General features: G+C 40.0%; 4 protein-coding genes and 1 non-coding gene across 15 annotated transcripts in view; 2 read left to right on the top strand and 3 right to left on the bottom strand.

The window, feature by feature from the left end:
• TRIP11 (thyroid hormone receptor interactor 11) overlaps positions 1 to 23,783 on the bottom strand; it is a 64,203-nt gene extending 40,420 nt beyond the window's left edge. For 2 of the 4 annotated variants that reach the window (XM_024736304.1, XM_024736303.1), the window contains exons 1-9: positions 23,244 to 23,783; positions 19,114 to 19,175; positions 14,099 to 14,209; positions 10,860 to 11,138; positions 8,884 to 8,952; positions 6,853 to 7,018; positions 4,859 to 5,224; positions 2,075 to 2,115; positions 1,415 to 1,501 (exon numbers count right to left, since the gene is read on the bottom strand). In XM_024736304.1, the coding sequence (XP_024592072.1) occupies positions 1,415 to 1,501; positions 2,075 to 2,115; positions 4,859 to 5,224; positions 6,853 to 7,018; positions 8,884 to 8,952; positions 10,860 to 11,138; positions 14,099 to 14,209; positions 19,114 to 19,175; positions 23,244 to 23,382 (1,320 nt within the window). In that variant the 5' untranslated portion in view covers positions 23,383 to 23,783. The remainder of the gene's footprint in view (positions 1 to 1,414; positions 1,502 to 2,074; positions 2,116 to 4,858; positions 5,225 to 6,852; positions 7,019 to 8,883; positions 8,953 to 10,859; positions 11,139 to 14,098; positions 14,210 to 19,113; positions 19,176 to 23,243) is intronic. The other 2 variants (XM_024736305.1, XM_024736306.1) reach the window with 2 other exon arrangements.
• TRNAR-CCU (transfer RNA arginine (anticodon CCU)) lies at positions 5,828 to 5,900 on the top strand. Its single transcript has one exon. It is a non-coding gene; the product is annotated as a tRNA-Arg (tRNA).
• A 9,474-nt stretch (positions 23,784 to 33,257) lies between the features above and the next one.
• On the bottom strand, positions 33,258 to 64,867 carry ATXN3 (ataxin 3). 6 transcript variants are annotated; one of them, XR_003002049.1, is made up of 12 exons: positions 64,790 to 64,813; positions 57,686 to 57,850; positions 57,416 to 57,460; positions 55,814 to 55,899; positions 55,323 to 55,389; positions 52,395 to 52,482; positions 46,850 to 46,982; positions 46,343 to 46,509; positions 44,947 to 45,043; positions 43,778 to 43,831; positions 40,546 to 40,625; positions 36,063 to 36,116 (listed from the first exon to the last, which is right to left on the bottom strand). XR_003002049.1 is itself a non-coding variant. In XM_024736308.1 (11 exons), the coding sequence occupies exons 1-11, from the start codon at positions 64,811 to 64,813 to the stop codon at positions 36,022 to 36,024; spliced, it is 1,044 nt and encodes a 347-aa protein (XP_024592076.1). In that variant the 5' UTR covers positions 64,814 to 64,867; the 3' UTR covers positions 33,258 to 36,021. The 6 variants fall into 6 exon arrangements, 5 of the variants coding, with proteins under 5 accessions (XP_024592076.1, XP_024592075.1, XP_024592077.1 ...); XM_024736308.1 differs by lacking the exon at positions 43,778 to 43,831 and having other exon boundaries at positions 33,258 to 36,116; positions 57,416 to 57,457; positions 64,790 to 64,867; XM_024736307.1 differs by lacking the exon at positions 43,778 to 43,831 and having other exon boundaries at positions 33,258 to 36,116.
• Positions 64,868 to 70,057: 5,190 nt separating this feature from the next.
• NDUFB1 (NADH:ubiquinone oxidoreductase subunit B1) lies at positions 70,058 to 76,435 on the bottom strand. Its single transcript, XM_024736276.1, has 5 exons — positions 76,385 to 76,435; positions 75,882 to 76,057; positions 75,176 to 75,324; positions 71,104 to 71,248; positions 70,058 to 70,173 (listed from the first exon to the last, which is right to left on the bottom strand). Exons 1-5 carry the CDS (start codon positions 76,433 to 76,435, stop codon positions 70,137 to 70,139), a joined length of 558 nt encoding a protein of 185 aa, XP_024592044.1. The 3' UTR covers positions 70,058 to 70,136.
• On the top strand, positions 71,259 to 106,409 carry CPSF2 (cleavage and polyadenylation specific factor 2). 3 transcript variants are annotated; one of them, XM_024736297.1, is made up of 16 exons: positions 71,259 to 75,657; positions 79,371 to 79,431; positions 83,698 to 83,879; positions 84,948 to 85,107; positions 85,187 to 85,292; positions 86,304 to 86,433; positions 88,230 to 88,345; positions 89,480 to 89,667; positions 90,354 to 90,644; positions 97,267 to 97,367; positions 97,699 to 97,899; positions 99,753 to 99,905; positions 100,642 to 100,867; positions 101,992 to 102,291; positions 103,503 to 103,637; positions 104,039 to 106,409. In XM_024736297.1, the coding sequence occupies exons 3-16, from the start codon at positions 83,731 to 83,733 to the stop codon at positions 104,129 to 104,131; spliced, it is 2,349 nt and encodes a 782-aa protein (XP_024592065.1). In that variant the 5' UTR covers positions 71,259 to 75,657; positions 79,371 to 79,431; positions 83,698 to 83,730; the 3' UTR covers positions 104,132 to 106,409. The 3 variants fall into 3 exon arrangements, with proteins under 3 accessions (XP_024592065.1, XP_024592066.1, XP_024592067.1); XM_024736298.1 differs by lacking the exon at positions 71,259 to 75,657 and adding an exon at positions 76,986 to 77,126; XM_024736299.1 differs by lacking the exons at positions 71,259 to 75,657; positions 83,698 to 83,879 and having other exon boundaries at positions 79,383 to 79,431.
• Positions 106,410 to 144,179: the final 37,770 nt, after the last annotated feature.

Raw genomic sequence — 144,179 nt, 5'->3', positions numbered from 1 at the left:
TCGCCACAACTAGAGAAAGCCCGTGCACAGCAACAAAGACCCAACGCAGGCAAATAAATAAATAAATAAATAAAATAAAATATTTTTTAAAAAAAAGAATGCACATGACCTTGCAGGTATTTTTGGCATTCTTAACCAGTGAGCAGACCCATAGCAGACACAATTCAAGCAAGAGTCGCAATGGATTACCTAATATCAAAAGAAAGGAGAAACAGCTAATCGGGAATAGCTACAGAATCCAAAATTATCATGAGGAGGTTACAGGCCCTATCAGAATACATGCAGAGATTTGCAAACTACACTCAGACCAGTTAGAGAAAGGAATAACTGAATGAGCAGAATGCAGTCGAAGCAGAAAAGAACAGAGGAAATGTATCATATAGCAATTTAAAAATGACTGGGAGACACTACTGGCATTTAGTGGGTAGAAAAAGTGGGGCAAGGAACCTACAATGCAGAGGACACAACTAAGAATTCTCCCACCTGAGTGCCAATAGTGCCCCTTTGAGAAACACTGCCTCTATACTAATGTGCAAGGATACTGAAAATGTAATATTAAGGTATGTATGAACAGTATATATAGTATGCTAATATTTGTAGCTTTTAAAGATATTTATATATATAAAATCATATATGCATAGATATAGTCTGGAAAGATACACAAGAAACTGGTAAGCAAGAACACGTCTGAGGAAGAGACCAACCAACAGAAGTGTGAAGGATACTATATTTGTACTGTCTGAAGTTTTTCAGGATGTATTACTGAATATATACATCAGGAAATATGTGTTACTTTTTTAAAAATTAAGATTTTAAATTGAGTTGAGACACTGGCCTGTAATAATAATAAATAACACCAGCTTACAACTGTTCTATATTTAAGAAGCTGCCTTAACCAAGGACTTACCCCCTAAATGGTACAAACATAAAAATACCTCTCCCCATTCCCAACATTGCATTACAGAATCTTATTCCATCCTTGCTACTAGTATACATATTTCTACCACTGAGAATGTCCCTCTTTACCTCTCACCATTAAGAAATTCCTGTCCGTCACACCAGACATATTCTGGGGCATATTAAGTAGTGCATAGTTACTACAGTATGCCACTCCAGACTCCCGACCCACCTGTGTATGTTGCTGCTGATAGGACCTCATCTGAAACCAAAACAGAGCCATTACCTATCTTTTCTGCTCATATCTGTACGACTACTGGCTTATCTTTAAACGTAAACTCTGCCCAGCCTCTCATACTCTGAACCTTGCCCAAGTACTTCAACCTGGCCTGACCAGCATCAATGAGATCAGCTTTATCCTCAGGACTCTCAAGAACTAAATACTCCATTTTGATATAAACTGGCCCTTAGCTATGACCTACAATTTTAATTCTGCCCCCATATTTATTGCACCCACCTTTTCTTGATTCAGTAATGAATTCTCTTTTTCTAAAACTTGGACATGCGTTTTAAGTTTCAGATTGTCTTCAGCAAGATTGTTATCCTATAAAAATGTTAAAACACTGTGTTTTCAAATAACAAGAAATTTAAAGTTTACAAAAAAGCAGGCAAGCTATACAATTATGCATTTCTACTCTTCAGTGACATATAAAAATTATAAGCATAAAACACTGGACCATCTAAAAACAGTCATTTTATAGACATTCTTAAAGAGGATTTCTTTATTATATTTGAAAAAATATGTAAATATATTTACAAAATGTAATCATTTAAAAAATAAAAAAGAAACTCCTTGAATTCTTTAAGGGAAATCAAAATGCATTCCTCACTTTGGTAGAGGATCTGCTTCCACTGTCTACACATACGTATCATTTGTCAAATTAATCTTCAAAGAAATATACTTGCACTTTTCAATTATGTACTTTTAAAATTATGTCAATTTATGATGCAAAAAGATTCTGTTACTAATCAGCAAGCATAAAATTACTAAGATGAAAGTTCCTTGGATAAGTTCACATGAATTGTAAAAAACACAAAATAAGTAATTATAAATAACCAAAATCCTTTTTCTTGGTAAACCGAAGACAAAAGCTTTCTCTCTTAAAAATTAGTTTACCTGGTTTAAATTACTCAGTCTCTTTATTTCATTTTCAGCATCTGTAAAAACAACAATGGATCTGACATTAAAATTCTTTAAAATAACTTAGTAATTATCTCCTATACTAAATTCACAAATGAAATCCAATTAAAATGTTATTTATAAGCATAATTAGCAAGCCCTAACAGTGAAATGTATTTTTGCTATTTTGTATTTCTATTTTGACTATACCGAAGAAGTTATAATATAAATGTCAGTCAGAAACTATGTTAAAATCCAATTCTATGGACTAGTATAAGAAAGAATTTATAACTGTATTCTGGATGAGTCATAAGTTCTTGCCTGGATAAAAACATTAACAACAACTGCATTTCAAAATGAGCTGATTAGTCTGTGTATCAGGAAATAGTGTAAGGACTAAGATTAGAAAAAAGAAAAAACAATGTATATTATACCACAATATGTTATACCACATATTGGTATGTTACACCACAATATGCTATATGTATGTTATACCACAATAATAAAATAATCTCTCAATTTTCTAAAGTGACTTAGACATGACTACTAATAAAAAGACCATTCAATCTGGTATTAGAGATAGATCCACAAATAGAAGTAGTTCTAGAAGAACACAAAGACAAAATACCATGAGTTCAGCTGAAGTAATTCATTCAATGTTCACTCAAGAAATATGGAGCATTTACTATGATGTGAGTTGCTAAACAAGATGGAAAAATTTAGTCCATGCTTGCTCTCAAGAAGCTTACAATTTAGAGGGGAAGATGAAAAAGGAAACACATGAGAACAGTACAGTGGGATACAGGGAGCACAGGTGCTACCAGAGCAAAAGGGCCAAACAACTCATCCAGACTAGGAGGGCCGGGGGAGTGGGGTGAATGGGGTCAGAGAAGCAGCAGTGCTAGGTACCTCCCGATGGATGCAACACCTCTATTGAATCTTAATATACTAAGAGTTAGTGGGGGGAAAAAACAGAGACACTCCACACAGAAAAAGCAACAAATGCAAAGGCAACAGAGCTTAGAGACAACATTGCTGGCTTTAAGGAGCTATAGAGAAAGTTCAACATGGCTAAAGCTTAGAATGTTAGGAAAATGGGAAGAGTTGAAACTGCAGAGGTAGACAGAGACCAGATCATGAAAGACACCTTATGTCCAACTAAGGTGTTTAGACTGTATCCTGAAGTTCACAGGGAGCCACAAAGTACTAAAATCAGGGAAGTGACCTGCTTTACATTTCTGAAAAATCATTCTGGCTGCAGAAAGAAAACGTACTGATTGAAGAAGGAATCATGGACACCAGAGAATAATAGGTAACACTCTTATAATGCTTATTATGGGCTAGACACTGTTCTAGAGAGAACTTCGCAGCTAGCAACTCATAAAATCCTACTACTACAACCACGAATGAGATAGTGTTATTATCGCAACCATAGAGATGAAAAACCCAAAGTACAGGGATGTTAATTAACTGTCCAAGGTCAGTTAGTTAGTGCTGGAGCTGGATTCCAACCTAGTCATGTTCTTAACCACTATACTATTCTGCTCTACTAAGAGACTGTTATAGTTAAACAGGCAAAAAGAAATTATAATTGGCTGAAGTTATTCAGTGGCAGTGGAAATGGAGAAAAGGGGAAGGACTAGGGCACCAGGTTTGTTTTTAAAGCAAATAAACTCATATGGATCACCCAATATATTAAGAAAATAAATTTATTTTGAGAAGAACAGAGCTACTCTGAAGTCAAATGACAAAGTCGTCCAGAACCCCACCACACAGCCTTCCCTTTGTCTTCATGACAGTCCCAAGACTGAGGCACCTATGAGAAACCCTAGAGCTCCTCTGGGACACAATCCTGAAATAGCACTGAACCAGAGAGAAGTCAAGGAAATAGAACCTATAGGACTTGCAAGGTGATAACTTCAAGTTTTCAGTTTTGGGAGAGTGGTAAATGCTACCAATCACCAAGGTAGGGAAAGGAAGAGGGGAGGAAGAGGGTCACTCTACTTTGAGCCTAACTCTGAATTTACTCCAGGTCAGGAGCTCACGATAAACAACTAAGTAAGGAACACAGAAGGGGCAGGCAGGGGGTATCACAAGCACATAAGGGCTAGAAACCTCTAGAGCAGGAATGAGTTCATAAAGTGAAAGTTCATATTGTGAGAAGAGGACAGAGTGAAAAATAAAATGCATCTTTTCAGTGGAAGAGCTCCCATTATGTTTTCCTGGCATAAATAAATACTGGTGTTAGGTCCATTTCATTCAATATTTATTTTTTGTAAGCTAGAACACTGGTACAGTAACTAAACATCATCTTGAGCATAGTAAGTGGTGGAAGACCTACGGCTCTTATTATTCTTAGGTCTGCTTAGGTACAGATCATTTTGAAAGGTAATATAGACTTTTGAAGAAGACAGACTGCATTCTCTAACTGGAGGGTCTGGGCCCTAATGAGTTACAAGAAGTACTTGGTAGCCTCCTCCCAACAAATGTTTACATAAACATTTCTCAGAAATCTACATAGCCTCCTAAATCAATGAGTTCCATGTAAATACTTAAAGGATGAAGAAGGGAGGCTGAAAGAAACCTAGCCAATTCTTAACCCTTTTAGTAGAAATATCCTATTTATGATCTATTAATTATGGCACTGAATCCAAAGCAAGCAATTCTATTCAAATTCCACATAGTCATTTCCATAGTGTTCGATTATTCAATTGTTTGTCTCTGAAAACAACTAGTATGAAATGAAACACCAATCAGAAATAAGTTCCAAACATTTTATACCAGACAGTGCTTGTTGCAATCTGAACACTTCTTCTTCTACTGAAGAACTGTGTGGAAGAATTATTTCCTTTTCTGTCACAGTATCACTTTGCTTCGCAGCATAAGGTTGCAATTTACTACATTCCAGTTTCAAGCTTTCACATTCTTCAAGTAATTGTCTGTTTTCCACACTTAGTCGTTTTTGTTCCTTCTTCAAAACACCTCTGTCATTTTCTGCAGAAGATAATTTTTTATTTATGCCTTTTATTTTATTCTCAAGTTCTTCAATTTTTTTTGTAGACTCTACTTTTTCAGCTTGTAGAACTTGAATAGTTTTTTGCATCTCATGGATTTTAGAGTGATCAGTTACTGCAATTCCTGAGCCACCTAGAACATAAACATAAAATCAGGGACACATCAAATGTCAAGTACCAAGAGACAAATAGCCTGCTGTATACAACTGAAGATTTAACAGACTTCAGAACTTGGAAGGCTTAAAAAGAAAAGCTAAAATAACAGTGAGATAAAACTACTCATTAGAGTGTCCAAAATCCGGACACTAACACCACCAAATGCTGGTAAAGAGGTGGTGCAACAGGAACTTTCATTCACTGCTGGTGGGAATGCAAAATGATACAGCCAGTTTGGAAGAGTTTAATGATTTCTTTCAAAATTAACAAATATGATACTCTTATCATATGATCCAGCAATCATACTGCTTAGTATTTACCCAAAGGAGCAGGAAACAAATCCACACAAAAACCTGAACAAGAATGTTTATAGCAGCTTTATTCATAATTGCCCAAACTTGGAAACAACTGAGATGTCCTTCAGTAGGTGAATGGATAAAAAAACTGTGGCACATCCAAACAATGGAATATTATTCAGCGCTTAAAAAGAAATGAGCTATCAAGCCATGAAAAAACATGGAGGAAGTGTACACCTGAAACTTATATAATATTGTACATCAACTACACCTCAATAGGGACTTCCCTGGTGGTCCAGTGGGTAAGACTCTGTGCTCCTAATGCAGGGAGCCCAGGTTCGATCCCTGGTTGGGGAACTAGATCCCACATGCATGCTGCAACTAAGAAGCCCACATGCCGCAACTAAGGAGTCCACATGCTGCAACAAAGATCCCGTGTGTGCAACTAAGCTAAAATAAATAAATATTAAAAAAAAAGACTACACCTCAATAAAAAATAAATTAAAAAAAAAACATGGAGGAAACTTGAATGCATATTACTAAGTGAAAGAAGTCCATCTGAAAAGGCTACATACTATATGGTTCCAACTACATGACAATTTTGGAAAAGGCAAAACAATGAAGATAATAAAAAGATCAGTGGTTTTAAGGGTGGGATGGGGGGAATGAATAGGCAGAGCACAGAGGGTTTTTTCGGGTAGTGAAAATATTCTGTATGATATTATGATGATATACATTTGTCCAAATCCATAGAAAGTACAACACTAAACGTAAACTCTGAGATAAATATGGACTTTGGGTGACTATGATGTGCCTTGGTAAAAAAAAATGTACTATTCTGAGGAGTGACGTAGATAGTGGGGCAGGCTATGCACGTGGGGGAATGGGGTATAAGGGAGATCTCTGTACCTCCTCAATTTTGTTATAAATTTAAAACTGCTCTAAAAAAATAAAGTCTTTTTTTAAAAAAAGTTAAATTACCGTAATACACAAAGCATTTTTAAATAAATAGTTAAGGAAAGATATTACTTGAATCAAATACTAAGAAGCCTTTGTATCTGAGTTTGAAATAAAGTAAAAACACACCAAACAATGCAAAGAGATCTCTGTATTATAACTATTTACCACAAAGGTAAAAGGACTTTTCCATTTTTGCAGAATCTTGACAATAGTGGTGCTGCTGTAAATTTCTGGCAGATGAGCAGAACCAGTCATTTACTCATTCCTTAGAACTTTGACCAAGTTTACATCAGCTAAGTCTATCATTTAATTATGTCATTTAATATACTAAACTAACAAAATTAATAACCTTCTTGTAACAGATTTTCCAGTTCTTCAATCCGTTCTTCATAGTCACTTAATTCTTCTCGATGCCGACGAGTTATTTCTGTCAATTTCTGTTGATGTGCATTCTGCAATACTGACATTTCATGCTGATGGTTGTCAATTTCCTGACTTCGGTTCTGTTTAAGTTCCTTAAAAAATAAAAACGAAGTTAACCATATTTAAAATAAATGAATTTAACTAAACTATTTCATTGTTGTCCAAAAGTCCATATTATTAAAAATAATTCTCTGAACATGCTCAGGCTGAAAAAATTTAAATACAGGCCCCAAATCTGGACAATTCTAAAAGACCCCACCCTTTCCTTTCTTGGGCCTTAAAAGCAATTTTTCTGCTTTTAATGAAGGAACACCAGCAATAAACAACTGAAACAAAATGCAAGCAAAAATATCTTTTTCTCTTTAGTATCTGTGACCATGAACTTCTGCTAATGACATATTCCACCAATATCAGTGTCTACCTTCTGGCCAATTTGTTCCTGTTGTCCTATTATACCTATCTTTTTGCTCAGTCTTTCCTTCTCTCAGTTTTGATAGGACCCCTAAACTGTCAACCAAGGTGTCTCGCTACCCAAGTTGAGACCACTATCTCTCTCCTAGGAACCTGGATATTCAGCTGCGTCTTTCAAAGAGGGAAACTGGTCAGACCAGAAGCATTATAATAGCTGCACCCTGGAGAGCCTATCCACTGTGTCCCACTACCTAGATCTCTGATGCTGGTCTAATTTCTACCCTTCCTGAGGCCAAAATGCTCAATTTTTCCTTCAATCCTCTGGACAGAGTACCTGGCTCCTTCTAATAAACCCTCTTATGCTTTACTTAGCCAGAGACTGTTTTTGTTGCTTGTAGCCAAGAATCCTAATCAATAAATTAGCTTCTATTTCCTGAGAAGAGAAGTAAAGTTATTCTTTAGTCCTACACACTTACTTATGTGCCAGTACTTGACAAGGAAGTTTACATTTAAACCTCAAAAACAATCCTACAAGAGAGGTATTATGATATCTACTTCACTGATGATAAACAGAAGCTTGTAAAGGTTAAGTAACTCGCCCAAAGCAGCACAGCTGGTAACTAGTACAGCCAGGATTCAAAGCCAGGTCTGAATGAGGAACCCATCCACACTGGTATTGTAATAAAAATAAAACCAAAAACCAAAAAATTCTATACATAACAATAATTTACATACTAAAAACAATTCACTGCCATGCTAAGTATATGTAACTGAGACTTCTCTGGAAGGAAATAACTGACACAAACTAGCAAAATTCCACCATGAAGTGAAAATAATTGTTTACAATAAATAATATTAACATTGTATTTTGTCAGTATCCTTTAACCCTAACCCTTGAAATTTCAGTGACCCTAGAATTGTTTTAATAAAGACTGTTTTACGAGATACAATAGAAGATAGAAACTTATGAAATATAAACTACCTAATAAATATTCAAAACCAAATGATTTTGGAAAGAGAGATATTATTATATACTTAAGGTGCCATAAAAAATGGAGAAGATATAAAAACAGCAAAAAAAATGAATATCATAATCTATAAAATACTTTTATAACTGAGCCTTTTATTAATTTAGGCTTATACTTTTTTAAAATTTATTTATTTAATTTATTTATTTTTGGCTGTGTTGGGTCTTTGTTGCTGCACGTGGGCTTTCTCTAGTTGCGGCGAGTGGGGGCTACTCTTTGTTGAGGTGCGCAGGCTTCTCACTGCAGTGGCTTCTCTTGTTGCGGAGCACGGGCTCTAGGCGCATGGGCTTCAGTAGTTGTGGCTCGAGGGCTCTAGAGCCCAGGCTCAGCAGTTGTGGCACACGGGCTTAGTTGCTCTGTGGCATGTGGGATCTTCCCGGACCAGGGCCCGAACCTGTGTCCCCTGCACTGGCAGGCGGATTCCTAACCACTGCACCACCAGGGAAACCCCTAGGCTTATACTTTTAATAAGCAAATTTTAGATGTATAACAGCCACTGTTCCAACAATCCACCTTACCTTAATGATATTTTGTAGTTTGCAGATTTCACTTTGATCAGAGCTATCTGATCCTTGTGCTTTAGAAGTCTAGATCAGAAAAACACAATTAGAAAATAGTTGTATTGATTTTCTTATAAAAGAGAAAGTCAGTGAGCTATTTGTAATGAGGTGGATAGACCTAGAATCTGTCATACAGAGTGAAGTAAGTCAGAAAGAGAAGGACAAATACCGTATGCTAACACATATATCTGGAATTTAAGAAAATAAAAATGTCATGAAGAACCTAGGGGTAAGACAGGAATAAATACACAGACCTACTAGAGAATGGACTTGAGGATATGGGGAGGGGGAAGGGTAAGCTGTGACAAAGCGAGAGAGTGGCATGGACATATATACACTACCAAACGTAAAATAGCTAGTGGGAAGCAGCCGCATAGCACAGGGCATAGCACAGGGAGGTCAGCTCGGTGCTTTGTGACCACCTAGAGGGGTGGGATAGGGAGGGTGGGAGGGAGGGAGACGCAAGAGGGAAGAGATATGGGAACATATGTAAAGTATAACTGATTCACTTTGCTATAAAGCAGAAACTAACACACCATTGTAAAGCAATTATACTCCAATAAAGATATAAAAAAAAAAGAGAAAGTCAGAAACTAACTTTATTAGAAGATACTTTTTTTAAAAAGGGGCATTTGCACAGGGAATACAGCCAATATTTTATAATAACTTTAAACAGAGTGTAATCTATAAAAATACTGAATCACTGTGTTGTACACCTGAAACTATTATAAATCAACTATACTTCAATTAACAAAAATTTAAAAAACAAGTAAGAAAAAATGGGGGGCATTTATTTCCCAGACAAATTCTTATTAAAGAATGCCAAACACCTTTTAAAGAACCTAGTCCAACAGTGACTAATACACAATAAATACAACATACCATTCAAGAGTTCGTTAACTAATTAGGAAAGACAATACTTCTACAAAATAAGAAGGAAAACACCACAGAATATTTTTCTTGGCTCAACAAGAAGGGAGATCTTTTTTTTTTTGCGGTACACGGGCCTCTCACTGTTGTGGCCTTTCCCGTTGTGGAGCACAGGCTCCGGACGTGCAGGCTCAGCGGCCATGACTCACGGGCCCAGCCGCTCTGCGGAATGTGGGATATTCCCGGACCGGGACACGAACCCGCGTCCCCTGCATCGGCAGGCGGACTCTCAACCACTGCGCCACCAGGGAAGCCCAGGAGGTCATTTTAATTGGGAGGATTTCTCCTTTACACAACAAGATTACACTCACAAAAAGATAGAAAATAATCTCTTTACTTATGTACTTTATTTTTCTCCACACTGATGGAATAAAGTCTATATGAACAATGTTCCAGTTTATTTCAGGTCTCGTGTGTATTGGCAACCTCAGTAATAAATAAAATCTGATAAAGAAGACAAAAAAGGGATCCTTGGAAGAAAGTTTACAGCCCAAAATAGGAAGGACTTAATTTCTATTCTAATGTGTGAGAAACAACACATAATAGTTTATGTGTTTTATAATACCAATTATCAGATATTTCATTTTACATATAATTAATGCAAAGAAGAACCTCAGACAACATCTAAGCAAGTAGTTTCAAATCTGGTGTCTTGGTTCCACCAGAGAAGTCTCAGGGACTCCAGGGGAAGAGGTGCTGGTTCAACCACAACAACTCCATTTTTGTCTCCTTTAAGTGCTGGACTTGTAGCTTTTAATTTTATTTTAAAGCATGGTTCTTTGCTTTAAATTTTTTGGAAATTTCTTCCAAGTATTGTACAGAAGGGGAAACTGAGGCTGAGAGAGAAAGATGACCTGACTAAAACCATTTAAAAAGTCACTGGCTGAATCAGAATATAGGTTTCTGACTTCCTAGTCCAGGGTTCTTTCTGATACCAAAACTTCTACACACAGCATCGTTACTTTTACTCACAGTTTTCAAAAATTCATGAAAATTCTACCTACCTGAGCAATATGCCTCCAATGGCCAACTTCGGACTCAAGTCTTGAAACTTCATTTGACAATCTGTTTATTTCTCGTTGTGATGAAATGATGTCACCAAAATCCATGTCATCATCGTGGAACGCTGAAGCATGATGACTTAAACCATAACCGAATGAAGGAGATGCAGCAGTTGCTGGTACACCACCAGCTCCTGAAATCACTGACTGAGCAGCTGACTGTAGCTTCAGCAACTGATCCTGCAGCGCAATCTGTCTTGCTTTAAGATGGCTGATTTCTACCTATATTTATAATCCATATTTTAGAGAAGGTACTTCAAAATAACCATACTGACCCTTTTATATTATATTCATAATGTTAAAAGTTATAATAGTTTAAGATTACCCAACGACAGTACTCTATCAACTGAATCCAAGTTGTCTATAACACCCCAGCATAACATTTTTATTTCAAAACCATGATTACCATAGAGCATACATAATGTTCTGATTAATATGAGCAACAGAATTCCACTCTTACATTAACTAAAGCAATAAAATGCTCAGTTAAACATCAGTTTACCACCTTCTACATATCAGGTAGTATAGTATATGCAATTTCTTAGGGTTCTGTTTGTGATTATCAAGCCTCAAGAGATGAGAAAATAAAAGCTGCAACAGTCTATGCACTGTAAGCTTCCTTAGAACACCTGCTGGAAGAGTCTTTGGTAACTGATTATGTATGGCTGGATTTAGGCTTAAAATGCACCATGAATCAGGTAACTCTGTACTGGTCTACACAACACAGCTAGAAGGAAGCTTTGATTTATTAATCCGATCTTCACAGTAAGCCTATGATTAATAGCCCATTAGTCTTAGAAGGAAATCATGCACTGAAAGAGGCCTTGGCTTTAGCCTTGGCAAAGAAAGGCCAGTGAAAACCTGACTCTATTCAGGGAGACAACAGTATAAAAACCGTGAAACCCCGAGTAGAGTTTTGACTGAAGGCTTGCAATACCAAGTCAATGTCCAAAAGAAGTTATAAAAATAGGACTTACCATAATGCCACATCCATTCCAAGTAAAAGATTACTCAAAACATAAAAGCAAGCTAGAGAAAACTGAAATAAGCTTTCTGTAAAATACTCAAGCTAGTCCAAAAGACAACCTGCCACAACGGAGGAAAATTTGATACTGAGGAGACAGTCAGCAAGTAACAGTATTTCTAATGTCAAGCAATTAAACCAACAAAAACCAAATACAATTATGTTAAATGTCATAGTAAACAGACATTTTTTCGTATCAGAGCCCCTTCTCTAATGGAGATGTATAATAATGTACAAATTTTATTTTCCCATAAATGACATGAGGCAAATTGCATCTTTGGGCAATATGAACATCACAACGAGGGCAACAAATAGATTCAGAAAATAGCAGATCTAAAGTATATATTATCTTTCATTCTAGTAAAAAGTACTGAAATCAACAATTCTTTTCAAATGTAGCTATAATGCAAAGAAAGTTCTCATTATACAACATTTATATCAAGTTGTAAAGTTAAAAAGTACAAACTCTACTAACAAAGACGTATTCCTAAACTTGAATTCTTAATTTGCCCTCTAATATCCATAGTGAAGTAGAAAATAAAATGCCAGATTATTCCACAGCAGTTTTTTCAACTAGGATGTAAGCATCAGAATCAGCTATGAGGTTTTCGAAAAATACCAATACCAGAGCCCCTTCCCAGTATGCTAAATCAGAATCTCCTAGAGGACCTAACAATGTGTATTTTTTATGATTCAGCTGTAAACCCCTGGGTGATTCAGCTACTGCTCTATTGGAGTATCTGTAAATCAGTGCTGCTCAAAGTGTGGTCTGTGGACCAATGCCATGAATGTTTGCTACCAGTCCATGACAAGATAAGTAAAGAAACTGAAAGAGTAAGGCTTAAACACTTTTAAAGCAAGTTGACAGGGGCTTCCCAGGTGACGCAGTGGTTAAGAATCCACCTGCCAAGGCAGGAGACACAGGCTCCAGCCCTGTGAGCCACAACTACTGAAGCCCGTGCACCTAGAACCCATACTCCCAACAAAAGAAGCCACCGCAATGAGAAGCTCGTGCACCTCAACAAAGAGTAGCCCCCGCTCGCCGCAACCAGAGAAAAGCCCGCGCGCAGCAACGAAGACCCAACGCAGCCAAAAATAAACAAATAAATGAAGTTTTAAAAAAATAAAGCAAGTTGACAGAGTAATTTTACATCTTTTGAATCTTTACACAAAAAAAGTGGGCTTTTAACTTTAATTTGAACTTGTAACTGTGCTTTTTTACATTCATTTTATTTTTGTAGTAATTCATTTTTATTGTATTTTATGAAATCAATTCCAAACAGATTGGAAATTTAAGTTCTTCTTTAAATGTTTATATTTATCTTCAATGTGGTTCTTAGTATGTCACTAAAAGAACTTGAAATCAATGCATCTAAATTTTAAAAACCCAAATATAAAGTGATGGTAGAAATGAACATTTAATCAACAAACTGAAGAACACCCCAGTGATCTGGATAATTAAACAAGAAATTCTGTGGCTCAATTCCACAGAATCATTTACTGAATTCCACTTACATACTAAACACTAAAGAGAATTCAACGACAGAATGAAACATTAGGGACATAGTCTATTATTTTAAGGATTTGTAGTAACACTGGTTAAATTATATAATATTATCAAAACTGAAAAGGAAAGACAAGTTACCTCCAAAATAACCATTTCTATCAAACTAAAGGGGGAAAAATTATAGAACAGTATAAGTCAACTATAAAATACCTAATATTCTGTTTTTCCATGGAAAATCAAGTAAACACTAATAAGCATATGTTAACACTTGTAGTTAAAATCTTTTTTTTTAAAGAAATGTTATTAACAATCACAATGATTTAAAACAAATTTAGGTAAATAGATGAGAAATAAGTTTCATAAAATCAGAAATTGTAAGTAGCAAATGCCTGAAGATATTGTACACAAAGACTTTGCTTCTTTTGGAAAGTAGAAATTAAACTCCACAAAGGTTAGTTTATGTAATATAAACGTAAAAGCTTTCAGAGTTCTTGTTAAATTAGTGATATACTGAGTTGGAAATTACTAATTTCAACACCCTTTTGATATTTTCATGGATCTAAACAGAGCTTGATTTATATCATAACTCTTAGAAACCATCCTAAATACATTACAGTGAAGTAAACATGAAGTAACTGTAATAACCTTTACCTCTTTCTGTTGCAGTTGATTTCGATAACTCATAGACTGCTGCTTTATTTGAAGCTCTGATGCTTCATGCTTCTCTTCCAGATCAGTACAAAGTTTTTTGAGTCTCTCATTCTAGAAGCAACGAAAAAAGTGTTTTCAACAAAAAGACTAAAAGTAAAACATGTTAGTAACAGTTATGTGCAGGGCATTATGAAAAACATATTGCTTCATGCACAAAAAAGATGTACTATAGTAGGTCTCAGAATTCTGACCTTTAAACCACAATTTCCATTAAAGTTACAAGTGCAATAAGCATGTTTATAGAGACTATGCATAATTCTGAACCAAAGTTTTTTAAAAATCTTGATCAGTTTGATTTTCTGCTAAGAAAAACTCACTGATCAGTGTTTCCCCCATCTTTGTACACCCAGTGTCTAGCATACAGTAGGCAATACATGTCTGGTAAATAAATGACCTAGAGTACATGCTCAAACTTTTGTTTTCTCCCTGAACAGTAGAAGTTTTTTAAAGAAACCTTTTTTTAAAAAGACTTATGGCTGAAGTATAGGTAGGAGGCCAAAAACTGACATTACTTGTCTGACTGAACCCTAGGCTCCTGAGTGAGGCACCTCTGAAAAATCCATTTTAAAAACCACTAATAGAACTCAGTTTGGAAAACTACAGTTAGAAGTACAAAAAATACTCTAAATATAATTCAATGAATCTAGACATCACAGTCTTTTGTTTTAAGATGCTGGAAAAAATTACTTAAATTTTATGTACCTAAATATTAAATTATGTTAACCTAATATCATCCTTTGACATTTGAATGAATAAGGGTATAATGGAGCAAGAGAAATGGACACTAAAACTTTCTGCAAAAAGGAATTTACAAATTATTACAGATAATAATGTACTAAGAATTCTACTAATGTATCTGCAAGCAGAGTTTAACAATGATAACTGATAATAAGGAGATTCATGGTGGGAAAGAAAGCTCCCGCTAGAAGGTGAAGACTTTTTCACTTTCAGGATGTCATCTGTTTTCTTCTTAGATTCTAGGAATTTCTTACATCAACATATGGGAAAATTATGATCCAGGGAGATTAAATGAATTCCCAGAGAAAATCAATGGTGTAAAATAAAGGAAAAATTATCACACACACAAACCCTAGTTTTGGGAGTCTATCTCCAGAAATCTAACAGACCTTGGTTATCTTGCAGAAATATGAATAAGAAACAGGATCAATGGTCACACAACTAATTACCTTCTAATGTACTGGCTGCATTTGCACGATTTTCTGTGAGCTGTTCACATGAAAATACCATACATAACTGAAGCAAGAGAATATACTAAAGTCAAAACCTAGTCATAAAGTCCACTCTAGGCTTTTTCACATAAAAATACCTAAGGCTATTTGTTTAACTCTGATGAATAACTAGAACTGGAAAACTTTCAATTTGGCCAATAACTAATTGGTTGTCATTCCTCATCTCCCTAGTCATGTAAGAGTCAGGTTGATAAAGCATATGAAGGACAGGTTCTCTTCATGTGGCTGACCGAAAACATGCCAGGAGTTGTCCGTGGTCATATTTTCTATTATATGAAATATGAAGCAGAGGGGGCTGGTCTGAAAGGAAAAAAGAATAAACACACACAAAGAACAGAGAGGAATAAAAATGAGACAGATGGATTCCTGATGGCATCCAGCTCCGGTTGAAGCCCTTTCCTAAAGACTGGCTAAAACTTATGCCTTGGAATCCATGAGATACTCATATCCTTAAATTATTCCATTGTGCTTAACCCTTGTTATATCATCAAGGTCTACTGGAACCAATTTTAGTTTGTGAGTTTCTTTTTTGAGTAGTATTAAGGACTGATATTTAAAACATTTATTCTTTCTTAGTAGTCTTCCAACAAACAAAGAGAAAATACACTTAAAAAAAAAAGATTAAAACTCATTCTATCTTGCAATTACCATAAGGGCACACTGGGCCCTTTTACAATATAAATCTAAGAATAATCATGAGGTCACAATGATCTTGTTTTTTCTGTATCTTGAAACGTTTTGCTATTTTATCATCCTAAGAATTAATCATTAATCATCAATTATTTACAACTATGTTAAAAAAAAGACTTAAGAAAACAGAAGAACTGATGGAATCACCTAGAAGAATGATGCAACAGTGAAATAAACCAGTTTTCTGACTGCATTACCCGAAGTACTGCATTATCTTTTAAAAAGGAAAAAGCCAATCTGGAGACACCATCTTTGCAGTGGTTTTTTTTGTTTGTTTGTTTTGGGGGGAGTTTTTTTTTTTTCACTTTCATTGAACACAATTGAAAATTCAGAATTTTCACTTTTCAACAGAGAAGAAAACTGACAGAGGAAAATATTCCACAATTAGACAACTGAGAAGATAAATGCAAAGAGACAGAAGACAGCATTAGACTCTAGAGTCTAATGGTTACGGTGAAAATGAATGTAGGAGCAAAATCTCAGACAAGTCTTCGAATAACAATATCCTAGAAGGATTTCTCAAACTCAAGAACTGAGGAGTGAACAACATATTTCTAAGAGCAAAAAGGAAATATGGTGTTCTCATGAAGTTAGTCATTCTATAAGAAAAGATTTTATCTCACAATATTTTGTGACAAAAACCTGAACCATTCATGCCACTTTACTAAATGGATATGTAACAGTATTCTTTCATTATACATATTTGTACACCAGCATTTACTTGATACAGTCCCTACATGGACAAATGCTGAAGGCAGGTGTATACACAGGTGACTAGGAGGAAACAGATGACATAAAAATGAAAAAACTCAGTGGACTGATCACTCTAATTGGTATTTATAAATCTAAGAATAAAAATGCTTTGTAATTATGGAGCAAACAGCCATGCATTTAACAAAATCATAAGCCATCGAAGTTTTCGTAAGTATTGGTTTTAATGACACAAGTCAGGAAGAAGAACCAGAAGTAATAATAGGTTAAAATCTATTAGAGATGTAATTGAAATCTGGAATCAGTATTCACAAGATACATTCCAGTTCACAAAAAGAGTTAATAAGCAGTTAACTGCATTCAAAGAACATTGCCTATTCTGAGCATATATGCTTTCAAAAGCAGAAACACATGGAATAAAAGTCTGAATTTGCTATATATAAGTTCTTATTAAAATTTGTAATAAAGTTTTTCACTATCACTTTATTCTTACTTCTGTAAATTTTTTATAAAATAACTTAAAACAAAAAAATTAAAAGTACATTGGATCGAGATGGTAAATGTGAAGACTTTTTCTTGGCACAGATGGTTAAATTAACTTAGATTGGTTGCCATTAGTTGCAACTGAGGAAACTTAACTAGTTAAGTCAATTTCAAATATTAACATCTGTAATCAAATCTAATTTCCTCTAGAAAACATACTGCCCTCTGTCCATACTAAAACTTTCTAAATAAATAGAATTTTCTATTGTAATCTCCTAGTGGTTTCAATCATATGTTCACTCTCTCCTATTGCAGTCACATAAGGCATTACCTTTATGAAGTGCTTATGTGCTGATAGAAGGCAAGAACCATGTATAGTCAAAATCACCTTAGAAAATAAAGTCCTTGGAAAGTCCAATAGTCTGTTTTCCTCTAGTATTGGGTTGGCCAAAAAGTTTGTTCGGGAACCCAAACAAACTTTTTGGCCAACCCAGTATTTGAATAGCTCTCCGTACTCTGAATAAGCACCAAGCAAGGAAGCTGGCTTTCATTTGGGGATGTGTTATACCAAAAATAAATATTTTTGAACACTAGAACCATACTTGCCACAGTCCAAAGATAAAATTAGGAGAGAGACTAGAGTTGAAATCAACAGAGGGACAGAAGATTTCTATCTCTCTTCTCAACCTCAGTACAGAGCAGTCATTCATTAAGCAGGTTAACCCCATTTGCTTCCCCCCCCCCCCAAATGTATACTGGCAAATTTAGCTTAATTAATAGCATTACACACATCTCTGCCATCTAATTTTCCTGGGTGGGCCCATCCTGAGTGCTTTCTCAAGGATTTCTCTAGGGACTATAGGGACTATTTCCTATCTCAGCCTTACAGAGAAAGAAGTTATTACATTCATCTGTCACTGAAGTATCTACTAATTAGGTAATTACAGCTAAGGTCTCTTAAGTGCCACCAAATTGCCATCTTCTATTGAGGCAGAATACTTCAATAGGCCCTCTTGAGAGATCCCTCTGCTTTCAAATTCTACAATCTGACCTTGATAATCTAGACCAGAGCTCAGTCAGAAAGTATTTTCTTATATTTAAATTCCATTTTCTCTTTTATGGGCTTAGCAAGGGAAAACATGCTTACCACAGTCCTCTAAGAATACTGTTTGCTGAAATACTATTAAGTGTTCCCTCGCTGTTCTTATCCAAAGGCTAAACAGTTGGGTGTCTTCAGTACTTTACAACAGATGCCACTTTAAAACCTTTCATTTTCTTTACGGCTTTCCTTTGAACCCTTTCCAACATTTCCTCATCCCTATTAAGTACAATGTCCAGAGCTAGTTACCATGAGGCACTGACTAATAATGAAAAAAATGGTAAAATTAATTTGCTATTCCTATATTCTACATTCTCTGTATACAAATATCACATTTTTTTAATGTTAGGGGATTAAAAAGCTCTAGATTAAACAGAATTGCATTCTTCACATTATACTTAAATAAATGTACTACTGCAGTTTAGCATACTAATAAAACATAGTAAATCCTTGATAATGATAAACTTGCCAATGTTATTTTCTAAATTTGGCAGATTTCCTTCTTCCAGCATTCAGAAGCAGCGGTGGAAATGTTTAATAGCAAAGTGCAGTAACATGTAAATATATTCTTCATCAAATGAAGATGACAGGGCTTAAAAAAAAGAAACTAAGATAAAGGGAAAGAGAGAAAAAGTGCATTAAAAAGAGAGGACTGAAATAAAGTATGAATAACTTTCATGGCTTCAAAAAAGAAAAAAATCTAAATCTTTACGTTTCCTTACCTCTGATCTTAAGATTGTATGAATGGCTTCAACTTCCTTTCTCCTAGCATTAGGTAATTCTGCTACAAAAGAAACAGCATATACTGAATATATACTCAGTCAACACCATGTGAAGTAAACAGGCATTTTAAGGAAAGTATATTTCACTGAGCTTTAAACAGCATGGTATGCTGATCTAAGAACAAATTCAGAAGACAAACATCACTTGATTGTTATCACAACTTTCTACTGTCACAAATGTTCTTTACCGTCATGTAAGTCATTCTTTGCCTATCTTCTATACCCTAGAGCATCTACCTTTACCCCATGGAAGTGTTCATTAAAATTTTGCTCTGGGGCTTCCCTGGTGGCGCAGTGGTTAAGAATCAGCCTGCCAATGCAGGGGACACGGGTTCGAGCCCCGGTCTGGGAAGATCCCACATGCCGCAGAGCAACTAAGCCCGTGTGCCACAGCTACTGAGCCTGCGCTCTAGAGCCCGCGAGCCACAACTATTGAAAAAGTGAGCCTAGAGCCCGTTCTCTGCAACAAGAGAAGCCACCGCAATGAGAAACCCGCGCTCACCGCAACTAGAGAAAGCCAGCGCACAGCAACGAAAACCCAAAGCAGCCAAAAATAAAATAAATTAAAAATTTTGTTATGGAAAACTAATCTCTCTCTGTTGGCTTAGTATAAATTTTGAAGAAACTTACGCATCTGGAGTTTTAAGGGCATATTTCTTTTTTTTTTCTTGGTTTGGCCATGCCGTGCGGCTTGTGGGATCTTAGTTCCCCGACCAGGGACTGAACCCAGGCCCTCGGCAATGAAAGCGCCAAGTGCTAACCACTGGACCACCACGGAATTCCCAAGGATGTATTTCTCTTATGAAACTGGGGTTTAGAAGGCCTTTTTCTGCTCCCAATACTACCAAAAAATTAATGACCTACAAACAAAGAATAAAAATGCAGCAAAAGAACACTTATTTCAAGTAACGTGGACACAAGTTATTTAAAACGTGAATGAGCTCAGTCTTGTTTTGTACATTTTCATTTAAAAGGAAAGTCAAAGGCCCACAGTACCAAAATGGCACAGCTGATGGTGCCAGATAATCATCATCCACAGAGTTAGATTTCTTTTCTAAGTATTAGTATTTTTCATTACTCACAGCCCTTTAATACTATAAAAATAATTTCTCTGAATTAGTTTAAATCAAAAGAAAATACAAGTGGCTTCCAATAAATAACAGTGACAAACCCACACTTCTTGTTTTGAAAATCATCAGGTGGGGATGCTTGGGTGGTTGTTTATACATCTTGCTTGAAACTCTGACAGGATTGTCTAATTGCTATTCAGAAGGGAACAAATTATAATCTAATCTGTTTAGGAAGGTCATCGTTAGAAGCAGCAGTTGTTTCAAAGAGGGATTAAAAAAAAAAGTCATGAAGACGTTTCCCCCCAGAGCCTCCCCCACAAAATCCTGGTCTTTTTAAGAATAAATGGGAGATGTTATGCGGACCAAAAAAGTTTTCCTCAATGAGGGAAAACAAAAATAACAACTATCATTTATTGATGCTTACTACTTGTTAGGCACAGTGCCATGCATTTTACACTCATGATTTCATTTAATCCTCCCAACTTCACGATAGGTATAATTATCCCTATTTAACAGATAAGAACACTCTGCTTTTTAAAGGTTAAGTATTTAATAATTTTCCAAAGATCCCACAATTTGTAACACATGGAAGTGGAATTTCAATCCATGTCTGATTTAAAAGCCCAAGCTCCTAAATCAATATAGTGTTTGGTAAAATAGCAACTTTCTGATATTGTAAAGATGGATAATTTTCAAGTTGTATCAACAGTGCTATTTTGGAACGGTTCTTGTTCACTGCTGGCACAGGGTAAACACTCAATAAATACTTGTTGAATGAATAAATGAACTGCACTCTGACCCTATTTTTAAATGAGTCACAATCAATAAATTGGATGTTAAGCAAGTCCTATTTTAATGCAAAGGGAAAACAATAAAAGCAGATTTTTAATCACTCAGCAAATTTTTTATTGAGCATCTACTATGTACCAAGGAAGGGACCACATACTGGTAATATAAGGATAAATAAAATAGAGCTGTCAGAGAGAGATCCACAAAGTTCTGTTAGACACAACTCAGCCTGCCATGGAGTTAGAATGGTTTCACCAGGTACCTGACATGTGAGTAGGGTCATACAGGAAAAACTGTTTTCCAGGCAAAGGAGGGTAGTGGAGGAAGTAGAAAGGAAGGGCTTTCCATGCAAAGGCCTGGAGCTGTGTAGGTACCTCACAACGTTGCCTGTGCCGAAGCTCTGGGTGTAAGCATGCTTGTGTATATGAATGTGCATATATGTGTCTATTGGGAGAAAAGGGGAGAGAACAAGAGGTAAGACTGGAAGAGGTAGGTTGAACCCAGATAGGATAGGTTTCTGGTCTCCCAAAATTGAGAGGCTTGGATTTTATCCTGTAAGTAACAGAGTCAAGAGATTTTAAAGCACATTTGTTTTTAGAAAAGTAATTGGCAACACAACAGGAAATGGACTAACATAATGTAAGGAGAAACAAGTGACAGGACATGAAAAAGAAATAGTGTGTGGGAGAGATAATGGGGATCTGAAGTAAGGAAGTAGGAATAATAAGGAAAGGACAAATACAAACAACTCAGGTACAGGATGAACAAGATTTGGTGACTAATTGGAAGTAGGAGAAAAAAAAGAAAGAGGCAAAACAAAGTGACAAAGATTTCCAAGTTTAGAATGGGTAGATGGTGAAACCATTAAAATTAAGAATACAGGAGCACATTTGGTGGGAAGAACAAACTGAATTCTACCTTAAGCCTGTAGGACATCCAAGTTGGAGGCGGGGTGCCTATTTTCTAGCTTAGGGTCAAAGGAATAGTCAACTGTTTTCCCCTATCTAGGAAACAAGGACAGACTAGGCATTTCCCATGTTATCTAGCCCTTCTCTGCTTCTGACTGCCCTCAGGGTCACATGAGCCTTTCCTGAACACAGGAAGAATCCCTTTAACTCCCATCCCCAACCTGTCCCACCTGATATACCCCCAAGCAGTTAAATGGATTTCGGCAGCTCCCCAATCTTCCTCCCTTCTAAGTAGACCCCACAGAAATTCTAAATATAGATACTATTTTTCTAAATCAAACCACCGTTCTCTATTTCAACCAAATAAACACGAAAACTCAGTTAAATCAGTATTGAAAAATTAAACCAGAATTCTAATTTATTTACAACAAACAAACTGCCAAAGAAACTGCTCTCATCCAAAAGACCACCCATTATCTCTCTGGAGGCAGACCCACAATGAAATTTAAAAAGTCTCTTGATCTAAATACTACTTGCTGAAAGAAATATCAAGAAATCAAAGGGGTAATTAACTTAATCAACGATTACCATGTAACTCTGGGTCACTATTCATTAGTAAAACAAAATGAGGACTTCAAAAATGAGTGAAGGTTGCTAAGGGTACCCAAAGAACAGGGTTATCTTACTTGTTCTACTGTAGAAATATGGTGGTGGGGGGGGGGGGGGCAGTGGGCAATTAGGCACAAAAGTACCCTTTCAGCTGGAACGCTGTAATGTGTCACCAGAATAAGCAAAACTGTAAAATAATAGGAAAACCATACCCATGTTTCACTAACAATATATTCAAGTGAGAAAGAGTAAGAGTCACTAAATATCTTAATTATGAGTTACTTCAATTGTTAACGAAAATCGAAGAAAGAAAACCCCAAAAAAGTGACGTGTCATACACAAATAATTTTTTAAACTGTGTCAGTATAAAGGAAGAGGATCAAAATCAGTTCCGCCCCCAAGTTAAGGGCAAAGGAAGAGGTGGGCGTGGATGAACCAAACAAAAATAAACTCTACGTGACGTAGGGGCAGTTTCTACAGCTCTGAACTATCCTGGGTACTCAAAGGAGAAGAACCAGAACTCTTCCCCCACCCCGCGACCCGAATGGTCTCTCACTAGAGAAAATCGGTTAAGAGGCAAAAGGAGTGACACTCCTCTGGACCTGTCTGCGTCTCGTGACAGATGGACTTGGGGACCAAACGGACGCTCCCAGGGTCCCAGTAAATCCCTCCCTCCCATTGCCCCAGCGGTTACCTTCCACATCCTCCGTGCCCTCCATCAGCATATCCTTCGTAAAGTTTGAAATCTGGCCAGTGAGGGAAGCCAGGCTGCCCCCGACTTGACCCAGGGACTGGCCCAAGCCGGAGCCGAGGCCCCCAAGCCAGGACGACATCGCTGCGGGTTAGAGAACAACCTGCTCCGCTCCGAGAAAGGCGGCCAGCGTCGTCGGACGACCCCGCCAAATGTCTTTGAACCGCTGTCTCCGGGGGACTGGTCCAAATCACAACACTCAGGATTTGATAAGACAGGGGTTCCTGGACAACGCCGGCTTCGGAGACCCCCACCAACCGCCGGGCTCTGACTAGAAACGCAGAGGCCTGGCCTGGGACTTTACCAGGGGCCCAATTCCAGTGACATGGGCACCCCCGCGGGGCCTCCGCTCATTCTCACGACTTTCCACAGTCCGGGTTAGGCCACTTCTTCCTCTGCTTTAGTGACTTTCCCCAGTTCCGTTGGCAACTCCTGCCAACTCAACGCCAGCAGCCATGACACCCACCTTGAACGCGGCAATGGACCATAGAGAGGCGCCGCGATGGCGTAGAAAGGCCCTGCGGAGCTGCCGGACGTCTCCTTGGCGCAAGGGAGAATGGGATCTCGGAGGACCAAGTGCGGCCGCGGTGGCCGCTGCCTCCAGCCCAGGACAAGGTTGTCTTCCACGTAGCCTGCCCGCTTTGGCAGCAGGTGGAAGAGCGACCGGAACCTGCTGCCACGCTGCGCTTTCGGCCGACCGCGGCTGGATTTCAGGTAGAGCCGACCCTCGGTGGGTGCCCCCCAAAGCCGGCGTGGCCTGGGAAGGGAACCCCGTTGACTCTTACTCTGTTGGTGAAACCTGAGTGCTTTAATTCTGACTACACTCGCGAAGGCAGCGGTGCGAGGAGACTGGGCGGAGACCCTCCACCGGACAGGAAGTGGACTTTACATAACTTATCACACGTATACAGTAACGATTATTCTACACCCTGTCCAGGGCGGCTCTGTGCCCGGCACTACGGTGTTAACTAAGGATACACAAAAGGGATGGGTTGCAAATTCAAGTGTCCAGGCAGCAAACATACTTACATAGATTATCTTCATAACGGAAATGTTCTCTGCTGGCTTTCCAGCTCACAGTTGATACCCTGCCTTCTTTAATATACGAAGAGCTTTATTCATGAAGCCGACCTAACCCATGAAGTTGAAAAAACAGACAATCTCTTTTCAAAATAACTTTTTAGACGACAGTATGCCAACTTAATACAGAAGGAAAGCTCTTCTAATGTGAACTCTCCTAAGGTATTGGTGGCACTAGCCCTGCAAGGCCCCACCCCTCCCACGGCCCTCAGTTACACAAGTTGGTGCGCACACCTGTGTCCTGAATTGCTTGGTTTTCTCCCTAAAGGAAAATAAGTCACGTGACTTACAGGCATTTGCTGCAGTGGTATGTGGCCACACACTACCTGGCCAGAGAGACTGCCACAGTTTTTACTTTGAAAAGAGCAGGACAGGTCTGCAGGTCTTTTAAGCATAGCACCAAATATACTAGCATCTTTCTCTTCGATTTTATTCACAGCAGGGGCCGCCACAGATTTCATTTCATTTCATTTGTGAATGGAACATTGGGAATGCCTCCAGTATTTGAACTCTGATGGCACCTAGGAATAGTAGCCCTCCCAGAAATCTGAATGCTTTTCAAATAAAATTTGCATCTCGTTCTGGAAGTTTTTATTAAATGTTTTCCATGTAGTTTTTTGAAAGGCATCATTGCCCAGGGGTTAGATGTGCAGACTCTGGGGCCTGACTGCCTGGATCTTTCATTTATTAGTTGTATGACCTTGGGTAGGTTACTTAACCTCTCTGTACCAGTTTCTCATTTGTAAAATGGGGAATGATAATAATAGTATCTACTGGGCAGGGTTGTTTGGAGGATTAAGTAAGGTAATTTTTAAGTGCTTGGAACAGTGCCTGGTACGTGGTGAGTTCTATTAAGTGTAAAGTTTTAAAATTGTGACATAAAGGTGACCTGCAAGTTATTAATGTGTCTCCCATTATTCTGAGCACCAGGGATACAGCAGGAGAAAAAACACACACAAAGTCCCTGATCTCGTGGAGCTTGCGTTCTACTGGGAAGGAACAGATGAGAAATTAAATGTAATAAAAATAAGACAGGTGGTGATGGCTGCTATGGGGAAAATATAAAACAGGGTAAGAATGATATGGGAGGGATGTGGGGAGAAATGGCACTTGTAATATTGTAGATGGTGGTCAGGCAAGGCCTCACTGGTAAGGTGATATTCGAACAGAGACTTGAAGGAAATAAGATAGTGAGACATGTGGGTATCTGGAAAAGAGCAGTCCAGGCAAAAGAAACAGCTGATGCAAAGGTCCTGAGGTAGGAGAATCCTTGCCAGGTTAGAGGATTAGCAAAAAGCAAGGATGGCTGGAGGAGAGTGGGCTAGGGAATGGTGGTAAGCAGTGAGGACCAAGGAGTAAGAATAGGAGAGGGCAGATCACATAGGACCTGGTAAGCCAGTATAGGAACTTAGAGTAGGTTGAGGGATTGCTTTGAGAAAAGGAACCACATGAACTTAGGACCTAATTGGGTTCCTGGATGACAGTGAAAAGTTTAGTGTAAATCAAGCTCTTATTTCCTAGAGGTGTAAGTTCTCTGGAGTGCCATTTCCGTAAACTCATGTTATGCCATAAAGATACTGCAGTTAATGAAGAAAACAAACAAAATATATGTCCTCACATCATGTATTAAGTTATTAACATAAAAGCTACATCCTGAAGTCCTCCTTATGGGGAATTGTCTATAGTGCAATGGACTATGGTCTGAGAGACTTAAAGTTTGGTTCTGATAAATAGCATGGTATGATGTTTGGGATGTGCTTCAGAAAAATGGGGACAGGATAGGTGAAACAAGAATTGTCAGGACTTGATCACGGTTGATGCTGGGCGATGGGTACATAGGGGTTCATTATAGTGGTCTTTTACTTTTGCATAGATTTGAAAGTTTTTATAATCAAAAGTTGAAAGACATACAAGCTTGATGAAGTTTGGGCTGAAGACACCTCTTCTTTTTCCTACCCAAAACCCCTGTAGCTAATAAGGGTGTTCATCATCACTTAATGAGTAGCAAAATCAGCCCAGCAATATCAAACGTACCACATCAGACAGAGCCCATGAACCTGCATGGCTCCACGTGGTGGGATCCAGGCTGCCCAGCTGAAATTCTGAACTTAGGATTTTTGTAACCTCAACAGGTAGAAGATTTTTTTAAAAAGCTAACAGCAACAACAACAAAAAGTACTATCAACTGCAAACTGGTTTCCATTTCTCGAGGCAGCATCACCAATAGTTCTCTAGGGAGAACAGTTCCTTTGTTCTGATGAAACCATCCAAATGTTTTATTTATGCAAATGTGAAGGAAAAAAAACACATTTTTTAAAGTAGAATTTAAAATATTAGTCTGATCTTTCCCTCTGAATTTCTAAATATTATGCTTATAATTGCCATTTTCTCATTAATTTTAGACATTACCTTCTCTCTATTACAGAAAATAAAAGATTTAGCAGTCCTGTATTACCACATGCCTCTATTTCCCTTCCTTCTGAGCTCCCCATAGAGTGGTATCATAATTATTGGTAACATCACTAAAGTTTACTTTATATGACTACATAAGTGTTGTTCATTGCTGAGCCACATGGTATGCTAAGATAACATTTCCTTTATTTTTCAAACTTCTGTTCTTCCTGAAGTTAACAAATTCCATCTTTTAGATTTGCACAATTTTCTGTTATTACAGAATCACTAATCCTTCTAAAACTTAGCAACAGAATTGTAAAACATGCTCCTAATTCTTCAAGAAAGTATCAAGAATTCTATTATTTGCTTAGACTCAGTCCTTTCTACCCGGAGTCCTCTGTTTCCCTGCTCCACGCTCCCCTGACCTATTCTCTGGGCCTTGTTTTTCTTTCTGGAACCTCGTAGACGCTTCCCTTTATCTGTGATGCTCTGAAATTAATAATGATGTGCCTTGGGGTGGGTTTGTTGTTTCATTAATTATGTTGGGGACTCAGCAAGCCCTTTCAAACACCATGTCTTTTAGTTCTGCAAATTATTTTAAATACTTTTTATTGATGAATGGCCCCTCTCTAGGGAAGCAGCTGTTTTTCGGATATTTTTAATCAATCCACCTGGTTTCCGTCCACATCTCACCCCCACCTTCCATGATAGTTGTTGCTTCATGTCCTGGGTACTGCTGGATGTCCTTCTCTTTAATACTTAGTATGCACCTTCCTCAGTTCTGCTCATTCCTGTATCAGCTTTCGCCGTCTTCCAGAGAAAAGTTCGCATCTCTCTTCTGCTGTTGCCTCAACTGGCAGTGACTGCTAATTGTTCCCCAAAGTCTGTTCTCCCCTTTGGGCATAGTAATTGAACTGTCACTTTTTTTTTTTTTTTTTCCCGTGTCCCCTGCATCGGCAGGCGGACTCTCAACCACTGCGCCACCAGGGAAGACCGAACTGTCACTTTTTACCTGGACAATGGTACAGTAAAAGATGCCAGTGCCCCTTCTGAGCCCGTCACCCCTTTACCGTTTTCATGCACACCTATCTTTGGGGGTCATATAAGTGGAAGTGGTGTGTGCAACTTTAAGGAAGTGACCTTAAAGAAAGGGCACGTGGCCTTTTCCCACCCTCCTTTTGCTTTCTGATTGCTGGAATGCAGATGTAAGCATGGGCACCATAGCAGCTGTCTTAGATCCATGAATTGACATTAGCAATGGAAGCCATGTATGTAAAGCAAGAATACAGAAAGCAGATTCCTGACACTGTGTGATGCCCTATCAGCCTTGGATTGGCAATCCCTACATTTCCTGAAGGTGAGAGAGAAAAAAATTTGCAGCGTGTCAAGTCACTGTTATATTAGGTTTTTCTATGACAGTCAGATCTAATCTAATGAATTCATCTCTTATGCTGGTCTCTCTGTACTTATGAGTTTATATTTTTTTCTTTACTTTCATTTATGTAGTTCCTTTTTTTAAAATTTTATTTATTTTTGGCTGTGTTGGGTCTTCATTGCTGTGCGCGGGCTTTCTCTAGTTGTGGCGAGCAGGGGCTCCTCTTCATTGTGGTGCGCAGGCTTCTCATTGCGGTGGCTTCTCTTGTTGCGGAGCACAGGCTCTAGGCATGTGGGCTTCAGTAGTTGCAGCACATGGCCTCAGTAGTTGTGGTGCACGGGCTTAGTTGCTCCGCAGCACGTGGGATCTTCTTGGAGCAAGGATCGAACCCGTTTCCCTTGCACTGGCAGGCGGATTCTTAACCACTGGACCACCAAGGAAGTCCCTTTACTTTCATTTAGGTGGGATTTTGGAAGGGAGTAAATACAGTGATCAATCCTATGTATTTTTTATTGTGAAAAAATATACATAAAATTTACTGTTTTTAATTAGACAGTTCAGTGGCATTAAGTCCATGCACATTGTTGTGCAATCATCACCATCCATCTCCAGAATTCCCTTCATGTTGTAAAAATCTACATCTGTACCCATTAAATAACAACCCCTTAGTTCCTACTCTACCCAGCCCCTGGCAACCACCATTCTATTTCCTGTCTCTCTGGATTTGACCGCTCTAAGGACCTCATAAGTAGAATCACACAGTAATCCTCTGCACTTAACTAAAAGTCCCTGGGAGACGGTTCAGATGATTGTTCCAAAAAGCTAAATCTGCTTTGGGCCTAAGAATGTTTTCAGTGTTGGAGACAGGACTACCCTTGTGCAGAAGAGAAACACAGCTTTTGGAGAAAACATATCTTATTTGGAGAAGGCATGAAAGGTGTGGGATCAGTTCCTTCCTGGCCTCTGGCACTGGGTTTGAGCCACTTTAGAGGGGTGAATACCAGAACCCACTGAACGATTTTCTGAGAGACTCAGCAGGACTCTGGGTACCAGCAGAGCTTCTCAGGGCCTGTGTGACAATGTGTGGTTTGGGGCTGAGACAAGGCCATTCCACTCACCTTTGCTTGGAACTTAGGACCCGTCTGGTGCTCCAAGGATTAGACATTGTTGAGCGTGGTACCTTTGCGTCTTATTTTCTACCAGGTTATTGCTGGTATACAAACAAGCTATTGGTTTTTGTTGACTTATTGACCTCCCTCATTAGTTCCAGTAGCTTTTCAGTTAATTTCCTTGTGTTCTCTAGGTGTACAATCATATCAGCAAATAATTAGGCATCATCCTTCCCAATATTTACACATCATCATTTCATATGATAACATGTTGACAGTAGTGAAGGTTCACTTAAAGGTAATTGGAGTGACAGGCCTAAAGAGCTTTGGGAAAGCTGGTTTCAAAAACAGAGAGGCCAAAGGCCAAGTGAACGGGTAAGATGTTACGGCACATGCTTATATGTGACATGATGATGTCCTGGACTAGAAGTGGCTGAGAAGGACCAAAGGGAGCTACTCAGATATTAATCACTACAATTGATGATGTGGATTGACAAGCAAAATATCAATACAATGCTAAGTTTTCAAAACGGTAGTTTCTGACAGTGACGAAAAATACTGCATAAATATAACGGGAAGGAAAACAAAATGCACAAGTGGGAAGTGGGAGCCTTGCCTAAAATTCTGATCTGAGAGAGGTTAAGCAGTATACCTTTAGTGTTAAAAATTCAGTTTTTCGGGTTGCTTAAGGTGGACACTGGCATGGAAGGCTCTTTGGTAGAAGATGTAGTTAATGGGCCTTTTAAAATGGGCCTTTTTTTTAAAAGAAAGGCTTAGGATATTCTAGAGGAGAGAATATTCTAGAATCAGATTGTTTGGTGTAATAAAATATAAATACAGTTCAAACTTATCTTTATAAAACTGTACATAAGGTTTTGCCTACATCCCAGTTCCAGCTTTTGTTCATTACCTGCTAGCCTCTCCAGCTCTCTCTGTTCTTCAGAGACAAGCAACCACCTCTGTCTGCCCCAGAGTCATTGTGCTTTTTGCTGTTTCCCCAGGCAGTATAGCGCCTCCTCATTTTTCAGGTGTCTGAAAGGCACCTCTGCAGAGGCCTTCCTTGAAACCAGTCTGAAGCAGCACTCCCTCCCAGTTACATGCTATCACATCATCATTTTGTCTTCCTATCTCACAGAACAAGCATAGCTCTTAACATGTTATGAAGCCATGCTCAGTAATTCAGATGTTTCCTCTGCCTAATGGCCAATCAGAATGCAAGCACCAGCAGAGCAGAGTATCTTAATCATGGCTCTGTTCCAAGAACCCAGAACCATGCCAGGCACATGGTGAACGCACACAGGTCTTGCTGAGTGAGTGAATGAATAAGGAATTGGTTTTCTCTTGTAGCCCATGAGACAAAGGGTGGTTGGGGATCCTGACCCAGGGAGAACTGGAACAATCTTGAGAGAATAAGGTCCAGAGAAGAGTAGCAGTCCAGTTGAAAGAGAAAGTCTTCATAGCAGGCCAATGACCTTTAGGGACAGGGATACCCAAGGGGCAAAGGCAAAGGGGCAAACGAGAGTGTTAGGGTGCCTGGGGGTGAGAAAAAACTCGGCTTCTTTGAAGACCTATAAGGAGGCCTGCTAGGACCATAGTGTGAAAAGGGGAAATGTCAAGAGTAGAGGCGTAAGAGGTCAGCTGGACCCGAATCACCTATAAAATAAAACGGTGAGCATTGGCGATGCAGACACAAAATGGATGAAAGGATCCTGAAACACGCAAATCTTCAGGATAAGGACAACCCAAAGTTTGCCTATCCTTTATAAAAGTTCTTAGCTAACCATAAAATGGGCATTCAAATCAACTTGTACGTTTCATAGGGCCCACAGGTGATGTTGATGAGATCAGAGTCATTTGGATTGGTCCATCTGAGGACTAAGCTATGAAGTTATGCTAAAAAGATGCATGTGATCAATTTGAAATTTTTGTTTCAAAATTCGTGCCCAACCCTAAGTAAGGGTAAAATGGATATACAATGCTCATTATAAAACCTGAGGATTCTATAACCCTCAGTCAGTCCAGGTGGATTCCAATTGTTAGTCTGGTGTCCGGAGTTGGATAAAATGAGGAAAAATGGCACGCTTAAAACTGTCACTAATGTGCTCTGCTTGCTCTCAGGGTTAAAAAAGCAACTGAGCCAACATTTTAAAATCAGATTTCAAATAAAAATATGGAATTCTTAGCCTCTCTTAGAAAAGATCAGAGGATCCAGTAACAACAGGCCTTCTGGCAGCAGCAGTTGGAATGGAGAATCAGTGGCTTCCCCTGACCTGCTTCATTCATCACCACAGCCATAAAAAAATGCTTCTCAAATTCACTCTGCATGTGAATCCCCTGGGGATCTTGTTAAAAATGCAGGTTCTGATCCAGTAGGTGGGAGTGTGGCCTGAAACTCTGCATTTCTCAGAAGCTCTGAGGGTGTAGATGCTCCAACCATACTTTGAATGCAAAGCTATAAATTAACAATAAACACAAATAAAAACAGAAGTAAAAAAGCAAACATTATCTTTATTTAATAATCTTTGATATTTAAAATACAACTCATCGAACATCCACATTAACAACAGTGTCCTCAGTGTTCAACAGTGCTTTGGAAGCCCGGCTTTTCTAAGGACCAGACAGGAAGGCCTGTGTGTGTATTAACGGCAAAACAACTCAGACAGAGGAGCACACACAGAAGGGCTGCAGAGTTGGGTCCTGAGAAATGGCACTGCCACAGTGCACTTGTGTCATGGCCAAAAGAATGCTTTTTACTTCAGATGTTTTTTGGTAGTTGAATTTCAAAGTTTATTTGTACAGAACAGTAATTTTTAAAAAGTTATTCCTAGTAGTCCAGTGTTGTAGAAATTAGATAATCACATTCAAATGTATGTTTTCCTCTTTAAAAAAAATTCCTGAAAACATTCAACTTTGAAATATGAAGGAGCCAAGTGAAGTGCTTCCTAAATGAATCAGGCATTTCCACATATATTTCACTAATGCTCCCCATTCCTAGTCTATGAATCCATAGTCTTAAAATATTTATTGATACACTATTATAATTAAACATGCCAATTGCTATAAATTTGGAAGTGGTTACTAGCATTAATTCTTAACATGCCAGACCATTTTGCAAAAAAATTAAAATAGCAGAGGTTTTCTTCAAATTAAAAAAAAAAAGATAATTCAAGAATTAACCAACCATGTCAATAATCTTCTCATTCATGAGAGCAAAATGGAACAAAAATATTTTATGTATAAGACTTTAAAAAACAAGTTGGTTCATCTCTTTAGCAAAAGATGACGGTTATAAATGGACCAGAAATGAAGCAAAGTTTTTATTTTGAAAATATGAAAAGTTACTTATATTGCTGAAATGATTAGTTAATCCAATCTGATTTTTCTTAATTAAGGTCACATCTGTAACATCTCCATGCTTGTTAGGGCCCAGCTACAACAAACAATTTACTTTGAAAGTAGTGGCCATAGACCTCTCCAATTGCAGATAAAGTTTTTAATAGAAAGTCATCAATATTGAATCCTCTTAAGAATTGAATCCTCTTAAGAATTTAAAACATCCAGATTTAGTTTTCATTCTAGGCTATTTCAATTATTATCATTATATTTTGCTTATGCACTGAGAATCAACCTTTTTTGAATTTGCACAGGTCCAATGGGCCAATTTTAAGACATTTAGTAAATCTTGGCACTAACTTGATACTGTTTAAAAATAGTATCAAACATGCAGACATTAAAAATGTGACTTAAGCTCTTACTGGCATAAAATTTACTTTATTTGACTTAATATTAAATGAAACAATGTAGACTATGGGTAGTTTTGCCTATAATGATCCTCAACTAGTTGAGTTTTTCCTCGTTAACTTTGGCATGAATAAAGTCTTAATTAAGAAAAATTAAGTTTTAAAGAAAAAAAGCACCTCCTTAAATATTCTACAAATTGTAAACTATTTGGCCAAGATCTTAGAGCTGATATACAGTTTACCTGCAGCAACTGCCGCTCCGCGGCATGTGGGCTCTTCCCGGACCGGGGCACGAACCCGTGTCCCCAGCGTCGGCAGGCGGACTCTCAACCACTGTGCCACCAGGGAAGCCCCCTCAAACAATTTACATTACTGAAATATTCGTATGTTAATTACTATAAAAATGTACATTGATGGTTTAGATCAGATGTTAACTTCTCTGAATTTTTAAAACATAAATAACTACTTATTAAATCCATGACATCTGTAAGTATCAAAGTGTTATTTCCAAAGATTGTTTAAACTTTACTTATAATACTAGCATCGTCATGGTACGTATTTCATCCCGGTAATACAAATTATACATTAGAAAAATGATACCAATAGTTTAAATATTAAACATTAAGGTGTTCCCAATTGGTAAAACAGAATGGAAATCTTTATATAAATAAAGTTCTTAGGACAGTGAATTGCATTGTTCCTGACTTGCAGGTGGTTTAAAGTAAACAGCACTTCCTGATGTGTGAACTATAGCTTTGTGTAACTTTAACATTTTCTTACTGTGGTTATGAGCACTGGCATCTTTTCATACTGGCCAACTGATTAAGAAATGGAATCTAAATGTTCAGTTAAATATATGCCAATCCACACAGGATGGCAGTTCACTAGTGATTCTGAATCTGCCTGCCAAATGTAACAATTTCACAACTAAATAAACACATTCAAATATATCCAGTGTGTGCTCGGCCCTGCTTTAAAAAAATCCCTAACAAACGAAGGTCAACATGCCACATTTCTTTAAGTGCTTTAACAAGGCTGTGTAATATAAGAACTAACCCTAACTCTTAAGGTTAAAACTTAAATGTATATTCATTTTCTCATTTTTATATTAGGTAGCTCATCATTTCAAATATATGAAAAGTTTAACATAATTTTTCAATGGGAAAAGATACAGGCCGAATATCCATGGAAAATATGACTAGCATACTTGGGATAACTACAGAAATGTAGTTTGTAAATCATAGGGAGTAGTATCAAACTCCAACATCCCTTGTAGTTCTAAAGTTTTGTAATTCTTCTAAAACATTTTCAATTGTCAAAAGAAAACTTTAGATTTTAAAAGAAAACCATCTAATTTTATGTAAGGGAAACTTCAGGAAACTTACTTGGCACAAAATAATGACTAAAAAAAAATCTGTCTCTATCCAAGAAAAAGCTATTTCATAATCATAAATAAAAGGCAGTTTTTCATCTCTTTTCAGTTAGCAATAAATCCTACATCAAAAATTTTTCCCTGATAAAATGTGTGTAGCCATACACCAGGATATGGCAACATATCATACTTTAATTTTCTAAGTTGTCCGCTGAAATTTCTTCTTAAATTTTAGCTTCTGAACAATTCATCATTCAAAGGGGCTTCAAAAGGGGATGGAGAATGAAGGGGAGTAGATGACAGAATTTAAAAGGTCCATTTCAGAGAGACATGGTTAATTTTCACTGAAATCATCCCACTGCATTGACCCAGCAAGAAACTCTGCATCCCAATTAAAGAATGTTTGTCAAAACTAAAGACTTTCTTATTCACAAACCCAGTAAGTACTGTGACTTCTGTAATTCTAAGCTATTTAAACATGATGCACGTGTTAAATCACAGTATAAATTTAAATGTAGTTTTGTTGGTAAGTTATTTTCATGTTCTAGATCATTATCTCTGGCAGACTATACCTACTAAAAGATGTACAGCAGAAGCAGACATCTGCACTTCATGAATCAATTGTAAACAGAACAGACAGCTCCAGTCACAAGAGGAAAAATAAAATGAAACTCCTACTAAAATTGAAGGCCAAATTTTATCTATCATACATTCATGGTGGGCACTGGATGTTGTTTTATAACAACAAGCACACTATGCTTCTCCTATTTTTCTCAATTGGAAAAGAAAAGGAAATAACAAGGTGCAGGAAAGAGGGTTACAGCAAACCTATACAGTTCTGACATAACTGAGAAGACATTCACAAAGCATTTGGGAAAGGATGTGCTCACACATTAACAAAATTCTCATTTATTCTCATATACTTGTGCAGAGCTGATTTCAGAGTTTAGGAATGCACCAGAATCATGAAATAATGATCCCATCTGAGAGGGCTTAAAAAGCAAAACCTCAAGAAACATTACCATCTTTCAAAAGAGTTGTAGAAAGTAATGAAAACCACGTAGCAGAGAAACTGTGATCAGAGAAAATAACATGAGAAAACACCCAAGTGCACAATACATAGTCAGAGGGTAAACAGCTTATCCTTCTGGAACTGTTACTATTATCAACACAGAGGAGACACTGTCCTAAAAGGTTAATTTGGTTAAAGGGAAATAAGAGCAACTTTTAGATGATGAAAGTCAGCCAAATTCCCTATGCAGAAGGGAGGAAAAGAAGATAAAATGTGGGGGAAAAGTTCTGTGGCGATAGCTGGTTATAATTAGTTGGTCTGCAGAAAGAGCCAAGAAGAATGCCCTAATTTTAAACATGTTAGATATTGCACGCTCAAAAAAGAAAAAAGAACAGTTAGAAAACTATTTTAAATTTCTTTAATTGCTGAATGCCTCTTTGGCTAGTGTTTGGAGGATCGTTATTTAGTCCTACACGGATGTATTTTTCACCCTCTCAACTTTTTGTTTGCAAACCACCGAAGTCTTATTTCCTCTGTTGAAAATTGTTCTCTTTGACACATTACCAAAATGGACCCTATGCTGTAAACACACAGGACAATATTGGAAAGACTGAATATCTAAATGATTTGTGAAAGATATTATTTTTTTCCTTCCGTTTTGAAATTACTTCTAACAGTTTCTAAAGACATGGTCACAGCTGCCTGAAGCATGTCTTCTTCACTCATAGCATCACCTGTTGGGGATAAAACACATATTTCTTAGAAATTTCTAGAAAATTTCCAAAGTCATCAAAAGGTAAGCTCTTAGAAACTGTTTGACTACTATAGTTTCCTTTGTTGATTTTAAAAGTTTACATACAATAAAATCCACTTTTATAATTCTGTAGGTTTTGACAAATACATAGAGTGGTATACCATTATCATCACCCAGCTACAGAACCGTCCCACTGACCAAAAATATTCCCTCGCCCTGCCCCTTTGTAGTCAATCCCCAAGCCCTAAGTCTAGGCAACCACTGATCAGTTCTCTGCCCTACAGTTCTGCCTTTTCCTGCATGTCAACACAAATGGAATCATCATTATGTATGTAGCCTTTCAGTATGGCATCTTTCACTTAAAAGCATTCAGCTAAGGGGAAGAAATTTTAACTTTGTGTCTATCGATGATGAATTAGTTTAAAAAAGTTTGTTCTGAGAAATAATTATTTACTCACAGGAAGGTGCAAAGATAGTTCAGAGAGGTCCTGTGTACACTCTGGCTAAATTTCACCTAATAATTAAATCTTACATAACTACAGCTCAAACCTAAATCTGAATATTGGGACTTCGTCATACATGTAGATTCGTGTAACCACCGCCACCGCAATCAAGACAGAGAACTGTATGGCACCATCAAGATCTCCCTCCTGCCATCCCTTTTTAGTCACACCCACTTCTCTTCCCCCCCACCTTCCCTAACTGCAGGCAGCCACTAATTTGCTTTCCATCTCTATAAATGTCGTTTTAGAATGTTATACACATAGAATCATACAGTGTAAGATCTTTTGAGATTTTTTTTTTTGCACTCAGCATAATGCCCTTGAGATGCATCCAAGCTATTGCATGTGTCCACAGTTGGTTTCTTTTTAATCCCGAGTGGTATCCGTGGTATGGAGGTACTGCAGTGTGCTTAACCATTCACCTACTGTAGGACATTTGTTTTTTTCCAGTTTTTGATCATGACAAATAAAGCTGCTATGAACATTCATGTACAGGTTTTTGCATGGATGGAAGTTTTCATTTATCTGGTATTAAATGGGAATATAACTGCTGGTTGCATGGTCAATGTATGTTCAGTTTTTATAGAAATTACCAAATTATTTTCCAGAGTGGCTATACCAGTTCAAATGAAAGTTAGAAGTCTTATCTCCCTTTACATTCCCCAGTTTGTAACTGCCTTTAGTACTTCCTATATTTTACGCTAAAAACCAAATCAATGTTACAATTCTTCCTTCAGTTATCAAATGTAATTTAGAAAACTGAAAAGGAAATTCTGTTGTGCTTACCCATATTTTTATTCTTTCTACTGTTCTTTTTTCCTTCTTGATGTTTCAAAATTACTTTTTAACAGTTCTGTTTAGAGAACTTCCTTTAGCCATTATTTTCCCCTTCATTCCTGAAGAAAATTTCATGAATTCTGGGTTGAGACTTCTCTTCTTTCAGCACTTGAAAAATGTCTGTCACTTCCTTCTGACCTCCACGATTTCAGATGAGAAATCTGATGTCACGCAAATTGCTGTAGGCAAGCTGTTTCTAGCTGATTTTAAGATTTTTTTTTTTTTGTCTTCAGTTTTCAGAAGTTAGACTGCGATGTGTTTTGGCATGGATTTCTTTGGGTTTATTCTGTTTGAGGTTCACTCAGCTTTTAGAATCCGTAGGTTGGTACCTTTTGCCAAATTTGGGGAATTTTCAGCTATTATTTCTTTAAATACTCTTTCAGCTATAACCTCTTTCTCATCTCCTTCTGGAACTCTCATGGCAGAAATGTTAGATCTTCCCCACAGGTCTCAGGCTCTGTTAATTTTTTCCAGTCTAATTCTCTTTGTTGCTCAGAATGGGTAATATCTACTGTTCTGTCGAGTTCACACTGATTCTTTTCTCTGTCCTTCCATCCACCTGTTGCGTCTGTCCACTGAGTTTCAAAATTTCAGTTATTGTGATTTTTCAGTTCTAAAATTTCTATTTGGTTCTTCTTTATATCTTCTATCTCTTTCCTAAGGCTATTTTTTTCATTTGTTTCAAGCATGTTCATTACTGCTCACTGGAGCATTTTATGATGGCTGCTAATTTAAAATCCTTGCCAGATAATTCTAACATCAGTGTCATTTTGGTGATGGTGTCTACTGATTGTCTTTTCTCATTCAAGTTGAAATTTTCTAGGCTCTTGATATGACAAGTGATTTTTAAGTGAATCCTGGATATTTGGGGTATTATCTTATAAGAACGTGAATCTTATTTTTTTAAATAAATAATTTTATTTATTTATTTTTGGCTGCGTTGGGTCTTCATTGCTGCACGCAGGCTTTCTCTAGTTGTGGCAAGCGGGGGCTACTCTTCGTTGTGGTGCGAGGGCTTCTCATTGAGGTGGCTTCTCTTGTTGCAGAGCACGGGCTCTAGGTGCACGGGCTTCTGTACTTGTGGCACGTGGTCTCAGTAGTTGTGGCTCCCGTGTTCTAGAGTGCAGGTTCAGTAGTTGTGGCACACAGGGTTAGTAGCTCCGCGGCATGTGGGATCTTCCCGGACCAGGTCTTGAACCCGTGTCCCCTGCATTGGCAGGCGGATTCTTAACCACTGCGCCTCCAGGCAAGTCCCGTGAATCTTATTTAAATCTCCTCTTTCAGCAGGCCTCCTCTGACATGAGCACCAGTGGCAGAAAAGGGGTGGTGCCCCGCTGCTTCCAGATGGGGAGAGGGTGTGTGTGACCACTACTGTTGAACATCCGTGGGAGTTCCGGCTTCCCACTGATACCTGCCTGATTGGGAGGGGTTGGAATGCCTCGTTACTGCTTCTCACTGGCACTGTGGGGGTGGTCTCCTCATTACTGCCTCAAATCAGTGATGGCCTGATTCTCCACTATACCTCTTCTGACATCACCCAGGCGACAAGCCAGAAGGATGCCTCTTTATTGCTAGGTGGAAGTCCAGGCTCCCTAAGACCACTGACACCATGGGAAAGGGGGCATCATTGTCTCCTGGAGGAAAAGAAAATCCCAGCTCTCCACTTGGCTTTTTCTGACACCACTCTGGCCCAGAGAGGCGGGAGATGTGCCTCATTACGTTACTTGGCCTTTGTCAATGGGGTAGGGTGGCAATAGGACCAGTTTATTTACCTAGTCCAGGCTGGCTGGACTAGAGTGTTTATTACCTAAAAGTTTTTGTCTTGCCAAGTAGTCCCTTTTGGCTCCATAGAGCAGGCTTTTCTTGGGGCAAAAAGAAAATCCAGAATACTGACCACTATGTCTTCCTCTAGTCCTGAGCTTCTCAGCCAGTCTATCTTCTACCTTTCAGATTCTTCTGATATTTGTTTTATACAAATGTCTGGGGTTGTTAGCTATACTTAGCAGAATGATTAGGAAAAAGTACCCATTCATTCCTTTTTATTGCTAATAGTAGTCCACTGTTTGGATGTAGCACAGTTTCTGTGGCATGTACCAGCTGAAGGACAACATGTAAGCAGTTTCCAGTTTGGGGCTATTACGAACAAAGCTGCTGTAAGGATTCATATATAAGATTTCGTATGAACCTAAATTTTCTTTTCTCTCGGTTATATACCTAGGAGTGCGACTACTGGATCACATGGTTAAGTGTATGTTTAAGTTTTTAAGAAAATAGTAAACCGTATTCCAAAATTGCTGTACCATTTTACATTCCTGCTAACAATGTATGAGTCCCAGTTGCTCTGATTCTTGCCGCATTTGGTATTGTTAATTTAATTTTTTATTAAGCCATTCTTGTAGGTGTGTAATGGTGTCTCATTGTGGGTTTAATTTGCATTTCCCTAATGACTAGTGATGTTGAGCATGTTTTCATGTGCTATTTGTCATCCATATATTTGGTGAAGTGTCTGTTCAAATCCTTCACTCATCTTTTTGAATTGTTTTCTTATTTTAGTTTTGAGAGTTCTTTACATATTCTACTTAAAAGTTCTTTGTCATGTACAGTTTCCTTCTCACTCGATTTCTACTACCAATAATTGGCCAAAGTTTAAGACCTATTATTAAACCAAGGCCTGAGGAGTAACTCTCGATTTCTTTGTTGTAATCTGGACTACACTCAGGTGCTTTCAGTTTTCCCAGTGGTAAAATGAACTTATTTTCCACCTACTAATATTCATTATCTCTGAGAAACTTTTGGAGAATGTACGAATTACTGTGAAGTTGCAAGTGATGTTTACAATTTTAAAGCAAAACATTGTTTAAGTGCTTCAAGGGCACTTAAGGATACACACTAAGGAGTTAGCCTACTCCTTAAGCCAAGAAAGTTTGGTACATTACCAATTCCTTCAAGAGTTTCAATATAATGAAAGCGAGGAGAAAAAAAAGCCTACAAAGCTAAAAATCACATGGAGTCTGGGTGTCAAACAGAGCATGCAGATAACAAATGGGATATAGGATCAGAGAGGCGTACCGAGATCACTGTCAAGTGCTCCTGAACTTGTGTTCGGCTTTTCACATGGATGTCCTGGTGGATCTTGCTGCTGCTGCTGCCTGAAACATTCAAGAGTGAATGTGTATTTAAAAAACAAAACCTAAGAATAAATATGCCACGAGAAAAAATATTCACGTGGAAAATAAACGGTTCCACACAACAGAAGAGTCACTGGCATGAACACCACAAAAGAAGGCAAGAGCAAGCAGTCTGATAGAAAACAAACTTGTGGTTACCAAAGGGGAATGGGGGGAATAAATTAGGAGTTTGGGATTCATAGATACACACTACTATATATAAAATACATAAACAAGATCCTACTGGATAGCACAGGGAACTATATTCAATATTTTGTAATAACCTCTAATGGAAAAGAATCTGAAAAAGAATATATATATCTAAAACTCAATCACTTTGCTCTATATTTGAAATTAATACGACATTATAAATCAACTATACTTCAATTAAAAAAAAAAGAGCAATCAGTCTCATATAAATTACTGAAAAGCATCACAGTTCTGATCCTAGAAAACTTAGAAAATTCGAATTTATCAGGCAAATTAATGGGAAGGTATTTTCACCACAAAAATAACACATTGTACAAAAGGAGTCACTGGTAGCTATTTCGGGTTTTTTTTGTTTTTTTTTTCCGGTACGCGGGCCTCTCACCGCTGCGGCCTCTCCCGTTGCGGAGCACAGGCTCCGGACGTGCAGGCTCAGCAGCCATGGCTCACGGGCCCAGCCGCTCCGCGGCATGTGGGATCTTCCCAGACCGGGGCACGAACCCGTGTCCCCTGCATTGGCAGGCAGACTCTCAACCACCGCGCCACCAGGGAAGCCCTGTTGCTTATATTTAAAACACAGGATTAGGAGGGACCCCGGTCTGGGTCTGTGGTATTCAGAGCTGGAGAAGGCATTAATAACACTGACATATACCTGTAGGCTACTTCACAGTTTACAGAACAGTTTTACACACTGCCTCATCTGATGCACATAACATGTGAGCTAAGGTTTTACAATGACATAGCTGACACAGCAGAGTTTTGCTCAGGGTTTTATGATAGGTACCATGGATTTGGAGATTACCACTGGAAAAAATATCATGGCTACGAAAATATCACTTAACAACTCTTACTCATAAACTATGAATTTGCAACAGGTAGACTTTCAACAGCATTTTCATGCTTAATGCATGAACACTGTGGCTACTATATTAAGTGTGAAGCTTCAAACACTCTACAGGGAAAAAAAAAAAAAAACCTATACATTTCAATGAAAAACAAATTAGCACCAGGGTCAGTTTGGAAAGAATCAGAGGGAAGAAACGGCTCCATAACCTTAGAGCCAAGTTCTCCAAAATAGAAGGTATTGAGACAAGGACCCATATAGGTGTAGTAATCAGGAATTCTACTGAAAGGCAAAAATTAGTTTCTCAGCTCCTTCACTAATGAGTCCTACAAGATTCTGAATGCTAGCCAAAGTTAAAAAGAAACCCCAAGAAGTTAGCTCTTATCTCTAGTCAGCAACAAGTAACTGTAAAATATTCTCTAGTTCTACTCAAGTTCTCACCAGTATTTTCAAGGCCAAACCAGGAGGCAGAGGATAGTAAGCTGAAGCTGGAAACCATCACAGTACTTTCTTACCCAATCAACTGCCCCAGTCAGAAAGGAGACTCAAACATTTAAAAAAGGGTGCAACGTTGAATAAAACACCTGCATTAGTTATAGCTGGCATTGCGCTTGTTATAACTTACTTAGTCATTATGGAATGTTACTGCATTATCCTTTGTATTCTAAAAAGTTTAACTCATTGGAAGTTCTACATTTTTAATCCAAAAAAATCTAAAAACCTTTTTTTTTAAAAAAAAGAGGGATTTGTTTTTATATTTTAAAGACATTTTCTTTTTCTTACACGTACTTGTGAATTTTATAGTTTCTCTATAAAGTATGTCTGTTTGGACCATTTTATTCTGGAAAAAATTGAAGTCTGAAAAAAAGCATGGCAGAAGTATCACTTGGAAACTGTTCTGGAGAGCAGTTTAGAAATCTGTACCAAGGCCTTAAAAATGTTCATGTCCTTTAACTTAGTAATCTGAAATTCTCAGAATAATTAGCAGAAATGATGAGAGGTTTGAGGCATAAAGTCAATACAAGGATTGTTCATTGCATTATTATAATAGCAAAAATCAAAAGGTTCATAAACTGTGATACATAAATTCATTTTTTTGTTTGTTTTTTTTTTGTTTGTTTGTTTGTTTGTTTGTTTTGGCGGTACGCGGGCCTCTTACTGTCGTGGCCTCTCCCGTTGCGGAGCACAGGCTCTGGACGCGTAGGCTCAGCGGCCATGGCTCACGGGCCTAGCCGCTCCGCGGCATGTGGGATCTTCCCAGACCGGAGCACGAACCCGCGTCCCCTGCATCGGCAGGCGGACTCTCAACCACTGCGCCACCAGGGAAGCCCCATAAATTCATTTTATGAAATATAACATAGCCTATTACAAAGAATATTTAGTATCATGGGAAAATGGGTATAACTGATATACAATATATGGGCGTTTGTGTGACTAGAAGCGTATGACTGCCAAAACACTCACATCAGTTATTAAAGGTAGGATTATGTTTTTTTAATTTAGATATCTCTAAAAATAAAATTTCCAAAATATTTTTTAATCGAATTAAACATTTAAAGCTATTTTTAGCAACAACTAGATAGTTGATGATATTATAGAACTACCATTAATAATCATATGTGATAATTATTCCATTATTGTATGACAAGAGCATTTGGCTATATTAAGAAAGAAACATATATTTTAGAGACACACACAGAAATTAATACAGATGCAGTATGATGACTTAGATTTGTTACAAAATAATCCCACCCTGGGGCTGGGAGAGTAGAAAGCATGGGAGATGGGGGCATAAAAAAAAAACAAGATGGCCCATGTGCTGATATCTGTTAAATCTGGGCAACAGATAAATAGGGGTTCCTTATGCTGGTTTCTCTACTTTTATATAAATTTGAAGTTTATCATAATTAAAAAATAAAAAGAGTTAATTTTAAAATTTAAAAGGGAGTGACAAGTACTAATAAGCACTATTTTGAAATTTTAAACATAATTAAATCCATTAATCTATCACTGAATAAAGACTAGAAATATCTCACATTAAGACCATTAATCTATCACTGAATAAAGACTAGAAATATCTCACATTAAGAGGATGTCAGTTGATCAGAACTTTCCTTCATATACTTCTGAGCTGTGACTTAAAAAAAAAAAACAGAAAACAAAGTAAATATTATCTTCATTATACCATCAAATGTAAAATGCTCTAACATTCTATATACTACTGAAGTACTACCAACTCTGATGTGTACGAGTCTTCTGAATTGCAGAGATGTTGACCTGTGAAAAAATGTGCACCTTAGAATTGTTGAAATATAGTAAATAATAGGCCAGACTCAGCCACTGGCCTTTGTTTTCTGACCTGGGATCAGAGGATCTGAGTATCATTATAGATCTTGTGATCTTAAGATTAAGTTATATCATTAAAAAAAGAAAAAGGGATGAAGACGTGAGTGACAGTTACTGGAAAGGATAATTTTATAGGTTTTAGGAGCTGATGATTCAGATTTACGGTTACCCTCATGTCCCTGATGCTGATGGGCCTGCAGTACCCCGCTACCGTGGCAATGAGTGGAGCAATTAACCATCACTTCTATTTGGGGGCATGTTCCCCTACCGCAAATGCTGTTTTTCCTATTAATTCACAGGAGAACTTCGCAGGGTTGGTCCAAGTAACCAAGAAGTACATTCAAAGGATCATTAGGCTTTGCTCTTGCCTTGACCCAATTCCATTTTCCTTTTGATGACGAATTTTACAGGGTTTCCTTCACCCTATTTCATGTAAATTTAATTAGTACTAGGGCAAAGTTTTCCCCTAAAACTATATTTGATTTCACAGTTTATTAGCTACAAATTTTTATTTTTATTTATTTATTTTGCGATACACAGGCCTCTCACTGTTGTGGCCTCTCCCGTTGTGGAGCACAGGCTCCGGACGCGCAGGCTCAGCGGCCATGGCTCACGGGCCCAGCCGCTCCGCAGCATGTGGGATCTTCCCAGACCGGGGCACGAACCCGTGTCCCCTGCATCGGCAGGCGGACTCTCAATCACTGCGCCACCAGGGAAGCCCTAGCTACAAATTTTTTAAAAATACATTCAAATGCTCATAGGGTCAGGCAGTAACCAGTATTTTAAAAAAGGAGAGAAACCTCAATAAAATAAATGGTTTAAGTCAAAGCTGTATGTTTACAAATAGACAAAACAGCCAAGGTAAATATTAAATATGCAATTTTAATATTGTACCAACTACTTTACTTTTCAAAGTAGGCTTCTCTTCTCTTCCGTAGCTCTTCTGAAGTAAGATGTGTACCTGACGTCTGTGGAGTATCTTGACATATATTTCTGGAAGTACCTGAAAACAAAATAAAACAGAACAGAAAACTATTTTATTTACCAAATCAAGCAATAATATGTTTATACTTATGTGAAGGAACTTTTGAAAAGTTTTGTTCTCAAAAATATTCTGTACCATTCTGTAAATGTAAGAAAGGCTCTGAAAGTCTCAGGGAGAATCTGAATAAGGCAGTTCACATCTAACCTGTGTCCACTAGAGCCAAAGCTGTTACCCATCTGTGATGTAGTGGATGTGAGGAGGTAAGCCCAACGACCAACTTGGTAGGAGAAATAATTAACGCCACACTTGTGTGCTCTCTTATTAGAAATGAATCTGCACTTTCAAAGGCATAGAATCCCTAGAAGCAACTCAAAGTGGATGATCACAAAACAAACCCATTCTCTGTATCCCTCTATCCTGAAACATTTGGGTACTACAACTTAAGTATGTTTCCACGTTCTTACTTCATTATTGCACCAATCAGAGATTCTGCACAAACTGTGAAATAAAGTGGAAAGGAAAGGAAAGTACACAGAAATATCTAAAACTATTAAAGCTGGTGTCTGTCCATTACTGGGCTAATCTAGCAAGGCTCTACTAATCCAAAATGGGCCTGCACACCATATGGACTACTCATGAGTCTCCTGGCACACCTGTGAATTCCTTATTTAGATATTTAAGGAATTCGATTGACAAGTAATTTCATTAGAAAGTAGAAGGCAAATTCACATTAGACAAAAACAAAACTATCAAAGAAAAAAAGAAAAGAAAACCTCTCACACTTTTAAGTAAGCCCCTTTGAACAACATCCCAGACAACTCCCTCAGCTTGGATTCCCTGAGGGATGCATCTTTACTCTCAGCTGATGGGCTTATATCACTAAAAAAGTGGGCTCACGAAAGTGGGCTTAAGCTGTAAGCTGCACAGCCACTAATTGTTAGAGTTTTGTAAAATCAATTTACTTTCTCTGTCCAGGCCTTCCTTCATGTGCACTAGCATACATTTTTAGAACAGTTGGTCTGGGTAAGGGCCCACTGACCTCACAATGATTGACCTCAGTTTGCTATTGTGTTAGCACAGTATTATAACCAAGTGGAATAACCAGAAATAAAAATAAAACTAGTCCTAATATAACACAAGCCGTAAAAAGTTGTTTTAAAAGAAATCTAAAAAACAATAACTGATTGTACATAGCTATTGCTTCTGCAGTGACTGTCCAAGAACTTCTACCAATAGTACATTAACTTCCAGAAGAACTAAGAATGATCTGAATCAATTCTTCAACAATGAATAAAGTATGTGTTGGAATGTCCATACCTTGCATGCTGAGCTGAATGGCCCTGCGGAGATCTGCTTCTTCATCTTCCAAGTCAATTTCTTGGCGACTTAGTGCCAGAGCCCTCTGCAAATCCTCCTCATCTTCGTCTAACGTTCCTGATCCATCGTTTGCTTCTAAGACGCGTTCTAGATCTGTTTTCTGGACTCTAAAGAATAAAAGCACTAAAAATAACTGCAGATCACTCTTCTATTTTAGATATAACAGAGACATTTATAAACCAAAGATTTTTATTTTATGTAAGTCAAAACTTACATATTTTCTGGCAGACAAGGTCTAATAATATAAAGGTTTTATTGTGATGTGAATCTAAGTATATTTAAATAATTCAGAGTTGATCCATGGTTAAACCAATAAACTTCACTAAAACATAAAGGTCTAAAAAACATCACCAATAATAAAAGGACCTCATCTTCAGTGTAAGCATGAAAATTTAATTTTTGCAATGAAATACTATCATACATTCCATACTGCAAGCTCAATTTTACCTCTGTTCTTTGAGTTGTGCTAATTCTTCTCCAATAAGTTTTGGTCGATGCATCTGTTGGACCCTGATCATCTGTAGGAGTTGGTCAGCTTCACAGTCTGGCAGATCACCCTTAACAACAAATATAGAATAACCTAAAAAAAAAAAAAGGCAAAAATAAACTAAAACAGTTAGCAAGTGATTCAAAATTGATTAAAAACAACAGCAGATAGAGAGGCAGCACAGAACAGTGGAGTGAGGACACAGACTGAGGAGTCAGGAGTACCTGGGTTCAAATAATGATTCTTACGCTTACTAGTGGGGTGATCTAGAACAAATTACATAGTCTCTGAACCTTGCTTTCTTCACTTGTAAAATGGGAAGAGCCATCTCACAGAGTGACTATGAGAAGTAATCGAATCTGTAAAGGGATCTACTAAAACAGTGCCTGACCAAGTAGGTTACACTAAATGATACCAGAGAGGCGAGGAAAGGAATAAGGAAGAGCAAGGAATCTGGAATCAGATGACCTGGGTTTTAATCCCCTCTCTCTTCTATTTCCTAGCTGCCTGGCCTCTGGTAAACCCCTTTACCCATCTAGGTCTTGGTTTCTTCAACTGCTACATAGATTATACTGTGCCTTCCTTGGAGGGCTATTTGAGGACACAATCAGAGGATGTGTGTAATAATGTGTAATATGGGTAAAATGAGTCATCTGTGGAAATTGCTGCCCCTGCCCCTGACACTGACACATACACATCCCTCCAAACTGAAAACAGGAGCTGGAAAGCCAATATCCCAAATCTAGTCAAGGTGTTGAAGATGCAGTTCATGTTTTGAAAACATTACACCGGCCCAGTGGAATTTTTTATAAATACGATTCTAGAAAGCCAGGGTTTCCCCAGCTGGATACGCCACACAATAGCTAAATAAGGGTGGGCTACACCTAAGTCACTCTAATCAATTTACGTTTTTCTTCATTTCTTATTTTTGGCTGCACCACGTGGCATGTGGGATCTTAGTTCCCCCAACAGGGATCGAACCCGTGTCCCTGCATTGGAAGTGCAGAGTCCTAACCACTGGACCTCCAGGGAAGTCCCTCAATTTACATTTTTCTACCATAAATTTTCTTCAACTTTGGTGCTTGTTATGGATATTCTTTGTGAACATTAACAGATAATGAAACAAATGAACAAAGATGAAAAGGACTGTTACTGGAAAAACTCAAAAGAGTAAATCATAATACACTTAACATTTGTTTCTCACAAGGACAAGTGTGCTCAGAGTTCAGATGGTTTAACATGTTTTACACCAATAAAATTGTTTCTAGAGTCTAGAATAAACTATGTCAGCTCGCGATGCTATTCCATGAAGAGTATCAGGAAGGGCAGAAACTGCCTTATGGAGGTGGCACTGTAAGGATCTTGGCTTTCATTCAAGATTAGATCTCATTCTAAGTGTGCTAGGAAGCCACTGAAGGGCTGACGAATGAAGGTGTGCCATAATGTGCATTACATTTTAAAAAGAGCACTCTAGGCTGCTTTATCAACAAAATATATAGGAACCAGCGTGCAAGCAGAGTGGGTCTTACTAAAATGGAAAACCTGAGGGATAGCATATATGGGGAGAAAAAAAAAATACATCTTTTGTAGATGTGTTCAGTTTAAAATGCTTTCTGGACTTCTGAGTGCAGATGTTAAAGTTAGGAGTTTGGAGTTCAGTGTAGATGTCTAGGCAAGAGATAAAAGTCTAAGGAATTACTGGCAGATAGACTTTATTTAGAGATGATATTTAAAATAATGGGAGAGCAGTCAAGAAGTTGTCCAAAGACTGAACTCTGGGTCACTTCATTAGTTAGAGATTGAAAAGAGTAAGATCTATAAAAGGAATCTGAAAGAAGCAGCCAAGCAGCAGGTAAACCTCCATAGAAGCCTGGAAGCCTTGTGTAGACAGTATTTCAAGAAGGGAGGATATAGGTAGGAACAAAGGTTTTAGGCATAAAAGAAAAGGGATACAAGTATATAAAGTCAAAGAAGTTACAACACTATGATCCTACATGTAAACTGGAGAGAGGTACATGACAACCAACCTGGTAGCAATAAGCATGCCAGTGCCCAGACTGTGATCTCTAACCACCATTACTAAAACGGCAGGAAATATACAAGATAAGACTGAAAATTCTTATTATATGAGAAAGAAGGGCTTCAAAAGGCTAGAGTGGTCATTTCAGAAGCTTGGGAGTCAAGTTCAAAAGGTTCCCACTCATCCAAGATGGGACAATTTTGTGTATCAACATGAATAATAATTACAATGGACTAAACCAAATGAACTATGGTTTTAATGGATTTGTTTACACTGACACTTCAGAAACAAACCAACTACCTTTGGAGGAAGGATACTATGAAACGGACTCATTTAAAAAACTGATAAAAGAAATATTTATCCTGCTTTTTCTATATGAACTATACTTCAGGATAACCAAACAGTTGATGAGGGAAAGTTTATTTGTATAGAAGTCCTCCAACTAATAAATGAAGGAATGACAGGAATCTGATATCACCATTTTGCAGTCTTCAGTGAAATAACGGACTAGGCATTGATCATCAATAGCTACCCAAATCACAAAAAGAGAGCTAACTAGACACCACCATCTGTAAAGAGAATTCTGTCCTCCCCAAATCAACTGGAATCTGATCCAGCCTCTAGATATAAGGACCAGTCTATTGGGCATCCAGGGCTCAGACGTAAAAAATGATGCAACCAGCAAAATCTAGAATGTGGGAAAGAGAACAAAAGATCCATTTTCTTCAAAAGAATAAATCAAGGAAAAAAATTAAGAAGAGAAGAAACCTATAGATATATTTTAGAGACACAGCAATGCAATGGAATCAATTAACTTTATTTCAACCTGCTTCAACTGTAAAAAAAAAAACAAAAAAAAAAACCCAGAAGAATTAACCAAGGAGATTGGAGATTTGAACACTGGCTGGCTAGTTGATGTTATTACAGAATTGTAATTAAATTTTTATGTGTCATTATAGTATTGTGACTACATATATATTTTTAAGGAGTCCTTGTTTTTTAAAGATTTTAATGAAAAAGACACCTACAAAGAACATAATAAGACAATTAGTATTTTCTCAAAATAAACTGGAAAAGGAAGTGGCTAGGGTAAAGGTAAAACAAGACTGGCCATGAGATATTTGTTGAGGCGGAGAGAAGGGTACGTGAGGATCCATCACATTATTTTCCATACTTTATACTTGTTTGACATACTTGGTAAGAAAGTTTTGTTTTGTTCTGTTTAAAGGAGGATATAATCAACTATACCCTCAAAAAAGATGAGGTCAAAGGAAGACTGAGAATTGAATACTGGCAGTGGCAAATGTGGAGGTCATTGGTGACACTGAGAAGAGGGTTTTCAGTGACACATTGGTTATGACAGTGTAACTGGAATGAGTTCATGAATAGGAGACAACACCCTAGAGATGATTCTAAGGAGAAAATAAAAATGGGAGACAGCTGGAGTTTCCTGGTGTTAAAGATGCTTTTTCTTTTTACTCAATGGAGAGAAAAAGTGTATTTCTCTGCTGATAGAAATAATACAGAAAAGAGGGGGAAACTAATCACACAGGAGAGTGGAGTGACAAAAGCAGAAGCAAAGATCCTGAGTAGGTGGGAGGAGCTGGGATCTAGCCCCAAAGTGGAGAGGTTGGTCTTGGTTAGGAACAGGGGACAATTCATCTATTTTAATAGGCTCAAAGCACAGGTAGAGATAGAAACAAGGTGATAGATTGCTGGTAGAAAAATGAGGACGTTCTCTTTTGGTTGCTCCTGTTTTCGTAGTAGAATATAAAGGAAGGCCATAAGCTAGGAGTCAGGAAGGGGTAGGGGAGTGGTTAGATGTTTGAAGGCAGAAGTTGTGAAATCATCACCTTGGACAGTGGTAAGTGAACTAACCGAGAGAACATAGTAGGGATGTCAAGCAGCACTAAAGGCTCATTTGAAATTTGTGATCATATAAAAATTTTTTTTAAAAATTTGTGATTATAAATTTAAAGCAAAATAAATCATATTTTATCTTTAGCCATGTTCAGCTGTTCTGATGGAAGACTGCACAAGCCCAAGATTGGGTTTTAACCAGGGTTGGGATTTTGTCTTAGAAGTATGATGGAGGGGGCTTCCCTGGTGGTGCAGTGGTCGAGAGTCCGCCTGCCAATGCAGGGGACGCAGGTTCATGCCCCGGTCCGGGAGGATCCCACATGCCGCGGAGCGGCTCGGCCCGTGAGCCATGGCCACTGGGCCTGCGCGTCCGGAGCCTGTGCTCCGCAACCGGAGAGGCCACAGCAGTGAGAGGCCCGCGTACCGCAAAAAAAAAAAAAAAAAAAAAAAAAAAAAAAGTATGATGGAGGGAGAGAAGGACAAAGGAGTTGAGAAATGCAACAGAATTATTATAATGATGGATTACTGGAAATAAGCAGGGTAATACAGGATTTTAGGATGTAAGGGGAATGTTTAGGTTTGTAGTAGGGTTTAAAGAATTGTTGGAAATTAAAAAAACCCAAAAATATGGTATAAACATAGGGGGCAATAGTCAAAGAGCAGGATGCTTATAACTGGGATTTGAAGGTGGTAGTTGGTAATGGCAAGGCAAGAGTGAAGAAAATGATCTTTGAAAGTAAGAAGAGATTGAATTGGATTGATTTTTGATGTAGAAATCACCAAGAAAGATGAAAGGAGTTGAAGTAGAGAGATGACAGTGAGTCGGATCCTAAAATCTTCAGTGGAAAAGGAGGAAGATCAGAGTGCAAAGACGACAAAGGAGCATGGGGTAGAGTTTAATCTCGTGACATGTATTTCAAAGCACCTGGAGTTTTTAGGGAAGAGTGGCCAAGAAGGGGCAAGGAGGAGCAAGAAGAATACCTACACCTCCCCTTGGCTCTGTGGTATGTGGGGTACAGAAGACAAAAGAACCATTACTGTAGAAGGGCTGCAAAGGAATCAGCATTCCCAGGGGAGGGCCAAGTGTCAGCAAGAATGCTAAATGAGCGGTTATCATCCAAATCACAGCCTAAAGCTCACCACGTAAAACATAAAAATTATATCCCTGCCGCTGCCACGAAAACAATATTGTTACACTCACTCCTTTTTTTAACTTTTTTAAAAAATTAATTAATTTATTTATTTTTGGCTGTGTTGGGTCTTCGTTGCTGTGTGTGGGCTTTCTCTAGTTGCGGTGAGCGGGGGCTACTCTTCATTGCGGTGCGCAGACTTCTCACTGCGGTGGCTTCTCTTGTTGCGGAGCACGGGCTCTAGGCACACGGGCTTCAGTAGTTGTGGCTCGCAGGCTCCAGAGCGCAGGCCCAGGAGGTGCGGCGCACAGGCCTAGCTGCTCCACGGCATGTGGGATCTTCCCGCACCAGGTCTCGAACCCGTGTCCCCTGCATTGGCAGGCAGATTCTTAACCACTGCACCACCAGGGAAGCCCCTTGTTACACTCACTTCTAAGGAAATAGTTTTATTTGGCTACTTCAAAAGGTAACATAAAATGTTCAGTCTTTACTTACCTTCCTGTTGTAACTGAGCCAAGAAAAGTGCAAGGTATGTGTCTGATATTAATTCTGGACCCGTCAAGAGAGAATTCAAGTTGAACCACTGGAAAAAAAGTTGTCAATGTTTAAGTTAGTGCACATGTAAGAAATAAGGAAGTTTCACATGTTAAGAATAGATATAACCCATCTAAACTTAGTAAGACTGTCTAAAGACTGAAAACATGTCAAATCAAGATTTTTTTTAAGTAATTAAATAATGTGATTCTAAAAAACTGAAATAGAATGTTGCAAATTTATCACTATTAAATGTTTTAAAAGTTTGCTTAAAGCCATAAGCTTTAAATCCCTCCTCCAAAAAAGAAAAGAAACTGATAGCCAGTATTTTAAAGTATCTTTATTGATAGCGACAATTAAGTCTTTTTTCAAAGGAACAGCCCAACAAAATCCTCATCTAATCATATTATATTGAGGGTGGAAGAAAAAGGAAAACTACCCAGTTTTCCCACTGCTGATAATCTTGGTCAAAATAGTTCAACTGAGAGAAAGGCAGACATTCCAGGAAGAGAATTTATAAGTGCCAACTCATTTTAAAAAGTAAGCCATTACTGCATGTAAGTAACATCATTTGGTCACTACTTCATGGGCCTCCTAGTTTAACCCACAAGATACAAAAGTTTCAGAAGTTACTATCAGCAACATGACCAACTACTTTTCCTGGATTTTCACAGAGATAATATTTTTCTCAGTCATCTTTTTCTTTATACAGGGACCTCAGACAAGAGTCTATAGGGAAAAATACAATTTTAAACAAAAATACAAATTAGAACCAAAGATGATAAGCCATACTTTGACATTTCCTGTATTTGTCAAAGATAATTTGAAATGTGTAAATTCAATTTTGAAGAACTAAAATTTTAAAAATTTCTCAAAATTGGGGACTTCCCTGATGGTCCAGTGTGTAAGACTCTGTGCTCCCAATGCAGGGGGCCCGGGTTCGATCCCTGGTTGGGGAACTAGATCCCACATGCATGCCGCAACTAGTAAGTCCACATGCTGCAACTAAGAAGCCCACATGCCGCAACTAAAGATCCCGCATGCTGCAACAAAGATCCCGCGTGCCACAAAGAAGACCCGGCGCAGCCAAAGTAAATAAAGAAATACAAAAAAAAATTTTTTTTCTCAAAATAATAACGTAAGTTTACATGCAAATCAATACAAAGGAATTTCTAGAATTTAAGTCTTCAGATCTTGAAAGTGAAGAATACTTGATCATATTTTTAAAGATCTAAATAAAACCCAGAGGTTAAATAACCTTGGCAGTTGTCCTGCCCTGGTTTTTCCCAGAGTTGATTCCCACCTGGGTCAGTCTTTCCTGCATCACACCACACCTCCTTACTTGCTCTTTGCCCTCCCCCAGGAGGGACCTTAAGAAATAATCAGTTATGATGAAGCTGCTTCTAGGCAGCAGACTTAAAAGATAATAGCAGGGCTTTTGTTTTTGAATTATCTTGTATTGATTTAATCCAACTTTCTTGATTTCATTTCCTTTTTTGTTTTGTATTAGTTTATTTTTTAAAACAGCTTTATTAAGGTATGACTGACATGCAGTGAACTGGCCATATTTAAAGTATACAATTTGAAAAGTTTTAACATATGTATATACCCATGAAGCCATCACCACAACCAAGAGTGAACATATTCGTCACTGCCAACTTTCCCGTGCCCCTTGTAATCCTCCTCTTTCACTGCTCCTTGCCCTCCTCATCCCCAGGCAACCACTAGTCAATCTGCTTTCTGTCACTATAGATTAGTTTGCATTTTCTACACTTTTATATAAATGGAACAATACGGTATGTAGTATTTTGTGTCTAGGTTCTTCTTTCACTCAGCATAATTATTTTGAGATTCATCCATGTTGTTACATGTATCAATAATTCATTCCTTTTTACTACATTAGCCTGTTTTCAATAATCCTCTTTCCGGACTTCCCTGGTGGCACAGTGGTTAAGAATCCCCCTGCCAATGCAGGGGACACGGGTTCGAGCCCTGGTCCGGGAAGATCCCACATGCCGCGGAGCAACTAAGCCCATGTGCCACAACTACTGAGCCCGCGCTCTAGAGCCCACAAGCCACAACTACTGAGCCCACGTGCCACAACTATGGAGCCTGCGTGTCTAGAACCCAAGCTCTGCAACAAAGAGAAGCCACTGCAATGAGAAGCCCGCACACCGCAATGAAAAGTAGCCCCCACTCGCCACAACTAGAGAAAGCCCACGCACAGCAACAAAGACCCAATGCAGCCATAAATAAATAAATACTGCCAAAAAATAATAATAATCCTCTTTCAAAGTGTCAAAATTCTAAGAAAAAGGACTTTAACTCTGTTTCAAAAATGGTATCGTGTATACAAAGATCACTGGCAATTATTTTAAAAAAATAACCCTTTAGGTACTTTTCTTGATCTTAGAAAAAGCCTTGCTCAAAACACATTCCATGTCCTTTTTTTAGAAAAAATAGAAATGATTTATGCAGATACATATATTACATGGCATTTTGGAATGCGAATAACCTTGTTAAGCAAAAGCAAACACGACTGGAAATTTTTATTCATGCTAGACACTATTTCAGGCTTTGTGACCTTGCTATGCTTAATACAAGCCCATGAAAATAGTAGTTAACTGACAGAGCATCTTTACAACATAAAAACTCATAAACATATTAAAAGTAACCACGGCTGTATTGTCTTATTAAATAGAGAATTTTACTTATGTCCTCTCTCTCTCTATTGAAACCAGGCCACATACACACATTACTGGTGAGTTTCATTTGCAACTGAAGTGAAAGGGACAGGCGCCTTAAAGACGAAGGCACAAATCCCTTACACTTCAGTTGCAAATGAGCTACAGAATGAGGAAAAAGACAGGGGAAGAGGGGAAGCATTACCTGTTTTCCTAATTTTCTAACTGTAAACCAGTGCTCTTTATAATTGCATATAAATGATCTTTCATTTCTAGAAACAGGAAGAAAAACATACATAATATTAAGTTGAAATACTAGAGTTCATATTCATTTAGCTTGTCTATTGGAAAGTATTACACAAAACCTATGATGATTTAGGATTATATTCACAGTTTTAAGTATCACTGATTTTTAAAAAATTACAAAACAGTATGAATCTCTGTGCAGATAAGTGATGCCGTGCAAAAACGATGGCACCACACCCCATTCAAGGATCAGCTCTGCACTGCCAGGCACTGAGGTGTCAGGAAGGCTCAGTGGGCAGATGTTCACAGACAGCTGCAAAAGGTGAACTAGGAAAACCTGAGGGATCGAAACGGGGAATATCAAAACAAAAGCATGCAAGATGTATTTTTCTCCTTTAAGAAAGTATAAATTTAAAAATCAAATGTAGGAAAAGCAAAATAAAATCTTACATGGGATCGATCCTGAGCCTCTGATACTCTGGACTGTTAAACAGGATTAGTTCTAAACCCCAAACTTTCAAGGCATTGCTTATAACCTGTTATAAAAAAATAACAACTTTTAAAAATTCCAAATTTAAGTAGTGTAGCCATGTTAGTTGTATACACAATTGTAGTTCATATATAAATTTCCCCAGAAGGTTATGGTTTTTAAAGTGTGTGTATGTGTGTCTAGATATATCACTAAGTCCATAAATAATCTACAAACGTAACATTAAAAGAGTACTTTTTACCCTAAGTTTCTGGAATGTTCCAGAGAACCACACAATTCCTAGATAAAACTGCTTCAAAACTCCAGATGTATTTTCTATCCAGTAAGTGCTACTCTTAAAACTAGTCCACTGCAAACATGTGATAATTGGCTGCTATGGGTCCTGCTTTAGAAAACTGATAGTCAACTCACTACCTGATATGTAATAATGATAATTTTATGTCTATTAAAATGAGTTATTTCTGGGGATTTAAACTGAAGCTTTCATAAATTTTAAACTCCTATTATCATGGGTCTGTGATTTGTAGGAAAAAAACAAAAGATAAACCTCATTATTTCAAACTGAGAAAAAAAAGGGAAATTTCTGAAAATTCACTACCTACCCTCCAAGGTAGCCAACAAAGCAGTAAGTGAACCACGCACGAATACAGACAAAAAGTTTATGCTATGAGGTGGGCAAATGTGAACTGGCACCAAGAGCAGCGCTGCAGGGACTTCCCTGGTGGTCCAGTGGTTAAGAATCCACACTTCCACTGCAGGGGATGCAGGTTCCATCCCTGGTTGGGGAAGTATAATAAGATCCCGCATGTCACGGCCACGTGGTACAACCAAAAAAAAAAAAGAGCAGCATTGCACAAACAGGAAATGGCAAGCACTGGGCCTGCTCAGGCCTCAGCTCCAAGCCATGCAGTAGCTGTCACCTGTAACGGTCCACAATAAAGCACTGGCTGGAAACGCTGGTGACTGAGGAGTCCAGGAGGACAGTACAGCGGAACACAAGCAGAGATATCTGCAGAAAAAGTTCCCCCAAGAGAAGTTCTAAAGAACTCTGGATATGCCTCACAGGTGTTAGAGATGGAATGAAAGATCCACAGATGAAAGAATCAATCTCACAAGTACATATATATTCACCCACAGAATTCAAGGGGAGTGATAAGATTTAAAAAAGGAAAAAGCCACAGACCATAATGAAGGAATCCAATCCTAGTGGGCTGATTTAAATGGAAGGTAGGAAAGTGTTGTATTTTCTCAAATTTACACAGAAGATGGTAAGTTTGGAATACTGCGACTTACTGGAATTACGGTTATTAGCATCCGGATGCAAATTAACAACCTCCTTTGAAGAAGCCCTCCTCTAAGATGAAGATCCTGTCATCCTAATTGTCAAGTTTATCTGCATAAAAATCTAGTACTCTGGTATAGAATCTTAGACACAATCTACTGGAGGAACTTCTGAAGGTCACATCATTACAGTGACTATGAAAGACTGTGAAAAGCATACCCTGAGCTTAAACAGTGCCTGGGACATAAACAACACTTAGTAGATGCCTGTGACTACTTACCTGAATAGAGAAAAAGCCACTGTCATCCATATTTCCAGAAGGCTGCTGTTTAATTTGGATAGGTAGTTGGGACAGGGGTTGAGAGTGGGAAGAGAAGGACAGTCATTAGTGTGCATATTTAAAGTAACATCTTGTGCATTCCCATCTACAAAGTCGAGAGCCGATTTATAATTAACAAGTCAGATCCCCACAGGAAGAGTGGTTCATCCTTTTCTAAACAGCACCCACATTTCTTTAAGAAGTGTGATTTAGTGAGTTTAAAATCAGTACCTGCAAAAATGTGCGATAGTCTTCACTAGTAACTCCTCCTTCTGCCATTCTCATCCTCTCTTCCTCATCTAGCTGGTGTGCAATTGAAGATAACTCCACAGGGCTGAAGTATTCTCCTTGTAACAGGTTATTCAAGCAATGCTGAGCACAAAGTGAACCTTCTTGCTAATATTTCCGAAAGAAAAAATTCAAATGGGATTTGTAAAACAGATTTGTACAGTATCTTCCCCGAAACAGAAATTTAATCATTAACACAGCCAAACCGAACATTTTTAGCTTTAGACAAGCATGATTAACACAGGTACATGCATTTTCATTTGTTAACATTTATTTTATAATTCTACCGTTAATGAAACTACAATTATTTAGCTATATGATCAAAAATTTAAGAATGATTTATACTAAACAAACATCATCTGTCAAATACACCAAATCCCATTTTTATTAAAAACTACTCTATTATAATAAAAGTTTAGCCTCCTTTGTTTTCAGTGGCTAAAATAAATACATTTTTGGAGATTCCATGGTAAATTACTAATGCTGAAAGGGAATTTTACTCCCTAGAACATTTGTTCTTTTAACAAGATAATCTCTAATCCATCTAAATGTTCATTCATGGAATTTCAAATCCATGAACAGATGAAGAATCTCAAGAATTGATATAGTAAGAAAAATTCTGTTCCATGTTTATGAAGACTTACAGCTACAGAGCCAAGGTTCTCTTCAAGAACTCTGCAGATAATGTACACAGTTTTGGTGCATGAGCAAAACTGTCCAAAAACCACCCCTGGAGTTCACTTCTGGACAAACAGCAAGGGGGCTGCATCCAAGCTCAGTTCTCCAATTGGGAACTGGGATCACTGGCTTCCTGTTATGGGGGTGGGGAGAAAACAACTTCCCACAGGCCCTTCACGGGCTGGGCAGCTGGCTTTCTCACACAACTGGCACCCCAAACCTAAATCCAGGCTTCCTCCAACTAAGCAGACTGTGTATCACCCCTCTCCCCTCAACACTATTGCTTTCCTGTTTCCCTATAAGAAGGGAGACTAATGGGTGGATGAGGTCCCTCCCAATGAACCCAACCCCGGGTTGGTCTCTCTGTTGTATGATGGCAGATGGGAGAACACCTTCTTCTCCTGCTAACTCTGGCCCTCTAAGTTCTCCATTTCCCCAGTCAAGTCTGTTCATTAACCCAACCTGTCTGACATCCTGCAGTTTGTTTCGAGCTATGTCACACAATAGGTCAGACCCCAAAGACCAACACCTTGCAAGATACATCTTTTTCCTGAGTTAATTTTCTAGGAACAAAATTCCGCTTCTGAAAAAGATACAGGATATATGTATATAATGGAATAGGAATGCTGCACTGAGACAGTCTGAGTGTGAGAAAGGGGGCTGAGACAAGTTTATCTTCATATTTTTGTATAGAATAAGTAACTTGAAGTAAAGAAGACACTATCCATCCCTCAAGTCATAACTACGATGGTGAGAGAGTACTTGTCTCCACTTCTTTTTTCTTTTACTGTATTCCTCCTCCCAGAAAGCCAGTCTCACTGAACAATATAATGTGAATTGGAGGGATACACAGATGTCTACTTATATTCTATTGAAAAGTGGGCAAGACAAACAAGAACTCACAAGGGGATAGCCAAATGGATAAAAAACACAGAGGGGGGCTCAACTTCATTAACCATCAGAGAAACCTATATTAAAACTACCAGTGTGTTACTACTACACACTCCAGAATGGCTAAAATGTTGGAGATGATTAGAGACATCAAAACTATTATATACTACTGATGGAAGTGTAAATTAGTTTAACCACTTCGGAAAACTATTTGAAATATCTACTACAGCTTAACATCTACCTACCCTATGATCTAGCAATCCCACCACTAGGTACATAACATAAGCAACAGAAATGTAAACCTGTGTTCATCAGAAGACATGTATAAGAACGTTCATAGAAGCACTATTTGTATTGGCCCCCAAGCTGGAAATTACCCAAATGCTCATCACAGTAGAATGGCTAAATTGTGTTCCATTCCCAAAGGACTACTATGCAACAATGACAGTGAGTTAACTACAACTACCTGCAACAATAAGGATGACTCGATCAATGTTAAACAAAAGAAGACAGACTCAAAAGAGTACACTCTGTATGACTGCATTTGCAAAACTTCAAAAACAGACAAAACCAATTAATCGATGACGTTACAAATCAGGGTAGTGGTTACCCTTGCAGGGGTGGAGGGAGAGTTAGTGTCCTGGAAGACGAACGATGTAAGGGGCCTTATAAGATGCAGGTAAATGTTCTGTCACTTGATCTAAGTCTTATTTACACACTTGTGTTCACTTCATGAGAATTCATTGAGCTATACTCTTACGATCTGTGTGCGCCTACACGTGTTATCCTTAATAAAAAATTCAAACAACGATAAAAAAGTCTCTACTAAGATACAGCTACTTCACATTAAGAGCTACCTAATACAGTGACCAGACACTGGATTATCTTGGAATTTTCTGTTTGCTGTCAGGCTACATGCTTCAGTTTGGGGCTCTCAGACTATGGTCACCATATGTAATAACATACATAGAAACAGTGAATCCAAATATTTGATTTTAAAATTCTCTCTATAAAAAATTAGCTTTAAAATACAAAAAATAAGCACTTGAAATTAAACCTAATGGAAGTAATACTGTATTGCTTTAGGAAATTATATCAAGTTCTGTACTTCTAAGATGATTTAATAGAAGGAAAGAACAAATTGTACAGTCAAATTTAAATAAAATTATTTTTTAAAGTCACAAGATGAGTCAAATTCTACATGGACCAAAAAAATTGTAAAATGGTCCCATCTAAGATTATGCATTTCCCTGCCTGCCCATCCCACCCCCTAAACTATCCCCAACCACTTCATTCATTCATTCATTCATTCATTCAGCTATGCCGGGTCTTAGTTGCGGCACTCAGGATCTTTGCTGCGGCGTGCGGGCTCTTTAGTTGCGGCATGCAGAATCTTTTTAGTTGAGGCATGTGGAATCTTTAGTTGCAACACGTGGGATCTTTTGGTTGTGGCATGCAGGCTCTTAGTTGCGGGATCTAGTTCCCTGACCAGGGATCAAACCTCGGCCCCCTGCATTGGGAGCATGGAGTCTTAACCACTGGCCCACGAGGGAAGTCCCCACAACCATTTCTTTTCTTTTTTTTTTAATTTAGTAATTTATTTATTTATTTTTGGCTGCACTGGGTCTTCGTTACTGTGTGCGGGCTTTCTCTAGTTGCAGCGAGCGGGGGCTACTCTTCGTTGCCGTGCGCGGGCTTCTCATTGTGGTGGCTTGTCTTTGTTGCGGAGCATGGGTTCTAGGTGCACAGGCTTCAGTAGTTGTGGCGTGTGGGCTCCACAGTTGTGGGTCGCGGGCTTCTAGAGCGCAGGCTCAGTAGTTGTGGCCCACGGGCTTAGTTGCTCCGTGGCATGTGGGATCTTCCAGGACCAGGGCTCGAACCAGCGTCCCTTGTATTGGCAGGTGGATTCTTCACCGTGCAACCAGGGAAGTCCCCCAACCACTTCTTTCTCATCAAACTTTAACCAAAGTTGGACAGAAGTTCACTTTGCTATAGTCAAAGTTCAGTGGTATTGAAATTTCATGATTTCAAGCCCAGACTTTATTGTGTTGGGATCCAAGGATGAACAAAATGCATCTTCAGTTTTACCAAGATATCTCACAAAACCACCAAGGGTAACTTCAACCAAATCATTCCCTCACTGTCCCCAGAGTCTTCAGGACCTCCCTGAAACTAGTTCAAATTCCCAGAGACACTACTGCCTCCAACTGAAACTGGCATAAACCCAAAGGTGTGCTCAGAAATGGCCTAACTGGGGCCACACAATCAACCTAGCAGCACTTGTTCATCTCATCTTAGTAAGAATAAGGTCCCACCCTTATTATGAAGTTCGGCAAGCACGAGCAGCTGAATAACAACAGTGGCCAGCACTTGTCCAGCACTCCGTGCCAAGCAGCGTTCTACGCACTCGTAACACTGAGACAGACACTTCAAAACCCTCAAACACAGCGGAGGAAACTGGAGAACAGAGATAACAAGTAACTTGCCCAGGATCATACGGGTAGTAAACGGCAGAGCTGAGATTCAAACCCGGGCAGAGGTTTCAAGTCTGTACTATTACCACTTCCTTAAGCCACTTATTTGGAACTTGGTGATTCTTAAACTTCAAATATCCTGAAGATGGTTAAGAACCACCAATCACAAAAAAAAAAACATAACGAATGTCAAAAAGTCAAATCTCAGCATCTTTCCAGTATTTTCACTAATTTTAAATATAATCCCAACAAGTTTGGCTATCATTCACAGCTGTAGACACATGAAAGTACCAATTCAGATGGCACAGAAACCTCACCAAGAGCAGTCAGCAACAGAAGAGATAACAAAAACGACAGAAATCAGGCACCAGAACTAAAAAAAAAAAAAAACCCAAACAACAAAAAACTCCAGCAGTTGGTGGCCATATAGCACTAGGGTTTAAGTTAGGGATTGGCAAACTCTAGCCCTTGGGCCAAATTCAATCTGCCCCAGGAGCTAAGAATGGTTTTTACATTTTTAGATGGTTGGGAAAACACATACACACACACACACACACACACACACACAAGAATATGTGAGAACATAAAAGACCTGCAAAGTCTAAAATATTTACAGAAGGACTTCCCTGGTGGCGCAGTGGTTAAGAATCTGCCTGCCAACGCAGGGGACATGGGTTTGATCCCTGGTCTGGGACGATCCCACATGCCACAGAGCATCTAAGCCCATGCACCACAACTACTGAGCCTGCGCTCTAGAGCCTACGATTCACAACTACCGAGCCTTCGAGCCACAACTACCAAGCCCGCACGCCACAACTACTGAAGCCTGTGAGCCTAGAGCCCATGCTCCGCAACAAGAGAAGGCACTGCAATGAGAAGCCAACACACCGCAACGAAGAGTGGCCCCCACTCACTGCAACTAGAGAAAGCCCGCACCGCAATGAAGACCCAATGTAGCCCAAAAAAATCCTATTTTAAAAAACAAAATATTTACAGAAAAACTTGTTTACTTTAGATAAATAGCACCATATACATCTTAGATGCTCAAGGAACACTCTTGATTCATTCAAATATTTATTGAGCACCTGCTATGTGCCAGGCACTGGGGATATATCAATAAACAACTGTTGAGTTTACATTTTAATTTAACAAAGGGCACTCCAAGAGACAATTCTGAAAATGGAGAAACCAAAATTCCAAGAGGAAGTGGTTGCAAAGTCCTTTGTAGTCAGATAACCCTACATGCACAGCTTCCCTAGGGCCAAAGTTGGTTCTCCGGCTCTCCAAACCCAGGACCTAGAGTTAAAATGTATGTGGAAGAGGGGAAGGGAGTGCTCCAGAAAATGTCATGTTGAGCTCAAACATTCCCAGAATGGACAGTGTATGAGATGGACAATGGGCCCTATGGTTACAGGTGCTTTCCATACTATTGAAATATGCCTGAAGAACTTTAAGTCTTCATTTGCTAAGTACCTGTAAGTTGATAAGGGTAAATGTGTTCTTGAAGTAGGTTTAAGTCTACATTCACGCTGCTAATTCAGAGTGACTGCTTTCAGGTAAGTAGATTTTCATTAGGCTAGCATCCAGCTTCGTTTGATCCCATGGTTAAGCAGCTACCTTCACTGAACTCTATCCAAACTAGGTACCATTCATTATTGTTAAAAATATATATTGTATAATTCTCAGGAAGTGATTGCACAAATTTAAAATCTTCAGTGTTGAACCATCTGGTCCTACAGCAAAGCTTTTGAAAATCAGTCATAAAAATATGCCCACTCGAGGTTCTCTTCATCCAATCTCCTTAGCCAAGCAGCTAAATTTCTCTTGTCCAGGATTCATATAACATGTCAGTCAAGTCAAAAGATTGGTGATAACCATACCACTGAGTCCTTCCTCACCCACACATAAAAACTGGTCTATTCTAGTACCAAACTTTCTGAAATGTTTTCTATAAAGAAAAGCATTCCGTAATAATTTCGTTAGATTTATACTGCACTTCCTTTGTCTTTGATTGCTTTATCTGATTGCTGTGTGTGTATTTTTAAATGGACAAGTATTTAACAAAACAAAACCCCTTCGCTCCCACTAAATAACAGCCTCACCAGCAACCCTTTCTAAATACGAAACTATTATGAAACAAGATAGGTGACAAAGTTGTCCTGAGGAAGGTTTCACTCACACCCAAATGGTTTGGTAACTGCGAGAAAAGACGAGTTTCTCCACATGCCACAAACATTATCTTCAAGCGCATGGTCATGGAAGAATCAAAGCAAAACAGGCTAGGCAGACAAAAACAAAATTACTCCTGCCCACTCTTAATACCTAATAAGAAAGCTGGCCTCCTGATCCGGAAAGATGCCACTACCAAAAGAGACGAAACCCAAACATCTCATAACAAAAACTCTTGTGACGACTTCCCAGTTCAGGGGCGCACTGGGTTTCCTACTTCACTTCCCTAAGGGTCACGCCCTCCGTGGGACGAGCCAAGGTCCCTGCCCCCGGGATGCTCACGGACCCAGTGCAGAAGGATCTGAGTGTATGAGAAATTCCAATTTAGAGTTGAGGAGCCCAGAGAAGGAAAAGTTAATTCTTCCAACGGGTAGGACTGGGAGAGTGGGGTGAAGTTGGGAAGGGTAGAGGGACGTGTCCAAGAGGTGACTAGCTAGAACCTAGGGAGAGTGGGGGAGAGGAACTGGAGGACTCCCACGGAAAGTGGTGAGAAAGCGCGGAAGCCACCTCCTCTCTCGTGCCGCCGGCCCTGCCCTTATTCCCTGCGGGCTTCCCAGACATCCCCGGCCCGGGTCTCCTCCGGCTCCTTCGGGCACGGGCCTTAGGGTGCAATGGGGGCATCGGTGAAACTCCCCTCCAGGTGAAGCTCCTCCCGCCCGGCGAGATCGGGATGGGGGCATCTCGGGCCTCACCCAGCTCCCCGGGAGGCAGCGATGCCGCGCCCCACGCCCGCCACCGCGCTGCAGACAGCTCCCCACCGAACGCGGACACTCACTTTTTCATGGAAGATGGACTCCATGTTTATTTGTCTGGAGCCAACGGCCCCCGCGCCGAACCAACCCCCTCCAGCTCCGCCCCCAGCCCGACCCCTCCACCCACCATGCCCCGCCCTGCCTCGTGCCACCCCCGCCCACGTGTCTCGTGTAGACCAATCACCCCCGAGAATGCGAGTCACGTGGATCGAAGAGGCGTGAACGCCGGGGCGGTAAACTCAGGGGCACGTGACCTTTGTAGCGCGTCCTCCCATCTCCTGTTGTCCCCCCGACTGGAGGATGATGCAGCGCCCCCTGCCGTGTGGAGGATCATCTCCGCTTCCCACTCATTGCGGTGGATTCTTAGGCTTCAGGGGGATTGGATAAGGACCACCCGAATTCTATGTTCTTTTTGTTTTCTATTTTACCTTGTACTTTCTTTTTTATCACATTTGCATACAATTATTTAATATCTTTCTCCTCCTCCTGCGCAGAAATTCTCATTACATCCCTGAATACTGAGCACTTGTGTAAAAATAAGAGTTAATATTTACGTAGGGCTTACTGTCGGTGGGCACTCTTGTAAGTGCTTTGCATATATTAACGAATTTAATACAGCAAACTTTGATGTAGGCGTTATTATCCTTATTTTATACATGAGGAAGCTGAGGCATGAAGAGATTAAGAACAGCACAACTAGACAGGTAGACAGATAGTTTGGCTGTAGAACAGAGAGCTGTTGGCGTAAAAAAAGGGAACTGAAACCACAGGAGTGGATATAATCATCTTGGGGAAAAGGAAGAGACTGAGAAGAGGATCTCACAGAGCCCAGAGGGTAGAGAAGGCATAGCCTAGGAGAAGGGAGGAAAAGCAGGAAGGTGTAACCTATGGAAGCCCCAGGAAGGAAATGTTTCAAGGAGCAGTCAGTGTCAGTTGCTGCCCAGAGGTCCAGCAACATAAGGACTTACAAGAGCCAACTGAACTGTGTTGCTATGGAGACCACTGGTGACCTTGGTGAGTGCAGGTCCAGAGGGACAGAAGGGGCAGTGAGAGGGAAGGAAAGGAGACTGCCAGCGAGGACCAGGTTCTCAAGGGGAGGATTCAGTAACCATTTATCCAGTGTCTCTGCATATACAGTCCTGTATTGGAAATACAGTCCTGTATTGGAAATAGTCTGTGTTCTTAAGATATTGTGGCCTAACTGGGGAAAGAAACCATGGTCTCATGAAGCAAAAAATATGCAAACCAGTTTTTCTGATTTTTTTTTTTTTTAAAGAAAATGTGTCTGTATAGAGAAGCATGTATTTCTTTTTTCATGCATCTGCATTACAAATCTCTGGAAGAATATACAGAAAACCCAGAGGTTACATGTTTGAGTGGTAAGGGAACTAAGGCAAATGGGGAAAGAGTTAGGCTTTCTCTCGTTGCGGCGAGCGGGGGCTACTCTTTGTTGCTGTGTGCGGGCTTCCGGGCTTCTCATTGTGGTGGCTTCTCTTTGTTGCGGAGCACAGGTAGGCATGCGGGCTACAGTAGTTGTGGCACGTGGGCTCAGTAGTTGTGGCTCACAGGCTCTAGAGTGCGGGCTCAGTAGTTGTGGTGCATGGGCTTAGTTGCTCCGCAGCATGTGGAATCTTCCTGGACCAGGCCTCGAACCCGTGTCCCCTGCTTTGGCATGTGGATTCTTAACCACTGCACCACCAGGGAAGTCCCTAGTCTTCTTTTTTTGAGCTAATTAATGTATTACTAATTCAGAAAAAAATACATGATTTTATTCATTTCCTGAGGCTGCTGTAGCAAATTACCACAAACTTGGTGACTTAAAACAACAAAATTTATTTTCTTATTCTTCTTGCAGCCAGAAGTCTGAAACCAGGGTGTCAGCAGGGCCATGCTCTTTCCAAAGCCTCTAGTGGAGAATCCTTTCTTGCTTCTTTCAGCTTCTGGTGGCTCCTGGTGTTCTTAGCTTGTGGCACCCTAACTCCAGTTTCTGCCTCTTTCTTTACATGGCCTTCTTCCTTCTGTGTCTGTTTGTGTCCTCTCCCCTTATAAAACACCAGTCATTGGATTTAGATTCCATCCTAATCCAGAGTAATTTCATGTTGAGATACTTAACTAAATACATAAGCAAAGACTGTTTCCAAATAAGGTCTTTGGTTCTGGGTGGACTTGAATTTTGGAGCGTAATGATCCAACTCTCTACAGTGACTAATTGCTTATTAGGATGTAAATGACCCCAAAGGACCTTATAGTTTTGTTCATTTAGCATGTAGAACAGTGCTTGGCAATATTTAGTAATGTTGAATTACTACTAATCGTTTCGTTAGGCCTTCGGACCTATTGAGTATGTGATTAATAGCAAGCATCATAAAATGAAAAGATCAGTGCCTGGAAGTCAGAATGCAAATTCTGGGTGTGGCTTTGCCCCTGAAGCCATGTGTGAGTTGGGTATTAGATTTGTTGCAGTTCCTATTCTGATAACTCCACTTGATATTCGGCACATCCCAAACTTGAACTTCATAAGTTAACTCGTATTGTTCATCAAAACTCAATGACCGGGTTTCCCTGGTGGCGCAGTGGTTGAGAGTCTGCCTGCCGATGCAGGGGACGCGGGTTCATGCCCCGGTCCGGGAAGATCCCACATGCCGCGGAGCAGCTGGGCCCGTGAGCCATGGCCGCTGGGCCTGCGCGTCCTGAGCCTGTGCTCCGTAACAGGAGAGGCTGCAGCGGTGAGAGGCCCGCGTACGGCAAAAAAAAAAACAAAAAAAAACAACAACTCAATGACCACACTCTCCAGGAAGCATCCCCGGCTCTTCAACTAACTTAAAAGTTCCTGTCCCTCCTCTGAGCTCCTGTATGTGCCTGTATCTTACTTGGTACCTTTTACATAGTATCATAACAGTTGGTTTGACCATACATCTTTGCCAATTCCCTATAAATGTCTTGATGGCAGGGCCCATGTCTTATTTGACTTTGTATATCTTGTAGTCAATGCCTTTCAAATGAATTAGTGAAGCTAGCATCTGAGAATCATTCTTGATTCTTTTCCCCCCATTCTTCCACTTCACATTTTGTTCCAATCAGTCCTCATATGTGCATGTTCATGGCTCTTTCCTGTTTGCTTTGCTACTGCTTAGCCTTCTTGGTCTCTTGTGTATTCCAGGTCCAGGATCTCTGAATTGGTCTTCTGATTCCAGCTTCAGTATGATTAATTCATAGTGCTGTCAGTGATCTTTCAAAAATGCAAACCTCACCAGTTTATCTTTGTCTTAACAAATGGAATGTTACTACGTATCAGGCACTGGGACTATAACCATGAGAGAGACAAACAGTCCAACTTTCACAGAGCTTATATTGGGGGGGATCCTTAAATAATTACACGATATTACTCTATTTGAAACGTTTCAGTGGCTTCCTGTTGCTGGATTAAAAGGTTCTTTGTGCTCTGGACCTGTCTGGCTTTATCTCCTGGGATTCCCTCTGCTCCAGTCACACCAGCTTCCCTTGACTTCCGGAAAGTCCTCTGAAGAAAAGTCGTTTGTGCCACCACTATACCTTGCACCTGCCTACATTAAAACCCTCATTACAACACACTGGACTTACTACTTTATATGCCAGTGGACTACCAGCTTTTGAGGGTCAAAGGAGTCTTACTCTTTATAACAAGGGTTGGTGCAAAGAAGTGAATAAATGTACAAATTTTGGGGGCACAGACAAGTATTACAATAGTTCAGTAGGAGACAGTGATTACTGAGCCAATCAAGGAGTTCCTGGAGACAGAGGACATAAAATAGATGCACTTCCAGGAGACTTCTATTTCACCTTGGACAGTTCAACTCATCTCTAAATCTACCTCATTGAAATTTTATGTTAACAAGCAAGATGGCACTAAGTTATATCTATCTTCTTGAACATGGTCTCTTTTAAACTGGCCTAAATTTTGTTACCCCAAATAGTTTAACAGAATTTCAAACAACTGAGATTTTAAAATTTATGTGTGTCATCTTAAATGTCCTGAGTTCTGAAAAGAATCAGTGATAAGGGAGTATCATTTCATTGTAATTTCACTTCTCCTAAATTCAAGCTTACCTGAAACAGAATTTGCTTTCCAAGAAGAGGTAGTTGAATATAACAGATGACTTATGTACATACCCAAGAAACCATCACCATAATCAAGAAAATGATTACTCCAGCCCCCTCCTGGACCACTCCCTGGCAACCACTGATCTGCTTTGTTACTATAGTTTGCAGTTTCTAACATTTTATATAAGTGGAATCACATAGTGTGTGCTTTTTGTCTGGCTTCTTTCATTCAGGATAATTAATTTGGAATTCATCTATGTTGTATCAATAGATCATTTCTTTTTATTGCCGAGTAGTAATATTCCATTATATGGATTTAATACAATTTATCTATCCCTGTGTTGATGGACATTTGGGTTGTCTCTAATTTTTGGCTATTACAAGTAGAGCTGCTATGAACTTTCATGTAGATATCTTTGTGTGGACATATGCTTTCTTTTGGCATATATGCAGTTCTTTGAGGTAAATACCTCAGAATGGAATGGCTGGGTCGTATGGTAGGTGCATGTTTAGCTTGAAACTGAAAACTGATTTCCAAAGCGGTGCAACTTCTGGCAGCTACATTTTCCATTCCTGCCAGCAGGGTGTAAGTTCCAGTTGCTCCACACCCTTGCCAACACTTGGTAAGATCAGTCTCCTTAATTTTAACCATTCTGATAGGTGTGTAGTGGTTTCTCATTGTGGTTTTAATTTGCATTTCTCTAGTGACTTCTGATTTGAGCATCTTTTCACGTGCTTATATGCCATTCTCATATGCCTTTTTTGGTGAAGTGTCTGTTAAAATCTTTTGCTATTTAAAAATCGGGTTGTCTTATTAGTAAGTTATGAGTTTACATATTCTAAATATAAGTTCTTTGTTGTGTGTATGTTTTGCAAATATTTTCTCCTAGTCTATGGCTGCATTTTCATTCCCTTGTGTTTTTTGAAGAAGTTTTTAATTTTGATAAAGTACAATGTCTTGGTTTTTAAAACTGGTTCATGCTTTATGTATTGTATTTAAGAAATCTTTGCTAAATTCAAGGTCACTAAAATTTTCAGCTATTGATTTCTGCCAAATAAAATCCTAGCATCATCCTCTTAGAGTGCCTTTGAAGAACATGTTTGAAAAAATTTTTCTGAAAAATTGAGCCATATGATTCAGTGATTATTTTTTTAATTACTGTCTGTTATTTGAAATGGGAAAGATTATTTCAGCACAAAAAGAATCACACTTCAAATTAAGTAATGAATGTGTTTTTATTTCTCTTATAATTTAAAAACTGTGAACATTCTGTAATTCAGCAGCAGCCTTTACTTCCAGGTGACTTCTTCACTGGGTCTTAATTCCCTGCATGGAAAGAAAAAAAAGGAAGAAAAAGCAAAAGTGTAAATAAAACTTTTACGAGAGGATAAAAGGGAAAGTCAGAAGAATATGGATCCAGTATTTTATATTGTATTAAACTGACCCATTTAAAGGTTTTTATTAGATTCAACATATTCATTCTATTCTCTCATGATTTTAAACTTTTACCATCTCTTCATTTTTCCAGATTAAAGAACTGTAATTTCTTAGTCTATCTTTATATGAAAGCAATTATCCTCTCAGTGAGTTCATTTAATGTTTTTTATATTCTTTCTAGCTCACTTTATCTTTCTTGAAATCCCTGGCTGGAACCTCCTCTACACAACGCCTTTGGCTGCTGCTTGGTTCTCTTGTCCCTTGAGCTTCCTCCTGCCTGGCTGCACAGTCAGTGGCAGACACCCTGTCTTGCTAACTCTAACTCTGGTGCCATCTCCAGAGACACAGTGGGACCAGGCAGCTGCCAGTTGCTATTTGATCACCCAACCACCATGTCTAAAGGTCTCAACCAGTGTTGCTGAGAACACAGCACCAAGCAACAATTAGTGCCATTGTTTTCAGCTACATCATGGCCTAAGTAAGACAGTGTATGATCATATATGTTAAAGTACATAGAGGAGGCTTTGGCAAGCTGGTTTAAGACTGTTTCTGGGTTAAAATGTACTCTGACTTAAAAAAAAAGACTTTCAAAGATGTGAAATAGCCTGTTCAGAAACTAAAGACTTATTTACATTCCAAAAGTAATCATAGAGTTTTGTCTAAGGATTAAGCAACAAACAAGACTACAAAATAATATCACTTAAAACTAAATCCTCAGGGGGGAACATTACCCCTCCTGTTTATTTTGGCACAAATGACATTAAGAAGAATACTTCTAAAACCTGACTGTTGGTTTAATAAAAAAATACAAAAACTAACCTTTTATATAACAGACTCTTGTTCCGGAAGGCAATTAGCTTTTCATCATTCTTTCTGTCTAGGTAACATCCAACGACAAATCCCACAGGGACAAGTATATGTACCCAGTGGTCACGCACAATCTGAAGTAAGTTCATCATGAATGCTATAAAAAAAAATGACCAGAAATATAACTGCCTTTGAAGTATCTTTTAAATCACATCTGAAACAGGAAGGATATAGATGTTAAAAGCATAATAAGCCTCTTTATATTTGTTTGGCATCAGAATGTAGTATACTACTTAAAATCTACTTGATGAAGATTATGTAAGTACAATGATTAGTATAAAAATTAGACTGCACTGAAGTCAATTTACTACCTTTTATTTCTAGCTCCACCAGTGATCTAACACAGGAATGGAGAGAGTATTAAAAAAATTCTACCTGCAAAAGCTGAGTATTTGCACCCTCCTAGTATTGACTTAGAACCTTTACATTTGTAAAATATTTTTAGAACCTCTTACAGTGTTAAACCAAATATAATAGTATTTTGTCAGAAGCAGAATTCTTTCAAGCTGTCATTATTGAAAACTATTATTTTAAAACTAATTTTTGAAAGGAAATGAAAACATATGAGAAATTTTAAAAAAATCATATTGAATAATGTCACAACAGATCTGAATATCAATTAAATGACTCTACAAAACATATGGGGACAGAGGAACTTACTTTTGTAGAATGACTACTAGGTACCAGAGCCATCATATAGTCCAATATATAACACGAAATATTGTTATCCTTATTTTACAGGTAAGAATACAGTTTAACCCAAATAGGTATTACGTGTAGATCTGGAATTCAAACTCAGGTTCATTCCAAAGCTCTAGCTCCTTCTATCATATCCAAATGCCTCTTGTAGAGAACCTTCCCCTAATTGATATTTATGGTACTTAAGACTTTTTAAGTGTTAAGAAGAGCTTCTAAAAGGCAGAAGAGGAGGACTTCTTCATAGAAGATCTAGAAGTCATCATATGGAAAATGAATTTGCAGTAATTCAATAAAAACACAGTTGAATCATCAATTTTCTGTAAAAATTTGTATCTAAAGATGAAATAAAAATACATATGTATGTACATGAATCTATAATAAATAAATCCTATGTTATGGCTGAGAAGACAGGACAACATCATAGAAAGATAATACATTACTGCTAACAAAAGGGCTTAGCACTGAACTCTGCTAGGATTATGTAGACTGGATTCCTGCTGCTCCTTCTAGGATACTGGTTCTCACACACATTCTAATTCTTTATTTCACAAGCTTTACTATCTAAAGGCACTGGGTTAGGAAATAGACATGAAGTTAAGTCACACAGTTACTACATACTGTCTTTCAGAGTGTAATATTACACACAGCAGATTCCAGTCTGAATATCACTGATCTAGAAAATTATGATGTAAGTAAATGAGATGTTTGAAATAACTCCCCAGCTGATTTGCTGCAAATAGTTCTTGGACATATAAATGTAAATGTAACCAATCTTACCTTATTCCTAGAATATGGTGGTTCTCTTAGCATTGTACGTTCCCTAAGTAGCATTATTTGCATTGAGATCCTTAAATACTGTTTGATAAACATTTAGGTACTTTTTGTGATTCCGATCAAGTTAGCCACTTGTTTTATAAACTTGAGCCAGTCAAGTATGGGAATAACAATGCACGCCTTCATCAAATGATGTAACCTGGAAAGCACTAAACTACAAAATACTAGACAATATAGGTGTCTAGAGAAGTCTGGGGGTCATCTATTCTCCCACCTGTCCTTATTAGGTTTCTCAAGTTTCTTAAGAGGTGTCAATTCTAACACTCAGCACAGCTGACTGTAAGATAACTGTATTTAACCAACAAAAAAAGTAATTGCTGACTCTCAGCCCGAGACTTTTTAAATAAGCCCATGGCCACCTGTGGGCTATAAGCCATTACTGTTGGCACTCCTCTAACAGGGCCAGAAGGCAATTCTGTCTGGCTTTACTCTAAGCAGAAGAGATGAGCCAAGACCTTGAGACTCCTGCTGTACACAGGCTCTCACAGAGACTCTACAGGATTCAACTACCATGATGGAAGCCTGATTCCATCCCAAAGACATAAATGGCAAATCTTAGCCCCACAGGCATTTCATATTACAACTGTACAATCTACTACTAAATGGACTTTGGGACCCAGCGGCACTCAGCATAATTTGTCCTGCGTATGTCACTGCGAAGACAAAGGGATGACCAGGGAAGACAAAGACTGATGGACGTAAAAAGTGAGCAAGAATGATTCCCTAGAGAAAGGATAGGAGGGGGCACGTAGACAGGCTCCTGATCACCGGCTCAAGACAGTAAAATGGCTTCATCTGACGGGCAAAGGGCAGCAAGCACCTGGGACAATCTCTAATGAGACAGGTCTAGGCTTGGATAAAGAGTGACATCCACATGGGTGCCCTCAACGTCACTGTACATATTATTAGTGTCTTCTTTATATGAAGACCTCTCAAGAAAAATTTTCTTTTTACTTCGGAACTGGGGAGTAGCTATGCTATTCTTGAAACAAAACAAAACAAACTCGTTTTTATCTAATGGACTTAGGGAATTGAGTAACGGATGATGTATCCTTTGATACCAAAATGATCCAAAATTTTTTCCCTACCTTTAGAAAGAGCTGACTCTTAAGAGTACTCTCTGTAAGGCATGGTTCTTAATGCTTTTCACAATCACCAATTCATGTAATCCTCACAGTACTATACATGTATTAACTAATACAATGTCCCCAATGCAGTAGGAATATTTTTTTCAGATGAGGAAATCCAGGGACAATCAACTTGCCTAAGGTCACATATGCAGTAAGTGGCAGACGGGTATTAAAACCCAGGCAGTCTGGATCCTTGGTCCAAGCTCATTGGTGCTTTACTGTCTCTTACAGTAAGTATAAAGGTCAACATTTACTTTCGGCTTTATCTCGTTTTTCCTAATAAGGACATAACTTGGAGATATCATGAGTTTGGTTCCAGACCACCGCGATAAAGCGAATATAACATAGAGATAAAGCGAGTCACAAGAATTTTTTGGTTTCCCAGTGCACATGAAAATTAGGTTTACACTAGCGTCTGTTTTAAGTGTGCAATAGCATTATGTCTAAAAATACAATGTACATACCTTAACTAAAAAACACATTATTGTTAAAAAATGCTAACCAACATCTGACAATGCAGGGTTGCCACACACCTTCAGTTTGTTAAAAAAGCATTATCTGTGAAGCGCGATAAAATTTGATATGCCTGTATTACCTTTTCTTCAACCCAATTTTCTTCCGCTTAACTTCTAAAAAGAAAATTGTATGTAGTGTGCATTTTTGTAAGCCCCTCTGAATTCACGCTGGAATAATATAGACAACTAGACATTAAAAAAATAAATTCTACTCTAATTAGTCCCTACAGCACTTTATATGTAGTGATCAAAAAGTGTCGACTTAACCTATAAAAAGCAGTTCTGGATGCATGGAGAAACGGAACTCCTTGAGGTCTGGAACCTCGTCTTAACGACGTATACGCCCGAAAAATCAAACATAAGTATTACTTTTTTAAAAATTAAGTTTTGAAAAAGTGTGTATTTTGTGGAATGGTCGGCTCAAGACGGTTGGAGACTTAGAAGAGAGCAAGGTTAGCTTCCAATCCTGAATAACGAGGAAGGCAGAACTCTGAAACTTGGACCAATCGGAGATGCTCGCGAAGAAGCAGTCCCTTCCCCGCTGCAGCCTAGGAGCCGTGAACCTAAAGATATTTTTCAGTTAGGGCAGCCTCTACCCGTTCCCAAAGGCGCCAGGCGGGAACCGTGAGCGCAGCCGCCCACATCAAAGCAATCCCTATTTCCTAGCCTTTCCCTCTCTCCTTCGCTGGAAGCCTCGGGAAGGTGGGCCGCTGCAGTCACGGGGAGGCCCAGACCACCCCCACCCGCAGGTGCACACCGCCGCTGACGGCTTTCCTAGAGGTGCACCCTCCCCGCCTGAACAAAGGGGACTCTCGCTGCCTCGACCTCCCGAGATCCCAGACCCACCTGAAGCCTCGAGAACAACAACGACACCACGACCTAGGGCGGCGGTGAGCCCAGCCACCAGCGCCGGCGGAAGCTGCGGCCTCGGTACCCACCATTCGCCGCGCCCGCTCGAAGGGAGGGGTGGCTCCGATAAATTATTCCTCTTCTTCCTTCACTGCTTGACTCTTCTCATAATTTTTTTAGTTTCAACACATTGTAAACTCTTTAAAAATAAAACTTCGGCCCCAGGTGACGAGACTCGGTGTAAATGCCACCTCCTTCCTCCAGCTTAGTCCCTCCCACCCCCGAAGATGGTATCACCCTGGGTTTCCCCGCCTCCGCGGATCGCCTCCAGTTTCAAAATGGCGGCCGCCATTGAGGGGCTTCTGCTGCCTGATCGTCACCGGCGTTGCTGAGCCAACCTCATCTTTTCTCGCTCTTGAACCTGGATGCGACTAAGGGTTGGGAAGGGCAGTGGACGGCGTTGGGGGAGGACTGACGAGGCAAGTGGGGGCGGAAGAAAGCAGTGCGCCTTTGGATGGGGGAGGGAACGTCTCGGCCCTCGGGGAGAGCCTGGCTCCGACTCCGACCCGGTCTCCGCCGCGGACGTTCCTCCAGGGTTGCGGGTGCGACTGTCCTGGTAGTTTCTGGCAGAAGTGTTCAGCAAGGGAAAGAGAGTGACTTCTCCAAGTGTCTAAAGCTCTCGGTCTTTTGTGGCAGTTCCTACGATTCACTCCCAGACTCTCCTTTCCTCCTTTTTGCTGTTTCCCTCCGGCCTTTCAGTCTCTCGTCGCTGGAGGAGTTAATCCGACGCCAGCTTTGGCTTCTTAGCATTGTGGCTACCTTGTTCTCAGCTTCCTCGCTCGGGGTCTTCCCGTCATTTCGGGTTGATAGATCACGAGACTACTGGGCACAAAGTAGGCGTTCTTTTTAGTTAATCGACTCCAGAGACCTTTAAGACATTACAGTGCTTCGTTAAAACAGCCTCGGCCCTCCGCACCCCCCCGCCCCAGCATCTCCTTTGAGCGCTTCCAGCATCATTACTCTATTTACATGCTCTTCAGTAAACAGGAGGTCAGAATAATTTTAACTCCGGCAAGGCTGGCTTCCTGTGACCAGGCGAGCCAGCGTTATCATTGCCCATGCCCTAAGTTTTAATTTTAGAACTCCTTTGACCGTGTTGTGAAACCCGTTCTCTCCCGGAATTGACCAGGAGGAGACTTTTCTCACTTGAGCTCCAGTGCTAACCCAGACTCTTTCGTTTTCCCGTAGATTTTGCATGGTTCCCCTCAGTTGTCATCAACATGCACGGTCGTTATTGAGAGAGCAATCAACTGATAGATAATTAAGGTGAAATGGTATCCGTCAGAAATCACTGCCCGGAAGGAATTTATAATATGGGGAAGGTTCATTCCTTTCAGTACACATTTATGTTGCTTTGAGCGCTGTGCTTGGTATTGGAGTTAAAAAGATTCACTTTTACTCTTCCCCCATACGTTTAACATCCATTCAACATATATTCTTTGTGCCCACTTGTGCTAGCTAAAAATAAATAACATTACCTGGAGACACCAAAATAGCTTTATAAAGGAGTAGATATTTGAGCTGGGTCACGAAGGGTCAAAAGGAATGTACTAAGCTCAGGAGAAGGTCATCCCTGGCTGCCGTACGGAGATGCAGAGACTTGAGAAGTTTTGGCATGCTTAGGGAGAGCGGGAGAATGAATGCGCTTGAGCATGCAGTGTAAGGGCGGTTGGTGAAGCAACAGGGAGATTGAGGTAAACTTGTGAAGGACCTTGCTTTCCAAGGGAAGTGTTTAGATTTTATTCAGTATTTAGCTGGAAGTCAAGGACTGCTTTGCACAAGGAAGGGGCATGAGGAAATTTGTTTTTTAGGGTGGTCTCTCTGATAGCTGTGTGGAAGATCAACTTGGAACAGGAAAACTAGATGAGAGGAAATTGCAATCATTCAGGTAAGGTCATGAATGCCTCCTTTGAGGCAGGATAGTAAAGGATGTCAGACATTTCTGAAATATCAAATAGGATTCAACTGGTGGCAGCCAAAATGGTGATAAGAGGGTGACTTCAGAATTTTTAGTCTGGGAGACTAAGTGGTTGGTGATACCATTAAATAAAGCCTAAGACATGTACATAAAAATAGTATGGTGCCAACTTGCACTTTAGGAGTGGCAAAGCACAATGCTCTACAGTCCAAAACATTGATTTTAGATTTTAGAAATCTCTGCTATTACAGTAGCCTCTAGCTACATGTCGCCATTGCACACTTGAAATTGTGGTTAGTTCGAATTGTGACGTGCTGTAATTATAAAATACACACTAGATTTTGAAGGCTCAGTACCAAAAAAAACTCAATAATTTCTTTAATTGTTACATGTCGAGATGATAATATTTTGGATATATTGGGTTAAATAAAAGTAATTTCACCTGTGAAACTTCAATGTGGTTGTGAAAAAGTTTAATTATATATCTGGCTTGCATTATACTTTTGTTGGACAGAGCTGTTCTAATCTAGACTAATGATAGAGGGATTAGTGAGGAGATGGGATTTGAGCTGGGCCTTAAAATGATGATAGTCAATGGTGATGTCAGAGCAGCTTGCCGGCTCCCTCCATTGCCAGTTAAGGCATTCAGGTTCCGCTTTTTCAAGCAGTAGGAAGCCTTCAGAGATTTCTGAGCAAGGGATCCTAAGTGCAGGGGTGTTTTGGAAGATTAATCTGGTAGTAAGGTATACGTTGAGATGAAGGAAGAAAAGGCTGGAGGCAAAGAAACAGAAACCCAAATGTAAGGTAATGTATACGTTGAGATGAAGGAAGAAAAGGCTGGAGGCAAAGAAACAGAAACCCAAATGTAAGGTAATGAGGCCCTGTATTAAGGTACTTCCAGTAGGAATGGAAAGGGAATGATAAATGTACAAGGCATTCTCGGGGAAATAATCAGGAGTTGGTAATAGTCTGTTCAAGAAGTAAAGGAAGGAATAAAACAAGGAGTGTTTCAAGCCTTGGTTATTTAGATAACAATTAAGAAGTCATGTCATAGAGTTATAAGGTACATTTGAGTCTAAAGAAATTTAGTCTCCAAATAGAACCAGCAGAGTTGAAAGGAGGAAGTGTGCTGCTAAATGCTCTCCGTTTTTATCTCCGTGCTTCTCTGTCTTCTTTATCTAATCATGTACCCCAGCTAGTTTTTCTAAAATACAGAACTACCTGTATCACGTCATCTTACTTGATAAGTGAGCTTAAAATGTCTCTCTGTTGCCTGTTCTCTGTTCAACAATTAGAACTGGGTCCAAAGTTTCTAAGGCCTTTCATTAGCTGGCCCTTTTCTATTCATTAGGACTTTTCTTTCATTTTTTGCTTATATGAAAGTGTGCCAGGCTACTTTTGTCACTGGTACTCTTAAGTTTTTGTTTTATGCCTTTGATCATGTTATTCCCCTGTTTGAATAGCGTTTTCTCTTTGTCTCTTTCTGCCCACGGCCCACCAGTCCTTACCTATCAAATAATTTATGATCCCACCTCTTTTCTGATTCTCAATAACATAAGCTAATGTCAGTTTTTAAAATCTTATTTCCTAAGCCGCATATTTCAGCCCCTGATTAGAGCCAATTTCATGTTATTTATTTTTGTCTTTTATTATCTTAGTCCTATTTTTTTATGTAAGTTTGGGCTTCCTAAAATCATGACAAATTTATTATTTATTTATTTATTTATTTTTTTGCGGTACGCGGGCCTCTCACTGTTGTGGCCTCTCCCGTTGCGGAGCACAGGCTCTGGACGCGCAGGCTCAGCGGCCATGGCTCACAGGCCTAGCCGCTCCGCGGCATGTGGGATCTTCCTGGACTGGGGCATGAACCCGTGTCCCCTGCATCGGCAGGCGGACTCTCAACCACTGTGCCTCCAGGGAAGCCCGACAAATTTATTTTTTTTAACAAAGAATCATATAGGGACTTCCCTGGTGGGCCAGTGGTTAAGACTCTGCCCTTCCACCGCAGCGGGCGCTGGTTCCATCCCTGGTCAGGGAACTAAGATCCTGCATGCCTCGCCACACGGCCAAAAAAAAAAAAAAAAGGAGCATATGTTATTCTGTTTGCTCAAGGTCTTCACCTTAGGGCAAGACATAGACGTTAAATACTGTAATTAAAAACAGAAGTAAATCATTATACCGCATTCATGAGACTCTTATTTCTTTATTTTTTAGATTTTAAAGAACTCTTTCTTTGAATTCATGGTGTTTCATCCTATATACGACTGAGATACCAGTAAGTAAAGACTGTCTAATAAAGATACAGCTTTATTATATTACAAGCAATTGTAATAAAAATCTTTTCATCTATTGAAATCTGGGTCTATCTGCAAAAAAGTTTTAACATGAGCTCATTCAGTTCTACCTGCAAGAAGCTTTGTATTTTCACTTCATACTCTAAATAAGGAAAGTGGGGGGTAAGGTAGATTTGAGTAGGAAAAGTTTCTCTTAGGCCATTAATATAATTGTGGTACAGGGAGATTCAAGTCCTATCTAAAACTGTACTTATAAGTATTTTTAATTTTTCATCAGATAGAGAATTAGTATCTTTGTATATCTCATACCTTACAAATAGGAACGCACCAAGTCAATATATTTTTAAAAATTAATTAATTAATTAATTTGACTGCGTCAGGTCTTAGTTGCAGCACGCAGGATCTTTGTTGTGGTGCGTGGGCGGGCGCAGGCTTCTCTAGTTGTGCTGCGCGGGCTCCAGAGCGCACAGGCTTCTCTCTAGTTGTGGCATGTGGGCTCATTAGTTAGCGGCACGCAGGCTTAGTTGCCCCGTGGCATGTGGGATGTTAGTTCCCCGACCAGGGATCGAACCTGCGTTCCTTGCATTGGAAGGCGGATTCTTAACCACTGGACCACCAGGGAAGTCCCTAAGTCAATATATTTTTAATTTTAACTTCTTTGTTTCAGTAACTATTTGTTAAACAACCACTACGTGTAAGACGTGCTAAAATAGTAAGGATACAAAAATAGATCAAACCTAGTCCTGGATTCAGAGAGCTCTCCCAAGCCAGAGGAAATACATGTAAATAGGTAGCTGTTAATGGTGTGGTAACAGCATTAAGCTCATTTAATACCAGCCATCTTCATTTATTCATTTAAGAAGCATTTACTGACCACCACTATGTGTTAGGCACCATGGGGTGTTGGAATATAACTATGATCAAAATAGACCAAGTCTCTACTTTCATGGAGTCATTATCCTGTTGTGGAGGTTAAGAGGAGAGAAGAGGATGGACAAAGTGAGTAAGTAAATAAGCAGCAAGTGCAGGTGGGCACTAAGTATTTTGAGGAAAATAGAAGGAAGATACACATTATAGGATGTAACTGAGGTGGGGATGGACTTTAGGGTGGTCAGAAAATGTTTCTGAGAGAATAAATTTGAGGCAGGGAAAATAATAGCTCAAACTAGTTAGAGATCTTGGTGACAGTGGAGATAGAAAGAAATACTTGAGAAATTATTATACTTGAGAAATACAATAGAAGTAAAAATGCAGGACTTATTGATGGATTGGATGTGAGCAACAAGTTAAGGAAGGAATCAAGGATGATGCCATCAGAGGCCACATGGTCTTAATGTTGTGGGATTGGGTAAGATTGCCTAGAGAGAAAAGAGAAAAGAAAGTCCTGCTGAAAAGCACTGCCTCATTTAGAGGTTGAGGGGAGAAAGAGGTATTAACTAAGGTGAGTGAGGAATGGCCAGTTAGATATAAAGAAAACCAGGAGAGGGTTGACAGAGGAGAAGAGGAAGGTGTTTCTGGGAGGATGGAGCTGTTACTTTTGTTGACTGCTGCTACGATTTCCAGTAATTTGGGACCACAGAAATGTCTGTTGGCTTCAGTTGTATAGAGGTTTGTCAGTGACCTTGATGAAAGCTCTTGTAGTGATAGGGTAGAGAAAGAAGTCAGATGTAGTAGTGTGAATGGGAGGTGGGAAAGTGGAGACACATCTGTGGACAAATATTCTGAGAAATTTTGCTGTGAAAGGGGAGTATAGAAATGATGAAGCAGTTGCAGGGGATTGGAGAATTAAGAGAGGGTTCTTTTAAGTTGGGAAATTCTAGAGTATCTTTGTATGCTAATAGGAATGGTACATCAGTGATACGTTGATGATACAGGAGAAGGAGGAGATGACTGAAGAAGTTATCTTTAGAAGAGAAACGAGAGTGGGATTCAGAGCACATACAGGGGATTGGCCTTGGATGAGAGCTGAGCTATTTGTTCCTTATGATAGGAGACACAACAGTATACATGCAGATAGGTTAACAGGGTATTTGGAAAATGAGGGGTTACTGTCTGATTACTTTTATTTTATAATTGAGGAATGAGGTGAGATTATCAACAGAGAGTAGGGTGGAGAGAAGGGTGCGTGATACTTGAGCAGAGAAGAGGAGATGTGAAATGATGGTCTCAGAGATGGAAAGTCAAGCTACTAAGAAAAATCAGATTGATAGGTAGGACATAGTGCCTGTTTGAGATCTTTGGCCATGAATTTGAAGAGCAAATAGCATAGTTTTGTGATTGTTTTTTTTTTTCCCCTTCTGGCAACATTGAGCTGCTGGAATAGACAAAGTGAGTGATTGGAATCAATGAGGGTTGGGATTTTGCCAGCCTCGTACAAAGAAGGATTAGAGCAGCAAGATACTTGAGAGTATTTTGCAAAATAATCATGATGGATCGCTGATCAATGGTAAGACATGAGTGGAGACAGGAGGGGGTCATGGACAGTGAAAAAGTAGTCAGTGATAGAGATACCAGTGAGGCTAAAGCATTTTTGCAGTGGGAATTCTAGAGTAAGGAAGAATTCTAGAGTAAGGAAGGTGGGAGTGAGAGAGGGAGATAGTTGAAGGTGATATTTTGAAAGTGCTGCAGCCTATTGGCCATGATAAGGTCATGGTTGTGACTGTGGTGGTGGGTAGCTGAAGTGAAATGAAGATTATTGGAGTTGAGAAAGTCAAGGAACTAAGAGGTCAGTATTGAAGCTACTCAGAGGAAGACTGAGTCAGGAACTTAAGTCCTCAGTGAGTGAGGTCAGATTAATAGACGCCAGCAGTGAGGAAGAATAGGAAAGGCTCACAGTGAGCTGGCTGGGCAGCATGACCTTCAATGGGACTGGAGCATTGTGAGGAGGAAGGAGAAGACAGGTTGGAAGCTGCAGTGAGGAGGAAGGAGCACATCCATCCTGCTTCGGAGGTCAGGGAGTACAAGAGGAAAAAAGGCCTCTTGAGAAGCCTGCAGGAGAAACTAGGTTTCTGTGAAGGTTTGCAGGTGAGGAGAATGTTCAGAGAAGAGGTTGAAGTTCCAGGTTAGTGCAGTAGTTCCAGAGGGCATACTGAAAGGATTTCGGAGGGAGAAGAGGTAGTGGATTGGGTCCAATTAGATGTACACATCAGTGATTATGGATAACCTAGGAGTCTTGGATGTTTGGCTATGACCGAGGTAATCAAGGATGGGAGATATGATATGGCAGGATTAGCTCCCTGACAGCCTGTTAAGAACGGTGGGCAGTTTACCTTAGTTTGTTGAGATGACCTTGGGCAGATGGTGAGGGATCGTGAGATATGCAGTGACCTCTCTTACTTGCGTAGTTAGCCAGGAAAGGCTAAAGCTAAGATCTGAAATGTAGCTGTGGAGTTGTACTTTGCTAATCAGTGTTTTTAATAACATCTGTTTAATAGCACACAAATTCTAGGTCCTAAATTCCAGTACATGTGTTCATGTTGTATCTTCTTGAAATATGTAGTAGGCATCCTGACTATATTCTATCAAGTATGTGTTGAGCACCTACTATGTGTCAGGTTCTCTTTTAGAAATTACAAACATAAGGTGCTACCTCTGTTTTTCAGTTGCTCACATTCCAGTGCAAGAGTTCTTAACGTTAAACTCCCTGAAAAATACATGAATTTTTACATGTATATGGGCCTTTTCGTCGTTTTTTAAGGACTGGGGGGAGAAGGAAAGGTCCATAGCCCTTTATCAGATTCTCGGGGGTGGGGGTCCCTTTATTTAAGAACCACTGGTCTACTAGTAGAGAAAGACCCATAAACTAATAACTGTAACGCGGTGTAATTACTGCCATTGCAGAGCAAAATAAAGGAGGAAGAAATTTACCGTGAAGAATAAGTTCACTAATTTAGTATACATTTATTTATTGAGGAACTTTGTAGCCTCCATTCTAGGTAATTTACACATTATTTGAAGTCTTCCATCATCCTTTTTATGTATATATTAATACTCATGATTTATAGACTAGGATACATAAGTGAGGAAAAGTTAATTAACTTGCCCAGAACCACATAGGAGTAGATTCAAATACGGGTCTGTCTGATTCCAAAATCTACTTTTCATTAAACCACACTGGGGAGCCACAGAAGGACTCTTTGTAAACAGGAGTGTGTAAGATTATGTTTGTACCTTTACGCTTAGCAATGATGGAAATAGGTCTTTAAAATGACTTTTATGTTTAACTATGTTTTTATTTCTATTGAAAGAACCTTTTGGATTGTTGTTATTGGACCGAAAAAATGACATCTATTATCAAATTAACTACCCTTTCTGGGGTCCAGGAAGAGTCTGCTCTTTGCTATCTTCTCCAAGTCGATGAGTTTAGATTTTTATTGGACTGTGGCTGGGATGAGCACTTTTCTATGGATATTATAGATTCCCTGAGGAAGTAAGTTGCTGTTAATATTTCCACACTTTTAGTAAATCAACTTCTCTTTTTTACACTGTTATACCATTTTGATGTTACACAGTATTTGCTTTTTTGCTCTAATTTAGTTGATAGTAAAATATTTAGTTTTACTTATGCTGAAGAGCCAAATACTGACTGTTTTTATTTGTGTAGTTTTGATTGACTCAAGCTGTGTTTATTGAAATTCAGCAAAATATTAAGTTAATTGTTACTTGCTCGATGGAACTCAGTAGAAATTTTTGCACCCTAATTTTAGAAAAAGAGTAAGATTAAGTTTATAAGAATTTGAAGAGAGGAAAAACCTTCCTTGTAAAAGTTCTTCAGTCAGATCACATTAGCTTATTTTCTATTATCTTTTGATGCAATTCCTGTTATCTTTTGATTCAATTTGAGAACTGATAGTTAGACCGTGAGATACAAAAGGATACTAATCCATCACAGAAAAATTTAGTTACGTTAGCAGTATTGGACTAATTATAGAAGGAACCAGGACTTAGACATTTAAGACACTTAGAACTTGTAGCAAAAAATTTTTTTCTTATTTTTTTTGTTGATAAGAACATATTATTCATTGACTAATTGAAGTTTTACTATCATGAATATACTGTCAGTCACCATGCTAAAAAGCTGAGACAAAAATCCATAATAAATATGTGGCCTCTTAAATATCCTTTCCTTAACAATTTCTTAAATTCTAAGCTGAGTTCTTGAACTTAAATTAATAGTATACAAGATAGCCACTTGAAATCAGCTTATGTGTGGTGTCTACTGTTTCCCTTTCTTTTTCCTTTTTTTAAAAAAATGTGTCTAGACACTATATATTTATGTGCAACTTATACCATAGTTTTGATCTCTACGTAGGACAGGGGTAGTAATAATTGAAATTCATAGGTAACATAATTTTAGCTCTTAGTTTTTTTCTTTTACCCCAGCATAGTCTTCGATTCAGAGTACTGAGAGGAATCAGAACTGGCAAATTAATTTTGAGTATCCTGCCTTTACCCTTGGGAACAAGACTGAGAAACAGTCATTTTGATTGTGTTCTAGGCATGTTCACCAGATTGATGCAGTACTGTTGTCTCACCCCGATCCTCTCCATCTTGGCGCCCTACCGTATGCTGTCGGAAAGTTGGGTCTGAACTGTGCTATCTATGCAACCATTCCTGTTTATAAAATGGGGCAGATGTTCATGTATGATCTTTATCAGGTAATTTAAGCAATTAAAAAAAAATTTTAACATTCCTGCAGTGAACATTTTTAACCTTCTATTTGTGTTGTTCTTTTAGTCCCGACACAATACAGAAGATTTTACACTCTTTACACTAGATGATGTGGATGCAGCCTTTGATAAAATACAGCAGTTAAAATTCTCTCAGATTGTGAATTTGAAAGGTAAAACCTGTTTCCAGTAGCAAATAATTGGACTAATGGGGTTTAAACTACTGAAAAGTACAAGGGGAATTTGTCATAAAAATTATAGGCACTATTGTCTGAAGAATAAAAAATTAGCATTTTTTCATAGGGAACTATGAAATTCCCCAAAGTCATTTGAATTTTAAAATACTCCAGACTATATTCTAACAAAATGCAACAGCTCAAGCCTTTTCACATTTAATTTGGGAAACACTTATTTAGTGTTTACTGTATATAGTGCACAAAGGTAAATGTGGCCAGATTCTCTTCCTAAGAGCTCACAGTTAGGTTGAGGACAGTAGATCAGATGGAGGTTGAGTAGCTCAGAGGACTAAAGGTAGTGATTGAAGTAAATGAAGTGCTGTGGCAACACAGCGTAGAACATGCCTGAATTCTAGAATTGAACATTGAAAGAAAATTGTCATTTAATTAGGTCAGGAAGTCATATATTCAGTATACATTTTTCATCTATAGAGAGAATTATATTAAAACATTCTCATAAATTTGAACCCATAAATATGAAAAAATGGCACAAAATGGACTCTGAAGATTAGCCAGGAAGTAACAATGGTCTTAACAGTTTTGCCTGTACTTGTTTTCTATACGATAATTCTTTACCATAATGAGATAAGAATTGTCAATTTAGAGGTTAGCGAAGATGGAAACACTTGATAATTATGTGCACAATAGAAACATTAAAATTTATTAGTTCATGCTGAGTTATTAAATAGTAATGGCAGTCTCTAGCCTTCTATTTATCAGCACAAATATATCTGCAAGAATATGTAATAAAATGACAAGAGTGCCTGCATGAAGCTATGGGGTAGCTGGGGGACAGGCGGGTGAGACTCGCATTTCACTGTATGCCTTTTTACTTTTGAATTTTGTATCATTGCGTATGTTACCTATTTAAAAATAGCTAAAAATAAGTAACCTTTCTTTAGGGTTGTGAAAAGAAATCTGAGTACTGTCGTTATCTTGTTGACATAGGTAAAGGACATGGCTTGTCTATCACACCTCTACCAGCTGGTCATATGATAGGTGGAACAATATGGAAGATAGTCAAAGATGGAGAAGAAGAAATTGTTTATGCAGTTGACTTCAACCACAAGAGGGAGATGTAGGTATATCAAGACAAAAGCTAATGGAAATGCAATTCGTATTATTTCATTCTTTGGAGGGAAAATTAGAAACAAAGTTATTTTTTTAACTAGAAATCTAGAGCAGTTTAAAAACATCAAACAGTGAATGTTTTCAGAGTTATTTGCATTGTAAGGGAAAAAGTTTGATATGAGATAAAAGACATTGTTTTGAAATTTACATGCAAATATCAACTTATAAAACAGATTTCTCTCTGGAGATGTTGCAAAGGAGATTAATTTTTGTACAACAAATTATATTTTATATGTTCTTGACCTGCTATTTAGAGGAACTTTGCAGGTGGGGTTTTTTTGTTTTTTCTGTTTTTGATAAAGTCATTAATACCATCTAATATAACTATATTTAAAGTCAGACTCCCTTTAAAAGGGGACACAGTAGTTTAATTTTAAAACTTCATTTTGTACTTATAGCATTTCTATAAAATTGTTTTGGCTTCTTTTGTAATTTCTGTACATCAAGTACATAGTTATTCTATATTAGATTACAGTATCCTCAAGATCTTTTGTATCTTATTAAGAAATATTTAAGACTAATAAGTTGAATTTTAGGCTCTTGTAATCACAGGTTAATGAGGAAAGATGGGTATTTGAGTAAATGGTATTCAAACATTTTGGGAAAAAACTTGGTTTGTGGGTTTTTTTTTTTACCGCATAATGAAATAAATTTCAGTTGGATTAGAATTAAATAGAAAATGAAACAGTATTGGTGAGTCTGATCTCTTGATTTGGAAAAGACTTTGTAAGCAGAGAGGCAGTGGACCAAGTTGCAAAGGAAGACTGCTAGATTTGATTACATACAGGTTTAAAATGTCTGAAACAAACTAAATTAAAGACCTATAAACGAGGGAAAATATTTACATCAAGTTGAGCAAAGACTTATTTATAAGACCAGGTATTAATCAATCAAAAAGATACCAGTTGCAAAATGGACAAAAGTTATAAAGTCAAAAAAGAGACAATTTAAATGATAATGATTTTTTAAATTAAATACTGTTAAAATTGTTTTTAAATGGTAGTATTCTTCTGGGAAATATTTAGTGAGTTGGTCATTCTTTCTGGTTGAACCTTTGTGGAAAAGGGAGAGCTTTCTGAAAAAGGTTAAACCTTTCTGGAAAGCCATTTAGCAATATCATATATTCTAGTAAATACATTTCTAGGAATGTGTCCTAAAGGAACAACTAGAAATGCAATTGAAGCTTTTTGCAGAAGTTTTCTTTTTTTAAAAAAAAAAAGTAACCTAAATATCAATAAAGGGAAATGACCAAATAAATATTGTATAAACACAACAGAAAGCTTTTATAATTGTTAAAAATCAGATTTAGAAAATGATTTTAATGTCATGGGAGAAAAGTAGGATATAGAACTGAGTATATAATCATATACATGGGATATCACCTTTGTAAAACACATATACCTATATACGCATAGAAAAATTTATTTATCTACTTAGAAGATATACTCCCAAATATGTGGGATCTTCCTGGACCGGGGCATGAACCCGTGTCCCCTGCATCGGCAGGCGGACTGTCAACCACTGTGCCACCAGGGAAGCCCTCCATTATCTTTTGAGTGATGGTCCTCTGGAAGAGCTTAATTTTCCTTTTTTGAATTTACCAGATTTTCTTATCAAGGAACATGTATACTTTTATAGTTAGAAAAGGAAAAAACCTTATAAAAGAAGTTATTTTTTAGGTAAGAAAAGCTATTGTTTATTTGAAATGATATAAAGTATTCCTCTTCTTCAACTTCGTTATAGCCACTTAAATGGATGTTCCCTGGAAATGCTAAGCAGACCCTCTCTACTTATCACAGATTCATTTAATGCTACGTATGTGCAGCCGAGGAGAAAACAAAGAGACGAGCAACTTCTGAGTATGTATTGCATACTGTCCTTTGTACAGAGCTATGGAAGTGCATGGTAGTATGAATTACTGTTTATTCTGTTCTGTTTGACATTTTTCTTGTCATATGAGATTGGCTAACTCTAGTATTTTTGAAAAAATATTATGTGACCATATCAATATTTTTACAAAAAGATGCTTTAATTGGTTTGAATTTAACTTCTGTGGGATAGGTATAAAGATTGGTTTCTTCCTGCCATTCAGCACATAGCTAGCTCTCACTGGTATATGTCTAGGGAACATCAAAATATATAAAGATCTCGTATAAATCTACTAGAAAAACATTTACACTCTAAAAGAAAAATGAACAAAGGAGGTAAATGAGGGTGCAAATAGTCTGCTGATTTTGGTGTTTGGGTGTTTTATGCTCTAATCTAGTAGTCTTGATTCTAAAGAGATGTATCTCGGCCATCCCTGGTTGCTTCTGCTTTGGCTTGAGCCCTATTACCTTACATTCTTTTTTTGTAAGCTGCATGGGAATTCAACAGGGAAAATTGGATTCCACTTTCAACATGTTTGATACCACTGCCTTCATTTTTCTACTTAAAAAGTATGACTTACATACTGTGTTACTCTAACTTTTAAGAAGTTTTCAATTCTTGGTATTTTTTTTGTTGTTTGTTTGTTTTTGCTAGAGTTTGATTTGACTAAATATTTCCAAGCAGACTTTCATCTAGAAAGTCTTTTATTGGAAGAGGGAATATTATTTATCTTTTATTCTACAGGCATACATACATACAAAACATGTATGTATTAATCTAAACTATAAATGTGTGTGTATAAATTTGGGAATTATGTTTTATAATGAAGTTCATTGAGGTAGGCAGGTAAGACCAGAGTGACCTGGAAACCCAAGGCTGATTGCATTTGCCCTATTCACCCAATTTTCCCAGTATACTATACAAATGTCATTTTCTATGTATACTGTGGGGGAAAGGGTTGGAAACCACCGATTTATAATTTTTCAATGGAAAAAAAAATTGAGAGTTAATGGCATTCTTATAAATTATAGTCTTCATAGTAAAAACATGGAGATAAAGTTATCTTTAATTTTATAGCAAAGTATTGTTATGTTCTGTAAGGATTTTACATTCTTGTTTTCTAGCAAATGTCCTGGAAACACTTCGAGGTGATGGAAATGTGTTAATAGCGGTGGACACTGCTGGCAGGGTTTTGGAACTTGCTCAACTCCTTGATCAAATTTGGAGAACTAAAGATGCAGGATTGGGTGTTTACTCATTGGCACTCCTAAATAATGTCAGTTATAATGTGGTGGAGTTTTCTAAGTCCCAGGTTTGTTTTCATGTTATCATTTGTAATAAAGATGTTTGCTACAGAGATTGGGCTTAGGGAAAACAATGTGTTAATTGCCCTTTGGATTTTCTTTTTCTCTTCGGGTTGATGATAATAATGTTGATAATGATGATGATGATGATAAAAACTAAAAATCAACCACTTACTGTTCTGTACATTTTGTGTATTATTTTCATTTAATCCTTATATATCCTATGAAGTAGGTTCTGTTTTTGTCCCCATTTTACAGACTGGGCAACTTGGTTCTCTAGTGTTTAGTATCACAATCTGTAAAATGACGGCAAAAGTAGAACCTACTTCATAGGATATAATTGTTAGAATCTGTTTTTCTCTTCCTTTTGGATAAGCTCTTTCTCTTGAAGTAGCAACGTCTGGGGCAAGATATTCATTTAGAACTTATATACCGCCTTCTGAATAAGATTTAAGGTGACTTATAACTGAAACGTAATGCAAAATTAGATTTCTAGGGATGAATTTCTGGGAAGATCTGATGGGGAATAGAAACAGACAATAAGCTGCTTATTAACATGGTACAAATATAAGCAGCCATTGGTGGGAAAAAGACTTTAAACAAGATGGAATTTGAACTCCTTGACTATTGTAGGATACATTGAGGTTATAATACAGTATTTTCTAATTATTGTCACCTTTCCCCCCCATATTAGGTAGAATGGATGAGTGATAAATTGATGAGATGTTTTGAAGACAAAAGAAATAATCCATTTCAGTTTCGTCATCTCTCTCTATGTCATGGTCTTTCTGACTTGGCTCGAGTACCTAGCCCTAAAGTGGTACTTGCCAGCCAGCCCGACCTGGAATGTGGATTTTCAAGGGATCTCTTTATTCAGTGGTGCCAGGACCCTAAAAACTCGATCATTCTAACTTACAGAACTACTCCTGGGACTTTAGCACGTTTCCTAATTGATAATCCTTCTGAAAAAATTACAGAAATAGAGGTAAGTGCTTGTATCTGAACTTTATCTTTTTTCTTTTTTGGCCGTACTGTGTGGCGTGTGAAATCTTAGTTCCCTGACCAGGGATTGAACCCATGCCCCTTGCAGTGGAAGCACGGAGCCTTAACCACTGGACTGCCATGGAAGTCCATGAACCTTATCTTAAAATTGTTTGGGAGGTACATTATACAAGATGTTTATAACAGTGACCCAAAATAAAACTTGAAGTTGTTTCAGGATTTTTATCTAACAGTAGAGAAGCTTTAATAGCACATATTTCAGAGCTCCTTAATTGGAAACTCTCAGTATTGAACCCTTCCATGGTACCCTCTGGAACCATACCCAGAGAGTATGCATATATGCTGTATTCTTATTTGCTCTTTGAAAAATTCCTTTCACAGCCTTCCTGTAATTGAAACCTGGCTATTTCCTGATGATTTCTTTTTCCTGTAGCCTTCTCTTTCATGCTTCGTGTACTTTGGGCGGGGTAGGTATCCTTGTTCTGTGTTGCAGCTTTCAAGCCATTTCTCTTCCCTCTGTAGTTCATGCTGTCAGACTTGAAAATACACTGACCCCTCCTTGTTTCAGACACTGATCTCTTGGTCATTCTCTGTTGTTCATCGGTGACTTTAGACCCTGGTTCACAGTCTTCCAGTCCACTCATACTCAGGACTCTATTCTTGATGACTTCAGCATCCATATGTATGATTTATCCAGTTTTTGGCCCTCTCAGTTCCTTGACACCTTATTTCTTAATGATCTTTTCCTCCACTCCACCTCAGCCATCCCTTCCCATGATCATGCTGTCCACTCCCATGGTCATACCTTTAACCTTTTTATGATCTCCAGATCTCTCCCTCAAGCATCCCACTCTGGTCTCATAGCTGACTTTCTCTAGTACTCTCATGCCAACAATTCTTTGGTCCCATTGGGACTTTCAATTCATGAACCTCACCACTTCTGCTAATCATCATTGTTCCATCTTCTGGCTGTGTTGGGTCTTCATTGCTGCACACAGGCTTTCTCTAGTTGCGGTGAGCGGGGGCTGCTCTTCGTTGCGGTGCGTGGGCTTCTCATTGCGGTGGCTTCTCTCTTGCGGGGCACAGGCTCTAGGCGCACGGACTTCAGCAGTTGTGGCGCATGGGCTCAGTAGTTGTGGCTCGCGGGCTCTAGAGCGCAGGCTTGGTAGTTGTGGCGCATGGGCATAGTTGCTCTGCGGCATGTGGGATCCTCCCAGACCAGGGCTCAAACCCGTGTCCCCTGCATTGGCAGGCGGACTCCCAGCCACTGTGCCACCAGGGAAGCCCCATATGTCTAGGGTTCTTTGCCCTCTCACCTTGTTAGGGGTATTTCTTCTGTAGTTATTCTTTTTCTCTCCATTATCTATCACCTTTTCCCTCTACTTGGTGACATCCAAAGTAATTTTTACTATTCCTCCTCTACTCCCAAACTTGTTCTTCTCTGAGTCTTCCTCATGTCATGGACTAGCAGTGCTTTCCACATATTTATTCAAGCCCCAAATACAGATATTTTTAAAATGTTCATTGAAGTGTAATATATACTGAAAAGTTTGCATATTGTAAGTGTACAGCGTGATGAATTTTCACAAATTGAACACACCTGTCTAGCTTATACCCAGATCAAGAAACAGACTATTACCAGTACCCCAGATACCCCCTTTCTGATCCTCCCTATCCTTCCAAGGGTAACCACTATCCAGGCTTCTAATGCACAGATTATTAAAATTTATTTTCAGTTCCTTACTTTTCTCTCACTACCCATATCTAATCCAGGAGCAAGTCCTATTGACTCAACCTCCAGATATATCCTAAATCTGTCTACTTTTCTCCGTCTCCCCTCCCAGTCATCCTAGCCCATGCTAGTGGTGTTGCCTGGACTGTGCAGTGGTTGTCTAATTGGTTTCACTGTTTTTACTTTTATGCTCCCTTAATCCTTTCTTCTCATAGCGGCCAAAGACATATCTTTCCCTTTCACTCTGTCTCTGTCTCTCATTTTATTGTGGTAAAGCCACATAACATTAAATTTACCATCTGAACCATTTTAAGGGTCCAGCACAGCAGTGTTAACTATATGAACATTGGTGTACAATAGATCTCTAGAACTTTTCATCTTGCAAAAAGTTCTGTACCCATTGAACAACTCCCAAAGGCATCTTTTAAAAATTCATCATTTCATGTCATTCCCTTGCTTAAACCCTCAGGTGGCTTCCTTCTACTCTTTGAATAAAATTCACACTCCTTACCTGGGCTTTCAAGATCCCACTGACCTGATCTCCACCCACTTTTCTGACCATATGTCATTCCATTGTCTTTATGCTCAACACTGCTTCACTGCATCAGGGTCTCCTGCCTCTGATGGTCTTCCCAGCTTTGCACTTGGTCACTCCTTGTCATTCAAGTCTCAGTTTAAAGGTCACCTCCTCAGGTAGGGCTTCTCTGACCACCAGCCTACTACTCAGTTAGTTGCCAACCCATCACATTACTTTATTTTTCCTAGCTCCCATTACTATCTGATATTTTCCTTTGTTTGTTGTCTTCCTTTTCCTACTACCAACTAGAATACAAGTTCCATGAGAAAGGGAGCTTGTTTTTTTGTATCCCTAGCACCCAGAACAGTGCTTGGTACATTGAAGGTCCTCAATAAATGTGTTGGTTGAATTCATGAATGACCAAATAGGTGAATAGGCAATAAACCAGATTTCTTATCATGTTAGATAAGAGTTTACTATGTATGGTATTTTTTCATCTACATTTATCATTCTCTAGAGTCAAATCTTACTCATTTAAGAAGAGCAAAAACAGTAAATGAATAAGGATTAATGAATTGGAGTAAATTTGATTAGGAAAAAGGAATAACTTGGAGGTAATACAGTGAAGGACTAGGGTGAAAAACATCTTAGGGTTGACTATTCTAGAAATGTGTTTTTGAATATAGTCATTAACTTTAGATACCTTAAATGAAAAATAAGATGGAGAGTAGAATTTATTATAGCAACAGGCATAAAGTAAATCATGAGGTAAATGTTCTGTCAAAGTTTATTTGTGGTTAAGATAGAGATCTATGTAAACTGCTGAGAGTGTGTACTACAGGAAAATAATGACACTTTTCTAAATTGAACTTATTTCCAAGTAAGCAAATGTGGGATGCCAGGTGTAACATGTAAATCACTCTTTCATCCTATATAGTAGAAACACTTGATTTTGGTTTAATTTTTTTTGTTGCTTTTTATTTTAAAATAATTTCAGTGTTAACAGAAAAGTTATAAAAAATAGTATACCCAGATTTCCCAGTTGTCAACATTTTACTGGATTTGCCTTATGACTTCTTTTTATACATATAGACACAATATTAGATATTTTTTTGAAAGTAAGCTGCAGGTATTCCATCATTACCTCTAAACACAGCAGTGTGTATTACCTAGAAACAAGGACTCTCCTGCAAAACTGTTGTATAATACATCCATTGAAATAAGGAAATAAGCACCGATATGATACTACCATTTCATCCACTGACTCCACTTGACTTTTGGTGAATGCTCCAACAATGTCCTTTATAATTATCCTTTCCTTTTTTTTTTTTTTTTTTTGCGGTACGCGGGCCTCTCACTGTTGTGGCCTCTCCCGTTGCGGAGCACAGGCTCCGGACGTGCAGGCTCAGCGGCCATGGCTCATGGGCCTAGCCGCTCCGCGGCATGTGGCGGATCTTCCCAGACCGGGTCACGAACCCGTGTCCCCTGCATCGGCAGGCGGACTCTCAAGCACTGCGTCACCAGGGGAAGCCCAACCCTTTCCTTTTTTGTTCGGAATCCCATCCAGGATTACACATTGCATTTAGTTGTCATGACTTGACATTTTTGAAGCATATATGTTCTAGATTTCTTTTTCTTTTTACATACAAATATCTGTATGATTTTTTTTAAAAAAGAAATGGGGCCAAATTATCCACATATTTTTGAACAGTGAAAGTAGATACAGATTTACTGTATTTAATACTTGGTATTAATAAATTTTCAAATGTTTTTGAATAAGTGAATTCTTTTTAATAATTCTTTAATAATACATTATGTATACGTACTTTGATTATTTAATCCAGTGGTTCCCCAAAGTATGGTGTAAGGACCCCTGGGGACTACCTGAGATGCTTTCATGGAGTCCACAGACTGTTTTTCATGATAATATTAAGATGTTATTTGCCTTTTACTGTGTCTACATTTATATTGACGAGTGAAAGCAATGGTGGGTAAAGTGCTGGTGCCTTAGCATAAATCAGGGCAGTGGCACCAAACTGTATGATTAATCACTGCATTTTGCATTACCACACACTTGTAGTTCAAAAAAGTCAGTTTCACTTAAGAATGTCCTTGATGAAGCAGTAAAAGTTACTAACTTAATTAAATCCTTCTAGTAAAAAGGTTTTTTTTAATAATCTGAGTGCCAAGATGTGAAATATACAAAAGCACTTGTGTTGCATACTGAAATATGATGTTTGTCCTGAAGAAAACCACTTGTGTAATTGTTTGAGTTGTTGAGTTAAACTAGCCACTTTTTTTTTCCTGAAACACTGGTTTTACTTGAAGTAATGACATAGTTATTCAGACTTGGCTATTTGGCAAATATTTTCCCAAAAATAAATAATTGAGCTTGTGGATCTAAGGAAAACAATTGACAGCATTTCTTGCCTCAATCTGATAAAATTGAAACTTTCAAGTGAAAATTAGAATTTTGGAAAACTTACGCCCGTCACTGTGAGACTGACAACTTAAAAGAATTTTCTGATGAGATTGGTGGTGATATTTGCAAATGTGATTTTTAAAAATATTGTCAATATTTGTAAGATCTGTGTAACTTAGTGAACTAGTATTTTCCAAATAACTACTGCATGAAGTTGCAAAATAATGTACAAATAAAAGATCCAAAGTGTAAGATAAATCAGTAAATTTTAGTAACAGTATAAAAGTTATCGGTACGGTTACAGATTCCACATTACAACCAACCTTTAAGAAACTACCACTTTCTGAATTTTAATGTAATATCAAAGAAGAATATTCATGAAAAGGCTATTTAAAAAATTTTTCCAACTATTCATCTGTGTGAGGCTGGATTTTCTTCATATACTTTAACCAAAACAATATATTGCAAGAGATTGAATGCAGAAGCAGATGTGAGAATCCAGCTGTCTTCTATTGAGCTAGATATTAAAGAGACTTGCAGAAATGTAAAATAATGCCATACATCTTACTAATTTTTTTGCTTTGGAAACTATAATTATCTTTTGTAAAAAATGATGTTAATGTTAACATGTAATGAATGGTTTTATTACTTTTTAATGAACAGATAAATATTTTTTAAATCTCTCAGTTTTAATTTCTGATATGGTAAGTATTAATACATATAACCCACAAAACCCCAAAATTATTTGAGGTTCTCAGAATTTTTTTTTTTTTGGCTGTGTTGGGTCTTCATTTCTGTGCGAGGGCTTTCTGTAGTTGCGGCAAGTGGGGGCCACTCTTCATGGGGGTGCATGCCTCTCACTATTGCGGCCTCTCTTGTTGAGGAGCACAGACTCCAGACGCGCAGGCTCGGTAGTTGTGGCTCACGGGCCTAGTTGCTCCGCAGCATGTGGGATCTTCCCAGACCAGGGCTAGAACCCATGTCCCCTGCATTGGCAGGCAGATTCTCAACCACTGCGCCACCAGGGAAGCCCTCAGTAATTTTTAAGAGTCTAAAAGAGATCAAAAAGTTTGGGAACTACTGATTTAATCATTCCATGTTGATGGATTTTAAAGTTATGTCCAGTTTTTTACTATTACAAACATTGCTGCCATGTACTTTTTTTCTTCATGTTTGTGTGATCATTTCAGTAGGATAAATTCCTAGAAGTAGAAATGCTGTGTTAAACAACAAGCACATTTTTAGTTTTAGATGTTGACAAACTGCCTTCTAACATAGTCGCACTAATTTTCCCAGAGCAGATGAAAGTACCCCTTCCCCATTAGTAATTAGCATTGCCAATTTCATAAATTAAAAGATGGTATTACATTTAAATCTTTTTCAAAAATCATTAGTAAAGTTGTATATCTTTTTTTGGCTATTATTTTTCTTATTTTATAAATTGCTTGTATATCATTTTGTCCTTTTTTGATCTTTTTCTTAACCGATTTGGAAGAGCTCTTAGGACAGAGTAGCTTCTGATAGTCAAAGAGTGCTGCAAATAATTTTCTCAGTTTCTTTAAATTTCATGAGATTTAAAATGTCAGAATATTTTTTTCCCTGTCACCATATTTACTCATGTTTTCTTTTGGGTTTTATGTCATGTGTAGGTCTCATCTACACCAAATTATAAAAATACTTCTCTGTATTTTCTTTGCCTGATTGGTGATTTTTAGCCAGTTTGATTTAAATTAAACCCATCCTGGAAATGTGACAGCTCAATTTTAGTCCTAATCTAAATAGGATCTGTAATTGCACATAATGGAAACTTAAATATTTCAGAGGAAAATTTAGTTTAAAGATGATGAATCAATTTAGAGATGTGATGTATCTCATACCCCACTGCCTTAACCCCCTAATATTGATATTTCCTTTCATCTGCTATTTTTCTGTAGTTGAGGAAACGTGTGAAACTTGAAGGGAAAGAACTTGAAGAATACTTGGAAAAAGAGAAACTAAAGAAAGAAGCTGCTAAAAAACTTGAACAGTCAAAAGAGTAAGTTGTTTCCAGACAGATTAGAAGTTTATATAAGTAATTTGATAATTTATTTCTGGACAAAAACGTTTAATTGAAAATATTTAAATTTTCTTTTGACTTTATTAGTTTTATTACATCTTTCCAGTGGTGCTAGAATACTAAATCCTTTCAGTGCTAATGTTAATTTACTAACTGGCTGTTAATGCTCTATGTCACAAAATATCAATCCAGTAATATTATCATTATCATTGAATTAATAGTGAATGTTAATTCATTAATAATTTTATAAATATTAATTAAAAGTCTTTTGGGGACTTTATGACCTTTACCTTTTCCCAAACTCCCTTAGGGCAGACATAGATTCCAGTGATGAGAGTGACGTTGAGGAAGATATTGACCAGCCATCAGCTCATAAGACTAAGCACGACCTGATGATGAAAGGTGAAGGTAGTCGTAAAGGAAGTTTCTTCAAACAGGCTAAAAAGTCTTATCCTATGTTTCCTGCCCCAGAAGAAAGAATTAAATGGGATGAATATGGAGAAATTATCAAGTATGTGAGCAAAACAAGTTTTTCTTTCTTACAGATTGGAGGTAGTAACTGTATTGTCATTTTAGCTCAAAGAATTTGGTCTTTCTGGTCATCATGTACTTAGTTTCTGAGTATCTCAGCTTGTAGTTTGAAATATAAAAATAGAAAGGTCGAGGAACATATAGAGAGTTAATAATAAAGGAAAACTGGTAGTTTTATTACTTAGGTATGTGAAATGTTTAAAATGATGATCAGGACTCTTTCATGCCCTCCCCACTTAAAAAGAGGTAAGGGATGTGCATTGGAGAAAGACATATGATAGGAAGAACTTTTGATGGCTAAGGTTATGTTAAGTTTGGGAAATGGTTTATGTCTCAAGTAGTGCTGCACACATGTTTTAGTTACAAGAGGAATAGGAGATAGTGTGAGTGGAACCATAGAAAATCTACCAAATCTATACCCACTATTAGAAAAACAACTGAAATCACACATTCTAATCACAGATTTGAAAACACCACAATCCTGAATAAAGATCAGTAAGTGTCAACTGCCTTTTAGCATAATGCACGCTGTCTTTCACAATTTGGTTTCTCCCTACTTTTCTATTATATTTCTCTATATTTCTCTTACAGCAGTGTGTGTTCTCCACTCCGGTGGTTCCAGCCTTCTCTCAGTTTCCCCCTGCTCAGCTTTTTCATGTCATGCCTTTACCCATGTTCTTCCTTCAGCCTGGTTCTACCTTCCCATCCCAAGCTTTCAGGCTGCTGAATCTGGCCTCACAAACCACTGGAAAACTTTCCTGTCTCTCCCTTGCCACCGCAACACAGTTAGTTCCCTCTCTTTTACTTTCTTTGTAAATATCTTGAGCCTATGGTCTTAGGTCATCCTTGAATTTCATTAGGAAAATTCTACTGTTTACTTGGCCCTCTAAAATAGTAGGGAGAAGAACTAACAATCTAAACAGTATTGGTGAGTTTGCTTACCATTTCAGTTAATTAATGGCCAATCTGTTTATCATATGGACAGTGCTCTTCAGCTTCAATTTTCTTATCTGAAAAATGGGGGTAAGAATACAACAAGGTTATGCTTTTGAAGGCGCTTAGCACAGAACCTGACTCATAGTAAATGCACTTTAAGTGGTTGCTACTACAGTTGTTATGTGGATTACAGTTCGAGATGTTGGGCTCCTGCAGCAATCTAGATGTTGGGCGACAGAGGCCTGGATTCTCAGGAGTGTGAGGGGATTTGGGGGTAGGGCATGATAAATGTAGAGATCAGAGAGAACATTAAAAAAGTTTGCTTTTTAATTTTAATGTACAACTCTCTGATATTGGAAAATAGTCGTGCTAGTAGTTTATTGAAATAAAGATGAAGGCTTTTGAGGGGCTAATGGTTTTGTATCTCAGGTTTCTCTGTAATGTGCAAAAATGGAGAGTCATCTGCTTTCATCGGGCAGGGAAGGAATAATGTGGGTGTCTTAAGGAAACCAAAGGAGATCTGAGATTTATAAGGACTGGAAATTGACAAGAGAAACCACAGAAATTGAGAAAAAGAATTACTGAAACAAATGCAGGGCCAGGTTGCAAGAATACTTATGATAGCCACTAAGGTCTTCTAATGACGTGTGTAGATAGGGCCTTTTCACTCACCCACATGGTGTTTTAAAGTGTACGCCTTGATGGTCATGAAGAACGTAATATATGCAGTCATCTGATAACTGATACTGTGAAGTTGCACTGACTTTGGATCAAATGTGTATTTGAATCTTGATATATGTGAGGAGTCTAAAAATTATGCCATCTACTAATTAGTTGTGTGTATTAAATAATATTGGCTTGCTTGTTACTGCTTCTAATTAGAGACTTTTTATTTAGACCAGAGGATTTCTTAGTGCCAGAACTTCAAGCTACTGAAGAAGAAAAAAGCAAATTAGAGTCTGGCCTGACAAATGGAGATGAACCCATGGATCAGGATTTATCTGATGTTCCTACTAAGTGTATTTCTACAACAGAATCTATAGAAATAAAGTAAGTGCTCTCGTTGCATTTTGAGCATAGATTAGGAGGTAAAATTTCAAGCGCTTGAGTCACATAATTTACATTGTTTCAAAAGTGAGATTTCTGAATATCCTCTAGTAAGTTTGTGCTTTTAAAATGTAATTTTTTTCTTCTTGTGAAGTATGGTGTTTTTTTTTCCCTTCATTAATGATATTTGAATGCCAAAATGAATTGGTGGTGAGGAGGGGGTTAAACTTTAAATTGTACATGTATGTGAAAAAACATTCTTTCTGGTCTTTCTAGTAAGTCTAGTAGCAGGTGAGCTTGTATAACTCCAAGTTTAATTTTTCTAAATGCTTGTTTAATAAACTTGACTCAAACATCTCTGCGAGTGCATTAACATCTTAAAAATACCACTGTGTCTTAAAAATACCACTATGTCTTAAAAATAGCCACTGTGCCTTAAAAAATTGTGAACCTTTTTTCTCTATTTAGTGCAGTTAACACCAGTAAATGATCATTTTGGAATATATTTTTTCAAGTTATCAGAGAGCAAAGTGGCTTTTTGTCTAGTGGTATCATCTAGTATACATTCTTGGGTGTGGCTAAGAGCTCAATAATACATATTAACAATATAACACGTGTATTCCTCAAATCCTCATTCTACATATTGATACATTTCTTTCCTGATGATAAAAGCCATTAAAAACCTAATTTTAGAATTAACTTACCAGAAAAGTAAGCTTGAATAATCATGTAATTACAGAGCCAGGGTTACTTACATAGACTATGAAGGACGCTCTGATGGGGATTCCATTAAAAAAATCATCAATCAAATGAAACCACGACAGTTGATCATTGTCCATGGACCACCAGAGGCCAGTCAGGATCTTGCAGAGTGCTGCCGTGGGTTTGGTGGGAAAGATATTAAAGTGTACATGCCAAAGCTACATGAAACAGTCGATGCCACTAGTGAAACTCATATCTACCAGGTAGGTACGCTGGCATTTGAGCCACGTAGAAGTAAGTACTTTTTGTTGCAGATTAGGACAGATAGATTAGGAATACAGTGGTGAGCGAAACAAATGTGGTCCCTTGTCCTAGCAGATTTTATAGTCTGTGGGGCTTGTACCAAGGAAATAGCATTTATCATACTGTTATACCTCTGATAGAGGAAGTACAGGATGCTATGAGAGTATAAAGAGGGAGATTCCAACCCAAATTTGGGAGGTTTAGAAACAGTTTCCCAGAGGAAGGGATAACTAGGCTGAATCCCGACGGCTATTTAGATTGGTTATCAGGGTGGTATATAGAGTGGTAAAGAGAGGGAGAAAAAGTGTTCCAGGCAGAGGGAACAACATTTGTGAAAGTGTAGAGGTGAGGGGAATGAGGAGTGTTTAGGAATTCAGAAGTTTTCTAAAAATTCAGAGATGTTAAGGTTCTATTCCTAATTGAAAAAAATGGAGACAGGTATAGAAAACAGGAATGGCACAGAGGAAGGCTTGATTAACTCATATCTGGTAGTGGGAGATGGTATCAGGTAAGGCAAGAGTGGTGTCTATATTTGTTTGGAAAAAATGGATTGGAATTCACCAGGCAGCAGCGTCATTCTGGGCAGAACAAGAGGAAGCAGCGTTCCAGGAATATGGAGGTGTGAAACTGTGTGGTATATTGAGGAAACCCTAAGCCATTCAGTACTTCTGAAGTAGCATCAGGTCCTAGGGGATGAGACTGATCAGTGGTTCTCCACCCAGGCTACACATCTGGAGAGCTTTGGGGGAGTCAAGGGGCTCAATGTTCTGGCCTTAGTCTCACCAGTTATATTAGAATCACTGGAGGTGGGACCCTGGCATTAATGTTAAAAAAAAAAAAAAAAAAAATTCCCGTGTGGTCCCAATGTACAGTCAAGGTTAAGAACTTTAAGAAAGTAGACAGGGGCCCTATGATTTTACAGGCCATTAGGTCATTACCAGTTACAGTGAAGATCAGATGAATGAAAGATTTTCAAATTTTAATACACAGTACTAGAGTTCGAAAATAATAATAGATCATATTTAATTGTTAAGTTATACTCTTTGGGCATTATTTCTCTCCCTCCCCTTTGCATCATATCTAGGTGAGATTAAAAGATTCACTTGTCAGCTCCCTTCAGTTTTGTAAGGCAAAAGATGCTGAATTAGCTTGGATAGATGGTGTCTTAGACATGAGAGTTTCCAAAGTGGACACAGGAGTTATTTTAGAAGAAGGAGAACTTAAGGATGACGGAGAAGACTCAGAAATGCAAGTGGACGCTCCTTCAGATTCTAGCGTTATAGCACAGCAGAAGGCCATGAAAAGTCTGTTTGGAGACGATGAGAAAGAAACAGGTGAAGAAAGTGAGATCATTCCTACTTTGGAACCCTTACCACCTCATGAGGTAAAAAGCTTGTGCTGCTTCTCTCGCTCCTTTAATTTGTCATCCTTTGAATGTTTTTTTAAATGTTTTTAACCATTTAAAATATGTCATATATAGGCTCATTTTGGAGTTTAGAAAAATTAAGATATGTCTCAGTGGGCGTGCATATGTCCTCTATGGCTAGAGAATGATAACGATAGTAAGGAAACCTTTAGCAGATCTTCTTATAAGATACATAATTGTTTCATGATTTGTTTTTCAGTATGGATTTTTAAATATTAAGTTTGATGATTGTGAGGGTCATCTACCTGCTTCCAGTCAGGAGATTTATAATTTTCTAAGAATGTTATACTCTTGTACTCCATTTTTGTGTGTTATTGATTCAACTTAACCACTTTTGGTTTTGATACAGTTAGAAATCATTTATTTCCTATAGGTATAGTTTTAGTCTAGTATTTTATTTACGTGTTCTCAAGAGATAGCTAGTTAACTGGCAGAGCTTCCAGGTAATTAACTTAAAGCAATATTAAAACTATATTATGAGAGTCTGACACGACTGTCAAGTGATGTCTTTGGCCCTCCTATACAATAAAGAATGGAGAGACGGCCTCTGTCATTGGATTCCCTTCAAGTACAACAAAATTGTGGGGAGGAATTAGGAACTTTCTTCTCTCTGTGCTAAAGCCGGCACTCGTCAAAGCAACTTCAGAGCATATATCCTCTATGGCTAGAGAATATATTCAAAGCAGTGGCATTAGGTTGAACCGCTTGCCTTTCTGATTCTAAAACCCACGCATTCACTGTGAGGGAGGAAGGAAAGTGGAAGTGGGATCAGGGGAGAATTATCCTCTGAACTGTATACAAAGGACTGGGATCTGGAAAATGAATTTTTTTGTTCAGTTCTGCCTACTCGCACTCTAGTTGACCCCCTTAGGCAAGTGGGGGAGTGAAGAGCATAACATGATCAAACGGCGTTCTGCTATTGTGAGGCACGACTAATAAAATTGATTGTGAAACATTCAGAAAATGTGAAGGGCTTCGTAATGTAAAATCATGAGGTAAAATTTAGACTAACTTGGAATGTGATTTATAGTCTTGAAATGATCTGTCAAAGGAATTCAGGGGATAATAGGAAATATCTTAGAGATCATGTGTTATTTCACTTCATTCAGTACAACTGTGTGTCTGGTGTTTTATTTGAAGTTCTTCTTTCCCCTTTAACCTTATCTAAGGTTCCTGGACATCAGTCAGTTTTTATGAATGAACCAAGACTGTCGGACTTCAAACAAGTTCTTTTAAGGGAGGGGATCCAAGCTGAGTTCGTAGGAGGTGTACTCGTTTGCAACAATCAAGTAGCAGTCCGTAGAGTAAGTGTGTTTTTAAGAAGGGCTGAATTGAACAGATGCTCCTGATGTTTAGTTATTTTGAATTCTGTAATTCTTGATTGAATTAATTTTAGAAACTGGAGATCAGTAATTTATAGTGAAGACATCACATTTATAGTGATGACCTTGACGGCTTTTAAAAGTGACTCTCAAAGACGTGATATATAATTTTATTGTAAATTTTTATTATTTGAATCCTGTGACATTTATGTGTCTATGTAAAATTCATGACTTGAATATTATATCCATATTCTGTGAATCAGAGCAGTCCATTTCCTAATCAGTCATAGAGCAATCTAGTTAATATATTTTGGTTATTATGTCTGCATGTTAATGGATAGAAAGTCTGCTAAATAACTTATTTTTTTTTACTTGGTTTCTAGACGGAAACTGGACGCATTGGATTAGAAGGCTGCCTTTGTCAAGATTTTTATAGGATAAGAGACCTTTTATATGAACAGTATGCCATTGTGTAAAGGACATGATGTCAAGAAGTATCTGTTTGACCTTCCTAAGAAAAAAGGATTCTTACTCTAAGCTTTTGCATTTTCGTTTTGTAACATACAAAAAGAATCTGCCAGAAAAACTTAACATGCATTAGATTTTTAAAAATGTAAATAGAAACCATATTGCTAATGCTGAAATGAGCATGCTACCTTTTTTTGGCTTTCAGAGTGAGAGATCCTTACAAGTGTGCAGGCCCTGGAGTTGAAGGTGATTGGCTTCCTTTAGAGACCCCTTATTCTAGAAGGGCTTGTTACTTGAATAAAACAATGCAACTTAGCAAACCAGTTCATGGCCTTAGAGAAACATGTTTGCATGAATTCTTGCAAACTGTTTCTTACATTTTCTGGAATGAAAAATGAGAATTTATCTTAAAAAGATGCACTATAAGAAAACGCTGATGAAACAGTTTTTTGAGCCTATGTATTTAAAAAACGAAAAAAACAGAGTGTGTGCTGTACTTCTCTTGCATTCCTGTATGCAGTTTTCTTCACAGGGAGCTTCTCTGCTCCATGCCTACGTTTCCCAGTACTTCACGCTACTGTGAGATGGTACACATTTGGCTCAGAAACCAGTTCTTATTTCTCCCATTTCCTTTTTTGTCAAGATTTTGTTGTTATTGTTGTTCAGCTTGAATTATAACACCATCATTTGAATATGCATAATTCAGAAAAACTCCCTGACGTGTTCTAGTCTTAAAGGTCCTGCATGCATTTTAAACACATCTTAACTATCAGCTAGGTTACTGTACTGGAGACTGTTTTGTGCTTTGCTTTTAGGGAAACAAATGTTGAACCTCATATTTTTATAAGGTAACAGTATAATTAAAAGGTGTAAAGGTCTTCATCTCTTAGGCTTGCTTTCTCCTAAGGTTGCCCAAGCAGTGGTTGGATTTTATACACATTACTACAGAAATAATACTGAAGTTGAATAAGGCCATCCATTCTATGTTCATCTCTTTCTTGGGGCTAGCAGCCCTGATACAGTATAAACCACTTGTGTTTAAGAGTAAAAACAGTATATGCAGTTCTCATTGACTTGAAAATGAAAGTCATGTCACCCTATTGTAATCTGTGGGTGCTTTTTTAGAATGTAGCTTAATCATGACAGACCTTGATGTTTATTTCTTATTTAAACCCTACTCTTTACACTTAAGCATTTTTAGAAGGGTCAGATTTCTTGTTTAAGAAACTATATGGAACTATGTATAATACAACTCAGTGATATCAGACAAGAATTAATATTTCACTCTATTTCAAATGCTTAGAAAGCTTTTATTGTGAGTTAAATTGCTAATGCAAAGTTTACAGCCTTCTGGTACTGAAAACCAGACACACAAAACAAGTTACAGACGATGAAGGTAAAGAGTATGTTTTCTTTGCAGAGCTTTGAAAAAAAAATCACTTAAACTCTTACTACTGAATAGAGTAAGCCTAGAATCCTATTTATATTCCAGGGGAAAGAAAGTCTGCATTTGTTTCATGGCTTAAAGCATCTGGTTATACATATTACATTGCAATAGTGATATTGAAAAATTGTCTCTTGCCTAGCGTTTTTATTGTCCTATGAGCAGGAATTAAATTTTAAAGTACTGCTTGAAGATGGCTGTGCTAACTAATGTCAATGCAGGAGCAATATTTTTACCTGTTTCTAGGTGACAGTATTACTAAAATTTCTAAAATGAAGTCATTTGTTTAGTCTCAGTTACTTAAGAAAAATATAAATTTTAAAAAGGACTCTGAGGTAAATCATGAACTCAGAGGCACTTTCAGATTGTCATTGTGCAGAGGCAAAGTAAACACAATGGACCATCAGCTGATATCTATAATTTGGTTAAAAAGAAATTTTGTTGTAATATTTGTAGCAGTGGGATTATAAATGTCAAGCATCATTGCAAACTTTCTATATTTTCATGAACCAGTAGGTGGCCTGAAACAGAAGTGAGAAAATCAATTTTCTAAGGAGGGCCTTTGCCTTTTTAAAAAAATTTGAGATACGATTCACATACTTTTAAAGTTCACTCTTTTAAAGTTACATTTATTATTTTTTTTTTAGTATATTTACAGAGTTGTGCAACCATCACCACCATCTAATTCCAGAATACTTCATCGCCCCGAAAAGAAACTCCGTACCCGTTAGCAGTCACTCCCCATTCTCGCTTCTCCTCAGCCCCAGGCAAGCATTAATCTATCTTCTGTCTCTGTGAATTTACCTATTCTGGACAGTTCATAAAAATGGAATCATACAGTATGTGGCCTTTTGTGTCTGACTTCTTTCACTTAGCATAACTTTTAAGATTCATCGGTGCTGTAGCATGTATCAGTATTCTTTTTATGGCTGAATAATATTCCATATGGATATACTGCATTTTGTTTATCCACTCATCAGTTGAGAGACATTTGGTTTGTTTCCACTTTTTGGCTATTATGAATAATGCTGTTATGAACGTTTGTGTACAGGTTTTTTGTATGGGCATATGTTTTCGATTTGGGGAGGCATATACGTTAAGAGTAGAATTGCTGGGTCATATGGTAACTCTGTGTAACCTCTTGGGGAAATTGCCAGACTGTCTTCCAAAGTGACTGCACCATTTTACATTCCTATGTCCTCGGCAACACTGGTTACTCACCATCTTTTTTATTTTAGCCGTTTTAGTGTGCGTGAAGAGGTATCTCATTGTGGTTTCGATTTGCATTTCTCTAATGACTGATGATTTTGAGCTTCTTTTCTGTACTCATTGGCTGTTTGTATATCTTCTTCGGACAAATGTCTGTTCAGATCCTTTGCCTATTTTTAAATTGGGTCATTTATCTTTTTATTGTTGACTTAAAGAGTGTTTTATACACTCTGGATACTAGATCCTTATCATATGTATGATTTGCAAATATTTTTTCCCATTCTGTTTGATTTTTCACTACCTTGATAGTGTCCTTTGAAACACAAAAGTTTTTAATTTTGATGAAGCCTTAATTTATCTGTTTTATTCTCTGGTCCCTTGTGCTATTGGTGTCATATCTTAGAAACCCATTGCTTTTTTTTTCCTGAGAGCTTTATGGTTTAATATAGTTCTTACATTTAAGTCTTTGATCCATTTTGAGTTAACTTTTATGTATGATGTGAGGTAGGGGTCTGATTTCATTCTGGAGATATCCAGTAGCCCAGCATCATTTGTTGAAAAGACTATTTCCTCATCAAATTTTCTTGCCACCTTTGTTGAAAATCAGTTGCCCATGAGTGTATGACTTTGTTCTTGGATTCTCAATTCTATCTCGCGGATGTATACATCCATCCTTATGCTAGTATTGTTTTGAATACTGTAACTATGTATTAAATTTTGAAATTGGCAAGTGTACATCCTCCACCTTTTTTCTCTTTCAAGATTGTTTAGGCTGTTCTGGTTCCCTAACATTTTCATATGAATTTTAGAATCAGTTTATCAATTTCTGTAAAAAGGCCACTCACTTTTAATAGGAAAAAAAAGTACTTGAAATTTAGAGCTTAAAATCTTAGAATGTTATGGCTGAGAGGGACTATAGAATTCATCTAGTTCAACACGCTTATTTTAATATTGAATGAATGGGCCTATGGGAGGTAAGGGGTTTGCTTGAGTCAGATAGCTGGTCAGAGACAGAGTTGGAATTGGAACCTAGCCTTCATAGAGTCCGTTCATTTTATATTAAATGAATGAATCTAGAATCCTTATAGAATCCATTGATTCAATACTAAAATAAGTATGTTGAACTACATGAGTTCTGCGGTTCCTCTCAGGCATAACATTCTGAGATTTTAAGCTGTAAATTTCAAGTCCTTTTTTCCTTGCACTGCTGTGCTGCTTTGCTTCCTTAGTTATATTCACTTTGCTTAGGTGGAATATGTTCAGTTTATCTGCTCTAAGAACAGCATCTGGCAGCTGTTACTTAGGACAATAGCCTGCTGAGAGAGAGACTGCTTCCATTCTGTGTGATGGCCAGTGAAGGGGGAGGGCGGGGAGAGAAAGGGTAAATGTCACCTTCTGTAGTTTTCTTTGGTTTTAAGGTTCTAGAGTTTTATCACACGGTTATTGTCCCTTAACTATTGATGAACTCATTACCACTTAAGTCAAAGGGTGTAAATGGTGGTTAGTAATGCAGTGATTGAGAGGTTGATTGTTTGCTTGTTTGTTTGCGTGGTGGTTGTTCTCTGCCACCCCTAACCCCTTCTTTATTCAGCCATTTGATAACTACAAAGTGGATGGCTAAGTGACGATGCAGTGCGAACTAGAGAAGGAATCTTCAGATCTGCCTACCTGGGCGGGGATCAAAGAAAGGTTTTTTTCCTTTCTTCTTTTGCTTTTCTTTCACTCTAACCACGTGAATTGTGTTTGTGAGAAAATACCCCAAATTGTCACAGTAAAAACCCAGGACTTTGCTGGAAGTGAGGGTATCTTGGCGTCTCTCTCCTGTTGGTCCCCCCTCCTCCCCGCCCCCGCCCCATTCCCACACAGCTCTATTTTTTTGGTGCTTTTTCCTTCACTACTCAAGCCCATTTCATTTTAGTTCTTGAAGTCAAAATGTGATTTCGAGGAGCAGAATAGGAGTTTGGAGAGTTTTAAATCTCTCCTCATTGTAGTTGAGAGAACCGAAAGTGTATGTGCTTCTTTTGTGAAATTGTTAATGGAATTCTATGGTTCCTACTCAAACATTTGATACTGAGTGATAGTTTCAAGCAGAGAATACACAAAGGATTCATAAGGACGTACTACATCGCTTTCTGAGGTTATTTTAATGTTCAATATCCAATTTATCGTGTGCATTTCCTTTTTCTTCTTGACACAATTTTTTTTTTTTTTAAGGCACCACTAATTGTACATTCAAAACTAGTGAAGTCCTTCAAACAAATCTCTATGGGAAGCTGTTTTTATTCTAAGGGTGCTGCCTGCTGTCCTTGTTTTAAATATTTTTGGAGCTCTCATTTCTCTTCAGATTCATTTACCGAGCTTATGAGAAATGTAATTTATCTTAGAAACACATGTGGTCTTGGCCCAACATATGCCATTGCCATTTGACTCTAAATGACCCCCCCCCAATATTTAAAAGCTCTTCTTTTATGGACAGACATTTGGTATCATAGGAGATTTTTTATATTAAAAAGTTACCTATTAAATACCAAACTATAATGAAAATAAAAGCAGTGGAATATACCAGAAATCATAAAGATGCTGTCATTCCCAACATCAGTAGGTCATTGTTCAGGTTAAATTTCCTACTCAAGTATCAAAGGATGTATGTCTCTAATGAGATTATGGAAATCCTCTATCAGTTACAAGAAAAACAAATTACCTAAATGTATAGGATTCAGATTCTCAAGGTTTTTCAATATCTCCCATATGTAATTTTTTTCAAGGAGACAGACTATTGTAGGAAGAAAGAAGTTACGTTTAATGAGAAAGATTCAGAACATTGTGCATTTTTAACTATTAAGCAGAATCTTACATCTACATTATTGCCCATTAAAAAAAACTTCTTTCACATTTATTTCAAATATTCTTTTGAATAGTTTTACCTGAGATAAGGAAACCATTAAGCAGAGATTTTTCTAGTATAAAAACCAGTGTAATAAATTCGTAATAGCTAAAAGACCACTTGTGTGTGTCTTATTTTCTAACTTACTGTTTTGAAATAATTTTAAACTGACAGAAAAGTTACAAGAATAGTTTAAAAGATCCTATATAGCGTTCCCTAGGTTCCCCTGTTGTTAACATTTAGCCGTATTTATTTATCATTCTATCTATGTATACATATTATTTTTTGAATGGTTTGATACTAAGTAGCAGTTATGACGTCCCATTAGCCATAAGCACTACAGTGTGTATTTTTTAAAAACAAGGTCTCTCCTGCATAACTACACTACTTCCATCAAAGTCAGGAAACCAACGTTGATGAAATTCTACCATTTAATCCACAAACCCTGTTCATATGTTACCAGTTAGTCCAAAATGTCCCTAAAATAACCCTTTCCTTTTTGGTCTAGGATCCAGTCCAGGATGATGCATGTGTTTAGTTATGTTTTCCCTTCAGTCTTCCTCAATCTGGAAGACTTCCTCAGTTTTTCCTTTTTTAAAATTTATTTTGTTACGACCTTGACATTTTTGAAGAGTGCCGATCAGTTACTTTGTAAATGGCCCTTCCTTTGAGTTTGTCTGATGTTTCCTCGTGATTAGATTCAGGTTATGGGTTTTTGACAGGAATACTAGAGAAGTAAATGATGCTTTGTTCTTCTCTGCATTATATCAGGAAGCGCATAGTGTCAATTTTCCCCATTGCTGGTGATGTTAATTTTTCATGGTTATGTTTCCAAGGTTTCTCCACTGTCAAGTTAATAAATATTTTGTGGGGAGCTACTTTGAGACTGTGTCAATATCCTGTTCTTTATAAATATTTATCCTCTAGTTTTAGCATCTGTTGATGATTCTTATCTGAAGAAATCAGGTAAGATTGCCAAAAGGTGATTTTCTGATTACACTGTGGCTTCTACATTTATTTGACATTCTAGTGTAAGCACATTCTCTTCTCCCCCATTTGTTTGTTCATTATTTATATCGGTGTGGAACATGGATTCTGTTTTATAATCTACAGACTCTCGTGATTCATTTTGATGCTACAGTTTTCCTAGATTTGGCTAAGTGGGAGCACTTTTAAGCTGGCTTCTGCGCTCTTTTGACATGGTCTCAGGTTCTTTTTTGTTTTAATTGTGGTAAAAAACATAACATTAAATTTACCATCTTAACCTTTCTTAAGTGTACAAGTTCAGTAGTGTTACATATATTCACGTTGTTGTGCAACAGATCTAGAACCTTTTTATTTTGCAACACTGAAACTCTGTACCTGCTGAGCACTAATGTTCTCGCTTGCCTTCCCCCGGCCCTTGGTAATCACCTTCCTACTTTCTGTTTCTATGGTTCTGATTGCTTTAGATACTTAATGAGTGGAACAGTACAGTAGGTGTCCTTTTGTGAGTGGCTTATTTGACTCAGCATACTGTCCTCAAGGTTCACCCATGTTGTAGCATGTGACAGGATTTCCTTCCTTTTAAAGGCCTCATAATATTCCACCATCTGGTTGTACCACATGTTCTTTATCCATTCATTTGTCGATGGACATTCGGGTTGTTTCCACCACTTGGCTCTTGTGAATCATGCCGCAGTGAACGTGGGTGTGCAAATATCTCCTTGAGATCCTGCTTTCACGTCTTTTGGATACATATACAATGAGGCTGCTGGGTCATATGGTAATTCCATTTTTCGAGGATTTCCATACTGATTTCCATAATGGCTGCACGTCCCCATGGTTCTAGGAGCACTTCCTAACTTTCAGTTACCACAAGATGTTCCAGGCTCCTTCTTGCATTTTCACTACCCCAGTCCTGGGATCAGCCATTTCTCCAGAGTCCTGGTTCACTTTAGTGGAGAATGTCACTTAGAACCCAGATTTGGGTGCTCACTTGTGCTCATTGCCACGGTGCTATCATTGCTACCAGGTCCTCAGTATACAATTAGGAAATATCTACATCTGTGCTTGTTTCCTCATCATCCATCCCTCTATGTTAAAAACCACAAGTTCACACTGATCTCCAGTTCCACCTCTACTCCACAAGGTTTATTCTAGCCTTCCCTCTCTTCATATTTGTACCTCCTTTACCCTACAGTAAAAACAGGGGCTCCCATAATCTTCAATATAGTCACTTATTTGTTCACTCCCCTGTAATTAATCAATTTTTGACCGTGGGGCCGGCTGATTTGCTTGAAGCCCCCTGCACACAGCTGCGGCAAGAACAGAGTCTCCTTCTATTCCTCGCTCCATGACAGCACCTGCCAATTGAACCCCATAGCAGGTATTTTTAAAGAAGCCACCTTTGGCCTCAACAGATGTTCTGTCCCAGTTTACATGATGGTCCAGCAATGGTGAAATAAGCACAGATTCCGAGGGTTTCTACTTTGAATGGGACTTTATAGTCTTTGGGTATTTGTCTTGGTTATTTTGCTACAATATTTTCCTCATTATTTCCTACTCTAGAGTTAAGCCAAAGTAATGATCACTGTGGAGTGGGGTTAGTGGAGGAGAGGATGAAAAGCAAGGAGGTGGAAACCCCATCTCAGGGGAGTAGCGGGTCTGGCAAGAGGATACCACACATGGCGATCACAATCCAAAATGCTGTCTAAGCAAAACACATTAGCAATTAAAGCTCTTAAGATGTGTGTTAATATTATTTTATAACTGTCCTCGCAAAAAACCTTTGCCTGTCATTTCATCATTTGGATCATCCACGCCCTTAACTCTTAAGCTTTAGGAGTGTCATGACCAAGTTCACTATACTGAGTGCTGAGGTGTTCTTTTATTAAACAGTCAGTTATTCTTCAATCTTAACGATTTGGAGTGGGAGGAATATGCCCCTGGACAAACGATTCCTCAGTAAGCTTAAGGTGGAGTCCAGTTATGTAACAAATGTGGAACCTGTATAATAATGACAAGGAACTTAATCCTATCATTGGGAAAATGGAGTCTATGGCCATAATTATTTCCATTTTAGAGATGTGGTTCACCTAATGGGAATAATTGCACAAGTGCTTTTTTACTAAAAAATAACTGAGCCCCTATCGTAGTAGCTGACACTGAGTTTTTTCTATGTACCAAATACTGTGCCAAGTACTTTATATGCATTGTCTCATTTAACCGTAATGATCGTGGTCAGGATGGACACTGTCATTACCCCATTTTACAGATGTGGAAACTTAAGTTTATGGTCTGTTATTAGTCTCCCAATTCTGACACATAATAGGCATTACAGATATATCATTAGAGTTCTTTAGTTTTTTTTTTTGTTGTTGTTGTTGTTTGTTTTTTGTTTTTTGCGGTACGCGGGCCTCTCACTGTCGTGGCCTCTCCCGTTGCGGAGCACAGGCTCCGGATGCGCAGGCTCAGCGGCCATGGCTCACGGGCCCAGCCGCTACGCAGCATGTGGGATCCTCCCACACCGGGGCACGAACCCACGTCCCCCACATCAGCAGGCGGACTCCCAACCACGGTGCCACCAGGGAAGTCCCAGAGTTCTTTAATTTTGAGTACCACTTTGTGTGGATTGGGCCAGTTATTTTAAATCTTAGCGCTTCAAATACATGGGGATGGTAATGGTACCATTGCCTAGGGTTGCATGAGGATTAAATAATATGAACCACGCAAAGCATGTGGCGTGTCTGGCACATGGTAAGCACCTCAATACATGTTAATAATTATTTAGTGCCACTTTCACATCCATCACCTCATTCAATCTTTATTACAACCCTAAAGGCTACCTATCACCTCATTTTTACAGAAAAAGAAACTGGCTCTGGGGTGTCTAAGTGGCTTATTTAAAGTCACATAGCTGATCAATAGGGAATCGGGTGCTTTTACCACTTGATCTACAAAAAGTGCTCTAATATTTATCCCTTTAGCTTCTAGAGAAGGATCCTTCAAAGTAACTTCTAATGTATTACTCACAGGTTACTCTAAATAACAGTGGAATTTATACCACATGACCTAATGTAGATCAAAGACGTTTTTATCTTTAGACATTTTCTAAGACAATTTAAATGCAGCAGACTTTCTGATTTGGTCAAGGTGATAATGCATTAATCTAAAGATACTGAATCTTTTCTTATCTTTACTGGTGATGTTATTCCCCATAGAATTATAGAAAACAGACTTCCCTTGGTCAAAATGAGAAAACCCACAAGCTGCATGAGAATCTTGGGATATATTTATCCAGGAATGCTTATATATTGATTCCAAAAAGCCACTTAACACTTTACTTTAAAATCTTTATGGATAAGTGGGAGAGATGGGGGTTGGGTGAGATTTAGTCAAGTGGGTTTCCAACCCTTCTGTAGCCATTTCTAAAAGCTGCTCATTGATGGACATGTGCTAGTCTGAATTAGCAGGCTCTGTCCTCATCTTACATGCCATTTTTATAAATTTTCTAGTTCAGGATATTGGTGGTAGGTTAAGACAATTTGCAAATGACCTGCCACTAGAAGAAATAGCTCTTGTATGATAAGATAACATTGGTACCTAAAGGGATCCTGACAAGTTTGGACAATGGGTGAAATCTGAGAAAATGAAATTTCACCTGTCTTTCTAAACCAATGGCACAAATATATAATGGAGAGAAAACCCTAGCCTAGGATTCTAAGTTTATAAAGAAGCTTTTCAGGGATTTCTCTGGCAGTCCAGTTGTTAAGACTCTGCGCTCCCAATGCAGGAGGCACAGGTTCGATCCCTGGTTGGGGAACTAAAATCCTGCATGCTGCACAGCGCGGACAAAAAAAAAAAAAAAAAAAAAAAGGCATTTCAGTGGACTATAAGCTGAGTGTAAAGATAACTGTCAAGAAAGGTAATGACTTAGGGCCGTATTACTAATAGACACATGGACTTTGTAATTACTAAGACAGTGTTTAAAATAAAGATGGTGATGGACCTGCTACTTCATTCTACTGGTAAGACTCCACTTAGTTCAGAATACATTTTTCTCCCTCCCCCCCCTTTTTTTTTTTACTTTCCCTTCTACTATTTAATAAATGCACATGATAGGAAATTTGGAGGATGCAGAAAAGCATAAAGAAACAGGAAAAAGCCCTATACTAACTGTAGTACTTTTATCATTTTGGCCTATTTCCATCTCTTTCAATAAAATGTTTATGTAATATGTATACAATTTTGCCCTTGTCTTTAGAGAAGAATTTCCCAGGTTTATAAACATCTTTTTTTTCCCCTTCTTTTTTTTTTTTTTTTTTTTGCGGTCCGCGTGGGGCACGAACCCGTGTCCCCTGCATCGGCAGGCGGACCCTCAACCACTGCGCCACTGGGGAAGTCCCTATAAACATCTTTTAATGGCTGCAAATATTCCATCATATGGCTGTATCATTATTTACTTAGCTCTTCCCAGTTTTTGGATGGTTTCCAATTTTTCTCTATAATCTGAAATGTATACAGATTTATTCATAAAGTCATGCATCATGGTGATGATATTAGTACTAGCTCATAATTGCAAACAGCCTAAGTACCAGTCTTTACGGACATTAATATCTGAATTAGGTCCAGAGGAGAGTAACCAGCTTGTTGAATGGCCTGGAAACCACTGCAAATAGAAACTGAGAATATGGGTTGGAGTATGCAATAGGGCTCATTGTTTGGAAAAGAGGGTACCTTACAAAGAAATGAGCTAAGGATCTTACTAAAAGCATCCAAGTCAACTGACTATCAGGTAAGTTGCTGTGTTCTTCAGTTTCCCAGTAGTGACCTGGCTTTATGTACTCAATGTGCAGTCAACGCCTTTTCTTTGGAGAAGAAAAGTAACGTCGTCAACATTCAACAACTAAATGAGAGCATCCGTGGTATACCCACCACCAACCCCCAAACATAACTGTTCCAAGAATTTGCTTCCAGTGCCAGCATCTTCTATGTGAATTATCTGTCTTTCCTTCTCTTGCTGCCTTTCCCCCTCCCAAGTTTCTCTCTCAAAACTTATGACATTACATTTGACCGTGACCGTCCTGGGGGAACCAGAAAACATTTTTTTAAAGATTTGTTAGAACTGTCACTCTCTACATTATTGCTAGTAATTATTAAAAATATGCTTCACGGGCTTCCCTGGTGGCACAGTGGTTAAGAATCCGCCTGTCAGTGCACGGGAGACACGTTCGAGCCCTGGTCCGGGAAGACCCACATGCCACGGAGCAGCTAAGCCCGTGGCCACAACTACTGAGCCTGCGCTCTAGAGCCCACGAGCCATAACCACTGAGCCTGGGTGCCACAACTACTGAAGCCTGTGTGCCTAGAGCCCGTGCTCCACAACAAAAGAAACCACCGCAATGAGAAGCCCACACCACAACCAAGAAGAGCCCCTGCTCGCCGCAACTAGAGAAAGCCTGCGCACAGCAACAAAGACCCAATGCAGCCAAAAATAAAATAACGAAACCATGTTTCACAGTGGGAAAAGGCAGAGCACACGAGCAACTGTACCAAACTTACCCAAAACATCAGCCTCCTGCAGCCACTCCTAGGAGCAGCAGTGCTTTAGTCCTGGGTGAATTCTTCATTCCATGACTTTGGTTTCCTGAAAAATGAGGTCAGTATAAGCATATTTTTCTTCCAATTGCTCAGAAAGGATTAATATCTTTTGGCAATCCTATGGAAATTGATGAAGGACAACAGGAATATAAGCTGTAACAACAGTATGCTATACACTAATACACCAGTGAGAGAAAGGATTTGTGTTTCCATTGATCCAGAATGAAGAGGACTATTATTGAACACTTACTATGTGTCACACACTTGCTCTGTATTACTTTTATTTAACCCTCGCAGCAGCCAGATTTAACAAGTTACCCCCCCGGTACAGATGAGGAAGTGAAGACTTAACGCTAAGAATTTCCCAGGTGTCAATCACTAGTAAATAACAACTGTAGCCAGGATATGAATCCAGATTTTCTGAGTATTCCAAAGTCTACACTCTTATGATAGATTAAAGACTTCAAAAGATTGACTACAATTGTAGGCCTATCCCAACATGGCAACAAATAGATATTGAGGAAAGAGGAAGGAAACAGTTGTATGGATTGAAAGAATGCAAAGATATAAAACAAGTGTATTTCCTATCTTTCAGAGAAGGAAGCCTCCATGTTTCTCTGTCCATTGGGTTGAAACTTCAGGATCTGTTTATTCCCAGGTCTTCAACTTGCTTTCCTCACCACTATTTCAAAATAGAAATAGTGGTCAGCTTAAAGCTGATGTTTAATCCAGAATCATGTGATGTTTTCCTTGTTTTAAATGTTTCCATTTTTTTAGTTTTTTAAGGAACCTCCATACTAATAAAAATGTTTTTAAAAAAAATGTTTCCACAGTATGCTGCTGCTTCCCCTGTCCCATCTTTGGAGCATTTTTCTGCTGCTGATAGAGCTGCTCCAGACAGATTTAACATTTTGAGATGTCCTCCTTTGAAATAAAGTAGGAAAAGGACTGGTGTCAAGTGCAAATTCAGAAAGTAAGAAAAACTTACGAACTCAGGAAGCAGAGATGTACAAGATGATTAGTGAGCCTTTGGAGTTGTTACCTTTGACTCCTGTTTTAATTCCATTTCTGGTTGTGAAGGCACCAATAGCTAAGGAAGACAGGGAGCCTGACGTTTGGTGTGCCTTTACCGCAGGCACTGGCCTAATCACTTTATTACTGCATTTTTTTGAATAGCAAACCTGGTTAACACTGGACATCCATGTAAAGGGAGCGGTCGAGTTGATTATGGTGTTGAATTGATTATTCCACAGTGTGGAATATTTAGCACCCATTAAAAAAATAATTTTGATTGACATTTATGTTACATACTGACCTGGAAAGATGTTCACGTTAATTAAAATGAGAAAAAAATAAGTTGCAGAGCAATATATAAGGTATGACTGCATTTTTGTAAAACCATATATGCAAATGGCTGAGGGAGGATTTTAACCTAGGTCTGAATTGAAGATGAAAAATTTCCCAGTTTTTGATTCATGAGTTTTACTAATTCTTTTGCCTCAGTGAGTACTCCATCTAAAAGGACACCGTATGGGTGTCACATGAAAATTCCCACCTCCCCATTCTTCAGCAGTCCTCAGTGCCAGTGTACAGAGGAGCTGCAGAGAGGCAGTAGGGGAGGTACTGGGGAAAGAGGGGAGGAGGAAAGAGCATGAAGGTAGAGAGGCTGCATGGAAGCATTTCTCCTGGAGCATCACTGCCCTTGGCTTCATTGCCCTCCCATTTCTACTCTTGCAGCTAACGGACCCCTGTCCATCTATGGCCATCTCATTTCCAATATACGCTAAAGTCTGGACAAGTTCTGATATTAAATGTGGTTTCAGGGGACATGTTCAAAAAATCTGGGTCTTGTCCTCAGCTTGCCCACCCAAAATGGATGACAAGCATGATGAGTGAGAACAAATGAGTCTCAGTGTAGGAAGAATGCTGATTGGAGACTTGGAAATCTGGGTACTGCCACTTTCTAGGAGACCCTGGCCAAGTCTCTGGTCCTCTGTGATCCTCACTTTATTTATCCATAAAATGGACCTGGGGTGGGATTAGTCTGCATAATTTACAAGACCCTGCCTGCATTATGACTCTCTCACCCAAGTCAAACATATTGTGCTGCCTAGGGCATGACGTTCTATCTTTTAGATCCAGGGCACTGTGGGGAATAGGTAATAAAAGTAAGACCTGGCAAATGAAGACTTTCCGGGGTCCCCACAGCTCTCATCCTCCACAAGGCCCTCCCCATACTCATTACCATTACAACCCAGTAGGTAGAAAAAAATATCACATTAATTCAGCCCACTGCTCTCAGCAAAGGGGAAAACTGCTCACGTAATTTTAGTACTTCCAACCAACATTGCTTTGTTGGAAGGATTTACTATAGATCTCCTCAGATCTGAACTGCAGAAAATCTTTCTTGTACAAATGGCTGTCCCCTGGAGGCATCTTCATATTGAAACTACATTTTGTTCATTATAAATTGGTCTTAGTAGTAGTTTTCAATGGTGGGAAACCTAAAGGCTTCTACTTAACATCTAATCTTAAAAAGGGTAATTAGTTGGAGTTATTAAAAACTCACCATCCAACAGATTTTTGAAAACTCATACAGAGCTTCAGAAAATATTAATTCCCCTTTCTTCTGCAAAATCACCTAAGCAAATGAGCTATTCCTTAGAAATAAGAGAAGTCCTATAAATTACGATGGAAGTGATAAATCTTTAATGCTCTGGATATTCTAACTCCCTATTCTCAGCCCGAACTAGGGGATAGAATCTAAAGAAGACACATTAAAATTTGAGGAAAATGAAATATATTTAATTCATTTATATCTATCTATAGAAAAAAATGAGTATCTCAAAGAATGGAAAGAGAAATGTAAAAGAGGGGCTTTTTTACTGTGAGGAACTAGGCTAAGAAAAGACATGATTTGGAGAAATTGTTTGCTAAAAAAATACACTGTAAAGCAACTGAAAGATGCTTTGATTAGAAAAATAACCCTAAGACCAATTCATACCCAATGTAATGCTTATGGAATTGTTCCCATCCACTCTGGAGCAATCTGTGGCTTCTGGAAAAATCTGTGATCAGAAATTTTAGAAAGAGAAATGAGTAATACCTATCATTATGCCATCTCTTAATCTACTGAATGTTAACCCTCAAGATACCACCAAAGTGGGGTTAGTGCAAGTCAGAATCATTTATGGAAAGCTGACTGCCTTCAGGGTGCGGGACTAGTCATTCTGGGGAGAAAAGAAATAAAGTCCCATCCCTGGCATTAAATAGTTATATGTTCGAGAGCACAGGTATGGCAGTCTCTTAGATAGATCAGAACTGTATTGATTGGATAGACACCCAAGAGCAGAGTGGTGGAGAGAAAGAAGGAAGTGGGGGACACTACTGAGCTCCTCCTACTGGCTGGGGAGCAAAGGTGGAGCAGGGCCAACCTCAGGAAGAAATGGAGGCTGCGGCCTGGCTGGCTTTCCCGTTGCCTCCCAGCAGGTCTAAAGGAAGAGCATGCAGAGGCTTGATGGTTGACTTACTCTGGACCTGAGAATATGTTCTCTTTAAACGATAGGTTGCTTTATTGGGATGGTGGTGGGAGGTGAGCTAACAATGTGAGGCATAGCAGGACGATATAAGCTCGTATTTCTGGCAATGAGCGCGAGTTTAGAGCCGAACAGCAGATGGCCCAAGTTCAGGTGTCAGTTCAACCACTTTAAGGCATGTCGATGGATTTGTCTCCACCAGTGTGCAAAGAGGCCATGGGCTCTGTGGTCTGAGATCTGGCTATAAGACCCAGGACAATGCCTCTGTACTTCACTTTTCTCAACTGAATAATGAAAATGATGAATGGAATAGACTTCTGTAGTTTTTGTCTACCCAGCAACCATTCCCCCTTCTGCTAGTAATAACGCCAGGTTGCCTTTGAGAGACTCATCCTCTCCTGGGTCTCCTGTCATTTGACTGGAAGGGGAATGACCACGCCCCCGGGAGCAATTGACACAAGGCAGAGCCACAGTAATTGGTTCAGGGTTGGGAATGTGACTCAGGTCAGGCTGAAGAGGCCCAGCATCCGACTTTTATTGAAACGGTGAGAAAGGACTTTGCTTTCCACTGGACTGCTAAACTGGTAGCATCTAATCCTCGGGTGGTCATCTCTGCTTCTTGGGGGACAGCCTGCCTGAGAATGAAGGCAACACAGAAGAAAGCTAAAGTTGGAAACAAGGGGTGAGGGGAACAGAGAGAGAGAGAGAGAGAGAGAGAGTGTGTGTGTGTAACCAAAAGTGGGGTCCGGCTGCTTGCTGCTCTAAAGCCAAGAAAGGCAAGCTTGGTGGAAAGGAAAGTCTGCTTTATTTCACAGGCTGGCAACCTGTTGTGGGAGCTGGGGAGGGGGTGGACGCCTGTCCGAAGGCTGACTCCCCGCCACTGACAATGGGGGGGGGATTTATAGACGGAGGGAGGGGGCTGCATGCGGAAAGAGCACAGTCAGCTCTGACCATCATCTTGAAATTGGTCCTGCAGTGGGGTCTGAGCAGCATCATCTTGACTGTTTTAAGTAGTTAGTCCTCAGTGCCAGGGTCGGTTTGTTCCCATTTCTTTGAGGCCAGTTCTCAGAATTGTGGCAGCTGATGTCATGGCAGCAGTCTGGTCATCATGTAGGTAACTTCTTCCACCTGGTGGGGATCTCGGTCTCTGTATGACAGCTCACGGGATACGGCTCAGAATAGGATCTAGAGCCCTCGAGGAGGAATTAAGGTCCTTGACTTTGCTTTAATGACTAAACTATTATTATTTGGTCTTGTTTGACTGTTTTCCTTTGTTTCTGCATTTTCTCACTTCTCTGATTAAACCTATTGTTTGGCTAAAGTTTTTCCACAGACAGAAGGCAGGCTGAGGACATGGGGGGCGAGGACCACAGGGTCCTGCTCCATTTCAAGAGGAGGGAGAGGAGAGAGCTGAATTCCTCTGAATTCACCCCTTGCACTTCTTATATGAACCAATGAATTCTTTTTTTTGGTTTGTTCGTTTGGTTAAGCTGGTTTGAGCTGGTTTTTCTGAAACTTGCACTAGAAGAGTTCTAACTAAAGAGGGCCCACTCCATAGGACCAAACAATTGTAAGAGCCAAACAAATATTTGTTAGTTCTCATTTTTCTCTAAACCTAAATCTTCTCTGATCTCCAAACTGGAGGTAATACTTGCCCTGCTTACCTCGAGGGGTCGTTGAGGGGATCAAACAGGATAGATCGACAAGCCCTTTGAAAATCAAAACACTACACAACTGTACCACTGAATAATTTTTAGTCAACTCTTCTCTCAAATGAAGATTCTTTGGGGAATTCTGAGTAGAAATGTTGCTAAATCAGAGATTTTCCTAAATTTTTTTTAGTATTTCAAATTATGGTACCAAATTCCTTAATTTTTTTTTTTTTTCCTTTTGTTTCTTGTCATCAAGAGAAGCACTAACCAGGCCCTGTAGAGGGGAAAGCAAGTTCGGTTTGGATTTCTAAAAGTTCCTTAATGATAGGGAAGATGATGAATTATTGGAAAGAGGTAGGGTGTAGCTTGGATTAGAATTTGCTAATGCTTGATCTGGAAAATTCTTTAGACATTGAATCCCGGGAGATAGGTTGTCATTGTTACATCTTTTTTTTTTTTTTTTTTTTTTTTTGCGGTAGGGGTGGCGTCTCACTGTTGTGGCCTCTCCCGTTGCGGAGCACAGGCTCCGGACGCGCAGGCTCAGCGGCCACGGCTCACGGGCCCAGCCGCTCCGCGGCATGTGGGATCTTCCCAGACCGGGGCATGAGCCCGTGTCCCCTGCATCGGCAGGCGGACTCTCAACTACTGCGCCACCAGGGAAGCCCCATTGGTTACTTCTTTGAAGGCAGGGAATAGGCAGAGCATGGGGAACTCAGGCCTCCACTGCGGTGGGGGGGGGGCGTCATTACTCTCCCCCAGCTTCCTGCCCTACACCACTCTGCTCTTCTCTGAAGGACCCTGGGAAAGCCAGGGCTTTGATGTCACAGGTAAGACATTTTCTCTTTAGAATTAATCTCTGATGAGGGAATCCTACACTGCTGGTGTGAATGTGAACTGGTACAGCCACTATGGAGAACAGTATGGAGGTTCTTTAAAAAACTAAAAATAGAGATACCCTATGATCTAGCAATCCATCTCCTGGGATTATCCAGAGAAAACCATAATTCAAAAAGATATATGCACCCCAATGTTCATTACAGCTCTATTGACAATAGCCAGGACATGGAAGCAACCTAAATGTCCATCAACAGAAGAATGGATAAAGAAGATGTACTACATATATACAATGGAATATTACTCGGCCATAAAAAAGAATGAAATAATGCCATTTGCAGCGACATGGATGGACCTAGAGGTTGTCATACTGAGTGAAGCTGTCAGACAGAGAAAGACAAATATGATATCGTTTATATGTGGAATCTAAAAAATGGGTACAAATGAACTTATCTATGAAACAGAGAGTTACAGATGTAGAAAACAAACTTATGGTTCCCAGGGGGTAAGGGGTGGGGAGGGATAAACTGGGAGATTGGGATTGACATATACACACTACTATATATAAAATAGATAACTAATAAGAACCTGCTGTATAGCACAGGGAACTCTACTCAACACTCTGTAATGACCTATGTGGGAAAAGAATCTAAAAAACGGGTGGGTATATGTATATGTATAACTGATTCGCTTTGCCGTACAACTGAAACTAACACAACACTGTAAATCAACTATACTCCAATAAAAATTTTAAAAAAAGAAAGTACCTTGGTTACTGATATCTGCAAATACTTAGAACTCTTCCAAGTATTAAACAATAACAATATTCTTATCTTAAAAAAAAATCTCTGATGGAAAAGGACAACGCTAGTTGAATTTGCCTTTCCCTCCCCCTCCAATAAGGTCTTCTGTAGATCTTCCAGAGAGAAGAAATTCCCAGCCTAATGCTTCCAGTGACAATGGTAAGGGACTCACCTGGCCATTGCGTGTCTCAAATGTTTCAACGACTGTTCTTCAAGTCACAGCCCAGGAAACAAATATGCATCCCTCCAAATATGGAGCCATCAACCTAAAATTGCAGGTAAGTGCAGGTTTTAGTTCCCTTCAGACAAAAACATAAACTCTAGGCCCATTAATTCTGTTCCTATTATGCCCGTATATGCCCAATTCATATAACTCTAAGCATAAAGCAATTTCCCATTATCCCAACGAAAACATTTAAAACATGCTCAAACAAAAGCAGCCAACCAAACAACCAAGGAAACAAAGACCAATGTTTTTGGCTAACTTGAATATATAAACTTCTGGATAAATAAGTAAACTAGTTATGTATTTATGATTCAATTTTTTTAACATCTTTATTGGGGTATAATTGCTTTACAATGGTGTGTTAGTTTCTGTTTATAACAAAGTGAATCAGTTATACATATTATGATTCAATTTTTATTGTACCCTCCATATCTAAAAGTCACACATTATATAAAAAGGATATATTAATTTAGAAATTGGCTTTTTTGCCCTGTCTGGTTTCATGGAGCAATTTCATCCAAGCTCTGCTGGAGGTTCATTGACATCTGTATCTCTGTCCTTACTCGTTCGAGTCCTCTGACAGTTTGCCACCTCAGCCCATGTTGGTAGAGATGCAAACTCTTTTGAAACTGTGTGTGACGCTGTCATTGGAAACATGGGGAACAATTCCTCCTGTGGACACATATTCATAACCTCTGCATTATAAGTACTAAATGCCTTGCCTTTTTTCCCCCTTAAACTAACAAATTTATTATCTTAGTGTTCTGGAGGTCAGAAATCTGACAGAGTCTCACTGTCAAGGTGTTGGCAGAGCTGCGTTCCTTCTAGAGGCTTGAGGGGGAAAATCTATTTCCTTGCCTTTTCCAGCCTCTAGAGGCTGCTGCATTGCTGGGCCCATGGTCTGCAGCTGCGTTGCATCACACCAACCTCTGCTTTTGCTGTCACATCTTCTCTGACCGCCTGCCTCTCTCTTAAAAGGTCCCTTGTGATGACTTTGGGCCCACCTGGATAATCTCCCATCTCAGGATCCTTCATCACACCTGCAATGTCCCTTTTGCCACGTAAGGTACCATATTCATAGATTCTGGGGATTAGGACGCAGACACCTCGGGGCCATTGTTCTGCACCCCACAGAGAGGGAGTGTAGAGGCTGCAAGACCTCAGCCTCCTCTGGGTGAGCTCATCCCCCAGCGCAATACGGAGTTGCGTGTGAAAGCCCAAGACAGGGGGAGAGGCATCCAGGATGCCAGAGATTGGTGGGGACCCAGCAGGTGCCCAGCCTTGGTAAATGCATTGCTTTTTAATGGTCTGTAAAAGAGCTTTTTTGGGGGACTTCCCTGGTGGCTCAGTGGTTAAGAATCTGCCTGCCAGTGCAGGGGACACAGGTTCGAGCCCTGGTCCAGAAAGATCCCACATGCCATGGAGCAACTAAGCCCGTGTGCCACAACTACCGAGCCTGCGCTCTAGAGCCTGTGTGCCACAACTACTGAGCCCGCGTGCCACAACTACTGAAGCCCACGCACCTAGAGCCCATGCTCCGCAATAAGAGAAGCCACTGCAATGAAGAGTAGCCCCCGCTTGCCACAACTGGAGAAAGCCCATGCGCAGCAATGAAGACCTAACACAGCCATAAATAAATAAATACATTTTTTTTTTTTAAAAAGCTTTTTTTAAAAAACGACATTTCACATAATTGCAAGGCCCTTCCCCTTACGGACTAAATAAATCTGTGTTAAGTGTCTGTCTCCTTTGTTATTGTTTCTGTCAGGTGATTATCAGGAGCTTTAGAAGCATCCCTAATTAGCACCAACTTTTTTTCAGACTGATGTGTCTTCTCTAAACAGTATTTTAATATTTTAAATAAGAGAGCTTCCTGTAACATGGGAAGGAGAGCTTCCTGTAACATGGGAAGGAGAGCTTCCTGTAACGTGGGAAGGAGAGCTTCCTGTAACATGGGAAGGAGAGCTTCCTGTAACATTTGTAAGGATCTAAGGCAGCTCCCTTTTCTGAGGGATAATTTTGGGGGGAATCTTGACGAATATTTGTATGTATATAATGAGAGCTTAGTCACCAGGAGAACTTATACTTTGCATTATATTTACCTGCCAATCATGAATCCAACAGCTGCTATGTGATAGGTGAAGAGGTAGGTCATTGATGGTTATTTATATGCCAGAAAAAAAGTATTAACATCCTCCCCATACTCCACCCACAAGAGAACTAATCCTTTGCTATGTGGGCAGCTCCTGGGCCTGGGCGGGTGATGGTGTGCTAATGATGATGGGGGATAGAACTGCAGAATTTTTAAGGGCAAAGAAAATGTAGGTTGAGTTATTTCCAAAGGGGCAGAGAGCTGCATACAAGAGAAAAGGGGTAAATACCAAAATGGGAGGAACTGAGAGAAAAGAGAAAGGCCATTGTGGGCTAGGCTTTCTTTTTTTCTCTCTCTCCCCCTTCCCCTCTGTCCTTTGTTTTGGGAATTCTTGGGGAGAGAGAAAGGGGAGGGAGGAAGAGAGATTGAACTGCCTGAATGCAGTTTCAAGGCAGCTACTGGGTGATGCTGTAAGAGATACACCTTGTATCGCATAGGACAAGTACAAGAGACGTTGAATCCCATTTTGGAATTTTTGAAGAGACTAGCATAAATAAAGAGTTAAATTGCTTTCCAGTCATTTTGGGGTTTCTTCTGAAGGTGACAGCATGCTGAGATGGAACTGCACAGCAGCCTGGGTTTGTGTATTTTCACTTGTAATGGTAGGAAATTAAATTTCACTTGGAATAGTAGGAAATTAAATATTGGTGCTTCACAGTTTTCAAAGTGCATTGTTATTCAACATCCATCTCACTGACGATCTGCCTCAGAAATGGTTTCCTCTTCTGTTAATGGGGTCAGGGCAGGGACCACCCAGGTGATGAGTAGGAGGGTTGAGATTTGGGGGTCTCCACCCTCCTTCTTTGCTCCCCTCACTGGGGCTTGCCTGCCCTTCCTGTGTCCCTTCCCCGCCCTGCCTCCTGAACAGGGACAGGTCTTCCTGTGACCCTCTGCGCTCCCTGCAATTAGAGGATCCCGAAGGAGCATGAGGCAAAGTTTGATCCCATAAACAATCCTTTGCTGATCAATGAGCGTCTCTGCAAGGCTGGCCCTCCCACTTCCTTTCCTTCCATGACCTCAGAGAAGTGGGACACATAGCAGAAACAAGTAGGATTTGTTGTCAGAACAGGTCTTGAAAACCACACGTCCTCATTTACCATGTGACCTTGAATACGTTCACCGACACCAAGGCCCTGGTTTTCTGACCTCTCAAATGAGGATTATAGCATATTTCATTGATTCCGAAAAGCACATTTTCTCACATTTTAACGCCTCTGAAATTGGGATGAGTCTTAAAATTGTTTGCACGTCAAAATTTCACTAGTAGCATTTCCCCCTTCTTAGCGGCTTATAAAATAATGGCATGTCTTAGAACTGATGAAAAATAGTGTATTTACCTCTGTGGGCTACTGTGTGGGCTGGAAGTCATGTGCCTGTGACAGAAAAAAAATTCATCTGATATTCCAGCCCTCTGCTGCCAACCAGGAGCGTGCGTCCTGGACGTGTAGCCAAGGCTTGCTCTGACTTAAGAGTCTTTCTGGCTACTATGAGGCTGTGAGGAATGACTACAGGCCGCGATCTGTTTGTGGTCATTTTTAAGTAGTGGAACCAGCCTGAGGACCTGAGCTCCCCACAAACTCGTTCCCAAACTTCTAGGCCCCTGCGTCGTGCAGGATTTGGGGTCTGTCAATGGGATCATCCTGTAGGAAGCCTGGCACCTGCCCCTGAGTTTTCATCCGGAGGAAATGTTCTGCTGGCAGTGAGGTAAGGGCTCTGGAGTGAGTCCAGGCCTGCGTGTGGCACAGGAAGGGTCAGGGAAGGGTCGGGGGACACCCTCCTGCCCCACAGCCCTGCTGGTGACTGGAAGGGAGCACTGTGGCCCGGGTTCCAGGCAGCAAGCAGCTGGGTTGTGAACCTGGTTCCTGGCAGAGCTGGCGCAGGACACCGGGGAACCCGAAGGTTTCTAACTGGACAAGCTGGGGAGTCCGAAGCTCAGACGTCCTGCCCCGCTCAGTGTGGAGGACTCTTAATCTGGAAGGGGTGATGGAGGCGGGTCTCAGGTAAAAGGTACACACCTCAGGGACATGTGTCCAAGGCTTGCTCTGACCTAAGAGCCTTTCTAGCTACTATGAGGTTAACCTGGGGAATGTTCACCTAAGGGCTCTGAAGCAAGACTACAGGGTTAGCCTCGGACATTTCTGTGTCTCAGTTTCCGCATCTTTAAATTGGGGGTTATAATATTAACTACTTTATATTACTGTGAGGACTAAATGAGGTTATAGTTGTAACACACAAAAACGATGTCTGGTAAGTGCTCGATAAGGGCTACTATTCATATTATTTAAGTATATGAATAATTCTGATTTTATCCATTTTATGGGGATTATATAATTCGCCCTCAGAAGCAAATTTAGTTATATTATTTTCACAGCCTTGGGAGGAAACTGTTGCTCTTTAAATGTCCTATATATCAATCACATTTACCATTTCATTCATTCATTCATTCATTCATTCCTTATTCATTCACTCAACATTGAATTCTCACTGTCTCCCTGTCAGTGTCCATTCGGCCTTTCTCTGCTGGTGTCGCCTTCACACCCACTAGGAATCCCCAGCTGATCTTTCCTCCTCAACCTCCTGCCTTCTGATTTGAATGGTCTCTCAAACATTAGAGCCAGGTAGTTCTGACGGGTCATAGGCCCAGACAGGTGAGGAGACAGAGGCCCAGAAAGGCAAGGTGGCTCACCCGGGTCGCACAGTGAGTGACAGGACAAGCACCCACTCAGGTGTCCTCCTTCCCAGCTCCCCTCCCCCCACCCCGCCCATCCTCTGCGGAACTGGTGCAGCTGGTCAGAGGGCCTGGGAGGGGGAGCGGGAAGCAGGGCAGCACCTCCCAAGTCCCGAGGGCCCTGCTCAAGCGGCTTCTCTAGCCCATAAGAGACCCTCCCCCCCCCATCAGTGCTCGCTGTCAGCTAAATGTAGCACCAGCCCTTTGCAGATGGCAGCTATGGATGAGCCACCTGAGCCAGCAGTCAGAAGTGTGTCCTAATCCCGCTCTAATTCCCTGCAAATAATCTGCCCAGGCTGGCCTTAACCTACTTGCTGGGGCTGGAAGGCACACGAGGTAAGCCACTCGGCTTAACCACAGAGTGGCCAGGCTCAGGAGCCACAGCGCGCCACCAGCCCGCCCCACCCGGAACGTGGTGGGGGCGGTGATGGCATCCCGTTTCACAGGCCGGGAAGCTGCAGCCTGTGAGGCTAAGGGCTCGTGTGGCCGTGAGCTCAGACTCTGCACTCTGAAGCTCGGCCATAGGAGGACTAAGCCAGCACCCAGAGGCCTTGCCCGGGGCTGAGCTAATTAGTGAGCGAACAGCCCCTGAGGGGAACATCTGCTTAGTTGTCCTGAAGTGACAGGTGCAGTGGGCCTGCTCATCACCACCACTTAAAGCCTGTGTGTGAACAAGCACCATGGAGCCCTGTCAGCTGTGAGTGGGTGGGCGGCTGGAGCGCCTGCAGCGGAAGAGCTGAGTCAGAGGCCTGAGGAGATGTCCACTCACTCAACACACACTGATAAAGCACCTACTATGTGCCACCTTTACGAGAGGCGCTCAAGCAACTTCTCACAGCAACTCTAGGAAGTAGGTTCATTTATTGGCCCTAGTTCCTCAGCTTACAGATGGGGGAAATGGGGCACAGGGAAATTCAGTTATTTGCTGAGGCCATACAATGAGAAGGTTGGCAGAGGTGAGATTTGAACCTACGACGTCTGTCTCCAAAGCCCCCATGTTCTTAACCACCTTGCTGTACAGTCGCTGTTGAATGTCACTCTACATGGAACCCTCAGAGATGGCTAAGATGGAGATGGCCTATCCCCACAAAGATACGAGCTGTAACAGTAACACCTGAAGCCCAAGGCACAAAGGCAAGGGTGCCCACAGCCAAGGACCGATGAAGCTCCCAGGACTTTGGGACTTCCCTAGTGGCGCAGTGCTTAAGAATCCGCCTACCAGTGCAGGGGACACAGGTTCGAGCCCTGGTCTGGGAAGACCCCACATGCCACAGAGCAACTAAGCCTGTGCGCCACAACTGCTGAGCCTGTGCTCTAGGGCCCGCGAGCCACAATTACTGCCCGTGCTACACAACAAGAGAAGGCACCGCAATGAGAAGCCCGCGCACCACAACGAAGAGTAGCCCCCACTCGCTGCAACTAGAGAAAGCCCGTGTGCAACAATGAAGACCCAACGCAGCCAAAAATAGATAAATAAATTTTTAAAAAGCTCCCAGGACTTTAGAGAAACAGGGATATCACCTAATCTATTAATTAATTTAAATATTTTTGTTTAGCTTTACTTATTTCCTGGCTTGTTTGTTGTCTGTGTCCCTACACTAGAAAGTAAGTTCCAGAAGAGCAGGAACTTTGTCTTGTTGCCTCTGCATCCCCAGCACGTACAGTAGCACCTGGCATGTAGTAGGTGCTCAATATATATTTTATTGTTTAATAAATGTGGTAAATTAAAGATGGCCATAAATTCTTTGCTAATCTTCCCACTGAAATGGGGTGGAAGGGTCTACTCCTCCCCACTTTGAATCTGGGCTGTACTTAATGACTTGCTCGACCAATGGAATATGGTAGAGTGATGCCCTGGGACTTCTGTAGCTCAGCCATAAGAAGCTTCACGGGTTCTACCTGGGGTTTTGGAACTCCTGCTCCTGAAATGCTCCTTTTCACAGCCTGTTCTTCTTGCTTCGAGAGGCACTGCGTGTAGGTGCCCTCAGTCAATGGCCCCAGCTGAGCTCCCAGCTGACAGGTAGCATCAACCACAGGTCACAGTAGTGAGCCAGTTTGGACATCCAGCCCAGATGCGCATTCGGATGACCACAGCTCCAGCAGAGGAATGTATGCTTGCAACTAGATGAGAGGCCCTGTGTGAGAACCGCCCATCAGAGACCAGTCAATCCAATAACCCTGAGGGATGGGGAGAGGGGTGTGGTTCTGATGTGGGATGAGAGGGGAAGTGGCAGCACGCCCATGCCCATGATAAAACAGCATGTATGTTCTGGTCTCATTTATGTAACATCACATATGTATCTATAAGCCTAAAGAGGGGCTTGAAAGATAATTACTAGATTGTTAATGGTGGTTAGCTCAGAACGGAGACATCCACGTGACCTTGACTCTATATTTTAATGAGCTGTTCAGGTGCTTTACAATGAGTATATGTTATATCATTGCATATAATAAGCAAGGTTACTGAGGGTGGAGTGGGAGAAAGATAATAAATTAACCTCAAGGTTTTTCTGCAACACAGCCTTGAAGATTATCATGGCTATTTTCTTTAGGTGGTAAAATTAAAAGGATTTAAGTTTTCATCATCAGGATTTTATTCAGATCCTGGGTCAGGTGAGTTTAAGGAACTTGCCCAATGTTGCAAGGCTGGTATATCAGTCAGGGCTCTTCTTTGCCACAGAAACCAACAATAGCTGATTTAAGTAGATAAGAAATTTCTTAAAAGATCATTGTGGGGGCTTCCCTGGTGACGCAGTGGTTGAGAGTCCGCCTGCCGATGCAGGGGACACGGGTTCGTGCCCCGGTCCGGGAAGATCCCACATGCCGCGGAGCGGCTGGGCCCGTGAGCCATGGCCGCTGAGCCTGCGCGTCCAGAGCCTGTGCTCCGCAACGGGAGAGGCCACAGCAGTGAGAGGCCCGCGTACCACAGAAAAAACAAAAAACAAAAAACAAAAAAAGATCATTGGGCACCTATTCATGATAAAAACTCTCGGCGAATTAGGAATAAATTGGACCTTTAGCACCTTAACAAAGGGCATCAAAAAAACCCTGCAGCTAACATTATATTTAATGGTGAGTGACTGGACACTTTCTCCCAAAGTCTGGGGAAAAGTCAAGGATGTCTGCTTTCATCACTCCTAGTCAACATCCTAGTCAGCACAAGAAAAGAAATAAAAGACATAAGGATAAGGAAGAACTAAAACTGTAGGCAGTGTGGTCCACATAGAAAAGACCAAAGAATTTTCAAAGACACTATTAGATCTAGCAAGTGAGTTTAGCAAGAAAGAAGGCTACAGGGTCAATATATTGTACAACGAGTTATTTATTTAATTGAATATTTGTGGGCTAGCAATGCACAGATGGGAGAGAAAATTAATTTTTTAAAAAGGTACCATTTACAGTAGCACCAAAACTATGAAATACTTCGGGATAAGTAATGTGTAAGATTTCTAAGCTGAAAACTATAAAATATATTGAAGAGAGAAATCAAAGAAAACTTAGATAAACGAGATATACTGTGTTCCTGGATTGAAAGACTCAATACTGTCAAGACGCCAGTTCTCCCTAAATAGATCTCCAGATTCAGTGCAATCCCAATCAAAGTCCCAGCAGGCTTCTTTGAGAAACTGACAACCTGATTCTAACATTTATATGGAAAAGCAAAGGACTTAAATTGGCCAAAACAATTTTAATAAAGAACAATGTTGTTCTTGAAATCGTAGTACCTGATTTCAAGACGTACTATAGTAATTGATACAGTGTGCTATTGGTGAAAGGATGATAGACACATCAAGAGAACAGAAGACAGAACCCGGATACAGGCCCATACATATGGCAGTTGATTTTTGATATAGGTGCCATAGCAATTCATTGGAGAAAGGATAGTCTTTTCAACAAATGGGGCTATTGGACATCTATATACAAAAACAAAACAACCCCCCCCAAACCCTCAATCCATACCATACACAAATAGCAATTTGAAATGGGTTATAGATCTAAATGTAAAAGCTAATATAAAACTTCTAGAAGAAAACAGAAGAAAGTCTTTGATACTTTGGGTTAGGGAAATGTTTCGTAGGACACAAAAGTGCGAATCATAAAAGAAAACAATAATAAAATGAACTTCATCCAAGTTCAAAACTTCTGCTCTTTGATAGACACTTAGGAAAATAAAAAGACAAGCCACAGACTGGGAGAAAATATTCGCAGAACACAAATCTGATAAAAGACTAGTAACCGGACTATATTTTTAAAACTCTCAAAACACGATAATAAGAAAATAACCCAATTAAAAAATTAGCAAAATATTTGAACAGAACACTTCACCAAAGCATATATGTGAATAACAAATAATCACATGAAAAGATGCTCAACAGTACTTATAATTAGGCAAATGGAAATTCAAACCATAACCAGACACCACTGTACACCTATTGAAATGGCTCGAATTTTTAAAAGCTGACAATTTCACGCTGCTGGCGAGGATGTGGAACAACTGGAACTCTTACACATTGCTGGTGGAAACCGGTGGAAATGCCACCTGGTACTGAAACGGAGCAGGACCCTATGGTCCTCGCCCCCCATGTCCTCTGCCTGCCTTTTGTCCGTGGAAAAACTTTAGCCAAACAGTCAGTTTAATCAGAGAGGTGAGAAAATGCAGAAGCAAAGGAAAACAGCCAAACAAGACCAAATGATAATTGCTTAGTCATTAAGCATAGTCAGGGACCTTTGGCTCCTCCTCAAGGACTATAGATAATATCCTGAGCCGTATCCCATGAGCTGTCTTGTAGATACTGAAGCCCCCACCAGGTGGAGAAGTTAACTGCACGATGACCAGACTGTAGCCATGACATCAGCTGGCACAATTCTGAGAACTGACCTCAAAGAACCGGAATCATTCTGCCATTTGCGACGACATGGATGGAACCTGACAGCATTTTGTTGACTGAAACAAGTCAGAGAAAGACAAATACTGTATGACCTCATTTATATGTGGAATTTGAAAACATCACCCCATACAAACAGACAGTAGAATGGTGGTTACCAGGGGCTGAGGGGTGGAGAAAACAAGAAGATGTTGATCAAAGGGTACAAACTTCCCTTCCCTTATTCATAAGATGAATAAGTTCCGGGGCTCTAAAGTACAGCGTGATGATTATGTTAACGATACTGTACTGTGTACTTCAAAGCTGCTGAGAGCGAAACTTTAATGTTCTCACCATAATAACAGCAACAACAAAATGGTCATTATATGAGGTGAAGGATTAACTAATGTGGTAAACATTTTGTAATATATACATGTATCAAATCATCACATTGTACACTTGAAACTTACACAATGATAGACGTCAATTATACCTCAATAAAGCTGTGAAAAACATACCCCAATAAATCTGCAAAAAACCGGGGCCACTGAGAGGGCCAGAGAAGCTGGTTTTGAGAGTATATGCCGTGAAAAAGGCTCAGAGTCATACTGGACTCTGGACTTAGCCTCAGTGAGTGTCCAGTCAGGAAAACAGAAAGCACCTCAGGTTTTCAAGCAGAACAAGACTTACTCCATAGGCTGAACTGATGGAATACACGGGGCCCAGGTCACGTGCCTGTACCTTAGCAGCAAGGGAGGTGAGGATTGGGAATATCTGGCATTTTCAACTTTTCAGGTGGAGGATTCACCATAAAATAAGGGAGTCCAGATGCTACAGGCCAAAAGGAATGACGAATGTCCACTCTAGCTAGTAAATATGAAAGTTGCGTTTCGAGCCCTTATCAACCAGGACCAAGGTCCTCATCATGACATGGCAGGTCTTGAGGTGGTGCCTGAATGCTGCTCCCAGGATCCAGTCAGTCTGGAATGGGTTAATAACTGTGGCCCCACTACCATGCGCTCTCCACCGTGAGAGTAGTGAGCTCTGGGCTTCGCCTTGGCTTCAGCTGCTTCTCTCAGCCCTACCCACACCGAGATCCCACCTGGGCCCTTCGGCACCATGTGTGGCTTCAGCCGGGAACGTCTTTTTTGGCTTTGGAGCAGCCAGGTCCTCAGAGAACAGAGGCAGGAGGGACACACCCTTCATGGGCGCGCAAGACGGGGAAGCTGGAGCTTGGAGCAGCATCCGTGTCCTGATAGAACAGGAGGGAGGAGTGGAAGGTCAGGGTGGGTTAAGGAAGAAGAGGAGAGGTCAAGTTGAGGTTCTGAGATAAAAGCCCTTTCCTCCCCTCTGTCTACTTGCCCTGTTCTCTGAGAAAGTCTGGCTCCAGGCAACCCAGGCTCTCACTTACCTCTGCTCTCATCCTCTGTTGACCCTCCCAGGCTGCTCAGCACCGTCTTCTTCCCCCTTCCACCGATCTCTGGATCTTTCTACCCACTTCTTACTAACCCACAGCACTTCCTGAATCTCAGCCTTGAAACCCTCACACACCTAAAAACACTACCTGCAGGGAATAACACAGCTGAGAGAAAGGTATGGACTCCCTGATTCAAAATCGACCAAGCCTGGGAGGGCATCTTGGGAAAAGGAAACACCTGCAGAGCAGAGCGGAAAGAGAAGGAAGGTGCAGGGAACACCTGCAGGGTTCTGCTGCTTGAACCCTCTAAACCTCAGTGCTGCCTCCTGGCCTGACACATCCATTCAGGATGACCTCTCTCCTGAGAGAGTGACACCAGTCGGAATCAAGCAGAGCGTCATTTCCCCCTTTAAGAGCTGTGTGTTGGGCTGTGTCTATCCCTAGGCGTCAGTCATGCAGCCCAGGTTCTTTCCCATCCATGCTTCTGCCTGGACCAGGCTGCTTTCCATTCCTAGGACCACAGGTAACTAGGTGGCCACCACTGAATACTGTCTTGATGAGATTGGTGATGACTGTATGATTCCTCAGTGAAATGGGAAAACTCAGGCACGGGGAGTTGCCTTTTGGTGATTCTTCTTTTAACCACATAAGGCTGGCAAAGGACTCAGAAACTCTTGTGAGTTGCTGATGAGGGAGAACTCTTCGATCATTGTCACAGTGACTCATGCACAGAATAAGAGGGTCCAGTGGGTAGGCTAGGTTAGGTTATGCTACAGTAACAACCCCCAAATCTGAGTGGTTTAACACAGCTAGAGTTTATTTCTGGGCCATGCTACGTGTCCAAGGGTGTGTCCCCAGTGGGTTCTGCTCATGTGTCCACTCAGGGACTCAGGCTGGTGGAGACTCCCATCTTGACATGTGCTGGTGGGACCACTGCAGCAGTGAAGGGAGGGGAGTGGAGTGAACAGCTCACCGGTTCTTAAAGCTTCCTCCTAGAAGGACACATGCCCTGTTTCATTGGCCTGAGCATCTCAACACGCTCCTGACTTCCGAGCAGATGGGGACGTGAAATCCTACCAAGTGCGTGGAAAGCAGAGTCAGCACTAATGGGGAACAGCATTAATGATAACCACAGATGTGCCCTCTGCTGTTGGCGTGATCCTATCTCTCCGTGTCCTCTTACATTTATGTTAGTAGCCTGTTTCAAAAGGCATTTAACGCAAGAGGGAGGGGATATAGGGATATATGTATACGTATAACTGATTCACTTTGCTATAGAGCAGAAACTAACACACCATTGTAAAGCAATTATACTCCAATAAAGATGTTAAAAAAAAGAAAGGCATTTAAGTTTGCTGAACTTTGAGCAGGAGAGCTTGAAGCATTCCGTGCCCGACTCAATGAAACTCACCATATTATAACTCAGTCTCAACCCTTAGGTATGATCACCAGACTTTTGTTCCTTGTAACTTGCCCACTACACCGCCTGCCCGCCTGTTGGGTTGTTAGCTATTCCCTGCACCTGGATTCCCCATTAACACCACATCGATCCCTATGCCCTCTCTTCACCTGGAGTACTATTATTGCTAATCACCATTCCCATCAAGTACCATCGTCTTTGCTGAGTACAGGAGAGCTTTTTCTCCGGCACCCAGTACTGATTCGTTCCCCTGGCCCAGCCCCAGCCTCTGTGTCTCACCAGCCCAGCCACCATGGGCAGGTCTAGAATCAGCCCCACCCCCTCCCAGTCCATTCATCTAATTGAACTGGACCATGAGCAGCTCGCCTGAGACGTTTGCATTCTAGATTTGTGTCCAGATAAACCAAGCAGCCACCTCTTTTTTTTTTTTTCCCCTCATGCCCTTCAATCCCAGGAGGTGTAGCTAAGATTTATGTAACACCTGCCCCAGTCTTCCCCTTCTGCTCAAGCCCAGGTTGCTAAGTTTAAGAACATTTTGTGTTCCTACTCGTGGTGCCCAGCCAGAGTGCCACCCACGGCAGGTGAAGGGTGGAGGTGGAAGACACTTCTGGAATAAGACGGTGTCAGGACCAGGTTGAGCTGGGAGGAGTATCTCTATGTTAGGTGTAAGCCAGAAAACCGTCAAGGGGAAGCCAAGGTCAAAGCCGGAAAGGCAGTGCCAAGTACAAGAGGCAGAAAGGATGGGAACGCAGGACACGTATCACAGGGCCTTAGCCAGGAGGATCAAGAGTAGGACACAGCGGGGGTGCCGGGTGGGCAGGACACAGCCCAAGGCCATAAACGGCCCGAGGGCTCTGGGCCACCTGCCTTGCCTCTCTGTTCCCCACACCTTGCAAGCACTTCTAACCCAGCGTCAGAAACACTGGCTTAAGAGACCGGGAGACAAACAGAAGCTGACAAATCCGTGCGTCTGTGGCTGTGATTTAGCTACCTCTCAGCTAGTGCAGTGAACCAGCGGGCAGAACCAGGAACGACTAATACGAAGCTTTGGGGCTGGAGGAGTTCTGCACGGGCTCCCGAGAGGAAAAGGACACAGGGCTGGAGTCTCTCAGGTACTCCTTGGCCTGGCCCGGCGTGGCTGAGAACCGGAGCGACAGGCACAGCGAAAGGGCATCAGCGGTGCTACTCTGAGGCCTGCCGTGTGCTTAGGTGCGGGGCAGCCCCCTGCCCCCTGCTGGTGGATCCCGGCGGGGCTTTGCTCCGCGAGAACGCTCCGCACTCCCCGCCACTGGCAGTCAGGGAGCACCCTGGGGCCGCACCCCGGGCACACCCATGCGCACCCTCCCCCAGGGTACCAAGAACGGTTTCACAGGCAGCAGGCCCCAGGGGGACCCGGGCGTGGAAGAACGCAAGACGACCGCGCACGAGAGGGCAGGAGCCACTGCTTGGCGGGATGGTGTAAGGCGGGGGTGGGAGGGATAGGATGGGGTAGGAGGCGGTCCCTCTCATGGGCTGTGTTCTGATTGGCTGAGGAAATCTCAGATACCATTGGTCTAAACCTGAAGTCGGCAGCTGACCGTAGCTTCTCAGGGGTCCTTCTGCAGCATTTTTGGGGTCTTTGGGGTTGAGGGGTGCAGGGGGCTGTTGGAGAGATTTCTGTCACAAGCGATCAGAACAGTTGCATTGCACCCAACATTGGGGGCTGCACTCCCAGCTCCCAGGCATGCTAGCAATTTTCCTGGGCTCTGTCTCGTGCTCTCTGAGGTCCTACGGGGGGCTATATCATCAACGTAGCGGGTGCCTCAGGCTGTCTGTACTCAGGGCAGTAGGCAGCACACCACACCACTCTGGCTTTAGAGGAGGGGTGCGTGAAGATGTTCCCTCAGTTCTCTCCAGCCACATCTTTCCTTTCCTTTTGTCTTCGTACCTGGACCAAGGAGAACACAAAAACTCCATGTGCTAATTGAAGCAATATCTTTCATCAGTAGACCCAGTGGAGCCTCCCAGAATACTCTGTACCATTCTTCTTCCCTCTGTGTCTTGCAACCAGAGAAGAGTGAGGATACCATATCTTGGGTGTCTTGTCCCACCGTGGAAGGCACCAGAAACGCCCACCACCCACCATATTTTTAATACCTGTGCTGTACTGACCCACTGAGTTTCCAGCTCACTTCAATAAAGCTTGAGATGAGACAAGTCCCAAAATCCATTATCTCAGTCCCCTTTGGGAGCATTTGCTGCCTTCTGGGCTTTAACGAACACAACCCCCCACTTCCATCAGCAGCCCCTCTGCTTTTACAAAATGACAGATGCTACACACCTGCTAAAATCAGGTTGTTTTGCGTGCAGAGATTTTCTTTTTTCTTTTTGGCTTATGTCTAGCTACATTTCCAGAGCCCTGAGGGAAAGTTGCAAGGGAATCTCTGGTCAACTCCATAATCATTATGCCTGAGAGATAATGCAGAGAGACTCTCTCACACCGCTACAGACATGTTCTGGTGAAGCGCGTTTCCAAGGTGAGATTCGGTTAAGTTCGTGCTGAACCAAAAGAGGTTGACTCAGAAGTTGATTTATCAGAGAGCTGGAAAGAAGCCGGCCCGAGCGGTTGCCAAGGGCCCCATGCAGAAGTGCTGAATGTGTAAACCGTATCACTGTTTAAAAATGAGCCAACCCAGAAGCTCTGGCTTCAAAGAGCTCAGCCTCAAACAGCAGTGGGAAGCAGTCAGGAGAGGCTCCCCTGTGATCATGCCACACAAGGGGTTCTCCTGCCCTCACTGTCATTCCAGCCACGGCAAAGAGAAGAGCTCCTGCCGGGGCTGGAAGCCTGGCGCTCTGGGATGGCCATGCAGGATGTACAGAGGCCAGAGGGTTTGGGCAGCCGTGAGCCAGAGGCCAGGTAAGGGAGAGAAAATAAAGGCAAAGAATGTGGATGAAGAGTGTGTTTGTGTGCCTAGACAGTGCCTGATGACATTGTAGACACACAGTATTTATGAATGAATGAATGAATGAGACTAACACAGGCCAGGAGCTGTTCTAGGTACTGGGATATATCCATGAACAAAAAAAACCAGCCAGACATTCCTTGTGGAACTTTCATTTTAGAGGCAGGGGAAACAGACAATAAACATTCCAAATACAGACATCATAGAGCATCCTAGAAGGAGTTATGTGCCTATTAAAAAAATAGAGAAGGCTAAGGGACTTGGGAGTGCTGGGGGTGAGTGGGTGTTCGAATTGTAAGTAGGATGGTCAGGGTGGGCCTTCCTTACCATGTCATCGCTGAGCAAAGACTTGAAAAAAGACAAGAGAACTGGTCAAGTAGGTATCTGGGAAAGAGAGCTCCAGGTCAAAGAGAAAAAAGCCCATGCACTGAAAATTTATGTCCACACAAAAACGTGCACGTGGAGCTTTATTTATGACTGCCGAAACTTAGAAGCAACCAATATGTCCTTCAGTAGGTGATGGGTAAATAAATTGGGGAACATCCAGACAATGGAAGATTATTTAGTGCTAAAAAGAAATGAGCTATCAAGCCATGAAAAAACCTGGAGTATCCTTACATGCATATTACCAAGTGAAAGAAGTCAATCTGCAAAGGCTATAAACTGTATGATTCCCACTGTATGACAGTCTGGAAAAGACAAAACTACGGAGATAGTAAAAAGATCAATGGTTGCCAGAGATGGGGGAGGGAAGGGTGAACAGGCGGAGCACAGAGAGTTTTTAGGGCAGTGAAACTACTCTGTATGATACGGTAATGAAGGACAGATGTCCTTACACATTTGTCCAAACCCACAGAATGTGCAATACCAAGAGTGAACCCCAATGTAAACTGTGGACTTTGGGTAATGAGGACGTATCTGTGTAGGCTCATCAGCTGTAACACATATGCCGCTCTGGGGAGAGTGTTGATAGTGGGGAGGTTATTCCTGTTGGGGGGAGGAGATACATGGGAAATATCTGTACCTTCCTCTCAATATTGCTGTGAACCTAAAACTGCTCTAAAAAAATAAAGTATTAATTTTAAAAAAAGCAAAATAAAAATAAAAAAGCCTGTGCAAAAGTGAGAGTGAACCTGGAGAGGCACAGTGAGGTAGGCAGTGTGGCTACGCGGACAGAGTGAGGGGAGAAGGACAGAGAGATAAGAAGGGGAGTGCCGGTCAAGGTCGCGGCAGAAAACAGATGGTCTGCTCACACTGGATGATTGGAAGAGAGTTTAATTAAAGGACAACTTGCAGAGTAGACAAGATTCCGGGGCACCAGGATTCAGTATCCCCGGATGCCATTACCCGCCCTGAAACTGAAGGGGCAGGAAAAGAGAAGTTACTAGAACCCAGGGAGAGAGGAGGTGGCTGCTTGCTGGCTGAGTGATACTAGCAGCCATGCAGAGCCCTGCAGGGGGGAAGCTGAGGGAATAAGCACCCCAGCTCTCCTCTCCTCTCTCCCTCGGTCACCCGCCCAGGGTCCCCTATTGTCTGAACCCAACCGGAAGCCAGAGAACCCTCTGCAGGTCAGCCTCTGGGGGCTGGGAGCAGGGTGAAGGGTGGAGAGTGGAAATACAGGGACCAACCAATGATGCCCAGCACAGAGCAGGTTGTGCAGGGCCCTGGGGCCACCTAAGGACTTCGGCTTTTCCTCTGAGTAATACAGGAGCCCTTGGGGCTGTTGGACAGAGGAGTGATGTGATCTGACTTCAGTCATGAATGAATGGATGAATGTCGTAAATAAACATCATGTATGATCCTTAGTGCTGACATTAGTGACCAGGAGCTGAAGGAAGAGCACGAGCCCTAAGGGTCAGTGGAGAGGGAGATGCAGGAAATCGGTAAGGATGGTTTGTACATCAGAGGGAAGCAGGATAGGAGGGGAGGGGAGGGCGCAAGCGCCCAGCACCTCCAGACTCAGGCAGCTGGGGTCTGCCGGCCCTGCTTTACCCTCCTGGCCTCTGAGAGAAGTGCTCCAGATCAGTGGCTCCCGCTAAGATTCTACTCTCCGCCTGGTGAGGTGGGCCTGGACCCCTGTAGGGCTGCCACGGAGACACCAGGCTTGTGCATGTGGTCCTGAGTCATCCCGGGGTGGGGGTGGGGGGCTTTAGCAAATCCCAAGTGCCAGCCCACATTTGAGCGCGCATTGCCCTTTGCTTACTGTTAACGGGCTGAATTGTGTCCCCTCAAAATATATGTCAACGTCCTAACCCCTAGGACCTCAGAACGTGACCTTATTTGGAAATACCGTTGTTGCAGGTGTAATTAAGTTGAGGTGGAGTAGGGTGGATCCTTTGTCCAGTATGACTGGTGTCCTTATAAGAAGAGAGAGATGACGTGAAGCCAGACACACAGGGAGAAGGCCATGTGACCACAGAGGCAGAGACCGGAGTGATGCTGCTGGGACCCCAAGGAACACCAAGGATCAGCAGTCACCACCAGAAACTAGGAAGAGGCAGGAAGACCTACCTGACCCAATGCCAACCAGCCTATTGGCCAGAGAGTGACCAATCAGTGCTCTCCCTCGAGAATTCGCACTGAGACATAGATTCCTCTGCTGAGGTGGGTGCTTGCAGGAGATGCTGCCAGGGCCCTATGCACATCCCCTCCACCCTCATCTCTACACACCGAAGACAGCCGCGGGGCACGCCTGTGCTCTCCACCTGAGGACTTTGTCTGGCAGTGGGAGCATGTGTAGCACCAGGTGAGCCAGAAGTGCCAGAGAGTTAATGCTCCGAGAAGCAGCCCTCGGCCTGATGAGCAGAGCCAGTGGATAAATACCCAGCTTCCTCAGCCCTCAGTTGGCATAACTCTTGTTTTTCCAGAGTTTCCCAGCAGGATTGAGGTTGAGCTGCACATGGTGGTAATTTGCTTGGTGAAACCCTTTTTATTGATTTCCTTCTTTGTCTCACTCCTCAGCCTCCCAGTGTTTGTGGGGTACCCCCCAAAATAAACTACTTCCCTAGATTCCTTTTGTCAGGGTCTGCTCCTGGAACAACCCAAACTAAGACAGGGTTGGGTCTACCTGTCTTGTAGACTCGAATCGGAAGGCCGTGTGAGGACGGACATTAGCATGCAGGCGACAGAAAGATGGGTCCGAGAGAAGCAGACTGGCGGGTCCACGAGGCCTCTGAGAGACAAGAAGATAGAAGTCACCAACACCTGAGAAATAGAGGGAACAGCTGTGTCCCCACACACCCATGGTCCCCTTTCCCTATGCTGTAAGCTTTTCTGTTCTCTTTGGCCCCGAAGCTTTAACAACAGCAAAAACAACAGCCAACTCTATGTAACTTACTATAGGCCAGGCACTTTCCTAATGACTACACCCATAGTGTTGTCAGATTTCAGCAATGAAAAAATCCAGGCTGCCCTATTACATTTGGGGCATACTTTTCTTAAACATTTATTTGTTACCTGAAATTCAGATTTAGTTGGGTGTTGCCTTGAATCTGGCAACCTGATATATACCATGAGGCAAGCACTCATGATCGTTTTACAGATGAGGACCCGGATCAATTAAGCAATTAATCCAGGTTCACGGAGCTGCCAAGTCGTAGGGCCGGGCTGTGCACCCAGGTGGTCTAACTCCAGAACTGTCTTCTCAGCTGTCTCGGGGAAGGCACACAACAGTAAGGTGTGCTGTATCTCAAAGCAGTGCATTCCCTGTTGCTTATTCTTTGTGGTCAAGCAGTTGGGGCCATAATGGATTGGTGTTTGAGTCCTGCCTGGGAAATCTTTTTTTTTTAATTTTTTATAAATTTATTTATTTTTGGCTGCATTGGGTCTTTGTTGCTGTGAGTGGGCTTTCTCTAGTTGCGGTGAGCAGGGGCTATTGTTGGTTGCAGTGCACAGGCTTCTCATTGCGGTGGCTTCTCTTGTTGTGGAGCACAGGCTCTAGGGGCGTGGGCTTCAGTAGTTGTGGCACACGGGCTTAGTTACTCGGTGGCATGTGGGATCTTCCTGGACCAGGGACCGAACGCGTGTCGCCTGCATTGGCAGGGGGATTCTTAACCACTGCGTCACCGGGAAGTCCCTGCCTGGGAAATCTTTAAGGCAGGAAGGATGAGCTTGTGAGCTGCCTTGGTGGAGGAGCAAAGGAGGGGTTTGCTGCTGTGTGGGGACCAGATCTTGCCTGGGAAAGGATATGCGGGTTTCCCATGGACCTGTTGGGGGCCATCGATAAACCACCACCTGCCCTGGTTTGCCAGGGACAGCTCCAGTTTAGATCTGCTGTCTTGGGGTCTCATCCTGTTCAGCATGTCATTTGTAAACAAAGTATATTGTGTTAATAGTTCCATTCAAACAGACTGCATGGGTTTGGTGGACCTCCACTTGGTGCTTGCAGCTGCCACCATGGCCTCATCTAGTAGTGTGTGACACCTGTGGTTCAATCCAGAAGTTTCCTAGCAACAGCTGTCTTTTCCAGTTGCACAACTTAACCAACACCTTTCTTTCAAGGACAGCATGCAGGGCGCTCACAAAGAGTACTGTGACATGGGGGATTAGGGAGAGCCAGCGGCTGCCAGCCTCGTCTGATGGTAGGAGAAAGTATTTGATGCTGCTGATCTGGTGGCCATTTGGCGTGCCAACCAGTTGTGCCAATGGCCTGTACCAAGAGCCTGTGCTGCGGGCTGCAAAATGCTCAAAGCCACCAGGCTGCCAGTTGATGGTGTCAGTGGGAAACATAGGAAACTGCAGATTAGGTGGACGGCAAATATGTGGGATGCAAGCTGAGCCGTCCTCTCCTGCAGCACCGAGAGAAGTCCGAGTACTCTTGGTACAGTGGTGTTGTCACTTATCACATGGTGTAGCTCTGCTTATGCACTGCATTGCTTGGTAATGCTTTTTACATTTTCAGTAAACCCTTCCAGCCGTAATGGAGCTCAAGAACATTTGTGTGCATATTTAATGAAAACTTAAGCACAATTATTCCGTTTCCCAAGAAAATTGATGATGAGCATGTACCTAGCACAAAAGGTTGATGTTTATCCAGACACCACGGGGACCATGGTCACCGACCGCATGGAAACCTGAAGACAGGAATCTGCTGAAGAAGCGTCAACATCCCCTGCAAAAGGTAGTGATAATTTTCAGGAAGTGATGCCCCAAGTGGGTGACTTAACATGTGCAGCTCCAGAGAAGTCCATTTACACATCCCTCTGTGGACCATGACTTTGTTGAACAGGGACAGAGTTTCAGTTTGGGATGATTAAAAAAAAGTTCTGGGGATGGTTGCCCAGCAATGTGAATGTATTTAATGCCATTGAATTATACCCTTAAAAATGATTAAAATGGTAGATTTTATGTTATGTATATTTTA

This window comes from Neophocaena asiaeorientalis, unplaced genomic scaffold (assembly GCF_003031525.2).
Source record: "Neophocaena asiaeorientalis asiaeorientalis breed wild unplaced genomic scaffold, Neophocaena_asiaeorientalis_V1.1 scaffold152, whole genome shotgun sequence".
In the NCBI taxonomy this organism is placed as follows: Eukaryota; Metazoa; Chordata; class Mammalia; order Artiodactyla; family Phocoenidae; genus Neophocaena; species Neophocaena asiaeorientalis.
This window is presented reverse-complemented; position numbering and strand designations above follow the sequence as displayed.

Bases quoted from the DNA above. Each gene is read 5' to 3' on its own strand.
- CPSF2 (XM_024736297.1), top strand. From the start codon at position 83,731: ATGACATCTATTATCAAATTAACTACCCTTTCTGGGGTCCAGGAAGAG. The intron at 83,880-84,947 runs GTAAGTTGCTGT...ATTGTGTTCTAG, and splicing joins ATTATAGATTCCCTGAGGAA to GCATGTTCACCAGATTGATG. The intron at 97,900-99,752 runs GTATGTGAGCAA...CTTTTTATTTAG, and splicing joins GAATATGGAGAAATTATCAA to ACCAGAGGATTTCTTAGTGC.
- ATXN3 (XM_024736307.1), bottom strand. From the start codon at position 64,813: ATGGAGTCCATCTTCCATGAAAAA. The intron at 57,461-57,685 runs GTACTGATTTTA...CAAATTAAACAG, and splicing joins ACTATCGCACATTTTTGCAG to CAGCCTTCTGGAAATATGGA. The intron at 55,900-57,415 runs GTAAGTAGTCAC...TTTTTATAACAG, and splicing joins GTGGCTTTTTCTCTATTCAG to GTTATAAGCAATGCCTTGAA.
- NDUFB1 (XM_024736276.1), bottom strand. From the start codon at position 76,435: ATGCAAAATCTACGGGAAAACGAAAGAGTCTGGGTTAGCACTGGAGCT. The intron at 75,325-75,881 runs GTAGGAACTGCC...CAAGCAGTGAAG, and splicing joins GGAGAGTCTGGGAGTGAATC to GAAGAAGAGGAATAATTTAT. The intron at 70,174-71,103 runs GTTAGTTTTTGT...CTTTCCATGCAG, and splicing joins AAGAGTCTGTTATATAAAAG to GGAATTAAGACCCAGTGAAG.